This window comes from Maylandia zebra, linkage group LG16 (genome assembly GCF_041146795.1).
Source record: "Maylandia zebra isolate NMK-2024a linkage group LG16, Mzebra_GT3a, whole genome shotgun sequence".
Taxonomy (NCBI): domain Eukaryota; kingdom Metazoa; phylum Chordata; class Actinopteri; order Cichliformes; family Cichlidae; genus Maylandia; species Maylandia zebra.
The window spans coordinates 34,732,098-34,876,276 of record NC_135182.1 but is presented as its reverse complement, the minus strand read 5'-3'; the positions used below and the strand labels follow the sequence as shown (position 1 = coordinate 34,876,276).

At 42.7% G+C, this 144,179-nt stretch overlaps 1 protein-coding gene and 1 long non-coding RNA gene across 6 annotated transcripts; one reads left to right on the top strand and one right to left on the bottom strand.

Annotated features, from left to right (window-relative positions):
* Positions 1-26,878: 26,878 nt before the first annotated feature.
* LOC101470560 (neuropilin-2) lies at positions 26,879-121,191 on the top strand. Of its 3 annotated transcripts, XM_004566012.5 has the most exons (18): positions 26,879-27,709; positions 39,633-39,813; positions 51,904-52,085; positions 58,951-59,178; positions 61,153-61,308; positions 61,399-61,568; positions 64,914-65,069; positions 74,665-74,809; positions 79,748-79,923; positions 80,661-80,828; positions 81,868-82,012; positions 94,187-94,261; positions 96,556-96,720; positions 101,565-101,833; positions 101,936-102,032; positions 103,558-103,590; positions 116,783-116,845; positions 117,557-121,191. In XM_004566012.5, exons 1-18 carry the CDS (start codon positions 27,634-27,636, stop codon positions 117,880-117,882), a joined length of 2,811 nt encoding a protein of 936 aa, XP_004566069.1. In that variant the 5' UTR covers positions 26,879-27,633; the 3' UTR covers positions 117,883-121,191. The 3 variants fall into 3 exon arrangements, with proteins under 3 accessions (XP_004566069.1, XP_004566071.1, XP_004566070.1); XM_004566014.5 differs by lacking the exon at positions 103,558-103,590; XM_004566013.4 differs by lacking the exons at positions 116,783-116,845; positions 117,557-121,191 and adding an exon at positions 108,554-116,748.
* Positions 120,489-125,650, bottom strand: LOC143413096 (uncharacterized). 3 transcript variants are annotated; one of them, XR_013093674.1, is made up of 3 exons: positions 125,360-125,650; positions 122,871-122,991; positions 120,489-120,616 (listed from the first exon to the last, which is right to left on the bottom strand). It is a non-coding gene; the product is annotated as an uncharacterized LOC143413096 (long non-coding RNA). The 3 variants fall into 3 exon arrangements; XR_013093675.1 differs by lacking the exon at positions 125,360-125,650 and adding an exon at positions 124,630-124,757; XR_013093673.1 differs by lacking the exon at positions 125,360-125,650 and adding an exon at positions 124,312-124,402 and having other exon boundaries at positions 122,871-122,994.
* Between the last annotated feature and the right edge of the window lie 18,529 nt (positions 125,651-144,179).

Sequence of the window (144,179 nt, the reverse complement as noted above, 5' to 3'; positions counted from 1 at the left end):
ATGAATGAAAAGGTGAGGAATTGAACCCAAAGAAGGGAGAAGTTGACTCTCTGCAGCTAAAATTCAGTTTCACTCTGCTGGGTATGAAAGTGAAAATGATGCTGATATCGTGTTTTGGCAAGTTTTCTGCAGGCTTAACGATGGCGCGGCAACAAAGTGGTTACTATCATCAGTGTGGTGAAGTTTAATAGTTAAACTACTTTGACAAAGGTAAATGGTAAATGGCCTGTATTTATATAGCGCTTTACTAGTCCCTAAGGACCCCAAAGCGCTTTACATATCCAGTCATCCACCCATTCACACACTGGTGATGGCAGCTACATTGTAGCCACAGCCACCCTGGGGCGCACTGACAGAGGCGAGGCTGCCGGACACTGGCGCCACCGGGCCCTCTGACCACCAGCAGTAGGCAACGGGTGAGGTGTCTTGCCCAAGGACACAACGACCGAGACTGTCCAAGCCGGGGCTCGAACCAGCAACCTTCCGATTACAAGGCGAACTCCCAGCTCTTGAGCCACGATCGCCCCGGTGGTCATGGTTCTCCAATGCACTCACAGCCCAGGGTGTCAAATACTGCCATTCTTGCAGTGCTGCTGGCTTCACAGAGTGGTGTCCTTTGGTGTCCTTCTGGAGCCAGTGCAGCAATAATGGATGGCAAGAGACAACGGTCCTCTTTCAGAGAGCTACAGTGTCAGCGTCAGGAGGCTGGACGAGTGAGGATGGCGAACGTTACAGTGCTGTCTGCCAGGAGAATGTGGTTTGTGTTGGCTCTTTTGTTCCTTTGGTTTTCGCTCCCCAGTGTGTTTGAATGTTGCTCACTGTTTTAACTTTTACTTCGTGAGCTGGTTCGGCACTACGACTGGGTTAGAAATGACCGAGGACACAATTCCCCTGTTACTGAATGCAATTTCAATGTGCTTTATTTTGTAGTTATATTTACCTACAAATACTTAAAGGTACAGTGTAAGTAAGTTTAAGTTTAGTTTGTTTAAGAAAACCAAACAACTGTAACCTGCAACTGTAAACAAACTGTAAGCACACTGCACTCTTTGAGCCACAGGTTTTATGGGGCGTGGCTTAGTGTTGCCTAACTTGTGGGTGCTTTACAGGAAAGACTCGATTACATCATAGGTGAGTAAATATTTATGGTATTCTTTTTTTTCTTGTTGTTTTTTTTAATCACATTTGTCTTGGTAAAATAAAAAAAACCGTTGAGTCATAGAAAGCTGATAATGCACATCAACATGATAAATATTACAAAAAAAATAAAAAATAAAGATGCAAAAAGGTCAGATTAATCCACTCTATAATACAGTGCATGCACCCAAAAAGTATTTACGATGTGAGATGGAGAAAAACTGTTTATTTTTCTGTAAAATTACAAAGAAATTATGTAGTACTTCAAATTGCTTACAGTATAATTTGTCTCCTTTCTTGTAAAATCCTAGAATATATTACTTATATACTACTTAAATTTTCTTACAATGTAACTATTTCTTCGTTGATGTGAAAAACACAGTTATGCTGTATTTAAAATTACTTATGCATTATTTGCACAGTGTAATTATTTCTTTGTATCCTGTAAAAACCTGACTTGTTACCCTGCTATAGTGCACCTACCTTTAAGTAGTCATAATTACGTTGTAATTACACTTAATTACGAGAGAATTACATCTTTATCTGTGGGCTATTGTAAAGTGTTACAGGAAATTTATGGTTTGGATTAAAAATACTGTTTTTGCAACACTGTGTGTACCTGGTGTGTTTTAATGCTCAAATTGTTGTTTTTTTATAGGAGCTGGGAGTGTAAGACGTGTATCACGCGTTGCCTAAGACGGTGTATCATGGAAGTCATGCCTAAGGGTGCTTATTGTGTGTTTTTGCAACAACTGCGACTTTGATGAAACTGCAGTATTTCACGCCCTGGGAATGAGAACAGGCTGTTTTCATATCTCTGACTTTTCTCTGTGACCACTCCAGTACAGAGTAATCAGTCACACATTGGAAGTTTATTATTTGACCTACAGTTTTATTAGAAAGTTGTGTTCCTTGTTGAACTACAAAGGAGGAACAGTAACACAAACCTCTGAGAGCAACCTGCTTGATTTGACTGGGTCAGGCTGCTGATGCCTCATTTTATCAGCGACTAATATGTATATTTTTTCTTTGTGTGGGAGCTGTGAGAGTGAGGGGATGTGTTCCTGGAGGAGAAAGACTAGACTGAATACAGTCCATGAGCAAAGACCTCCGGTACTCATTTGTTTGTTTATATTCATTTAATGGGATATGAACTCCTGGTGAAGTCCAATCATCCCTTTCCTGCTTCCTCAGTCTCTGTGTGTATGCACATGAATATACGTGAACACAGTTTCTCTGAGGGAGAGAGCAATGAACGCTGAAACGTCATCTTTTTTCATCTTCTGTCTGCCTGACTGACTACTCCTGCTTTCCCTTCTCATTGCTTCCTTCTGACTTTGCAATCTTTATTCTCAGCGCATGTACACTTGCTGTGCATTATCGCATGAAAACGACTCAACCTGGAGCTTTTCCAAAGCTCTTTTAGTGGCTGTCACTATTTACTGAGTCCTGTTGAGCTGATGCTTATCCATGAAATCTCCAGTGCTCATCTTCTTCTCAGTCTGAATGTTCCTAATTCAATGACCTCTCTAGAAAAAGTAGAGTAAATGAAACTATACTAATATTCAACCCACGGGCTCCTAAAGTGGAACTATTTGCTTTTTCTTGTTTTCTGTATTGCTGTAGATACACTGACAGTAAAACTCAGGCTTCAGCCAGATCTAAATGCTCAGTTTATCTTTCTGGTGTTTTATTTTTCCTGCTTTTGTGTCCGTATGACGTCAGAGCATGCTTGCATGTTTGTCTTTGGCACACAGCGCCATTCAGCTCAGTTCAGGGATCAATCACAATAAGGCTTAGTGGGAACATTGTTGCAGACAGAGGAACACATTAGTGAACCGCAGCATAAAATATTAAGTATTATTCCGAGCTGTACAAAGATTTGGAACTAGCTCACCTTTTCATTGGCTGCTGTGAGACTGCATTAATCTTGTGAATGTATTTTTACATCTAACCAACAAAAAACCAAAAAAATCCAAGTAGAGATGTGAAGGAAGTGATTGTAGGTTGAGTGCAGTTGTTTTGTTCCTGTCATATTTGAGTTCCTGTAATTTTGAACCTTTGGTAAGATGAGTTTAGCGTGGGTTTGTTTTCTCGTGTGTATTTCTCATTCGCAGGGCTGGACTGGTAATCTGGCATTTTCCCGGTGGGCTGAAGCACTTTTTGGCTGATGGGTCTATTGAAAGGCCGCTGTGCGCCGGCCCTACAAGCACTGACAGCAGCCCATTGGTTCATTTTCAATACTGACACAGAATTTAGTGGCAAAAGTCTGGAGCCGAAAAGCCAAGACAGAAAAAGAAAGTAAAAATAAATGCAGAAAAAATGTGTCAAATAACAACACGTTAGCTGTCGGTGCTGCTGCTGATGCACCGTCAACAGCTGTACCAGCAACAACTCCTCACAGTCGCAGGCGGCTGTGACTCCGTATAGAAGAGCAGGAGGAGAGAGCGCAGTCTCAAGGAGACAGCGAGGAGGAGAAAGACGGAGGTGAAATTAAAAGGGGACGTAGGGACGTAATTAGAAAGGGACAGATTCAAGTAACTTCAAGCGACTTTGACCATGAGCCACGTCTAAAAGCTAAAGCTAAGCACTAATGCAACAACTGTACTAACCTGATTAAAAAGGAAAACTGTTCCAATATCGATAATAAAAACCAAACATGGCAGGACCGATTTGTCCCAGTCCAGCCACGGGCATTAGTATGTATTACTGGACTTGTTATTTGTTCCCCTTTACCTCATCCGCCCTCCCCTCTCTGTTAAGTTCATGTTTCATATTTCCTCAGTTCAGTCACTGTTCCTCATTTCCTGCTTTACTTTGGTAACTATGTATCTCTGCTGGCTTGTGTTTAATTTTGTCATTGACTGTCTTCACCTGCCTTACCCTGCTGTGTCCACTACCCTGATTATCCTTCCCTGTATATACAACATCAGCCCCTTTGGCCTTTGTTGTGTGTGTTTTTTGCCCGTTTGCCCCTCTGGTGTGTTTTCCTGCATCTCTCTGGATTTATTTTACTTGGTTATTTGATTCCTGGACTTCACTTCCAGCTAACAAAGGTGTGTTTTCTGCTTCATCCACACGTCTCCATGTGGGTCTTAAATTTAAAAAAATCTCTCCAACAAGCTTCTCCTCCAGCTTTTTGGTTGCTATGGTGATTGCACATTCAACAGCCATTTGCTTTATGACAGCAAGAAATCACCTGCATAAAGTGCGGTCATTTCTAACCCCACCTTTCAAAATCTATTTTTATTGTCGTTATTCTGATGAGGTGTGGCTGACCTTCACATATTTTACATTCATAACTAGACCTCAAGTATTTCTTAGTCTGAGTAATATTCACACCCATAAATTCACACAAAAAGCATACACACACCATCAGATTACTCACCTACAGCACACAGAGTATAAAATTGAAACTCTCCGCACTGCTGTAGTTGCCTGGCAATATACTGAGCTGTGTTCCAGAAATAAACACAAACACCACAGAATATATGTGGAGAAGTATTTGTTATAATCCCTCTGCATATGCTCAGAGGAAGCAGAATATTTTCAGGAAATGAAAAGTGAATAAGGGAAATGAAGAAAACCAAATATATAGGGAGAAATGCACAGATTTTTTTCTACCAAATATAGACTTTATCTCAGTTGCTTTCTCTGACTTTTCTCTGCTACTTTTTGATTTACAAGGCTGAATTTCAGCTTTTAATATCCTTACAGTTTATATGTAAAGCAAGTGCACACGCATGCTTTTCTGTATAAGGATCAAGTAAAGACATTGTTTTGATTTGAAACGCAGAGGCAGTGAAATAGTCATTCAGGACATGTCATTAGAAAAGTTTTATGTTTTGTTATGTGTTATTTATGCTTTCCTGGCATTTAAGATCAAGATCAAAGTGTTTATTGTCATGTGTCACAAGAGAAAAGGCATTTCTTTGTGCAATGAAATTCTTTCTTTGCTGTCCACCCACAGATGCCGTTTAATATATACAATAGAAATAGAACATATAAATACAAAAGTACAAATAAATAGCTGAAGACAGAAAAGGATCCAGCAACAAAAGCTAGAAATCCCTCAGAAACCAGCTACAAGCTCTGCCTGGAGGAAAAGTTTGGATTCTGCAGGTAGAGGCTGAATGATTTCTGGAGGTTTATTTGTGTAATATGAAACCGGGCACAAAAAACGGTGCTGCACTGAAAATCTTGCAGTTGCTTTGTTTGCCTGTTGTTTGCCAATTTTTCTGCAAACACTTGCAAACTTCTTGCCAAGCTGTAGTGAAACTGAAAAGTTGAACATAAACTGGGAACAGAGACGGATGAAACGCATCAAATCGGCTTCATCAAAAGCTTCGGCATATGTCACAGCTTTTACTTTACAGGTCAACATTGTCCTTTTGCTCTTTGACGAGCACTTCTTCAACATTGTTGAGTGTTTACAGGCAGGTTGGCATCTTGCCTGTAAACACTATCAAACCATGGCGATCACAACAATCTGCTAGTGACCAAAGCAGCTGCAAAAAGGTGCATGCCGTTCCTCGCAAGCAATTTCACCTGACAGCCAAAAACCTCCAGCAGCCACTGGTCTCTAGATCGGTGTGACCGAGACCTTAAATATAACCTTTGAAAACATTTTGCTGACTAAGGGCCAGATTTACTAACAGGTTGCATCAGTGTGGAAAAAAGTGCTGCCTGTATTTACAAACAACCCTTTTCCTCAGCTCGGTTTTCCATTAGGTGGTAGTACCTGGTACCAGGTACTTTATTAGTACCTACTCGGCCGGGGTTCCAAGTGATCTGATCCTAATTTTTGAAACGGGCCATATGCGTGCACAAAGAACAACACCGTGGTCTCCAAGTCTGACAAAATCCATGCTGAACAGCAGATATACCGTCAACTGGTTGTCCTCGTGTTGTTTCTGTCGCATACGAATGATGTCATGGGGCTTTCGGCTGCATTGAGAGCGCACTGACGACTGTGTAAGAGGCGGGAACAGAGATGGGCAGATAAGATAAGATAAGATAAAACTTTATTAATCCCTCGGGTGGGTTCCTCTGGGAAATTAACGAGTAAAGTAAGGGATTACTATTGCAAAAACGGTAATTAGATTACTGTTACTTTCCCGTAGGAACGCTGCGTTACTGCGTTACTAAAACCGTGATTTTTTGCGAGAATGTCTCATGACAGTGACATAAGCGAGTGCGACGTTCGTGACAACAGCTGTGTGCAGATCAACAATGGATCACATATCGAGTGCAGAGAGAGTATGAGCGTGCAGCGTTTAAAGCGTGGAAGTACTGACCTTACTTTGAGTTTGATTCCATAAAAAGTGACAAAAACATTAGTGTCCGCTGTGCGTGGGAAGAAAACTTCTTTTTACAGCAAAAAACCCCTAAACATCTATAATTGACTGAGTCAGGACTCTTCCAGACACTAAACCAAGGCACAATGTACATTCCAATTCCTTTAATTTTAAATATGTTTATATTGTCTATCCTGTAAAATAGTCAGATGTCTATTCATATTAATGTACAGAATTCACCTGCTTGCTGCTACTGCTGCACATTCACCCAATGTATATACTATATATATATATATATATATATATATATATATATATATATAATGTTTTTTCCTCTACCCCCCCCCCCCCCCCCCCCCAATTTTTTTGCACATGTCGAGGAGCGTGTCAGGCTACATTTCACTGTGTGTTATACTTGTATAACTATGCATGTGACAAATAAAGAACCTTGAACCTTGAACTTCCAACAAGCACCGAGTAGCTACGACGTGATGGGAAACTCACAGAGAAACTCGCGGATTCTTCCACTGACCGCGGCACACCTGCACCAGGGTAACCCTCCGCCTACCCCACTCCTGCTTTACAGGTGAAAATAGAGCAACAGGACCGCTGAGTCTTTGACTTTATTTATTTTCTGCTGTGTTTTACTTGCATCTATTTGAAAGACTGAGTGTAAACACAAAAAATATTTTATTTTATGTGCTGGAATGTGCAGAAAATAGGTTTAAATGTTAAACTAATTTCTTCCAGTCAGAGAATGGTGCATATAATTTAATTTTTGCTTGATGCATAAAGTTAAAAGATTAAAACTAATAAAACAAGTTTTAAAAAGAGACTTTTCCATTTGATTACATTTTGTATGATGGATTATGTAGAAAAAGTAGAATTGGGCTGAAAGATCTATCACTTTATCACCTCTTCAGGTTGTAAATCGTGTTTTTAAAAAGTAACTTGTCATGGTTGGCTGTGTGGCAGGCAGGCAAGCAGGAGTGGTGGATCCAAAATGCAGGACTCAGACACAGAAGTTCAACTTAAAGCGCAGCTTTATTGCTGGGAAAACCTCTTACTAAACTACACTCACCAAAGGACAACAAAAACGCTGGTGGACTAAAACACTGAAGCAGAAATACTGAACTGGAGCTAGAGCTGGAAACAAAACACTGGTAACACGGAGGCAAAACACACACAGCTTGTTGAGGGTACGACGCAACACTGACTCAGAGAAACACAGGGACTAAATACACTGGGAAGTAACGAGGAGAATGAGACACAGAAGGAGAGCACAGCTGGGGGAAATTAGAACTGATGAGACAAGCAAAGCAGGACACATTCACATAAGACACGGACCTACAAAGTAAAACAGGAAGGATCACACAGAGACGCGAACTTGACACAGTGGAGACAGCAACTAGGAAACACAGAGACATAAACCATAAGGCAGAGGACTCTAAGAACCGAGAGGCACAGAGGGGAACTCAAACATGCAGACACAGACTTACACAGAACAGAGGGGACATAGAGAAACATGAAGGGCAAGGGATCGAAACTAGAAACTCACACCAAGTACAATAATACAAAAATCACAAAGAACTAAAACGCTGGGTCAGGAGACCCAGGACCCTGACATAACTAAGTAATTAATTACTTTTGAAAATAAGTAATCAGTAAAGTAACAGGATTACTTTTTTGGGGGAGTAATCAGTAATTAGTTACTAATTACTTTTTTCAAGTAACTTGACCAACACTGGACGGGAACCCGTTGATTTTTTGTGACCGACCGTGCTGCATATGTATGTCTGGGAGTTCTTTTCTCAAAACACACACAAAAAATATGTTTTGCACTATATTAAAAAAAAAAACCCAGCAAAAATGAAAACTAACCACACCTGTGAGGATTGAGATCATTTAGTAAACGTAGTCCCAAGTTTAAGTGTAAAAAGTTTTAAAACGAAAGAAGAAAATTAGCATTTACAGACACAGATGTTTGCTTTCTGATTGGATCTTCCCAATCACAATAATTAAGCCAACACATGGTAGCTAGACTGACATGTATTATTTCCGTCTTTCTTGTGTGGGTCCTCCTCGCCACGGCTTCCTGCTGGCACTGCTCTTTTGTCATATTTGCTTTGCAGCAACTTCCAATCTGTTTTCCACCTCCATAGCCGCCTTACCCCATGTGCTACCTTCAGTTCCATCTCATCACTGGTCCTTGGAAGAATCCACCAGTCTTCTGTCTGCCTGCTGTTTAATGCAGCACTCACATGCCAGGTGTACACTGGATAAAGATCTGCACATAGATCGTTTTCAACTGAAATTTGGTTTTAAAATAAATATATATTAGTGTATATGTAACAGCGTTCATAAAATGTGACTGGGATCAATGCACTGGTTTACTTATGAGTTGTTTCATTAATTCATCTGTAATCTGTGTGTGTGTGTGTGTGTGTGTGATAGAGAAAGAAGCTCAAAATCTCACGCATCTAGAAATGTGTATGTGCGTGTGTGTGTGTTGTTTGTAAGTGGGTGTTAATTGATGCGTTCTCTCCTTTTGTCTGTTTAATGGAAAAGCACTTCTCATTAAACTGTCACTCAAAAATGTGTGCTGGTGTGTGCGTGGACCGAGAGAGAGAGGAAGACGGGAGCGGGTCATTATAATACAGTGTGAAAGGAGGAGAGAGAGGTTGCGGGAGAGGTGCAGAAGAACAGACCATTACAACAATTAGTGCGCCTTTTAAAAAGCTTTTCCTCACAGGCGTTTGATATTGAAATGAAACAATGTGTCTCTGCAGGAGGCTGTCGAGAAATTAGCCTAACAATACATTAAATGACACGCTCGCACGCTGCCTTTTCATCACCTGTGGAAGACTTATTTCCCTCCCCCTCCCATTTCGCTCATTTCATTTAAATTAAATTCACTTTTGTTCAGATCTATTGTGTTAAATACTTTTAAGTTTACCTCTATTAAGTGAGCTGTTAGTAAATTTTACTGAAGAAAATAATGTTTTAAAGGTTACTTAATTTGCTCTGGGGTTTTCTACAGAGGATTTTAACCTAATCTTAAATACTTACTTCCTGCTTTAATTCATGGGCTTACAGAATATTTCTTATGTACTTGTATAGCCTTGACTCAACCTGTCACTTCATCTTTGATCTAAAACAAGCAATTCTGATTTGCTGCCCTCACAAATAGAAAGCTTGAAGTGCCGGTGGGTGGGGTTTCTGAGCTCACAGTGGCTGAGATCATCATATAAAAGCGTCCACTCTCAATGACATCACAGAGACCTGAAAGTAAAAAAATACTGTCAGTCACCAGTACTACCCATCGGCCTTCTGCTTGATGCACTCGTGGTAAAAGTTTGAACATCCTCGGTGACTTCTTGAAGTATCACATTAACAAGATTTTCCAAGAACTTGACCTCTGACCTTGACTTTGAGGTCAAGGTCACTGAGATCTGAGATTTTGAGTAGAAAACATATCAACTTTAAAATCCTATGTCACCTCAATCTCGAATGATCACCTTCACAAAGGTGGATGTCCACACCGCCGGCACGCCCACTGGGATGATGACATCAGCCGACTGAGGGGTAAAACATGTTGGAAGGATTAGAAAGGTTTTGACTCACACGAGTACTTATAGCCTCGTGTGACCTCATCAGGGTCGTCTGCTCTTACTGACGTCACACACAGTACACATGTTTTATAGGCTTGATGGTCAACACTGACACTGATTGGTTAGCTTATGTAACATAGATCTTTTTGAGAGATGAAACGCTTTATTAACCCGTTTGTTGGAGCCACACTTACAATTTTTAGTCAAGAAATCCCACAGGAGAGATATAGTTACGTATTTATCTTTTTTTCTCTAAAACACTGAATGTGATAAACTAATTATTACCTTTTGTTTATGTAGTAGCAGCTTGTGTAGTCCAGTGTAGGTCAAAGTTGGTCATGATGATGATCTGGTGTCCATTGTGCTGCTCCTGTATTCTGATTGGGAGCCTTTAAATCTTTAAATGTTTGTTTGGTATTACATGGCAACAGTTTTTATTTTTTTAACGACACTTTATGTCATATTTTTGTTTAATCTTTTATTTCGTTTTCTCTTGGAAAAGTCATCCAGAGTTTATTGCTCAATAAATCAGATTTTGTGGGCTTGTTACTCCAAGTGTTGAGTCGAGTGTGCGTTGGCAAATCTACTCCTCACCACAGGTGGCTAAAATAACTACATTTGGATCCGCCAAAGTGAAACTCTTTATGTCATTCAGACATTAACGCTTTGAAAAAGGAGCAACAGTGCACGTTATTTACCATCTAACTCACAAACTAGGCAGCACATGTTGTTGTGTATCACGGACGAACATTCTTGTGGTCCTGTTAAGTTGCCTGCTTATGTCATCCACAGAGAAACAATACCTCCACAAATTTAGTAAATTCTGGAATTAGCTGTCACGCTTGGCAGGCACAGCGTCCATAAAAACATCCTAAGCCAATACTTTGTAATCTTGTGCGTGCCTATCTGTCAGCTTGGCTGCACTTACTCAAGACTGACACGTTAAACTGTCATCAGATAAATGAAAACAGTTGCATGGTTGAAAGGGGGCACCAATCTCTACGTTTCTTGGAAGAAGAAGAGTGGAGATTATGTGAAACTTGCTATGGAGTACATTGTTACAAACCCACAATCCCCTCCCCACCGGGTCGTCCTAATTTAAAAAACTTACAGTCTAATTTGATGTTATTTCAATCATATATTCGTGTATCAATCACAATGCCTCTTTTTAAACACTGCTAGTTGGATTTCAGTACGGATGCATTCATAGATGTGTCTGCTCCACAAACAAAAAAACGAACCAAAAACCAACAAAAAATGATTCAAACACAAAAAATCACAAAGAAAGAACAATACAGTATCCACATCTGAACCAAAGAGTAAAACAGTGAAATGTGGATTATTAAATATCAGGTCTCTCTCTTCCAAGTCTCTGTTAGTACATGACTTAATAATTGATCAACAAATCGATTTACTCTGCCTTACAGAAACCTGGTTGCAGCAGGATGATTATGTTAGTTTAAATGAATCAGCATCCCCGAGTCATTCTAACTACCAGAAACCTCGAAGCACTTTTTGACAGTGCTGTAAGTTTAAGAATATTTTTCATCCACTGTTATCATCTTAGCTACCTGAACGCTGCTCCAACAGAGGTCGATTATCTTGTTAATAATTTTATTGCAAATGACTCTGGATACTACAGCTCCTCTAAAAAAGAAAGCCTCAAATCAGAAGTACTTTCATGGCCTCTGACAGTGGACTCATCTCTGTGCTTGTCCCTTAGACCTCAGTGCAGCGTTCGATACTGTCGACCATAATATCCTATTAGAGCGATTAGAACATGCTGCAGGTATTACAGGTACTGTGCTGCAGTGGTTTGTATCATATCTATCTAATAGACTCCAGTTTGTGCATGTAAATGGAGAGTCCTCTTCACACACTGAGGTTAATTATGGAGTTCCACAGGGTTCAGTGCTAGGACCAATTCTGCTTACATTATACATGCTTCCCTTAGGTAGTATCATTAGAAGACATAGCATACATTTACACTGCTATGCAGATGACACCCAGCTCTATCTGTCCATGAAGCCAGATAACACACACCAATGAGTTAAACTGCAGGAATGTCTTAAAGACATAAAGACCTGGATGGCCGCTAACTTTCTGCTTCTTAATTCAGATCAAATTGAGGTTATTGTACTCGGCCCTGAAAATCTTAGAAATATAATATCTAACCAGATTCTTCCTCTGGATGGCATTACCTTGGCCTCCAGTAACACTGTGAGGAACCTTGGAGTCATTTTTGACCAGGACATGTCCTTCAACGCACATATTAAACAAATATGTAAGACTGCTTTCTTCCATTTGTGCAACATCTCTAAAGTTAGAAATATCCTGTCTCAGAGTGACGCTGAAAAACTAGTTCATGCTTTTATTACTTCCAGGCTGGACGACTGTAATTCATTATTATCAGGATGTCCAAAAAACTCCCTGAAAAGCCTTCAGCTGATCCAAAATGCTGCAGCAAGAGTCCTGACAGGGACTAGAAAGAGAGAGCAGATTTCTCCTGTTTTGGCTTCCTGTTAAATCCAGAATTCAAAATCCTGCTCCTCACATACAAGGTCTTAAATAATCAGGCCCCATCTCATCTTAATGACCTTGTAGTACCATATCACCCTATTAGAGCACTTGGCTCTCGCTCTGCAGGCCTACTTGTTGTTCCTAGAGTATTTAAAAGTAGAATGGGAGGCAGAGCCTTCAGTTTTCAGGCCCCTCTTCTGTGGAACCAGCTTCCAGTTTGGATTCAGGAGACAGACACTATCTCTACTTTCAAGATTAGGCTTCAAACTTTCCTTTTTGCTAAAGCATATAGTTAGGGCTGGACCAGGTGACCCTGAATCCTCCCTTAGTTATGCTGCAATAGGTGTAGGCTGCTGGGGACTCCCATGATGGATTGAGTTTTTCTGCTTCAGTCACCTCCCTGAGCCTGGTTCTGCTAGAGGTTTCCTCCTGTTAAAAGGGAGTTTTTCCTTCTCACTGTCGCCAAAGCACTTACTCATATGGAGTTGTCTGATTGTTGGGGTTTTCTCTGTATTATTGTAGGGTCTTTACCTTACAATGCAAAGTGCCTTGAAGCCACTGTTGTTGTGATTTCATGCTATGTAAATAAAACTGAATTGAATTGAAACTAGTTTGGCATTCTTCTAAAGACTCAGTAACACAGGCCCAGTATTTCTTCTTCGGTCACCTTTCTCACTCACTATGTGTTAATAGACCTCTCTGCATTTAATTATTTGTTATTAATAATCTCTGGCTGTCTTCCCTAACACATGTTTGTCCCGTCTTCATCCACTCACCCCAACCAGTCACAGCAGATGGCCCCGCCCCTCCCTAAGCCCTCAAAGTGCGAGCTCTTTAAAGTTAACAAGAAGCATAAAAATAATATAACACTAAAATATGACTTAAAAGGAAATAATTAATGAGACAATCAATTTCCTAATTAGTAACATAATCGCAGATTTCAGTATTCTAAAACACAAGTTCCACCTTTAAACTAACTAAACTGACTAAAGTCATACTAACAGACTTCTGTGATTATATTTAACAACCTCTGCTAAACATAGCAACTCAACTTAATGCATAAAAAACAAATATTGAAAGCCACATTTTCAAAACATCTCTAAAACACAAACATCTCCATACCTGATACACAGAAAAACACAAGCTGAGTGTGTTTGTGTGTCTGTCTTCTGATGAAAGAGCGGCAGAGATTTCTTTTACTCACTTCTAGTGACTAACTTAGCATGCTAGCGTTCGCCTAATAACATTGAGATAAAACTTGTTAGCAAACTTCAACCTGTGTGGGAGTTACACTGGTCGACTCATATATGAAATACAACAAGGTACAGTTGTTTGGTCATATTCAAATGACAGTTAACGGCTTCAATAATCTTTTATTGACAGAGAGCAAAACGACCGTTCCCTACCTCCGGCTACGTTGGAAACCACTGTAACCAGAGCGCACACGCAGGTAAGTATGCCATCACACAGTGCACGTCCAGCAGGAGGTGGCAGAAGATTCAAATCCAAATTAAAATATTTAATTAAAACCAGGTGTTTTGGTAAAATTAATCAGTGTTAAACACAACAACTGTGATCTACTCCCACATTTACTCCAGTGGCTGTTTTTATGATTTTCTGTCTTCTTTATCATTTTTCTTTTTAATTCGTTATTCATTTTCCATGATCCAACTTTCCAGCTGGGATATATTCAGTTTATTTCTTACTTTACGGCAGGAATGTCAAACTCATTTTTCATGGTGGGCCGCAGACAGCCACTTTGATCTTAAGTGGGCCAGACCACTGAAACCTGTCTGTGGGAAGAAGTTTAACTACACATTGAGTCCCCCAAATATGTTAATGTAAGAAAAAGAAGTGTAGTTTCAGCAGCATGTCTCAGTTTTTCTATATGATGAAGAAATGCTGCTACAGTAAATGAAAGAAATCTATCAGCACAACTCTTTAAGGTTAAATTGTAATAAATAATTCTGTAAAATTACAGAAAGAAAGTGTTTTAAATGTTTTTAACTGGTTTTAAAGATCAGCTTAAAAAACAAATATCTGTGGTAGACGGTGAAAAACAGGAACTTCTCTCTCAGTGAGTCGCTTATTTATTATTTATTTAGTTTAGCATAGTATGAACATCCATGGGAGAGGTCTTTATCACTTCATCAGTAGGAAAAGCTGTAAAACTTAAATACAGTTAAAAGCCCAAAATCTAAGCCCTCCTTCCAAAAGCCGTCCTGTAGGCCTGATTGGAGTATTTGCCCGGCTGATGTTGGCCCCCGGGCCTTATGTTTGGCCTGTTTTAGAGTACAGCACTGTCACTAAAAAGTGGGATTGCAGAAACACGAGCAGATGGATATTTTTACACAGAACTTCTTTATTTTGGACTTCTGATAAAAACATTCAAGGCACAGTTGATGGCCTACATCTCCCAGCATGCCTGGATGGGTTCCACAGGATCCTCCATTTTTCAGCTGTAATTTAACTTTTGAATCTGAGTTCCACAGCTTCAACTTGGCATGTGTGTATCTGGAGGACTGTAAGGGTGATGGGGACACAGAGATTGCTGATGCAGATAGACAGACCTTGTGTTTTAGCGCTTTCTCACTGAGACTGGATGCTTGTTTGTTTTGTTTGTGTTTTAGCCCATTAGTCCCAGTCTTGACGGACAGGAGCAGCAGCAGGGGGTCACACTTAGAGGTTAACTGTGATTATGAGGACTTGAGTTTCACAGTGATTTAACCCTTGTTGAGCAGCCAAACTCTTCAAAAAAGCTCTTAAAACTGTGATTTTGTGGGAACTCTTCACTGCATTTAACAGAACATTTGAATTTCATTATATTTCTTATTTTATTTTGCTGCTAAGCAAAAAGGTAAGTTAAAATACAAATGTGGCCGCCTGGCCACCTGGTTTGGGCCCTGGCTGTCTGACTCTGTGCTAACCGACTTGCTAACTGACCAGCTGAGTGACCAAGTGAACGGTAAACGTCCCTCGCAGAAGCAATTCTTCACTGACCATTTGTCTTTCCTCTGTTTTATTACGCCACCGTAAAACTCTGCAGTGAGAGACGAACCCTAAAAAGATAGGGCTGTAAAAGGAGAAGCTGTCTGTGTGTGTCTGTGTGTGTGAGAGAGATGCTTCATTAAATCCTTTGTATTTCATCCTGTGCCTTATGCTAACACCATCCAGAGCCATAAAGACGAGGAAGAGAGAAGCAAATGGAAAAGAAGAAAACATAAAAGACTGAGTTACAGTGGTCTTCTTCATCCCTCTATCTTCTCCTTTCCGTCTACACTCTTCCTCTATCAATAAATCTGCTAAATGTACTCTTATCTTGGAAAGGATGCATTGCTTGAAAGCGGTAGAGAGAATTTAGGAGGACAGGGAGAGAGCGTTTGCAGATAAGCATATCTGAAAAAGAGTGAGAACACGATGGTCAGGGAAAAACTGGTTTGGCAGTTTTTCTGTCGGATTAACTCCCCTGCCTTTAAAACAGGAGCAGCACGTGGCCACGTCCCACAGAAACAGGAGTCACAATACGACATCCGACATAAATTCAAGATGGTTTAGTGCACAAAGTTTTTGCAGTCTCACACAAAGAGTTCATGCACACACACAGTTTCCTTCTAGTAGTCTTTTAATGCTGACTGGGCTTTTCGTGATAGGTGAATTAGACAGTTGGGCAGCGTTTCTTTAGCATGAGGGAGAAAATCGAGGTGACGACACTGCACAGAGCACGAATGTACAGAGTGGAAACTGTTGAAACAACAAAAAAAGAGAGAAACAGAAAAATAATGAGAAAACTGGAGAGAAGAATTTTAATTAGTAACAGATTTCTGTGACATGAGAAATGTGCGTGTGGTAAATTACACTGCAGCTCATTTCTTACACAAATGCATCAGGACATCTTCTTTATGAATAAAAGCAACTTTGTGGCCAATTTATGCACATTTTTCAGATTCCACTTAATGTGTGACTGTTATTTCCAACGAGCTTAGACAGCTCATAAATCTTTGAAGTCGTGTGATTTTGAGACAATCGAGTTGTCGTTCACGTGCGACTTTTATTGTCTGGCCTGCTGCTGGTCAGCAGTTTAATGACCTCTGAGCTTCTGACCCAGAATTCAGCGTGACGGTTTAATGATCACACACGATCACTCCAGATCTCTGTTATCAATCTAAAGGTGACCTGACACAGCACATGTTACGCTCCCATGGTCGAGTGTGTGTGTGTGTGTGTGTGTGTGTGTGTGTGTGTGTTGCCTTTTGTGTCCACTCAGAAACAGCACACGTGCTCAGTCAAGCTTGTATGATAGCATTATAGGAGTGCGCGTGCGTATCTGTCTTCAATCTGTGTCATCAAGCCATTCAGTGTGTCATTGTGCGTGTTTGGTGTCTGTTAACACACTTTAGTAGGTCTGGGAAATGAAACAGCTGTTGACCCCCCCACCACCACCACCCATCTCCTGCACTGATCTCAGATGCTGTCCATCAGCCAAAGCTCCTCAATCAGTTAGTGTCCACTAATATCTGTATGTGTGTGTGTGTGTGTGTGTGTGTGTGTGTGTGTGTGTGTTTGTGTGTGTGTGTGTGTGTGTGTGTTTGTTGCACGGGGGTAACAGAGGATGCAGTCAACCATGTCAGTGAAGTGGCCCCAAATGACATTTGTGGGCCAGTATAGCAACCCTTCATTTCCCCTTCTCATCTATTCTTGCTCAGTACACACACACACACACACACACACACACACACACACACACACACACACATCCAGATCCACACAAACTGGTTTTTTTCTGCACAGCAGATTATTATTGTAATCTGACAATTCCAGGTGTTAAATCTACCAGCTGCAAGAAATAGGATTTTACAAGAAGCATCACATTCCATCCATCCGTCCGTTTTTTTTTTCTTTTGTTTTTATCAGGTCTCATCAGCTGTCCCACCACCACAAATTCATCCATCCACCCATGCGTCCAGCTAGTCAGCTAGCCAGCCATCTGTCTATCCTCTCCTCTAAAGCAGACAGAAAAAATGGGATTTTCTCCAGGAACCAACTTTGTATTCCTCCTTTTCCCCCAATCCTCCTTCCATTCACTGTCTATCTCTGCCAGATTGCGAAAATAGGATTTTCCCTGGAAGTAACTCCAATTATTATATCACCTCCTCCCCCTTCTAGTCCTCGCTGCTCTCCCTCCCTCTGTCCTATAAATAGATACCCAGCTACAAAACTGCATTTGTTCGCTGGTAACTCCCTCTCTAATTGACATCATCACAGTCTTGATATTTAAGTTATTTTATTTTTTACATTTTAATTTAGTGTTTCTGGAGGTGGAGTTATTTTAAATCTGTGATTGCGAGCATATGTCATCCTCCCACTTTTTTTCATGTTTGTTCCAAAGAAATAGCTGCTAACTTGCTGCCTGCCAGAGTGAATCATCGTGTTATTATACTGTAGTGCATTAAAGGCACCCTATTATGAAATAAAAAGTTTTGACCTTGTTAGCATGCTTGTGTTTGTCTGTTTTTTGATATGCTGGAGCAGAGCAAGCAGCCGTGACAGCACCATGGTGTGTATGCATTTCATTTGGACTCACGAGTGTCTGTTGCTGTTTTGCTGCCCTGCTGTCTGTCCTCTAAAGCAGAGACAGGTGAAGGTAAGACTGCATTGCTCAAGCTGACACCAGGTCATTCCATTGCTGTCGATGTTAAAAAGTGTTAATCTGAGTAAATGCTTTGTTCTCCATTGTACTGCAGGTATTGTGGGATTCTTAAAGCACCCTGTGACCTTTTCTCAGCACCCTCTCTGTATTTTCTCCTCCTGTTAAGGTGTAGCGCTACAGATGCGCTTTTTTTGGCAGGAATGAATTATTTTCATGCCAAATATATAGTTTTGATAAGGGGAGTTGAGGTTTTAGTTGTTTAAACAATGACTGGATAAGAACTGTAACCCAGGAGTACTTCACTGGATTAAAAAGCCTGACTTCTGCCTTTACATGAACGCTTGTTAAAGTGATTCCTTGAAAATTATGTAAATGAGAATCCTGTTTCTGGAATTGGCGTGCACCCCCCTGAAAAAACCACACTGAATAATCTTGTTTCCCCTCTATAACCTGATTACTTAAATTCATGCAAATGCGCCGTGACCACTGAATTTGGCACCGTGGAAATCTGGTGGCGCAAAATTCTAATCTGGCTCAGATTTTTCCTGCAATGCAACGTTTTGTGCACATTCCTCGAAGAAAACGGCGTAATTCGACCGACATCACTGCTGACTTGATGAAGGGTTTAATCGGCGCGACTGTTCAAACCTGAGCGTTATGTTTACCACAGTGTTTTGGGTTCTGTGCTGTGTTTTTGGCACTTTATGAACCATTAAGCTCACAGACGTATGACTAAAGAGAGTCCCTCGCATTTTTTAACACTGTTATTTTCAGTCTTAACACTGCTTTTGTCCAATATCCTTCTCCATCTCTCCTCGCCCTGCTCCGTCTGCTTTTAGCTTCTTATATTTCTGTATCAGATATGATAGTCGTGACATTTCTCTATCCCTCGGTTGTTCCAGCCTTCCCCATCATATTCCCCCAATCCTACAGGAGTGGCTGCATGAAGGTCAAAAAAGTATATATATATGTTTTTTAAATCACCTATAGGAGATGGAAATGTCACATGTACTGTATATGAGCTGGTTACAGCAGACTTAGTGCATGTTGTTCAAACATGCTCTTTCTAAGAACAAGTCCCCAGGTAAGAAAAAAGAGGCCCTATTGTGCTGTGAACCTTTTATCTGTTTGTGAGTGTGGACAACAGCTTGATGAGTTCAGGGTGTTAACAGTCAGGATTAGCACACAGAGGGTAGAGAGGACAGGAAGCACAGAGAGGTGCCACAAATACTGTAACGCACAAACAAACACACACTGATACAGTTTGTGTAATGAGCCTCTGAGGGGTTAGAGGCCACTTAATCAGCGTTAGGTTTCCTGACCCATCATTTATCATTATCAGGCTGCTCTCTCTCCACATTTGTGTGCGTGCATGTGTGCTTTTGTGAGTTCATGATTAAGCTATTAACCATAATCCTATCAGTGTGTGTCATCTAAGACAGACAAGAGTCACCCCACCAAGAAAACCACTGCTATTGTGCTTCACACAGCCAGAAGGCTCCACTCGTCAAACACAGACAGACTCACTAACAAATCCCCTAAGGCTGTTGTTACTGATGATGTCATTAGACAGAGAAGGATGCTGGGATCTCAGCATCCTGTCATGTGTGTGTTCGTTCTACATACTTGTGAGCAGTGACCCGTTCTTCTCTTTAATTCCAGGGTTACAGTTGAGCAGCTTGCCCATAAACAGGTCCGCCCTTTGTTTCCCTTTAACAATACCACCATACATATGAGTGCTCTGTCTGCAGATGGAAGGTGGTGGATCGTGCAAACGGTGCATGCGTGCATCTCTTCCCCATAAGTAAAAGTAGAGTTAGTTCTAATTACAGAAACTGTGTCGGCAGTGGCTTAAACAGAGAGGAATGGGGCGACCAATGAAGTGATCTAAAGTTAGAATAATAATAGAGTGAGGGGAACAATGGAGGGTGATGAAAAGGGGTGTAAAGAGCGTAAAGGGCTTTTTTCTTCCCCCCTCACTGTAAGCTGTCTCGTCAGACAGTGACTGATGCTGCTAAACACAGCGCCTCAGCTCTCACACGGAAACCACGTGACTGTAAAACTTCAGCTTCACAGGAAGGAGGCTGTGTTCAGACTGATGTCCCGAATTAGTGCCTTTATTTGGAAGTGCGGTATTTTTCTCTACCATCGGATAAAATTCGAATATTTAAGGCTGCAGCATGTTTATGAAAAAATTTTGGTTGTTTGCGACGGTTCTGTGATTACTTAGACATAATTCATCAAAGCAATCAAGAGGAAACAGACTTTAATGCCAAACGTATCATATCTGATATGAGTTTCTGTGAGTCATCAGTGTGATTTTTTTGCCCTGAAAAAAGAAAAAAAGTAACAAAAATGCCTTCTGTAGCAAAAATGACACAAACTAAACTCATATGTGCCAATTTATATTGGATTTATTTTTTCACATTTGTCAGAATGTTCAATAAAAACCTTTTTTTTTAACATTTTATTTTCTCTCAGTTCTTTGATGCTTCACCCTTTAAAGGGTTGAAATCTGCATGACAACCAAGAAAAAATAAAAATGTGTTTTCATTTTCAACAACTCAGCAGATAAAAGTCATTTAGAGACTCACCTGTAGAGTCGACGAGCGTAAAACAAGTTATTAAAATAAAAACTCTAAAGCTGTGAGCTAGGATTTCTTGCTTGCCGTACAATTTATTCTTCTTAAACAATATGAATATCACTTTGATACCCACTCCACATGCCGACGAGTACTTACAGAGTCAGTTTGACATCTTAGCAGCACCTGCTTTTTCCCCACTGTGGAACGCTAAGCTACTAACTGCTGCTGCTGCCGTGCTACCAGCTGAGTCAAACATCCAGAGAGGACACTTATCTCCAAACCACACAGAGAGAAAGAGAGAAAAGAAATGGAGGGAGGGCAGTGGGTAAATAAATATATATATATAGCAAGAGAGAGGAGTAAATGAGAAAGTCAGGCAGAGTGGAAGAAAATGGTATAGGATGAAAGAGGCCTGCAGACAGAAAAAGTTCTACAAGGAAAGCAAAGAAATTGTAAAAGAGTGGAAATAAAGAAGAACGAGAGGGCAAAAGTTGCACGATGGAGAGAAAGAAGATAAAAGGGAGAAAGATGGAAGACATGAGACGCTTGTAAAGAAAACCGGACAATACAATTTTTAGAAAGAGTGCAGGCATCATTCACAAACTCCCCGCAGCTCTGACGGCCGACTGTGATCAATGAATGTCTGTGTGTGGGGTTGTGCGTATATTAGTGTCTCTCTATCGTCTTTGTGTCCTTGCTAATAGCTGAGTGGACTCCCTGCAGTCTCCACAGGCTGTACTGTGATTATCGCTGCTTAGCTGCGCACCCACACAGAAACACACACGCATGCCGACACAGCTCTAAACGAGTATGTCAGTGTAGCGCGTGTTAACTGTTGACACACTAATTTACGGTGGCCTCCCATAAGATCTGCTCAGTAATATGGCTTATTGATGAGGCCGCGGGGAGTGTGTGTGTTTCCATTACTGAGAATTTTCAGCATGGGGCTAAATGGGTATTAGTGGCGTGTGTTACTGCAAATTTTGATATTAATCTGATACCAAATACATACTGAGCTAGTAACGCTGATAGCGTCATACTTTCAACAAAAGACAACTTTCAGCTTATAAGGGCAACTTATGTAGGGGAGAGCAGCGTGCCACGATTGTGTCAGGGTTTATTACACCTGGATTCAGTTGCTGTGTGCGACCCCCAATCACAGCAGATGGCCCCGCCCCTCCCTGAGCCTGGTTCTGCTGGAGGTTTCTTCCTGTTAAAAGGGAGTTTTTCCTTCCCACTGTCGCCACAGTGCTTGCTCATAGGGGGTCGTATCATTATTGGGGTTTTCTCTGTGTGTATTATTGTACAATATAAAGTGCCTTGAGGTGATGATTTGTATAAATAAAACTGATTTGACTCTGTGTGTTTATGAGACTCGCTGACAGATGTGGGTGAGGTATCATCATTTCGTGTGTGCCACATTGTTGTTACAGAGTCCCTTTTTCCTGTTATTCAGTTTTTCTGGCTTTGTGCTTGGACCATATTTATGACTGTTGATTTTAGGAGAGAAAATAAAAGAAGAGATGAGAGGTAACCTGATTCACGATGTGGGAGAGATCTTAGACAGGAAATTTCATTTTGGACTGCGGTGAAAACCTGGACGAAGTGCAGCCCTGCAGAGTCCCCGGAGCCTTCAGACGTCAACAGGTTGACACTACACACACTTACTCAGAGATAAAAAATATCTAGCACTCTGACAGCTTCCAAATATGCACTCAGAAATCTTTAAAGTCGTTGACATACAGACACTTGCCCAAACATTTACTCCCTGGCACGCTCACAGGCACAAATGAGGAGAGGTTGATGGACACAGTGCTGCTGATCCCTCTTTGGTGGCTTTTAGAAAAGCAGTTTCAGAGCGTTAATCAGAGGGGATCAAAAAATCTGGGGAGAGCGCTGCCCTGGGCCCTTGCAGGCAGGACTAGCTGAGTGTGTGAACAGTTTGTGTGATTTTCATTTGTTCCCAGCAGACCTGGCAGAGCTGAACTTGATTCCTGGGATCTAATTTCTTTGGAGGAGGGCTTTGAAAAAACATGGATATTGCTGATATTAGAAAGAGGAAAAAGCCAAGGAGCTGATCTACATCATTCACCTCCCAGGAAAATATGCCTTCCACTCCAGGTCCTGGGAAAACAGATTGGGGAGATGTGCTGTTTTGATGAAAAACCAGGAGTGAAAATTAGAAATAAATATTGAAAGAATAATATTTATAAAGTACAACGAACAAGAAAGAGAAGGACACGATTAATGTGCGAAAGGAAAAAAGTACAGAGCAGACGTGAATGGAAAAGAAAAGCCTAAAAATAAAGAGGTGGCAAAATAAGAGACGTGACGCTGCAGAGCGATGGTGCTGACGAAAACACAAATTGAGAAAGCAATGGAGTGAAAGACATGAATTCATGAAATCATTCGTCAGAATAAGTGAACTAGAAAGAGAGAATAGCAGAGGTGCAGCGTGTTGGCGAGGTGTGGACATTGCTTGTCGACAAGACCGCCGACAAGTTCTTCCCTCGACGCAGAGCAGGGATCGCCTTACCCTCGGCTGGCTTCACAGCTCTGCAGAAACACTGTTTATAAGGATGCGGTGATGTTTTAACCAGCAGGTCGGGTAAAAAGATCAGGACTGTGGAACGTGTAACAGTTACTAAATAGCAGTAAATGATTCATCATGGCCACACTGTTGAAATGTAGCATCAGTGACTTCTTATACTTAAGACATCTGTGTTGTTACCTGCAGGACTAACTGACTCAGGAAACGTAGAGAGAGAAATGCAAACATGCTAACGTCATAGCTCAGTGTTGCGTTACAGTGTTTCCTCTGTTGTGATAAAAGTTACACAATTTATTTATTATAAATCAGAAGGAGGGAAACGTGTGCTCACTGTTCTGCTGCACTTTAATCATTTCATGTCTTTAAAAGATGTTTTCAAAGACAAACGTTCAGTCCACGCGATCTCTTTGCTGAACACACTGAGCACACACTTGGTTTCTTTCCCCACATTTACAATCAAACGCTGAAATCCTGTAAAGACACAGACTGTCTGTCACACTGATTTTCCGTCTCCATGAAGGATCAGGCTGAACAGTAAACTTCAGGTCTGGAAATCAAAGCCGATGTGGGGAAAACTGTGAGCTGGTGAAAATGTGTTAACTTTCAGTGCTGCTCTCTTCAAGGCGCAGGCCTTTGTTGTGGCTTTACACACTGAAGTAAACTTCTCATCTGCGTTTGAGGTGTTGGTGGCGTTTGGAGCCGCTGTAATATTTGCAGTTTACTGACAAATATTATGTCTTGCTGCGTTATTTGTAACAGCACACGATCAAAGAATCTGGACTATATTTTTCTGATGACATTTCTAGTTTACCGATCACTCAAACAATGTTCTGAACATGATTGCTATTCCCTCCAAAAATCCAAGATATCCGATCCAAGATGATATTTCTTTCCATCGAGTCTTTGGTGCAAACGGTCTGACCTATTCTAGCATCTTTGAACTTTTTCTTATTTCATTTTTATCTTAATTTATTTAACTGTTTTAAAGTTAAATAAGTTAAGATAAAACATTTTTAAAATCTTTTCTTCAAAACATTTTACAGTCTATTTAATTCATTCATTAAACACACAAACTAATGGCTGAACATCTGGATTTAGGAGCTCAGGAGTTCATACAGTCCAGACACTTTAACACCTGCTCCACAGCTGGCAGCTGTAAGGAAACAAATATTTATGGCAAATGCATCAATGAGAGAAATGCCAAAGCATCAGTGCATGGTAATGACTCTTTGTAAACTAAATAATAAACAATGGTAAGTGTCTTAGATATATTTGTACCCCCCAAATGTCACTTTATCGTGACTCCAAGTTGTGTTGTGCAATCAAATGTTCCTTCATCACAGGCAGGTGGTTCTCTGAGGTGGAAACACTGGCACGGTTGGTGCTGTGAACAAACCAGCAACAAGTCTGTCAGTTTCCCCAAAACTGAGTCTCGATGATGTCATTGGTAACTTCTTGGAAACCCAGTCGACTGTTTGGCAGGCGGCAAAGGTGTCATGGATCAGCAGAGCCTAGTTTCACAACACTGTGTCAGTCATAAAGAAGAACGAGCGGAGGGGAAGTCCAGAAGGTTTGAGCTCGTGTGGCGCGGTGCTGTGGATAAGCTGAAGTTATTTTTCCCGCCAACTGAAGGATTCTCAGACTTCCAAAGATTTTCCTTTAGCATCCTCTGCTCCCGTCCTTTAAAAAAGAACTAAACTAAAATCCACTAAAAAAAAGACATTTTTCAGTCATATGCAAAAGCTGAAAAATGTTTAGGAATCAAGACTTAGAGTTAAAAACTGCTGCTGAACATCTTAGCTGCTGCCTGACTGCTCAGAGTAAATCATGTTTGCAAACCGTGACTCTGAGCGCTGGGACAGACGATACAGCGACATTACCACGTGACTGCAGTGCGCTTTCATCACCTGACAGATTCCAGGGGACCGGACCGGTTTCGGTTTCAGTGGAAAGACACAGCACGAAAAAGGCAAGACGGGTGAGAGTGGCAGGTTACAGAGGTCGTACACTAGAGGGACCCGAGCAATGAGAAGGGTGACAGTTACTCACTCTTTCCCTCACCCTCTCTCACACACACACTGAAATCTGTCATGGAAAAAGAACTCAATACCTTTAGGCCTCCGGAGATGTTAGAAAACATCTGAGTGACTGTATGCGTGTGGTGTGTCGCTGCTCTGAGCTGAGATCACTGATTTACCTTTATTTTGCTGATTGGAGGACAGGAAACATAAATATAGACTGAACATTTACCTGCTTCCCTACGCGACTTTGATTTGGGAAAACAAAATCCCCACATCCCCCTTTCAGGCTGCTTGTTCTCAGAAACTCTTGTGTCAGAAGAAATATAAATATTTGGCACATGATGTAAAACGCATCGGCAGCCGTGTGATTATCGTCTCTGTAATAAAGGAGTTTTGATGGGGTTTACTTCCCACATGAGTTTTTTCACTGAGTGGTCAGTGGTGAGCTCAGCTGCGTGGATCCGTGTGCGAATTTGTGTAGGGTGTGTCCTGGGAAGGCAATGCAAAGAGCTAAGATTGGATTGGTTTTTTAGACCACAGGCTTTGGTGTTGCTAAAACCAACACCTCCCACTGACATCTATTATACTGCAGGGAGTGAGCAAATGAGCGAGGGAGGGAGAGAGCGCGTGCACGTGGAAAGAGAGTGAAGTGGTTTTAAGTCTTAGTGCGTGTTCAGTAAGTAGACAGAAATCCAGTCACCTTTCCATTCAACTTCATTACCACTGCAAGTGTGTGTCAGCACATGTCCATGCTTGTGTGGTGAAAGCGTTTGTTTGCATGCGTCTGTATAGCTTTCCTGTCTGTCCTCCGCCCCTCGTTTAGATTCTGTTCAGCACTGACCCATGTGCCCTTGGTAAACAGCTTTTTGCCCTGGCTTGTAGACAAGGGCTTATGTGTTTGCATAAAGGTGTGTATGAATTTTTGCATCCCGGAATTCAGCCTTTAAACCACAACGGCCGCTCTGCATGACAAGTAAACCTCTCTCATAGTAATCCCGAGTCAAAGTTTACCGGAAGATTCCCCTTCGTTCTGATTGGTCTATACATGCAAACCATACATGGATCAATGTTTCCCCTGTAATGCTGTAAACCAGCACCAGGTACCTTAAATCTCCTGGTGCTATACTACAAAGCTCATAAAGCTGTGCTGTGGGCATCTTCTCTCCCAGTTTTCTGCCTCTCTTCTTTCAAACTCGATTCCCTTTAATACCAGGAGGACTGGAGGAAGACATGTGAGCAGAAAGGCGAAAGTATGAAGCCACAGAAAGAGAATGAAGTGGAACATTTTGGGGAGAAGGCAGAAAGAAATTTGGTAAAATGAAAGAAATGGTGAGAGTGGGAAAGATATGTTGGAGGTAAGAGATGGTCAGAGAGAGAGGAGATGAAATTGCTCTTTAATCAGTGAGGGGCTATATGGAGGCGGGCCGAGGTGCCTACTGTAATCCGATACACGCGCACGCGCACTGCGTGCACGCGCACCAAGGCAGGGGACTGAGTGAGCGGTCCTGCTCGCTGCCACAAACCCGGCGGAGAGTGGAGGGAAAGGAGCGCGTGCTACCGGGAGAGAGAGAGAGGGAACAGGGCAGAGCGTCTGAGCGCAGACACGCACAGTTGTGGGAGGACAGCGGAGAGGCACCACGTTTCTTTCTGCCTACCAGCTTTACGCACGCAGATCGAGCTGCTCGGAGATCCTGCGTTGTCTTTTGCGCATGAACGGACCATTACCGGGAAACTAGATCGGAACACATTTAATTTCCTTACCAAGAAAATGCGCCTGAAGATATTTGCATAAAACAATTGGAAATATTTTTAATCCAAGGAGGAAAGACGCGAGTTACTTTTCCCCGTTTCCGTCGCAGTTAGCGCTCTCTGATGATCTTTTTGGTTTCTAGTTAATTTAAAACGCACAATTTTCTTTATTTACTCTGCTGATCTGTTTCCCTGCGCTGCCGACTGTGCGCACAGCAATGGATTGTAAACCGTGTTTAGAGTTCAAATTGCGTTTCTAGACAAGTTGCTCTGGTTGAGGAGAAGTGGCGGCACGCACTCACACTGCATGAACTGTTTATTTTCTCCGGCGTGTTATTCTTAGAGAGTCGGGTGAACGCTGTCCGGCTTTTGGATTTTGGACACAACCGTGTTGCACGTTAGAAAAACAGATAACTGTGGAAACGGTCAGGGAAGTGCGACTTGGAGCCGTGTGTCAGATAAAGAAAATAAAACCACACAGGAGGAGAAGACGTGTTTTATTCTGAGGGAGAAAGATGGATTTATTCGTTTGGCTCTGTGGATGTATTTTGGCTCTTCTGTTACCTTCAGCGGTAAAAGCCGGGGAAGGAGGTAAGTTTGATGCTGTTGCTGTCCGCCTAAATCCAAGCGTCACACAAGGTGTAAAAAGAGAAAATAAGAGCAGTTACACATCACAAAACGAATAAAAGTTGTTTTCTTTCAGTGCAGTGAAAGTAAATTCAGGGAAAGCATCATTGCGCAATTGGTGACTACGGGCTCGAGCCAAATCTCCGCTCCGTTCCAAGTAATGCGCTGAAACGGCGCACTGCTGAGGGACGTTGATTACTTTCATCACATTTAGGAGACAGACCCGCGCTGCTGGATGGCCTGTGAGCCAGCTCTCTCGGTCCGGTGCAGGGACAAACGTTAGGAAGTACGAACGGGCAACAGAAATTATTTTGTCACGATGACTTTACAGATGAAGTACCTTCGTCACCAGCCGTGTTTTTTTAAAAAAAAATTTAATCCAGGGCTGATTTCGAAGGGATGCTGGTTTAATCAGCGTTGATTTTATCGTCTTAAAAACATCAGTAACGACGTTCAGTAATAAAAAGATGACAGATCGAAATCTTCTGTAAATTCCTGTCGGGAGTAATTTTGTTGTCAGCAGTTCTTCTTCCAGCACGTTTCCATCTCTTGCGCTCTTCTAAAATTCCTCGAAACTGTTTTTACTAAAAGGAAAAAAGCTGAACGCATTTCTTTACGGTGACTTCCTGTCATTCCGGGAGCGCGGAGAGGTGGCGGCCGGTGTGACGGGACTGCTGCCTCCGTGTACCGGAGGTCAGGTCCGGCCCGGCGCTCCACGGAGGCTCGCGTTCGCTCCCGAGCCCGTGTGAGCGACGGGATTTGCGGCTGTGTAACCCGACCACGAGTTCACCTTCGAGTGCATAAGCGGGAATATGATGTGAGAAGGGAACACGCATTTGCTTTTTACTCTCTGTTAAATGTGGAGAGGCAGAATCTATCGCTGTGTGCGTTTTCGTCTCCAGACAACCTTTACGCACGAGGAGGATAGTCACAAAAATCTTTTTCCATATGTGAACTTGATGCACAGACGACGTTTTAAGTCTCTTTGGTTACAACGAACCTACTTGTCACCACATAAAACACTGGTTACCCAAAGTTTCTGTTACATCGTCACAGGCAGGGGTGTATGGGGAGTTCGACTCAGCTGATGGACACTCAGGACTCCGAGTGGTCTGACTCAGTTTACGTAAATTTAAGAGCTTAGCTACTGCGGCCTTTACCAGGAGACTGATGACTTTTGTTTTCGCTGCACACACTGATTGTTAGCACTGGTTTCTCATTGCTGCCTGTGCAAAGACCTGAATACTTGGAGATATACTTCTAGTCTCTCCTCGAGTTTCACTTTCTGCTTTGTGGTGAATGCATATGTGTAAATCTAGAGAGAGAGAGAGAGAGAGAACCGAAAGGGGGTGGTTGCAGGGAGGTTGGTGGCATTCGAGGTTTTACTGCCTTATTCCGGAGGGCTTTTGCAGATCTCATGACTTGGATTGAGTGGCCCTGATTGCCAAATGTTGTTTTGGAGAACCACAGAAGTACAGAAGGCACAGGGAGGACATTCTTTACATACAATTCACTTCTGATGTGAGAAACTGTACGGTGGAGCATCCTGCTATCTGTGGGCATTTTTACATTAGGTTAAATCTGAACTAGTAATTTAAGGCCTGTGTGAGGTGATGTGAATGTTCAGATTATTAATACTATAAATAATTAAAAACTGCTGACTTTGTGCAAAGCATGCAACGGTTCTGAGGCTTTCCTGTCCAGAAGAAAGAACAGCGGGTCATTTGATCAGCAGTTGTTTGTCTTAAAATTAGTCACATTTATATTCAACACCAAAGCAGGAAGTATGTGCTGCAGTCCAGCACAGGAAACATTCAGATGGAAACTCTGTGGCATTCAAGGAAGATGAATGAGGTGTTTAACTTCAATGCCACTGACTGGAGTTTGTTCTTTTTCCAGCTAAATGACGCTGACAGTGGGGTTAAATATGAGAACATGTTGATATTCTGTTCTTTTTTGACCTCTTACTTTATGTTTGCTGACAGCAGGTGAAGCCTGATTTTCCTGGGGACTACCCTCGAGCTCCCCTCGAGGTTTCCCTGCAGGTACACTGAGCATCTCTGGAACAAACACACACATTTTGAGCAGTAGGATATGCAGAATGGAGCTTTCTCAGCAGTTAACTTTTATAGATGCCTCTACTTTGTTCTCTCTGGAGAGATGAGCAAGGAAAGCATAGTGAGACTAAGAAGTGTATATATAGAGAGACGCGGGAGGGATGGAAGTACAGAGGGAGGAAGTAACAGAGACAGCAGAGACAGAAACAGGCAGAGGGAAGCAGCAAAAAGCAGTGAACGAAACGGAAGAATGATTTTTAGCCTCGCTGTTTGATCCTGTTTCTTCATTCCGTTTGATCACAGCTGTGCCTGGAAGGGAGATAAACGGACATAATTGGCCACTCAAGACCAGCTGTCTGCCTCCATAGTGTCTCTGCTGAAATATGGTGGATGATGAAACAGGATCACCATGATACTAAGTGTAAGAAGTGTGCTAGCGGTGGTGGTGAATTGCCCACAGGTACGCATTAAGGTTTGGTTTATGTGATTGTTTTTGATGGCTCCAACCGGCCTGGTGTGATTTTAAAAGTCTGAGCAGTGGGAAGAATTTCCGGAGGTGAAGTTAACAGCTCCATTTACATGCAGGGGGATAAATAAGAACGTCTGGCAGACTTAAAGGCTTACCGTCTAGCAGGTGCTTCACCATCCACGTGAAGATGTTTTAGTTTGGTCGCTGAACATGAAACAGCTTCTCCTGTACGTGCACCGTGTGCTGTGAGTGTGAGTGGGTCTGTGTTTCCCGGTGGGGTCAGCTCGTAGTAATTAAATGTTACATCAATTTGGGTCATAATGCTTTGTAAGCGTCAGTTGGCCACCAATAAAACAAATCATCCATGTCATTCACATAATGGGGTTATAGCTCAGAACCTAATGAACTGACTCGCTGCCACAAACAGTCATTCCACGTAATTACAAATCCAGGTTTTAACCTGAAACACTGCAGATATTAGAGTACGCAAATATGAATTCAACAGTATTTTCTATAATTGCACAGGCCTTTATAGAGCTGTGTAAAAACTCAAACAGCCTGCTTATCATTAAGAGCAATTAACGATCCTTAAATCAGCTTCCTGGTGAATTTGTGTGCATTCTCCATAATCTGTTTGTTTTGAGTTATTCTTTTCTGTCATATTTGTCGACTGATCCACTGATTCTGAGGGAAGGAAAACAGAAGATTATGTGTAACGTGCGAGCTTTCCCCAACATGAATTGGAAACTTTTCTCCCCATAAAGTACACGCAATAAATGGAGCAATAAAAAAAATGAAAGAGATGCATTGAGCAAGAAATCAGGAGAGTTTGGACGTGTGCAAGAGAGAAAATGAAAGGGAGAAAGTATTACGGGGCATTAGTGCAATAAGAGGAAGGCAGCAGAGTGTGAAGCAGTAGTTGAGTGGAGCCACCTGCAGTAAACTAACCCAGATTTATTCTTCTCTGAAACGCACAAGAGAGTTTCTGGGCAACGTACTGCACATTTTATTAATAAATATGTACTCCTATTATGATACACTGAAGGTGAAGGATTTAATTTTCTTCATGTGATCTTGATAAGTATAAAATGACATTATAATAAAGGGATGTTTGACACTGAATATGAAATGTTGCTTTACAGATGTCAGGGAACAGATCGGACTAAGCGTTGCGTTGGCCTGTGATGGTCAGGTTTATTAAAACATTTTATCAGATAGCTGAGTTTGCTGAGCTGGTGCAGGTGACACCTTAGAGCTGATTTCATTTTAATCATCTTGCAGGCAGCAGGTGTTTTCCACCAGGCCTCAGGATTAAGCGTTACACGTATTCATCAGGGACTCAGATCACCACGGCGGCTTTTTTTCCAGTTTTTTAAAAGAAACAAACAAACAAACAAAAACAAATGCATTACATGCCACTGAGCCGTGCAGCTAGAAGAGAAACAAAAATCACATGCATCAAGCACGATGACATTAGTCTCTCAGTCATTAGAATAATGATAGCCTAAAAACAGAGTGGTTTTTCCATCGACATCAACAACCTAGCTGCAATGAGCGAATAAACATTAACCCAATTAACCTTTGGCACAGTCGCCCCTTCTCTTTCTCTCCTCTCATCTGTAAAAGGGAAAGGACAATTAGTGGGTCCAGCAGGATGTTCTAATTACAGTTATCATGCCATTAGTAAACTGTTAGTATTCTAGTGTCTTCATTGGCCACTGGTAATGACTGGAGTAATTAGAGAGGATGCTGGGAGCGAGTGGGTGTTCTTGTGTTTGCAGCCTTGTGAAGAACATTTGTCCTCAGAGGGAAAGGGAGATCATGGAAATCTTTCAAATGAGGATATTTGCCTGTTCCCACTTCTTTTAAAATCCTCGCACACAAAGAAAAACCTGTGTGTGTGTGTGTGTGTGTGTGTTTGTGAGAGAGTAAGCCAGGCCTTCTGTGTCTGCAGCAGTCCCTCCGGAGCGCTGTGGAACGAAGCCACAGGTTGTTTTCCTTTTTCTCTCCTCGTCACACCGAATCATCCTGTTGTTTTCTACTTTTCATGGCACTCCAGCTCTTCTTTAATAGTGCGCTCTGTGTCTTTCTCCACACCTCCCTCTGTCAGTGTTTTCCCTCACCCCGATTAAGAAACCTCCCTCACCTTCTTTTAGCCCCACTTTGCCACGGTGGAAAATCTCTTTACTGTTTCAGCCGCTCACTTTCTGTCTGGTCCCTGGAACTCTGTCAGTCTGTGTTTTCTCGTACTTTGGAGATCCATTCACACGACTCGCTAGAGACGCTCATTCATACGCTGCTTAAAAGGAGCTCTTTTCAGTGACTTAAAGGAATACGTCACATTTACGGCCCACCGATCAGCAAAAACATTCCTTACATAATTAATTTTTTTATATACAAGATACAGGATGATTGATAGCAGCCTTCACTACAATCATAATATCAAAGTTAGCAATTTTATTCAGCCACACAGCAGGGCTTAGATGTAGCTAAAGAGATTAAAGAAGATATTGACTAAAAAATGTCGAAATATATGAAAAGTCTGTGTTAAATGTGCAATACGTCAGATCACTGGCTTGGAAACACTAAATTTCTGATAAAAATGTAAAGAATGACCAGTTATGTGACGTGCATGCGATGTAATGCAGCGACAGCTCAAATCATTGCAGACTTCAGTCCAGCACACAAAAATGAAATGTGGTGCAGGCCAAAGACCAGTTTTGTATTTTCTAATCAGTCTTTAGTTTGACCTTTTGTTTTTTAATTCAGTGTAGTTTTTATTAATGCCGTCAGCGTTACTCTCGTTAACGCCAAATCTCCGTTAGCGAGTTAACGCGGATCCCCCCGTACGTGGGGCTGCACGGCGCTAACGCGTTGATGAGCTAACCACGCTAACGTGTTGATGCCGTGCAGCCCCACGCGTGGGGCGATCCGTGTTAACTCGCTAACGGAGATTTGGCGTGTTAATGCGGTTATGGCATTCGTTTTTATTGCTTTCAGTGTTAGTTTTGGTCTTTTTTAGTTGTTATTGTATTAAAAGTATATGTCAGAGGTGAGATTTAGGGAAACGAGTGCACGTATTACAATAAAAACACAACTTTTTGAAAGCAGTGACTCCAGAGTCTCACTAATCGCAGCCATCATCACCTCATCAGGCAAACGAATTATATTTTCTCCACATTTGAGTTTAATTCTTGTTCATTATTTTGTTTTAGTTACTAACAACAACCATTTTTCTTTTTGCACAGTCATCGTCAGGTCGGTAAACACATGGATGGATTTGCATTTGCAGCCATTAGAGAGCCAGGGTTTATTTTTCACCTTGTACCGCCTCACCTGCACTTAGAACGTCTCCCACAGCCATCCATCAGCATCAGCTGACACTCCCAGCTCCAAACTCAGATCTTTAGCTTCTTCAGTGATAGCTGGCACGCTCACACTGATGTTTGTTTGCTTAGAGAACTTAAGGACAGTCGGGTCAGACCAAAGCAGCACCAATAAAAACAACAACGACTCGAGGAATTCTACTGACTGCACCTTTAACGGTCTCCTTCCCTCACGCTGCTCTGCCTCTGAGAGTTTTTCCAATTAGCCGCTGCTGCTCTGGTATTGATCTGAAGTCTTTCTCTGTGTCTTATTTTGTCTATTGTTAGATTCTGTGTCTACTGTCTAAAGCCCCGTAGATCAGGGTGTGCCTTTGCTCCTGAGCAGAGAAACTTGATCTGATGTCGGTGCTTTTTCTGTATCACACGCTCAGCTTTTTTTATGAGTCACTTTCTCCTTTCTCCTCATTCTCCGATCGCGCTTTCCTTTCTTTCAGATCCTTTGTAGTCTTCCACTCATCCCTCCCTCTGCTTTACACAGATATAAACACACGCTCACTCTGTGGTTTTCCACTGAGTCTTAATGCAGGGCACCTGGAGAAAACAGCCCCACCTGTTTGTGTGTCTGTGTGAGTACAGTATGTGTGTGTAGGTTATAATTTTTTTGGTCCGGTGAGCTTTTTCTGAGCTGCTGACTTTCTCCTTTCAGCTGATGAGAGACAGATGTTCTTGCATTACTCTCCCTTTCTCACTTTCATCCAGCTCTGGCTTTTTCTCCTTTGTTCTCTTTTCTCTTTCTCCGTCCATTCCTGAGGTTTCCCAGGTTTGGGGGACTAAAAGCACCTGGGTATGATCCAAACAACACATTTCACTTTGTTATTTTCAGTGTCTGTCATATTCCCAGAGTCACACCAAAGGTTTTTAATTGTGTTTGTATCTCTAACGTTTAAGGATTCAGTGTCTGCAGCTTTTGTAGGCGTTTCACAATGTTTGTAAATAGTGAATGAAATGCAGAGAAAGATTGGAAAACTGCAGATGCAGATGGCCAGAACATACTGATAAATTTAAGGACCCGACTCTTTAAAGGTCACCGTAACGAGGTCGCAAGTCTCACGCTGCTGTTGGTGGATAACAGGTTGATAGTTTCTGAACAAGCTTTCTGGTTAGCTGACACATTTTCTTGCTTTCATAACAAACACTCACTAAACCACTAATGCTTTCATGACGGGGTCGGACCGGCATGAAGAAATGTGGACTCTGACAGATTGGCAAAGTTCTTGCAGACAAGCAAATCGATTGCTGCGAGCTGAAAAGTGTCTGTTTAGAGTCAAATCAGACTCCCTCAGAGGGAAAACGAATCAGTAAGAGCTTAAAAACAAGGTCAGAAAATTTGCATTTGGGGCCAACAAACAAGGATCTGGTTCAACTGTGCGAACCAGCTTCATGGAGAAGAGTGTGCACGAGTTTGGGTCTGTGGGAACTGTCATAGATTCCTCTGTGGGTACATCTGAGTGTATGTGTGTGCTGAGGTGGGAATGTGGGGAAAAGTTGCTGAATAGGTGTTATCAAGGATGCAATACTAAACGGCAGAGAGCCATAAATAATGCAATGACCTGTCTTATATCTGTGCTCGACTGCTTAGCACCATTTACTGCTGCTTATCGTGTGTGTGTGTGTGTGTGTGTGTGTGTGTGGTCTGTATTCAGAATGGGGATGTTCAGTGGTTGCATTTGTTGTGAATGTGTGGTGCAAATACAGCCTCTCCCTGAAGATCACACATGCTGATGCGGTTGAGAGAAAAGCTTTACTGTGTGAAAACGAGGGTCAAGAGGAGGAAAGTGTTTGGATAAGGCAAGGACACACTGCGCCAAAGAATACGCCGATGTTTTGATATGGCGCCTTGTGAAAGTACCCGCTCGGCGCTGTAGTATCGGCCAGAGCCTAGTTTGATGCTACGCTGTAGGATTAGACCAAATGATAAAAAACCAAGTCAGACAGGACTTAACGCTGATTCAGGTTTCCACGGTACTACAGTCACTGTAGCCTCTTTTCCACTAGCTAGCTTTTCCCTAGTTTTCCATTAGGTGGTAGCACTCCTTCACAGGAATCAAACGGCAACGACGCACATGGCCACACCCAAACCTGGAGTCCGACAGAAAGCTGCAGGCCGAGCAGCAGGCGCACCATCGCCTCGATGTCCTCCAATCTTGTGTTGTGTCGCATAGAAATGACATCACTGGACTTTCAATAAGTGCCCCTCAACTGTAATGGAAACCAACCATTACAGTTGAATCAAATCTAGTGGAAAATAAGCTTAAACCTATGAAGAGAACCTCTGCTGTTATAAACTCTACTCTCTGTGTTAGTGTAATAAAAGAAAAACGAGTAAAGCAAGCATTGCTGTCTCCCGTCTCCTGTCGCCGGCAGCTGCTGCACTCATCCTGTTTGCCCAGCCCCACTTCACCAGGATGGACCGTCACCTTTGCAGCTGCTCGCAGCAGGCTGCTCTGTGACGATTAAAGGATGATTCTGTCTTTAACCTATTTGGTAATTCTTGACGTGAAGTCAGGCATTTCCCCCACTCAGCATCTTCTCTGTTCTGACACACATTGCACTTTTTTCACAGCGTGCACGTCTGGGTGGGGAATACAAATTAGGATTATAGCAGGTTTGCTTTTGGAAGCTGTATTTATGCACCTCCCTGTTTTACAGACATAAACCCGGAGCCGTGTCCCTCCCTTTGCACGCTGGCCTGTCGCTGCAGGGGCCTGACGTTTCACCGGCTGTATATTTACATGTTTTGTGTGCAATATGAAATTCATCATGAATGGCACTTCATTCTAAAGGATCTGATGTCATCCGTGCCCTCATCGCCTCAATTTGTGTCACTCTCTGCTCTGTTTGGATGCAGTGTTTGTTGAATGACTTTGTGTATGTGTGCACGTCCGGAGATTAATAGACCCTTAAAGTAAAGCAGACACTATACTTCATGCACACACGGCACCTGCCTAAATATCACACCGGCCTTATTCATCAGACACTTGGAGGTGCTGTCTTTATCGGCCGTATGCCAGAGGTGAAACAGGGAGAGGAGAGGTAGCGAGACTCAGCCAGAATATATATATATGTATATTTAGCATTTAGCTTTAGCGGCTAACACCTGATACCAGAGCTAGCCTGTATCAGCTGACAGCTCAAAATCAGCTGATACCTTTATGCACATCCTATTGGAAAACCTCATATAGAGAATGTTATGCTACAACTGCTGCTACCTCTGCAAGCCACTTTGCAACCCACCTCTACTCCAGTTTCTCCTTTTCATGCCATTTTTGTCAGTGTCTTATGTCTTTTAGATGCCTGCTCTGTACCAAGAGTTTAGCCCCCCCGCCCACCTTAAGATCCCACATGTGGAAAACAGAAAACTATGGATTTCAAATAGGAATAACCTTATTTTAATCAAAGTGGTCCTAAAGGATACTATTACAATGACGGAGCGCAGCTCCTGAGGTAAATGCTGAAGTGTATAGTTGCACAGGTATTTGTTTAAAGCATCCAGCCAACTTTAACCACAAATGATTCATGTGTAGCTGAGTCAACGTCTGTGGAAAGAACAATTTGGTCAGCTATTAAAAACGAAAATTTAAAAAAACAACCTCTGGATGTGCCAGAGTCGATTTCCTTATCCTTCAGATAACATCCAAGCAGGAGTTCATTTATCAGTCAGATTTGAATCCGCAGTCATTGATTTTACACCCCTTGCATCACCTCTCCAAGAGTTTTCATTAGCTACGTTTAGCAAAGCAGCGTGTGCTAAAAGTGGTGTTTGGCTGATGTCGTTGTGAGATTCCAGAGTGGTTAAACACTAATCCAGGTGGTGCTGAGATGAAATCCATCTGGCTGGGTTACATCGCCCACGTAACCCTACTCCTGTACCACTGTATGTCAGGAGGACATAAACAGGACTCGTTGGTTCTCAGCGCCAGAGACCAAAGAGAGGCAGGCAGAAATGTTGAGATACGGAGCGGTTATCACTAATTGTTTGCAGACAGAGTGAGGTAGACACCAGATACAGATGCCAAAGTGTCACTCACGGTGTGCGCTGAGCGCTGAAGTCTTACCGGCTCTTTAATCCTCTCTTACTGACTGTCTGATACGCAGTCAGCCATGTGAGCGTGGCAACAAAGTGATATTTTCGACGTGCGTTTTTGTTTGACCTTTTCTTTTAATTAGTTTCGAAGATGGTGCCCGATAAAGTGTTTATGCGTGCGTGTATTAATGTTTGCATATGTTGACTCCACTCAGAGTAAGTTTACAGTAGCCACACTATTAATAGCTATGGCTTTAAAACATGCTGCATTCTGCCGAGCAGTTTGACTTGGCTATGTCATCCCTCTCAGCACAGTGGCGATAAATAAAACGTCACGGCCCAGCGGGTGAGATCGTAGCAAAGACAGCTCACCTAACCTCCTCCTGCTGCTCTTCCTCTGCTTTTTTTCTTTTGAGGCGAGTTTCTTGATTTAGTCACGGCTGAGAGAGCAATAAGCTGCTGACTATCAAGAGCTTGATTGTGAGTTTGTTTTTCCTTCTTTTGAAAACAGGAAATTATTTTTAGGGGCTGCTCACCGGCCAAATATTTCCCATCAAGCAGCCGGCGCTCACAGATGCTGTTTTCACTAGAATAACCTGGCCTATTGTAGCCATCTTTTCTTCCTCCAAAATATTTGCAGAAAATCCATCTGCTTTGTTGGAGATGCTCTGATTGATCACATTTTTGGTTGCTGAAATTCTTCCCTGGATATTTGAAATAATAGTCTCTTTTTTTAAAACAAAAAGCACTTACTATTAATTTTCTGCCAGTGCAGAAGAACAAGTTACTTGTGTTATATACTTTAACCCTAACCTGGATCACTTGGGTGGATGTTATTTTGGAGCAGACTAAAAAATGTGGCGGTTGACTGTTCTCTGTCTGTCGCTGGCTCAGACTGCGCCATTATATCGGACTCAACAAAGCTCGCATTCAGCACATACTCACCACGATGGTTTAACTTGTGTTTTGCAGATCTTAAACAATGAAGAAGCTCGGCATATTTAGCCTGTGCAGTCCATCAAACAGGAGAGCCAGCATTGTGCACAATAAGTGCCAAAGATTTCATACAGTGGAGTTGTGTGTGTTGTGCCGCTGGGTGTCACAGATATGTATGAGTTACCCATCTATGTCAGGGTACATCTGCGGCAGTGAACGAGGAGTATTGTTTATGATGTGACACAGACGTATGAGTGCTGACAAGTGGGTCCGCTCTGTGACAGTAACTGCTGCATCTGGAAGTGTGTGTCTGCGTGTGTGTTTGTGTGTCTGTGTGCGTGCATGGCAGTCCTTCCAGGCCAGAATGAAGTCTTTGTGCTTCACGATGCTGTGTTGACCTTTAACACCGCACACACAGAGACACACTCATATCCTGTCTCTGCACACACTGCTCTTATCTGCATTTTATCTGTTTTGCTTCATTTATTGTGAGAATTCATGCACGATGAACAAATATGCTCTGAAATAACTGGAAGTTCACTCGTACTCCTGGTCAGTATCGATAAGCAGACAGAACTGTAGCCCCGCCTGCTGCTGTGAAGGTTATTACAGATAAAAATTAATATGGAAGTTTATCTCTCGTCATTGTTTTATTATTTGTCTTTCAGTTGTATTTTATTTTTTCACCTTTAGTCTTCTGGGTCACGTAGCCTCTGCCCTCTTGCTCCTGAATTTCCCTGAAAACGTTAATCGGTGAAATGTGTCTGTGAAGGTTCTCAGTCATCCAGGTCATCGTAGTTAAAGGAGCTTGCAAAGAAAAGCGTCTGGACTTCTTTAAGTTACTTGAAGACGTTTCACCTCTCATCCGAGAAGTTAATCGGTGAACTTAATCTAACTGTGAACTCGTGTATTGACCTGTGTTAACGTTTCAAACACGCAGGATGATATTATCCACTTGAGTTTCCAGACTTGTGTAAAACATGATTTCTCCTTATCTTTCTCTGTTTCCATCCAGCATCTGAACCATGCGGCGGCAATTTAGATGCAAGCGATGCGGGCTACATCACCACCCCCGGCTACCCTCTGGAGTATCCACCTCACCAGAACTGCCGCTGGGTCATCACGGCCCCTGAGTCTTCGCAGCGCATCGTCCTGAACTTTAACCCGCACTTTGAAATAGAGAAACTGGACTGCAGGTAAGCGAAAAACGCACAAAGGACTTGATATATCTTGCCAAAAAAAGGAGTAAAAACTAGCAGATTAAGAGATTTAAAGCTGCTCGCTAAGTCGCAGCTAAGGAAAGACGAGAAGTTTTGCAGACGGCTTTTTGTGTGAGCCAGCCTTTCTCTGTGTGAGAGTTGCAGAGTGTTTTCGGTGAACTTCAGCCCACTCTCCTCCTGTTTCTCTGGCTTTAGCTATCCCATAATAATCACTCTGGGACCTCCCTGGGTCCCCTGTCTCTAATTATCAGGGTCTAATTACAACACATTTACTGTTCCAGCATGGTTTTCACACTTTGGAAGAATTAACACAGATTAGAGGATTTGGTGTCCATCATTGTTTTTTGGCTGTTTGGCTTCGGTTGCACACCGAGGCTCACAGAACGAGGACATTTTGACAGTCTGAAATAAAAATACAGCAAGCAGTGATAAAGGCAGGCTGAGTAACAGGCTTCCACCAGGGTTTGAGTCTACTGTTACCTCCACTTTGGCTGCAAACAGCTGAGTACAGAGGGAATGATTTGCCAAAGTCATATAGAAAGTTCTCACTTCAAGTTATGAATGTATTAACTGTCCAACGCTTTGACTTAAAAGAAACTGCTTACTGTCACATCATGAGTGAATGCATCCTGCAAACAGCAGAGGAGACCCTTTGGGGCGTTACCGCCACTGTGAGCGCGCACGCACGTGCACGCTTTTCAGCCTACGCCTCCGTTCCCGTGCATTCCCATCCAGTTATTAACATTTCAGCCGTATCAATTATAGATAGGTGAATTTCCCCACTCAGATGTACCAAAATCATTCAGACATTCCTTTGTTGGAATTGAAGCATCAATATTTCAACCGGCTGCCTGTTTGTTGAGAGGCTGAAAGGTTGAAAAGCCCGCTGTGCTTTGCTCAGTTTTGCTTCTTTCGCGCTGTGCTGTGGAAATGAAAAGCATACTTCTCTCTCTTGTCTCCCTGCCCCCAACATTTTTTTTCCACTTTTACTCTGCATTCACTTTGATACATTAGATGCTCTTTCTCTCTCAGTTTTGTCTCTCTGACATATCTATCCTCCCTTCTTTGCTACATCTGCACTTCCTTTCCCCTTCCTCTCTGAGTTTCTCGCATCCATTTAAACCCCGGCCGTTTCCCAGGAGGAGGAAATCTGCAAGAAACACCAGCAGCTGATTTATTTATTGTGGTGCATGCATTCTGATTGTGTACATGTGTGTTTGTACACTGCCTTTAAATAACTCCAGGTTGTTCCCAGTGATGACAAGCACCTTTTTTGCAAAGTCACCGTGCAGATTATGCCATTAAGAGGGAGACACTGTTGGTGGTAACATCTCAAGCTTACAAGTGCCCTACAACTCAGGGCTATTTAAGTCTGCAGGCACTGAGTACGTGCATGTGTGTGTGTGTGTGTGTGTGTGTGTGTGTTTGTGTAACGGTAGGCTGAAATTTAGCTGTTAGGTTCAGAGGGCAAAGAGGCCGAGGAGAAGAGGCTGCCGGTGTGCGTCTGTGTTTGTGGGGGGAGTGTACACACAAACACCAGCACAGCCCCCTGATGTCTCTGTCATTTAACACTGTTTGGTCATAAGGACGTTATAAATGTGTTTCTTTTCTTGGACGTGCAGATTTTCAGCTCTGAGCAAGTGAAAACTGCCATTAATCTTTAGTTTGTGGGGACGAAAACACACACATTCACATTATTGGGACAAAGGAGTCATCTGTGTTAACAGACAAAGAGTACATTATGAACAAGCATATGCTTCCTCCCATACTTTTTATCATTAAAACAACCCCCTCGCCGTACAGTAGCATCTGTCTCTCCACCAACACTGAGCTGCGACAACAGCACGGTTATGAATCTGCATGCCCGGCCAGGCAGGACTTCTTTTATTATGTCACTACGATGAAGCAATCTCATCTATTATGGGCCTGATTGCAATTTAAGATGGGAATCTGTAATCTATAATGCATCACATTTTGTCAAGCACTCGGGTGGCTCTGCAGAGAAAATCGATGGAGTGGAAGCCAGAACAAAGAGAGATGTTTTCATTAAGATTCATGTACAGCAGTAATTTAAGTGCAGGGAAACAGCTGAGGGGACTCGGGGAGATGAAAAGGAACGACAGGAACATCGGGAACTCCGTGAATCAACATGGCTTCCCTTTTTGCATCACGTGACCATCACCGTGGTAACATGTATGTCCATGTAAGTCTGCTGTATTTGTTATACCTGTGTGTATTTTTAAGTCAGTCTGAACTCGATAATCTGACTGAAACTGTAGCTATTTGTGTCTCTTTATGTAGCTTGTATAGATGATGAAAGATATTTCATATTCAATTATTTAAGAAAGTCATTTCCAGTTTGTTACATTTACTCATTTATAACAATTCGAGACTTTATTGTCAAGTCTAAGCATACAGGAGATACTGTTTCTCTCTTACCTTCGCATAAAAAAGCAATTAGGAATATTTGAAAAAGATAAAAGGATACTCGAGGGAACATATAAGACACTTTTAAACGTTTGTGGTATGTTTAACCAAAATCACAGCTTTTTACCGAACCGTAGTCTCCCAGGTGACAAACCCACGATTTGCTCCGTCACCAGCACTGATGACGGATGGCCTCAGAGGCATTTCAAACGACTGCGGTCTTCATCTGCGTTGCCATCGACCTCTCATAGAACAACAGCACTCGCTGCCCTGAGATGAAAATGTTCTGCTTTATTTCACCTTAGAGGCACGCATGCTTGGTGTCGCTGTTATTCAGCACACCCAACAGTGCAGTATGAAGCACTCAGGAAATCAAATAGGTTTATAATTGCTCAAAACTGAAATGCCAGCTGTCCCAGAGGGCGATGGGAAACAATGCTGCTTGGATATGTGTCTCTCCTGGAAGACATTCTGAGCGTTGTGCTTGGTCGGACACAAAAATAGTTTTGTAATGAATGGAAAATATCTAGGAGGGAGTTCAAACCCAGCCTCAGAATATAGCATGAAGATGAGCGTGACCATCAGAAATCACCACACTAGGTTTCTCCTTCAGCTGAATGTTAGAAAATTTAGAGGGAAGTTTTTTAAAGCCTAACAGATTTATGAAAAAGTGTTGAGCACCAGGCAAACGATGGTACAGAAGTCCAGCTCTCTCCCAGGTTTTTGGCTCTAGTTCTTCAACCTGATTGTAACCTAAATATATTCTGTGTGAGTGTTCACAGTATTTGTGAAATCCAGGTAAAGCGCTTCTCTGGATTGATGTGAAACTTCTGGGATTGTCAGGTAGAGTTTCAAAGAGATGCTTCCTGAAGTTTACCGTATGAGACAACAGCTGGTTCACTGCTTCAGAGCTTCCTGTAAGCTCACTGCACTGCTCTGTCGCTGAAAGCAAGATCTCTATTTTGGAATGAACACACACACAGACACACACACACATACTGAAAAGTGCAGCGTCAGGGTCCATTGGGGGCAAACTCAAATCATCCTGACAGCTCCCTCCTCTCCTCTTCCCGTCTGGCCCTTTTCCCGTTCCCTTCGCACTATTCATCTCACCCTTCCTTGCCCCTCCCACCCTCACACTGCCGTCCAGTAGACCCCATCTATCATCTTTTATCCACCTCCATTTACCTATCCTCTTCTCTCCTTTTGGGTTCATCTTCTCCAGTCTCCTCTCTCTGTTTCCAGCTAATTTCTCCTCTTTTTGTCCCTCCTAAACCAAATCATTATTGAGCATCGCATATCAGAAAACATACACTTCCTTTAAATGCTTTAAATGCATCTGCTCTCTCTTATTCATGATTCGTGCCTATACATCACTTCAATTCCTTTTCTAAGTCAGCCTCCTCTTATTCAGCGGGACCACACCCTGTTAAGATGCTATCTGCTAATATTGAAATGACATGCAGCATGAGGCTTCCATAAACCTGCATAAGGAGCAGAAGCAGATGCTGGGAGTGGATTCTGGCTCTAGAATAAACCCTTATAGCGTGTAAAAGGCAGACAGTCACATCACCGTTTTCACGGCTGCATGGCTTAAACAATAAGCACGAAGTAAAGCAGTGAGTTAAAAAGTGATTTATATGACAGAGAAGCACCAGCCGACATTAATGCTTTCACTAATGATTTAGACCTTGTCTTTGTACTCTGCCTCAATCAATCATTTCACTTCACGCTAGCTTTTCTCTTCTCTTCTCTTCTCTTCTCTTCTCTTCTCTTCTCTTCTCTTCTCTTCTCTTCTCTTCTCTTCTCTTCTCTTCACTTCAATCTGAGGTGTATCAAATACAAACATTGCTAAATCAGTAGTATTGTGATACTGTTATTTTGTCACACACACACCTGTCTGGTGAGCAAAAGTCCCAGCGACGCGACCAAGAGACGAAGTAAAGGGAGAGTGATGTGATGTGACACTAGCCTGAGGGCAGGATGGCAGAAAGAGAAAGGTGGGAAGAGAGATGAAAAGCCTATATGACAGAGGGAGGAAGAACATATGGAGTGACAGTGGCTGTTCAATTACCAGCTGTGGGCATTTAGCAGCTGCCTGCAAGTTTGAATTAACATCACAGTCACTACAAGCAGGAGAGTCAACGTCCAGACAAGTATCCCAACACACACGAGCTGACGGTTCTTCTCCGAGCCTGAATCTGTGCCACGACACATAGTTTGAGTTTATTTACCTGCTTTTGAGACGGGAAAACTACCTTCAGGCGGATGTCTTCCTCCCCTGCAGGTTGGATCACGGCCATGCTGCCAATTTATTTGTAGAGAGAGGGGTCTCGTTGTTGTTGCTGCATAGTAGTTTGTTCATCCCTCATCTGCCACTCAACCAAATAACAACAGCTTCTATATGCTGAAGCAATAAACAACATCTGCAGTTACTTACAGCTCCTGTATAGGGCCCTATTTGTGCTAAAATGACGTTCACGTGCTGACTCGATGCAGGGCAGCACATCTGGATGGTGAGCAACGCAGCCAGTTGACGAGACCTACATAAATGTTTTGTCACGAGCTCAGTCCACACAGAGTGTGTGCAGCGTGAAGCCTCACAGTCACAAACTAATGAGACTTCCTCCGTTTAGTTTTGTCTCTTCAAATGTTTCCATGTGATCTTTTCTCGATTCTCAAACCTCAGATTCTATAAAAGTAAGAAACCAGAAACAACAAGGATTTAAAGTGTCAAAGTGTTGCTTTCTCAGGTTATTCTTCTCCAAACTAGAGAAAATGCCTCGAGTACATAACCAGTGCAGAACTAATAAGCAGACACTTCAACCCCAGTGGAAGGTAGGATTAAGTTATCCTCCACTGCTTGAGTGACCTGATGTTACAGAAAGAGAAATTAGAAGATTTGTTGAGCTCCGAGGTAGTGATTTTAGGAAACGCACATGAACACATGCACACACAAGCACGCACACACACATACACACGCCTCAAGGTAGGGTAGGTAATAATGATAATATCAGTGCTCTGATTTACAGACACTCCCCGGTGCCCTGAAGGTGTCCCTGCTAATCGTGTGTGTGTGTGTGTGTGTGTGTGTGTGTGTGTGTGTGTGTGTGTGTGTGTGTGTGTGTGTGTGTGTGTGTGTGCGTGCAGTAGTGAAGGACTGAGCCTGATCAATGTGTGTTAAAGCCATAATGAGGAATCGATTGGTTGTCGTGGAGACTACTGGTGGACACATACACATCCGCACTTATATACATACACACAAACTCACACTGTCCAGCTGTCTGCAGTAACAGTACTATTACATGATATCAGTGAAGTCAGTCATCCTCCTTACTCTCTGGTAACGGCTTTGGTGACAAACTCACTGCTGCTTTACGTTTCCACAGGTATACACACAGGTATACACAGAGGTATACACACAGGTATACACAGAGGTATACACACAGGTATACACACAGGTATACACACAGGTATACACAGAGGTATACACACAGGTATACACAGAGGTATACACACAGGTATACACACAGGTATACACACAGGTATACACACAGGTATACACACAGGTATACACACAGGTATACACACAGGTATACACAGAGGTATACACACAGGTATACACACAGGTATGCACAGAGGTATACACAGAGGTATACACACAGGTATACACAGAGGTATACACACAGGTATACACACAGCAGGGAGCCACAACAATCAGCTGTGAATATTTCGAATAAGAAATAAGTGGGAGAGCTACATGATCTTTTCCTTCGTTCTGTGAACGCTTTACAAATACTTCGTTTCGACATTTAGCCTCAGACTGTATAAAAAAGATGGGCGGAGCAGCTGCAGCACCATCTTTTGGTTTTTGCATTCACATTTTGAAGCCTTGACTTCGGGTGTGTAGGTGTAGGTGGTGAAAACCACAAGCGCACACACACACAGCTACTGAGTGCAGACCTGTGTGAACAAACAGGGTTTGAGTTTGTTTTTGAATGTTGGCACAGATGTAACTGATCTCAGGTCAGCGGGCAGCTGGTTCCAACGAACCGGACCTTCCTCGGCACGCTGGGATCTGATCCTGGGCCCGTTCACTGTCCTTCAATCTCATCTTTTTATTCCGGAGTAAACATATTTATTGGAAATGGTGGAGCATTAACTTATTAGCATGCTTGGTTAAAAAGGAACATCCATACACTGTATGAGTGCGTTACACAGCTGCTAATTCCTGCTGAGTATCATGGAAATGAAAGCATGGCACAGGTTTTATTGAAAGTCCGTTAGTACAATGAAACACACAACAAACTGCATTATTTAAGATTTGTGTTGAAAATGCTTTAAAAAGATAATAAACCACAAACGTGGCTGGAAGGTGCAGGTCAGCGAGGGTAAAGCACAGCAGACAGCTACTGTGTCAGCATCCAGCAGCCAGCCAAAGCAGCCATGCTCTTAACTTTGATAAAAGTACAGCCCATGGAGAGCTACTATGAAGGGGTAAAGTGGCTATAGAGAGCAAAACACTCTAAGCATACCAGGCTGTGGACATGCGCTGTTGCAAGAAGCACTTGTGATTCCCAGGGGCTTGCTAAAACCACCAAACCTATAATTATTTCTTGTCTTGACAGTGAGTCGATAGTTTTATTCACTTCCTTTTGAACCACTTTAAAATATCACCGATATGTTTAGCTTAGCTTAAAGTCCGTTGCAATGTTCACATGACTAAAGCTGCAAAGTGTGTCTGCATGCATGCACGTGTGAATTTCTTGAATATGAAGTTAATGTCATTTCCCTTAAAAACTTTCTCAGAAGCCTATCAAGCTAACATATCATCCCCCCAAAAAACATTTAATAGATTGAATTTGCACCAACGCTTTAACAGGCGTTTGTCCTCTCTGTTCCCTCTCCGCGAAAATCCTGTCACACTTAAACGCCCACCTGGCCCGGCTTCAGCTCTCTTTGTTGTCACCGGCCGTGTGTGCTGCACAGACGCTCCGTCTGCCTGTAAGGGCGCCCCTGATGTTTGAAAGAAACGTGCAGGTGTAAGAAGACAACTCCCAACCCAAAAAGAGGGAATGTGTGGAAGGCAATTAAAAGAATCAGGGGTGGAAGTTCATCTGTATCCAAATCTTTCGCTTGCTTCCCGGCAGGCAGGCTTTGGAAAAGCCTTGGCTTCTCTCGTTTCTGAAACATCCCCAAAACACAAACAAGCGCAGGCACACAAATCTCTCAGAATGTCAAATGTTAGAGGTGGTTTAAGGCCTTCTTTCACAGCTCAATTTGTGCTCACAATCCTCACTTGTCCTGGTTTCCAGTGTTCCCTCCCATGTTATGCAAACAGCTCGTTAACAAATACATTTTAGGGAGAAGTGTGGGAGAAGCACATTTGGGGTTCGTGTTATTCCCCGTGGCAAGTCTCAGTACATCACTGATTGGCCTGCAGTGAAATGTATTGGGGTGATGGGGTAAGATTAAACAGTTTGTTAGAAGCTGTGAACCTCCTACACACAGACAGATTGGGAACCCTTCTATAGATCAGTGTGCATGGCCACAGGCTCTGTGTGTGTACATGTGTTTACATGTGCATGGAAGCAGGTCTCATGCGAGCGTGTAGTAGTCGTGTAAGTACAGAGCTGGAGGGAGGACGGCTGGCACGAAGCACACCTGTCTCTGTCTGTCTTAGGTGTGGAGCTGGCAGAGTGAATGCAGTGTCATGTTCCCTCCCAGACTACATCCACGCTGCACCGGCTAAATCTCAAATCTTCTCCTCTTCGTTTTGACCCTGCTTCTACACCTGAAAACTGAGCTTTTTCCAAAATGCTTTCCAAAAGTGGATAATGCCGGCTCGAGGACAGCTGGGCCTCGGAAAAATTATCATCTTGTTTTTTTTGTTTTGTTTTTTTGCCACCTGCCTATGTATCTCGCTCGTAATCTCATGTTTTTCCCCTATAAGTACAATTAATGAAGCGGAGTTAAACATTAAAACATGTAAAAGCTCTCCTAATCCTTCTTCACCATCTCTGCTTCTTCTCTCTTACCCACACACTGGCTCTTAGCCACTGGTTATGTGCCTGACAACATTAAAACAAGCCACGCAGAGGAAGAGAGGAAAGAATGACAGTAGAAAGAAAAGAATAGAAATCACTAGAAACAGCGCAGGCCAGAACAAAGAGAGAAAAGGAGATCTTGTGCTGGTGTGAGTAACTGTTAGACAAAGTTGTCAGTGCTAGAGAGGGGAGGAGGAAACTGTCACCACAATGAGGCGTTCTTTTGGGGAAATATGACAGGAACTCTGACACGTACACGTGCGCGCACATCCACACACACAGATGCACGCACACATGCTCGCAGTGCGCTGACAGCTCGCGTCATAACTGTGTTAGTTCCTCACAAAGCATGATGGGAGAGTGGGAGGTCTGTGACCCTCATTATGTTGGGAGGTGGCTCACCTGTCAGACTGCACGCTCACACACTGCTCTTCATCGCTATTGTTCGTGGGGTTTATTGTACAAGGCAAACGTTATGGCGAATGAACATGTTGGAAAATGCTCGCTGAGAGTATAACATGCTGAAAATGTTACTCTGTAAAAAAAATGTACCACCTATTACTATGGCAGGATGTGTCAAGTAATGAGAAGGAGCACAAACTAGAAGGCGCTGACTAGAGTTAAAGGCATAAACTGTACTTAAAAGATGGACACCGCCACCTTGACTTCACCTGTAGGCTAGCAAACCCCTGTTTGGAAGCTTTTAGCATTTATTTTAGTATTTGTTTTAAATTTGGAACCAGAAGTAATCATATTCGGATGAGGGAAGTGCTTATTTATCAGGTTCATTTATCACATTTATACATTGTATGAGTGCTAGCCCTAATTAACATTGTAGTTGTTAATTAGGGCTAAGTAACATAGTATTAAATCACTGGAATTGCAGTTTAAGAGATGAGTGGAAGAAAATGGATGGATGGGATTGCAGAGACTGTTTGGACATGCTGTGAGTACACTTAACCTCAGACACAGTCATGTTTTTGTATCAGTCTGTAGGCCTTTCTCCTCTAAAGTGGAGTATTTTAACATGGGAGTGCATGGAGCCGGCCCCGAGTGCCCATTTGGCGAACTGGAGTTTTTGTCACGTTGTCACACATTTTTCGACCACAGAGGTCGTGTCTCTCTTAAATCCTGGCACCTCATTATGAGGTTTAGAGTCTGGGCTGAATAGTTTTTGTAGAGTTATCACTATCCTTCTAAATGACAAAAAACATCTATCTGTGAATGTGTTTTGGCCTCTTTGTCCACAAACAGCAGCATTCATGGCCAGCATCGGAGTTTTTCTTAATAAAGCTTATGGATTTTTATTCCTGGAAAAAGTACTCTGTTACATTACGTGACATTACTCCATACCATGGCCTGTAATGCACTATAGCATATGAAGTTAACAATATAAACCTTAGGCTACAGTCCGACACACCAACACGAATCCCTATCCTTCTGAGGACATGAATTTTCTTCTAGTGTTTTCTTTTAGGGTCGTTGCATTTCTATTGCAGAAGCATTTACAGGCTGTAATGGAGACTTCAGCGCTGAGTGTGGCGGCTCAGCACTGCCGTCGTTACCTGTTTAATTACAGGCTCTGGCTGCTATGCTGGGGTCTGCATACACTCTGCTTTAACACCAGTCTTTGGATGCAGTTTGCACTTTACCATCACACTCTTGTCCTTTCATACAATAAAAATAAAAATAATTCTCACGTCATGACCCCTTAAAAGTTGTAGACCACGCTGTAGTTTTCACTCCTCCCTGCACGGGAACTGAAATCAGCTGATCATAGCGCTAGTGCAGATGTGTGCGCATCCTGCAGAGCGCTGAGGAACGTTTGTAACAAAGTAACAACATGAGTGTAACTTTAATGCGCATTACTAATGCATGCTGACAAATACTGAAAAGACCAACTGGCCTTATATATGTTTTTAACTTTAATATGTCTGTACTGCATGTTTAATATGCAGTGGTAAATGATCCATTAATCCACTGTCTCACTGGGAGGTTTTCTGTTTCCACTGTAAAGTATTTAAATGTATAAACCTTTTAGACTCCAGGGTAAATGGAAGCGTGTCCATTTGATTACTTTAGAAAAATGTTGAAAGCTCAGTGTTGAAGCAATTCATGTGACTCATGTGGTCAGAAGTAGGCGATGTGATGGACAAACATCTACAGGGGGAGGTCAGCCAGAGTTTTGTTTTGCTGTAAGAAAATTAGCTGCTGGAGGAAATTCTATTGAGGAAGCTATTTTAGAGCCAGGCAGGTGTGTCTCTGGTATTCAGACACAGAGGCAACGCTCCTGCTGCCGCTCCGGAGATGGGCCGTAACATTTGTGCTCAGAAAACATGAAAGAAAAAAGAATAAAAATAGATGTGCAGTCAGTACTAGCGTTTTACAGAGGAAAAAACATTTGCTCGCACCCGTCTGCTGATCTGTAGCAAATAAATGTGTAATATTGAAAATAACCGTGAAATTCGGAGACAGCGCTATTAAAAAGTACCAGATATGAAAAAACAAGGAAACTTTCATTTAGTTGTTGATCATCTTGATTATTTGTAGTTAATTGTGTATCGCAGTGCTTCCTGTCTTATTTAAACATAAGGATTTAACACAGCCGGAGGGAACAGCACAGACATGACCTAAATCCTTTTGAAAATGTGGATTTGTCTTTGAAAACAAGCCGAGCAACAAACACGATCCACTCACATTTCTGCGAGACGTAAACCAGAGTCATTCGGTCCACATTAGTCAATTTGTACCATCAGAGGGCCTCGTGTCCGTTCGCGGTTCAAACAGTTTGGCTTTTGTGTACGTTTGTGACTTTGACCCTTTAACCAGAAATCTTGTGATTTATGGGAAACAGATCGATCGCTGTTTAAGTGCTGCGTTGTTTTGTGCTTTGAAAGCCATCAAACTTGTAAATATATTGTGTGAAAGTGGGAATCTGTTTGTGGGGATTTCTAAACTGCATTGTGTGTGACATCATGCAGAATAAAAGAGTGCTCGCCATATTACTCACACGTTCCTTTTGTTTGTACTTATATTCTGCAAACCACGAAGCTCAGCTGTTGGAGTCTGTGATCAGTCGGTTACAGAATCTTAAAAAGGTTTCTTTTTCTATTTTGCTTCACGCAGGTGGTGCTTTTCATCTCGCACCATATGTGAACTGCCAGCTTCTTCTGCTGTATTTATTTGAATCGCGATGACACCCATGCCGCCGCTGATAGTAACTGTGCTTTCAGAAGTCCCTCTAGCCCCTTATAGATGCAAACAATCTGCTCTTTGCTTCCTTTTTACAGTCAAATCCAATGTGATGCCTGCCAAATAAAAAAGAAAGGAGAAGAAACTAATAAGATCAGAGTAAAAGCAGCTTGTGGGGAATTTAACAGTTTTCTCTTCCTGTAATTGAACCATCATTTCCTTTCCTCCTCTAAACACCTCATCAGTCTACTAATGTAATGCTTTCAGATGTTCTCGAATATACTCGTGTATTTTAGGCTGAACGTGATTGGTGAATGTGTGTTTCTGCCTGCGACCGAGCTCTGAATCGCCACTGGAAATTCTGCCCAGGTGTTTAGTGAGGTGTGTTTGTGTGTCGCAGGTATGACTATGTAGAGATCCATGACGGGAACTCAGAGTCAGCTGACCTACTGGGGAAGCACTGCAGCAACATCGCCCCCCCGCCGATCATATCCTCAGGGCCTGCGCTCCACATCAAGTTTGTGTCAGACTACGCCCACCAGGGGGCGGGGTTCTCGCTCCGCTATGAAATCTTCAAAACTGGTAAGTTTTCACTTACGCTGCTCTTTTTTTTAATATATATATATATAAAGAGAATAAAGATCCTTTGATACTGAACAGTTTGTATTCAGTGGTTGAATCATGGGCGGATGTGGTTAGCACATTTGTGCTTCTGTGTGGAGTTTGCATGCTCTACCTAAGCCAGGCTGCTCCAGTTTCGTCCAGCAGCCCAAAGACACGATGACACGGACTGGTACTGATGGAGTCCCTGCAAGTACACCCCATCCCACAATGCATCGGGGCAACGTGGGGTTCAGTATTTTAACCAGCAGAGTGGAGGAGACAGGGGGCCACTGACCTTCTGATTGGTGGGTGACCCGCTCTATCACCTGAGCCACAGTCACTCAACATACTTTTTTCTGACTTGTGTGGATGCCTGCCTTTGTCATCCTCCAGCCTCTCCCCCTGTGTTGGCTGCGATAGGCTCCAGCCCAGGTGACACGGATTGCAGACTCAAGCTTAATAACCTGTAATGACATTTATTAAATTAGAATTTAAACTGCCAGGACAACCCCAGTACGACACTGTTGTACGGCTGACAAAGCCCTCTTCATCGGCACCCATAAAGTCTATCCAGCACTCCCAAAAAGGACATTATCACTGTAAATGACCCGCACACGCGGGCAGCCTTAACAGTGAGTGAACAGGATTTTATAAGAACTGCACCCATGAATAGGCTATTAGTAACTGTATTACAAGCTAGCAGAGGATTGAACATGCTTCATTAGGCGACCAAGACTCGTTTATCTCCCTGGTGTCAATGGAGACAGAGCGAAAACCACAAGAGACGCAGCCGAGGACCCTCGAGAGCTCTTTAGTCTGTCCAGGCAAGACATCTCTTCCCTTCATGGCACTTTGTGTGTGTGTAGAAGTGTGTGTATCCGACACGGCTCCCCTTCACGCTGCTACGGGTCAGCCAAAGCGAGACCAATTGAGATCAAGGGCATGCGAGACAGAGAGGCGCGTAGCGTCGGCCCCATGGCCATCTTGTCCCGTTCCCCCTGAAAGCATTCCACACATGCCTGCTTAATTGAGTCCTGAGCCCTGCTCCCCTGAGACACACAAACACACACATGCACACACACAGAGGGCTGAGGTTACTAACACAACACGTGTGCTTGTTGGTGTTTCTCACTTGCTGGCACCAGCGTTTTGGGATTTCTTGTCTTTCCCTCCGTGCGTGCGTGCATGTGTGTGTGTGTGTGTGCGTGCATGTGTGTGTGTGTGTGTGTGTGTGTGTGTGTGTGTGTGTGTGTGTGTGTGTGTGTGTGTGTGTGTGACTGTTACACAAGACAGAGTCCACCTGATGAACATGAGTGTCAGCGTTCACACTCAAGCACCCGAGGGAGAAATAGAGAGCGACAAAAAAAAAGAGAAAGGCAGATTTGTGAATCAGTCACTTTGTTTTGAATTTATCATCAAGTCATTTCTCTTTTTCTTTGCGTGTAAACACTCGTTTGTGTCTCTTTTTAATCTTAACTCCATAATTCCAACACATTACTGTAGTTCATTCAGTAAAATGTATGTAATGTGCAGCTTAATGAGCAAGAAAAGCATTTTTTGTTCATCGCATTTCTCAGTTTCTGCCATTTGTGGTTTGGAAATGCTGATGATGTGTGCAGTTAGGCTGACATTAAAACATTACAAATACCTTGTTTGGGTATTTAGCCATAACTACAATCACACATTTATTGTGTTTAAATGGTCAAACGTTTTATTTGAGATATGAGAAATACTTTTAACTCATTCTACTTATCAAATTTTAATATGTAACCACTTAAATCCAACTCCTATGAATCCTCTACAGGACTTTTCTTAGTTTGTGTGTGTGTGTGTGTGTGTGTCCAGCCTTTTCTGGCAGTAATGATGGAGCCATTTGGAAAATTCAAGCTGTTGTCATACGGCTAACAAGATCTTGTTATCCTGGAAGGTGCAACTGAGCGTCTGGTTGTGTGGATGACTCGATTTTGTGTGTGAGTGTATGCTAGACAATCTGTATACCCTCATGGAGAACCATCTAAATTTATATCTGTTTTTGGCACCTGCACATTCAGTTCTGTTCAATGAAAAAGAAAGATGAAAAAGCTTCTCTTCTCCTCTTTTCCTGCATTTTCACGGCCTCCACTTACGGGTAAATATAGTCTCACTGCTTGGCACAAAAATATGTGGAACAAAACAAGACAGAAACTTCTTGAGAAGAGCTTTAAGTTTATGCATTGTCCTCTTTTTAAAAAAAAATATTCACCACAGCTCTTCTTCTTTTAAATTGTTCCAAAATTTGAATTTATGACTATTTTTTGCTTTGATGTAATTCATCCGTTCACTTCGTTGACCTTTCTCTCATTTTATTTGATTTCTTCTGTCCTGTTTTTCCTCCAGTAGCAGTAAACATCGTTGCACCGAGACACTGTTTACTGGGGTGAGAGCCCTGCTGTTTCTTGGAAGAGGAAGGCTTGATTTCTCAGGAGCATAAAGTTTAAAATTAAATTAAACTGAATCTTTCCAATTCAAAAAAAAATTCTTTGTGAATCTGAAGCTCACACTGAAGTCTTTGTTATAAGAAAGTTCAGTGATTCGCTCAGTTTCAGTGCCCTGTGTTGTTGGATTGTTAGCATTTCAATGCCTTAACTCGCTTGGCTGAACATTTAGAGGACGCCTTGGCTGCAAACCCTTCCTGTTACTGGGGTGTGTTATGGAGTGAGGAGTAGGTTTGCATGGAGAACACAGGCACATGTAATGCATTCACACATACATGTACACGAACATGGAAGGCTCACGCGTGCACGCCAGTAGCCGCCATTAAAGTCGAAGCACATAAACAGACATAAAATATAAACAACGGAAATGTCAAAACAAAATGATGTGCTACTGTTGTTATTGTTTACAGCCCTGTTGCTATGGAGATTGTAGTAAAATTCCAGCCAATGGAAACACAGCCGACCAATCAAATTTCACTGTCTAGGCAGTGTGCCCCCAGCTGTTATTGTGACCCAGAACTCACCACACACACACGAATTCAGTGATGCAGGCTGAAGGGTTACTCACAAATGCAGGGCAGCTTGCGTGTCTGCATGGAGATGTTAATACACACACACACACACACACACACACACACACACACACACACACAGACACACACACACACACACACACACACACACACACACACACACACACACACACATACACACACACACACACACACACTGCTTATCTTTGCATTAGTGGACATTTCACTAATTAATAGTGTAGACGCACCCTGGCCTGAACTTCAGCCGAGCCTAACCTTAAACCTTTAACACTAACCCAAAACCGAACGCTCACACTGAGTTAAAAACGCGACCTCGTGGGCAACAGTTTCTGACCTAAATGTGAAGTGATTGAAACTGAGCAAAACAATTTCTGTGAGTAATACCCACGCACACCTTCCCACACTTGCGCACACTCAGCCACCTCTCTCTATACATGCACTAGGCGTGTAATGTGGAAGCTGTCGTGACGATCCTTCCGATTACCGCTGTTGTTTCCTTTCTGCCTAATGGCTTCAGGCACTTCCTCTCTGCCTCTGTCCAGCTACCCATCGAGTCAGTTCATTAGACTGTTAAACCAATCACGTTGCTCCCTCCTGCCGTCGCTGAATTTTATTGAAGAAAGTGGATCCAGATCTGACCTAGCAACAAGCAAAAGGTGCCCCGAGCTTAAAGGAGTGCAACAAAGAGCAGAATTGTCTTTAAAATATTCAATAAATTTACAGTTAATTAGGAATCTTTCACTTATCTGCAGAGTTTCAGCTCCAAAACAGATGCAAATATCAAATTTCCAATGTTTCACTCCGTTACACATCACTGAAGAATCACAGTGTTTTGAACTTTTAGTAAACTGGAGTGGGAGGACTACAGGGATGGCAGTTAGTTTTCATGTCAGAGTGAGTTTATAAAGAGAAATCCTCAGTGATGGAGTGACAGAGGCTCAAATGTAATGTCAGAGTTTCAGCGCCACCAGCCTCCAACTTAAACAACGCTGCAGTGGAATCCAAACACATATGGAAAGCAAGGCTGCGGGTGCGCTGGAGCTGTTAAACTGTGTGTGGTCGCCTTTCAGTGTGTGTATGTTACAGTAAATCTGCTCTGCATGTGGACGTGTGTGTGTTTGTTAGAGATTGATGAAAGGAGAGCCCGAGAGCCTGGTGAAGGCTTGGAAAGGAGCTTGAATAAAAGTAGAGCTTCACATAAACAAACGTGCAGATTTTTATGGGAATTATATTTTATGTTCACATTTTAGATAAAAGTGTTTACATGCACTCACAAGCTTATAATTTTAAAACACACACTGAGAAAGTTGGTCCTATCTCTCAGTGCCTTGCGAGCCTTAAGCACCATCAACAAATCTACCCAGCAACACACACACACCCTCATGCAGACACACACACGGCACGCTAACCGCAGTTCCCCAACCCTTACAAGTTAAACACGTGTTTCTTTCACACCTACCCGCTTCAAACAGATGGGAAGGAAGGTGAACACAAAAGGAAATCGGAGAAGGTGGAGGTAGAGAGCGAGACGGGACAGACTGGAGGAAGATGGGAGAAAGGAGGGCACAAGTGTTTTTGCAGAGTCCACTAACGTGAAGTAATGAAAGGGGAAAAAATCACTGCGGGCAGAAAACTGGTCAGGCGTTTACTCTACACATGCGCGGGCACTCGCACTAATAGTCACACGGGCTCGCGCTATTCAGTGATGGACTCTGCAGGGGGGCCAGACGCAACGAGCGACAGTGTTTGTCTCTGGGTGAGCGTGTGTTTGCTCGCATCTGAGGTCACCGCACGAGGGAAAAGGTCACAATAACAAGAAAAATAGACCAGGGAGGAAGAGGAAGAACTGGGATATATGCATGCAGGCCATCTTTATCAAACTAAAGATAGATGACGTTGTGGAAAATTAATGATGCCAGAAATAAAGGAGACATTCGGTAAACAAAGCAGAATGTGAGAAAAGTCCACAGACGATGCTTTGGTTTATCGGAGCTGGCATAAATCAGTCACATGTCCCGGCAGATTTATGCATTTGCTGAGTGAAATTCCACAGACTGAAAAAAAGCAGGGAGGAGACAGAGACATGTGTTGTATTTTGTTCATTCGCAAATATAGAAAGCTACGATGAGCGATCGTTGTGGCCATGTGGACGATGCTGTAAGAACAACTAAGCATCTGTGGTGTCTGAAGTGTTCGTGTGCGTGTCATCAGGGCCGAGTGTCGACTATGATCAGCAGAAACATTTGGTTAAAATGTCTACTCGTCTTTAGTCATTCAAATTTCCTTTACACGCTGACTTACGCTCACTATTAGCTGCAGTGATCCATTACAGCGGGTCTGTTTATCCACAGTACTTTGATACATTTAGAAACATTTTTGCAGCTTCCATGTAATTTTGTAACACAAGTACAAAGTAAAATGTCACCTTTAATGTCATTTGATCAGATAAAATATACATTCAGTTTATACCAAACACATTTTCCTTAAAGATTAAGCATTTAATCACATAAACCTTTGATTTTATATATTTATATATTTTGGATTTTACTCAAAAATGTTGCTTCATGTTTATTTAGGGTGAATTTTTTTTGAGTGCACGCCATCTGTTTAGTTATGCATGTAAGTCAGAATGAAACAGACTTAAAGCTCCAAAAACCCGTTGGGTTGCTGTGAAAAGCATAAAACACAAGCTGTTAGCACTAAAGAATTCAGCTGAAACGTGTCTATTGTACAGGTTGTTGCAAACACACGTAGTTTAGGTTCATTTTTACAGTGCCACAGAGCTCACAGTGTTTTAGTGTCTGCTAACTTCTCTTCATTAACTCATGAGAGACATGAGTTACCCTAAGAGGCTTAGACAGTGTTTGGTCTTATGGCTGGGTGGCCTGGAATAATGGTCCAGTTGGTGCAAGCACACTGTGTGCGTGCATTAATAGAGAGGGTAACACCGCCCTGTCACAGCATGTTTATGTGTGCGTGACTGTGTGCATGTATTATGATGTCTAAAGCTCCTCTTAACTGCTGGACCACCCGTCCATGACACCGTCAGCAGACCGTCTGTCTCTCTCACTCCTCTTATTCTGTTTGTCTCGTAACATCTCCAGTGTTGCTAATTTTTCTTAAAGATTGCAGCGGGTTTGAAACTCTCTGTGCTTTTTCCCAGGAATTGTCAGCAATAGAAAGTCTGGCTTAAGTGCACTTAAAACGTGGGCCGATCCTTTTCTTTCTGCATACTGAAACTTGGCATTCGGTGCAGAATATTAGTGCTTTTTTTGTGGTCTTGCACAACGTGGAAAAGTTGGGGATTTACCACCTTAGAAAGGCAATATTTAATATGAGTTGACTTTTTGTGTTTGTTTTTTTGAGCTGGAAAAACAAACAAAGAAATTAGCCGTCTGTTATCTTACAGCTTTGTCCTCTGTGAAACCATCAGCCTGTGTCTGTCCATGAGATTGGCCTTTATGTGAACTCGAGCTACTTAAGCACACTCATTGACACTCTGTAGCCCCAATCATAGACATATATTATGTGAAGTGGATGTTTTAGTATCTAAATAAAACTGAGATAGCAGAGCTGGGAGTTATGAAACAGAGAAACTGATTTGAGTTTAAAGTGCTCGCCTCTAAAAACAGCACCTCTGGGTGCCTGCCCGGAGTAATGTCATTAGTTTGAAATGTAATGAGCGTTGACATTCTTCTCTAAACAAATCTTGTTCCAAGATTTTTCCAGTTAATGATTTAAATCAACATTTAACCGCTATTAACATGAAGTTTTGATTAATGTACACAACGTTTTGTTTCTCTGTCTTCATCCCAGGTTCAGACTGTTCCCGTAACTTTACCAGTCCCTCGGGCCTCGTCGAGTCCCCGGGATTTCCCGACAAATACCCCCACAACCTCGAGTGCGCCTTCATCATCATTGTCCCGCCCAGAATGGATGTCACCCTCACCTTCCTCACCTTTGACCTGGAGAACGATCCCCTGCCAGGTGGAGATGGAGACTGCAAGTACGACTGGCTGGAAGTTTGGGACGGGCTCCCGGGAGGTACGACATTTATGCTTCGGATCTGTCGGATCGTGTGATCACTGCATTATTGTCACGGCTGCTGCGATGATGCTGATGGAGATGTCAAACTATTTCTCAGCCTTGTCATGAGTCAGTGCAGAGAGCAAAGTGAGTAATATATGTGCTCTGCCCTGCCTACATCATTATTGACCGAGGTGGAGTAGCAGCTATTTTAGAAGCTATGCGTTGGTAGATGAAAGCTAAGCTTACAGGCAGGATGCTGGCACCCACTGTGGAGAAACAATGCAACTTTTCAAGGGAAAAAAATAGCAACTGTTGAGCAAAGGGAGAAAAGAAAGGGAGTGAGAGGAGGAACAGTGGAGGGTGGGATATTTCTGGTCTAACTGCTACAAGAACTGGAAGTTTAGAAGGACTCCAACTCTGAGGCGCGCAACCCTTGGACTGAGTTTCAAGCAATGGAAGAGGTAGAAAGAAACAGAAGGAGAAAGAGAAGTCATCGACTGCTGGGAACGCTGGAGCAAAGGAATGACCTCTGGTCTACCTTCGACAGGAGGAGTGGGAGAACAAAGCTGGGCTGGAAAGACGTCCAGAAAGAAGCATTTAAATATTTGGAAAACTTTGCCAATTTTATTTTAACTTTTAAAACTTTGCTTTAAAAACTGTCAGAGTATAGACACAGAGGATATTAAACAAGTATTATAAAACCATTAAAAACATCAAGCAAAGACTGACTGGAATAACACAGCGCTTTCCTTTCTGTAAACATGAATTTCGCCTTAGGCACAATGGAAAAACAGAGACACGATGCACATTACGGAGGAAGCAGCTTGAAGGGATACTAAAAAAATCCCTTTCTTCAGGGGTCAGAGAGAAGAGAAGACTTCTGCTTTGAGTGATGGAGGGAGGCAACGGGAAATACAGTGAGATGAAGAGGGTTGGAAAGGGAAGGAAATTTACTGGGTGAGAGTCAGAGGTGAAGGACTTTTAGTGTCAGGAATAAAAAAATCCTCGACAGGAAGAGTGAAAAGGCAAGCGGAAAGAGTCTGTTTTTTTTTACAGCAAAAGGTGAAAGGAGGGAGGAGACGCTGCGAGACAGCCAGCTGACCTAAAAATCGATTTATTCAAAATGTAAAGGGAACGAGAGCCAGCGCTCACTCGATTAGCGGCAGAGACACCAAACGGTTGTTTTCAGTTTTTCCTCTGTGTACACATATGCACGAGTCATTTCTGTTGAGTTCGTTTTTATCTCCTAAAATCTAAACCCATCCATCCAAAATGGGAAGCCAAAAATGGAACGGCAAATATGTATAATCTTTAAAAATATTCAGTGTTTGCCTCCTCTCGTCTTCTCGTCTTCTTTTCCTGCTTTCCTTTTCTCTCTATTTCAAATATCCACCCATTCCAAAAGGGAAGGGGAGAAAATCAATAGCACTGATCGATCGCCGGCTATTTTCTCTCCTCCTCCACAAACCTTCTCATGTGTATATGTGTGTGTGTAAAAGAAGAAGGAGTAGCAGGATGAGTCAACTATTTGTGTAACACTCACACACACACACACACACACACAGACCCTTGGGCTTTAAATCACACTCATCTGTTTATGTTGACATATACAAGTTGTGGTATTAGAGAAGAAGACAGTAGAGGAATCACTTAGATCTGCACACACACACACACACACACACACACACACACACACACACACACACACACACACACACACACACAGATGTACAGTATGTGTGTATTTGTATATATTAGTGCACTTTCTCAAACCGTGTCCAGATGGATGAAAGGAGGGAGGTGAGGACATGAGGGGGTGGAGTGATGAGCAGATGCAGGAAAATCAGTGCAAGTCATGAAGGATACAAATAAACAAGCGTGAGGTTAAAAGATGAAAAACATAAGATTATAATCTCGACCGCTGGACGAGTGCGAGGTTCAGTAACACACAAACAAATAAATGATGACTAACTGCTGTTTGATTGACAGTGGGCCCTCTGATCGGTCGATACTGTGGGACCAGGGTGCCTCCCGAGATCCAGTCATCCACTGGGATCCTCTCTCTGTCCTTCCACACGGACATGGCTGTGGCTAAAGATGGCTTCTCGGCTCGCTATAACATGACGCACAAGGAAGTCAGCGAGAGTAAGCCGGAGTTTGTAGCGTGTTTTCTCTCAAAATAACGCAAACGAAACACGGATATTTGTCAAGATCTGCTCCCCCCTCCTCTTACAGCCTTCCACTGCAGTAACGCGTTCGGCATGGAGTCAGGAAAGATCACCGACGACCAGATCGCGGCGTCGTCGACCTTCGCCGACGAACGCTGGCTGCCGCGACAGGCCCGACTCAATTACAACGATAACGCGTGGACGCCCTCGGACGACAGCAACAAGGAGTACATACAGGTATGAGTGTGTCCATCCAGAAACCTCTCACGGTTCAAAAAGCCGCTCCTCGAACACCTCGACCTCTGGAAAGATTATTTCACGGACGTTTCATTGTTTTATTTCCAGACCCTAATCCTTAAATGCAGAAGTTTACTCTGCCTAAACTAAAAACAGACTGCGCTCCCATCTTAACACCATATTTTTCCTCGTGTTGACATATCACACATAATAACTCTACCGCAGATATATTTGTCAGCGTATGTGGGAGAGCAAGTGAGAGAGAGAGAGCGAGTGGGAGGTGTGGCGCTATCAAGGTTTAGCAGCTCGATGCCCGGGTAAGGCATTGTTTCCTGTGTTCCAGCTCTGTGCCAACTTTGTGCCATCCCTGAGCTTGAGTTATGAGGCTGTCTGGGTGAGATGGGAAGGGAAGGCGAGGCCGACTCACCCCCTAAGACGGGGAAGACTCAGGCGGGTCAGAGGGCTGCTTTTCAGCCAGACACCTTTTGTAAACAACAGATTACCTTTTTGGTTGTCACGTAGGGATAGCCTCACAAAGCCAGCACGCAGCTTTAGCGTTGTGCTTTGCAAAGGGACAAATACCTTTAGGGGGGATTGGTTTTGCTACAGGTGTGTTTTGTAGAAGAGGCTTTAACCTTTAATGTAACTAAGTAGTAAACATGGGATCTTTACTGGGGTTTCTTCCAGTTCTTTAAAAGGAGAAAGCATTTATAACTCACCAGTATGTTTAAAACGACTCTGTTTTTAAAGCCATTTACTGGACTCATTTACACATGTTTCCACATACATATCCTCATAGAAGTCCTGAAAGCTTCCTTATCCCCCCATAAGGAAGCTTTCAGGACTTCTATCGATCAAAGAGCAGGCCGAACAGTGAGCCTCGACCCTGATATGGCTGTTTCAGCAGACGAGTGACTTTCGAGATTGATTATCACTTAAACCTGTTTGACCTACGACCCCTAAAGCATTGCCTATTGAACGTTCTTCACAGGTTGCATTTGTTAACTAGTTAGGATCAGCTCAAGCATGGATTGACTAACCGCTGCATACCTTCTGTGTTTATTTTAGTCCTTTAAGTGATACAACTTCCTGTTTCAGACGTATGACATTCACACTTTCCTTATTTATTTTATCTTTATCTTGGAACCTTTTTTGCAAGATGCTGCACGCCAGATTGCAAACTGCTGACCTTAACTTCTCCTACAGTTTTCTGACTTGCCTGGATGCCAGCTGCAAGGCTCAGTTTATTCCCAGGTTTCCTAAATTTACTACACAGTCAGAGTGCAATACGAGCGTGGCTTGCTATGAGAGCCTAGCATCCATTTGTTTGTTAGCAGTGTCAGTAACTCAGATATTTATGCATTAAATGTTTTTAGAGGAAAAAATTTATGTATCTTTAGTGGCGGGCTGCAGAGATTAAACATTATTAAGCACATATTGTCTATGACAGACAAACGTCTCCTTTATGTTAGCTGGACCAGTGTCACAAACACAGTAGTCACAGACGTGGATTAGAAGCAGCACTTCAGACCTCATAAAAACACAGGAAGAGATTGTGGCCAAGAGGAAGTGCACAACGCCTCTCACAGCTGAAACCTCACACCCTCAGGGCCACTCTCAAAAGTAGCTGACAGAAAACAATTTGTATAAAACACATTATTTCATTTCCATGTTTTTCCTGTTTTTCCTCGGACGCTCAGACAGACGATGTGATCTCTCCCGGTTTGCGTTGGGTTTGTGTCTCTGTGGTCGGGGCATCGTGTTCCACAGAGGCTCTCAGCTGTTCCTCTGCATTAACACCTAGCACAGAGCAATGCCTCTGCATGCATGCATGCATGCGTGTGTGTGTGTGTGTCTGCCTTGATGAGCAGCTGTCATAAATGCCAACGTGCCTCTCCTTCTTGTATCTTGCACCCTGTGGAGTCTTACAGCTTAGTGCTTGTGAGTGCAGGGCTGAGTTTTCAGATCAGGCGTGCTTTAATAAATTTAGGATAGCTCCTCTATTCTATTCTATTCTATTCTATTCTATTCTGGCCTGGCTCACTGAGGTGTGGTGCAGATTGATGATGCGAGTGCTGGTGGCTCTGTTATTCTAACAGCTCTGTGATTGATGAGGGACCTTCCTTCCTTCTTTGGGAAGTCTCACTTAGCCCTCAACCCCCCTGGATTTCATTCTTTTTTCTCCCTCTTCCTCCCATACTCACCCCGCCTTCTCCTCTCATCTGTTCCTCTCCTCGGTTTCGTGTTATCGATTAGTTGTCTTGGTGGATCTCTGTCTGGCCCTGCCGGTGCACGCCTGTGTGTGTGTTTGGTGGAAGTAATCTGGAACACCTGTCTCTCTGACAGATAACAAACGCAGCATTTTACCTCCCCTGGTGTTTTGTACGATACCTCAGTGGGACATACAGCACACACTCGCACAGTAAACACACACAACAAGTTCTGATTAATCTGCAGGTTTCTGCAGCTCCAGTCGAGGAGAGCAAATGTTGTAATCTACACTCGAACTTTTCTCATCTGCTCCTCTGTGTGTGTGTCTTTAAAAATATGAAATACTCGGGTTAAAGAATCACAGGTGTGCTCTGATCCTGGCAGGTAACTCCACTAAAGCTTCAGTGATTTATATTAATACATTTTACTTCAGGTATTTTCAGACCAGCAGTGTTTGTTATAAATATGCAGCCGTTCATTAGCAGTGTTCAGTGTCTTCCCAAACACCATCACTTATTGTTTCGTTAGACTCCTTCCATATTGAGAGAATTTATAACAACGTCTTGTTATTTTCCGTTGTTATTTAAATACCTTCATCGCTCTGCTGTGTTTACTTGTTTTGGGCACTATGGAGCAAATAAATTCGAGTCTACTTCAGGGACCTTGAAATCCCGGAGTTTGAAGCTTCGCATCCTACACAGTGCTCCCCATGTATAATGCAACGCAGCGAGCAGCATGCCAGCCACGTAGCGTAGCATCCACAATCAGGACGTGATTATAGCTATTGTATGGGAGGAAATTAAAATGAGCCCCGGGTCATTACTATCGATCTGCCAGGAGAGAGCCGCAGAGTGGAAAGAAACCGAGAGGAGTAGATGAGGAGGGGAGGAGAGAGTGCCGAACGGGGGAGATGGATGCAGATAACTCCAGGTGTATATTTGTGGGATTATTTTTGTGTGTCTTCAACTGCTGTTGCACTTAAAATGTCTTCAGACATTTCTTTGATCAACGATAGCTTTAGAATGAAATCTTACATCTTCAGTACATTTGAGTCTGAGGATTTCTGTGTTTTCTTTTACTTTGTCATCATTTTCTTATTAAGTAAAAGTTTAAAACCTTTCTCTCCCCAAACAGGTGGACCTCCATACTCTGAAGGTGCTTACCGGCATTGCCACACAGGGCGCCATTTCAAAGGAAACGCAGAAGAATTACTTTGTTACCTCCTTCAAGCTAGAGGTCAGCACGAACGGAGAAGACTGGATGATCTACAGACACGGCAAAAACCATAAGGTAGGTTCAAACACACGAGGCGGGAGCTGCTAACCGGCGTCGGGCTCCGCTGGCATCTTGATGGGAGAGGTGGACGGAAATATGAGATGGATTATATGCAGCAAGAGTTGACCTCAAGCCCAAAATTTAACTGGTGTCTGCAATTACAGCCTTTCCACTGCCATTCAGTTGGCCTCATTTAAGGCTTTATGACTGAGCCAGAACCAGCACGAGTCTCCAGGCTCTCGGTGATATCTGACATCATTGTATGCAACTGCATTTACACTGCACATTCTGCTTTCCCATCCCATCTGGTTTCTTTTAGTTTCTGGTCTGAGCTCTGCCTAACGTTGACCTGATTGGGGCCGGGTTCCAAGCTGTTTTTCTCTGAGGTGTTAAGGCATGATGTGTCATCAGTGTGCACGCTGCAGTCTGGCCAGCCAGGTAGAAATAAAGCAGACGGCATTAAGAGTCTTAATGGTTGAGACTGCAATTAAAGTAAAAGAACATTCCAGTGGTTTTGGCTGGTTTTTCCATCAGAGGCATTCTCCCCCTGCCCGTGGTCACACATGTTTGTCCTGCGGTCTAACGCCACGTCTGACTTTGTGCTGTAAACCTTTATTTCTTCATGAATGCTAATGCATGCACGCAGTCACATATGCATGCGCTTTGCTATGAGAGGGAAACAGGAGCTCCAGTCTAACCATGTGGAATTCCTTAGTGGAGATCCCACAAGACTTACAGCAAATGTTAACTCCCACAGAAGTGATGGTGGGATAAAACAGCACACAATAAAAGATGGGGATGATGGATGATTGAGGAAATGAGGGAATTTCTTCAGTTATATTTACAACATATTAAGCTTAGTTAACTTTTATTTTTAAGGAAAAAAGCTAATATCTTTGGTCATTTGTGTTATGTGGTAATAAACGGCATCTGTTTTACAGTAAATGGAAGGAATAATCTTTTACATTTCCTGTGGAAATTTGGACTACAATAATAGGAGCTCAAACATGATGTCAAAGTCGATGGTCTCATTAACTGTCCACAAAAATCTAGGCAAAAATAAAAGTTTATAGCTTTTAGAAAACTTCTTTATATATATATTTGATTTTTCCCAGGCATGTGTAAGTGTAACCGATCATATTTTAGATTAATATCTCCATCATAAGTTACAGGCACTGGCCTAAATGCTCACAGCACACAGCAGTTTATCTAGGAACTTGGATAAATCAAGAGATGACAGGTTTGTGATATTCCTGGGAAGGGTGAGGCTGAAGCTGTGGGAGCGAGAGGGTTAATAGTGTTCTGCAATCATTGGTGAACATATGCATGGGTTTTTTGAGGACCTGCAACATGGCTTACCAAAAATGCAGTTCACTCTTTCTCCTACCAAAGCTGGAAAATAGTGTCATTTTCAGCAGTGAATGTCTCCCTGGGACTGCAGAAGCAAGCATGCTAGTGCAAAGAGCTGGGAGACACAGGGACGCCGCACAACTGTGCACTTATAATGCTTCATTATTTCAAGTTTGGATTGGAGCGCATTTCTAATGCTTTTGCATGTTTTATGCATGCATCATTCTCAACTACAAAGGTATAACTCAACTGCAGATCTTCATTTTTAGTGGCGCTAAAGTAAATCCACCGAATAATGAGCCATGATACTGTCCATGCAGACACGCAGCAGCTACAGCCCAGTTTCACAGTGACATCGGGCAACGAGACAATAAAAACATCCAATATGCAAAACGGATTAATGTGTCGAGGCTAGTTGCTGGTGTCACCGCGCATAATCCTGCTTGTTTCAGCCACAACCCTGGAAAGCTGTTTGGAGCTGAATACCAAGGGAGACATTGAGTTGCATGTGTGTGTGTGTGTGTGTGTGTGTGTGTGTGTGTGTGTGTGTGTGTGTGTGTGTGTGTGTGTGTGTGTGTGTGTGTGTGTGTGACGAGGAGGGGATTGCCATAAATCAGCAGCACACACACACACACACACACACACACACACACACACACACACACACACACACACACACACACACACACACACAGGCAGGGTCTTTCTAGCTGTTTGGCTCCCTGGTGTGCCAGTCTGTGCCGTAATCTGAGGCTTCGGCTCAGTGTTGTCCAGCACCCCTTTTAATCCACATCTACACACCACTGTCTCAGTGCCATAATAAGGATATTATGCAGATACGTACAAATATTGTGAATGTGTTGTGGCAGCATTATGTTAGATCAGAACAAAACGGCCGAGTGGATGATGGTCATTTATCTGATGATGAAACGATGATGTCAACATCTTGTCCTTTCTCGGTTGACACGCCTCAGACGGCCACTCAGCACTGGCCTTGCCCTGCTGACTTTCTCTATCGTCTTTCAGGGGTTGTTGTCGTGAGTTTGTGTGTGTCTGTGTTTTAAGCTAGAAAGATATAAATCACTCCACAGCAGTGGCCAAGACCTTTTTGGCAGTGTGTTTTATTCTGCAGTTTGTAAAACGCTGCGTCTGCATTAACAGGATAATTCAAGGAAATTGTATTTCATAATTGAAAGCAGATCCTGGATCAGTTTATGCGATAGATCACAGTTTTCCTTTTGTCTCGCGGAAGCCTTAAATCAACACGGCTAAGTTATTAATTTTGAGAAGTCGTAGCTGTTTTAGCCATCCAGGAAATAAACAGAAGTGCCCCGACTGTACACCTATCCATCCATCTCCCCTTCTTGACATTTTCATTCACTTGCCTCTTCACTAGTTCTTTCAGAAGCTCTTCATCCATCAATTGCTCCCTCCACGTCTCCTCGTTCACTCACTTCACATCTTCCTTCGGCCTCTCCTTACACTCTCTCCGCTCTCACAGCTCTCCATCATTCGCTCTCCCTCCTCCTCCTGTCTCTGAGAAAGTCATCAGGAAATACGCCGGCACGTTTGCGCCGCTTAAACAAATGCCTTTTGTGCTTGGCAGCAGCGATGCTTCGGTTTGTGTGCGTTAATTTGGAAGAATTATTGAGTTAGTGTTTTATGGGCAAGAGGCATTAAAGCAGGACAAAAAAATAATGGAAGCCACATGGATAGTTTGTTCTTGCAAAACCACCATGCATGAAATAATTAAACATATATAGTGGAGCACAAACACACCAAACAGCACACGCAGACATGTGACTAGATGCATTTACATCCTCTATCTTTTTGCATATTAAATAATCAGACACTTCTTGTGCACACATACACACACAGGTATGCGCACACACTGTGGCTTTAAACATCTGGGAGCCTGCCTGCAAGGGCGGTGCTGCTGTCACACAGCATCGTGATGATTTGTGTGATCTGTAATGTATTTGATAATGTCATTAAAGGCCTGTCGTGAACCAGATGGGGCATATGGAATACATGTTAACTTGGAGAAACTTTTCAGGCGCAAGCATGGAGTAATATCCAGACTTAATTTGTTCCTATTTGTACTTACAGACACTACCAGAGGAAAAGGGGAATGACAGACAGATGGGAAAATGAATTTGTTATTCTTATTGTGAAGCAGCGATTTGCCAAGGTTTAATCGAGAGGTCGTTGAATTTGCATTAGCCACAAAGAGATTTGTACCTGTAACTTTCTGTGTGGCGCGTTGTGCGCACGACAAGTAAGGCAGCAGTTTTCTGCAGCACGAGGCCTCGGCGTGAGAAATTATGTCGTCTCAGTTGCAGTTTTTATCTTTAGGAGCTTGAGAACTTCTCTATATAGCTAGATTTGAGCTTGACGTGGGACAAGTGTCATTACGTAGCCCCACAGAATTGCTGCAGGCAGACCTGTCTGTGGCCATTACAGAACTGGACCTCGGCCAAGACCAAAACCTCCTATTCCCACTTTAATCTGTGGGAGGGAGGATGGATGGAGAGAGAGGGATGGAGGATGGAGACGTGGGTGGAATGAGCAGGAGAGAGAGGGATCGTGATGGGAGGAAAGTGTAGAAAAGTTGAAAAAAAAAATCAGGAAAAAAGCAAAAGGTTAGGCTGATAGAGAGAGGAGAGACCGAGCAGGAGGAGGAAGAGAGGTGGGAGCAATGCAGGTTCATAGGGGAACAAGTGAGTGAAGGAAAGAGGCAGGCGGGGGGAAAGAAGTGTTCATAGGGGAATCATGGAGCAAAAGAAACAGGGATAGATGGATGAAGCAGGAGAGGGGGAATAATGAGAATAGCAGACAGGGGTGTTGACCACAAATCCCTCTGGATAGTTCAGAGGTCTCAGCAACACAGCCTGGAAAGATGTCAGGAGAGAGAAGGAAAATAAAGCGACAGAGTAGAGGGAGGTGAGGGAAAAGCAGAAGGGAGGGCCGGGTCAGCGCAGAGCAGGAGAAAAGAGTTTGTGACAAATGAAGAAAGAAAAGCTCGGAGAAAAAGCGAGAAAAGGGACAACAGGGGATATTACGAAGGTGCCGTGTGTCGTTTGGTCTGTGAGATTTGTGCATTGTTCTGCCACACACACACAGACACACACAGACACACACACACACACACACGCGCTCAGATTCAGCTGTCAAAGACAGGTTACCTCCCCGAAGTCTCCGTGTGCGCCAGCATGTGCCTGTGTTTGGCCTTCTTTGATGGAACGAGAGGAGATGGGGGGTGTTTTATTATTTTATAACTCAACGCATGCACATGCACACGACGCACACTCGGCACAGACATTTGAATAATTCAGCGCGTCTGTGCCGGCCCTCTCTGGCTGACTGACTGTGGCCTTGCGTGTTCTTTACTTTCCCGTGAGGTGAGCGCACTCGTTTGTCAGTCGCCTTTCCTGTAGTTACTCGCTAGATCTGATTCGCTGCCTTTTGCCTGCAAACCAGAATCTGCTACCCAGAACTCTATTGTTATTCAGCGGAGCAGGTGTGTGTAAATGAAGGAAAAATGGTATTCACTTCATGTCGGCCACCTTTGAGCTTCACTGAGAAATAAAAGTACTATTTGAAGTTTCTCTTTATGTTATTGTGTGTGTGTGTGTGTGTGTGTGTGTGTGTGTGTGTGTGTGTGTGTGTGTGTGTGTGTGTGTGTGTGTGTGTGTGTGTGTGTGTGTGTGTGTTGGAGACAGACAAAGGGGGGAGGAGCATCTGTTCACCCTACTCTTTGCCAGTATCAGCTTCCCTTGTCTTCTTACCTTGGTGGAAACATCAGCCCATTTACAAATGCAGACAGACTCTCTCACACACACAAACACAGGCTTAATAACCTGAGCTGGGCTGCAGGTGTAGTCCATTAGCTGATTGTTATTGAAGCCTTTTAGACTGAGACTGTTAACAGTGTATTTAGTTTGGTTTAAGACCTCAGGGACGCTGCGTATCCCCTTACACCTCTCTGTGGAGTCTCGCTGCGGAGCCACGACCTGGGAGCCGTTACGGGAATGCGATATTTTTGTTTGCATGTGTGCGCAAACTCACGTGTGTGTGTCATCTTTGAGATGTTTCATTCTGAAGTGTCCCTGCTCTTAAATTCACTTTATTATGAGACTGATGTGCGGGCAGGCACCCGTCCACACAATCAAAAGTTCACATACTTTGACTTTTAACAAACGTGGCAGCATAAAATATGGCCTACGTGTAGAAAAACATATTAAATTTTTAACAAGCTGGTCAGGTTATAAATATTTATGGGGCTATTTCTTACCAGGAGAGGCGCCTGACAGCTAGAATGGCTGGCCTCTAAGGTCTCCCTGTGTCCGAGCAGGTTAAATCCAGGTGTTCTGGCTTTCTCCTGAATCATCTCCCGCATGATTCTGAACTGATTCTGCAGTGTGCATGGTTTGTGTCTTAACCCTGTGAAGGACGGGCAGCTGTATCCCATATTTTTCCCAATATCAGCCAGGATAGCCTCCAGCTGCCCCGTGACCCTGCAAGTGGTAAAGATATAAGTTCACAGTCCTGATGAAGACAGTGACAGCAGTAGCTCAGCTGCAGCACGCGCAGGTACAAGCTGCAGCACGCGCTGCAGCACGCGATGCATCCCTGATGACCCTGAACGAAGCTGGTAACTGAAACAGTAACAGAACCAAGTTCGTGTCAAAGTTCTTGCTCACAGCTCCGCGGAGCCAAACACTGTTTGTGCAAACGTTAAGCTGCAAAAAAAGCTGCAGGTTAGACTTTCACGCAAACATACACGTGTGCAGAAGTATTCACACACACGTAAAAGTGTGTGTGATTGTATATGTGCCCACTGAAAATGTTTCAGTGGGCACCCTGGGAAATCAGAAAGCACCCGCCAGCCCCCAACTCCTCAGAGTGAGACTTCATAATTACACTTTTACACAGTGACACACACACCCTGACACACACACACACACACACACACTTGTAATTACAGTCTGCTACCACAATCCCATTAAGTCTTTGGGGCCTGTAGGCATTTTTCCATCATTTAACAGGTCACAGTTTCTAGTATGAATGCTTTTGTAAGGGCGTGAGTTCACAGAGGCCGACTTTGTGCTGTACACCCACTGGGTCACGGGTTCAATTCCCAGCTGGCCTGGTGGCCTGCTTCTGTTCTGTTCCAAGTCACAAACTCCTTTCATCCATATTTTGTCACCCCTGACGAGTCCTGCTGTTCAATGGATTGTAGACAGGAAGAAAAAAGTGATTTTTATCTTTCACACACACACACACACACACACACACACACACACACACACACACACACACACACACACACACACACACACACACACACACACAGAGACGCTCACACGCACACACACACACCTAAAACAAGGCAAACATCTATAAATGCGTAGCCAAGCAAGTAATTGCAATGCCTTTGGCTCTGTTGAACAAGGCTCACCGCTCTGTGTAATAAACACGCTATGATGTTTTCAGCATTAATGTAACATAATAGAAAGAGTGTTAAGGAAAAAGAGGCTTATTTGCTCCTGTAATGAAACAACAGCATGGATTATCTTCCTTGAATTTACAGCCGTTTATCATCAGCGAGAGACGAGATAGAGACATTGGAGAAAAAGACAGAAACGAAGGGAGAAAAGGAAATGAGAGAGCAGAACCCCAGTTGTTCTGTCCTGCTGGGAGACCAGCGGAGATGGCTGTTGGCGAGAGAGACTGTCAGATAGACAGAGATATAAAGCCTTGATGTCAAAGACAAAAAGGGTCCTTCTAGCTTGCATTCAGTTTCCTTTTATCTGAACTTGTGTGCTCAGAGCTCAGAGGGCACCGTGTGAGAGCAGAGACACATTACATGCATGTGGGGGGACAGTGGTGTCTGCACGCAGTGTGTTAGCGCATGCCGTGTGTGTGTTTGTGCATCGGGGGGTTACGATGTGTTTTTCTTCATGCTGTTTTCCTGCATGTGTGTGTGTGTGGTTGAGTCGAGAGGACATGAGAAGAGGATGCTCTCCCACATACTTACGCCCGTGATTTATTGCACACTGCATGCCCTCAGAGTGTGTGTGAGTGTGTGAGTGAACCTTTGCACCCCTTCCCTCCTCGGTGAACAGTCACTTTATTAATTTTGTGGCTTTATGTAATCACGTAGAGGAGAAACATTAATCTGCTGCCTTTTCACCTCACATTAAGTTTCATTAAGTGTTGTCTTGAATCACAGCTGTGGACAGAGGCGTAAACTTAACTACAAAGCAAAAGATTATTGTTTTTCATCATGCCACGGTTTAAAGAAACTAGATGGTTGTATCATATGTGTCATCTTTCTACCACTTACAGTCAGGGGAAAAGAAAGTGCTCACACTTTCACTTTTTTTTTTTTTTCTCGCCTGTCCCATTTGGTTCTTTAGCCATCAGAATTGTTGTCTGAAGACCAACAAGGATACCCAATGGATTTACTTTGCCAAATGGATCATCGTGGCATTGCCGTATTGGTCCATTTGGTCGATCTTTGTTTTTATTATTTATTATTTATTTATTTTCAGATGTTACAGACGGGACAGACATGAGTGAGGGATAGGAAAGGGAGAAAGAAAGAGGAAGGAAAGGAAAAACAGAAGGGGAGAGGGACAGTGAGAAAGGGGGGGAGAAAAAAAAATAAAAATCTCCTGGATCACCTGTTGAGAGAAGAATAGAAAACAAGCAGAAAAAAAACAAAGCAACATACTAAACACAACACCATCGCATTAATCTAGCTAAGTGTAAACAGCAGTAAATACTAAATATTCAATGTTGCTGTGCAGCACGCAGGACAGATGTGCTTCGAAGTAGCAGCCAAGAAGGGTGTAATTTGGGTCTACGAGCAGTGAACACCCGTGTGCATACCTGTGTGGATCAGCGCGCTTGTATTCCAAAGGTTTCTCCATGTAATGATCTGCTAGGGAGTGTGTGGGGGGGCCACAGCCCCGTCCTCCGGGGTGTGAAGCAGGTATGGAGGAGATCAAAACTCCAGACATCCAGAGGCCCCTCTGTTGGTCTTCCATGGTCTCACACTTTCACTTCTAAGAGTTTACATATCAGGACACAAATGATCACGTGGTCCTCAGCAGGTCAAGTGCATACAGCATCGGATTAATATCAACAATATTAGATTGTGTCATTATTTATTTAACAGAAATTAACCAAAGAAGAGAAAAAACTCAACTCAAATATCTGTGAGCTGATAAAAGGACAATAATTTCAGTTTATTTGGCCAATGTGTAAAATTAAATTAACAGTTTAAAACATTTGAAGGTTAATCCTGCTGTACAGAATAGCTGGGATTTAAGATAAGATAAGATAAGATAACCTTTATTATTATCATGTGTATGCAGTACTGTGCACGAATATTAAGCCGCCCTCATTTTCTGTATATTTTGCAAACATACATGGAAATACAGCAACAACTGAGTTTGTGCAATTCTAAATAGTCTTCAGGAGTCGTTCTCCAGGCTTCTCGGAGGTCATTCAGAGCTCTTCTTTGGTTGTTTCTGCCTTTTGTACCTTTCTCTGATTCAACACTGCTTCAATGATGTTGATGTCCGAGCTCTGCAGAGACCAGTCCATGACTGATCATGTTCCACTGTGTTTGTTTTCACAGCACTGCCAGAGTATTGGGATCATTGTTGTGCTAAAAAAGGAAGCTGTTGGCATTCAGACACTCTTTACATGGTTTTGCATGTTGGATCAAAATCAGTTTTATCAAGATCTCCAACACCGGTGGCTAAAATGCAGCAGCAAATCACAAAAGAGCCTCCACCGCGCTCGAGAGATGGCTCTCGTAGCGTGCCGAAAGATACGACTTAAAACTAGTTCTTTGCTACATTGCCTCTTCTTGTTCATTCCCTGAAATAGACGACTTTTTCATGTGTCAATGATTCATAGGTCAGGATTAAGCAGCTTAAAAAACAAGCAAAAAAGCATTTCTCTGAAATTGGATCAGGCAAAAGGACGAGACTGAAAATGAGTGAAAAGCAGCCAATGTCCTTCAGGAAGCCGGAGAACTTTGGCTCAAGAGCATTTAAAAAAAAAGACAAAGTCTGGCTCATTGGAAGGAAATAAAAGAGAGATGACTTTTGCACATCGCTGTATGCAGCTCATAGAAGTGTGACTCAGCAATATCGGGCTGTCTCCCATTATCCTTACTGAGCTCCAGTTCTGCAGACGGACTCCAAACGTCGCACTTCTAAATGTTCCTTTCTGTCTGCAGGTTTTCCATGCCAACGCTGACGCCACGGAGGTGGTCCTCAATCGAATCCCACAGCCGGTCCTGGCCCGCTTCGTGCGGATTAAACCTCAGACGTGGAAGAACGGCATTGCGCTGCGGTTCGAGCTCTACGGCTGTCAGATCACGGGTAAGACAGATGGTGCTTTTTTTTCCTGCGGAGTTTCTCAGACTTTCTCGGGACAGGGGTCAACCTCCTCCTGGGATTCCAGCAAAAACACAGAAGTCAGTTTGTCAAGTGCAGGAATATGTGGAAGGTTTTTCTTTATTTGTATAATCTAATAATAAACAGGTTTGTAATTTGTCCATCCATTAACTCCTATTCATAATTCTGTTCATGCCGCCTTCTTGTCTTTTTCTCCTTTTCACATGTGTGCAACACACCCACCCTCGTGTGCACTCTTGCCCTTTCATATACATACACCCCTTCTCTGTCTCCCCCCCCCACACACACACACACACACACACACACTCAGCCCTAATAGAATAATACTAGAGTGTGATGTGTGGGTGATAACATCAGAGAGTAACAGGCTCTCAGCTTTCATCTGCAGCCCTGGCAAACAAACACGATTTCAACCAGTATAATCAGCTCAATACTATAAATAGATAAAACTTAATTAGACTGTCTGTGTTTGTGTGTGCGTCTGTGCGTATATGGTAAAAGACAGAGAGTTTCAATCCATTTGAGCATATCTGTGTGCATGTGTGTCCCGCTCCACTGTATCATTATTAGGTTAGGGCCTCTCTCTGCTGCCATCGTAGCGGCCATTGAGAGGGACAGATATGCTCTTATCCAGGAGGGCTATTTCAGCACCCACACAAATCACAATCACACCGAAACAATATGATACTGAGTGTGTGTGTGTGATAGATAGACAGGGATGTGGAATATATCAGGTATCTTGCCTGTGTTTTTATTTTTTTACTCTATTTTAACACCTGAAATTGCATTATATATCACTCTGCCTTTTTCACTGCTTTCAGGAGTGAGAGCATATATAACCCCCGTTTTTTGGGGCATCGCCCTGCCTTTTGCTCATCCCTGCCACCTTGTGATTCCTGTCATCCATCATGAGAAAAACATTGAGTTTATATGCAAAGTCTTGACACTTTCAAGGCTGGTTTTTGTAACGAGGGATGTCAGAGTTTGATATTTCCGAGGCTCGTGGCGAGAAGCAGAAACTGTTCTGCTGCAGTTTCAGGGAAAATGTCCATAACCTGCTGAAAAAGCCCAAACATACCTGCTAATGGCCATGCAGTATCTTTTCTGAGCACACAGACATGCAGGCAAACACACAGTCAAACACACTGCCAGGGGGAATGTGATAATGCCCTACACAAGCCTATAAAGGCAGACATAAAGCAGTCAGTCACTGACATGTCATTAACTTAAATCACACTTTTATGTCTTCTGCTCTACTTTTTCCTCCGTCTCTCTCTCGTCAGTATGTTTTTCTTCCTCTGTCCTTCTTTTACCTTTGCTGACAGCCACCATTCCTTCTTCCAGCATCCCTTCTTTAAATCTTCCCTTCCCTGCTCTTCCTCCCTCCATCGCTTCTCCCTTAATCTCATTTTATTTTAGCACCGCAGCACTTATCAATCATTTATTTTTAGCACCTTTTACTATTTTTCCCAGCAGGGCTTGTGTAGCGTGTGTATTTGTAGAAACTACACACGTGTGCGTCCAGCTGTGCGTATGCATCAGCTAAGTAGCGCCTCGGCGCCGTACTTGTGAGACCCCGTTATCAGAAACGGCACAGTGGGAGTTTGTGTTCACCTGTGTGTGGGCGAAACATCAGAGCATACGTGAGAGGAAGTGGGCTTCTGAGAGACCTTTACTGTCCGACTGCTGTGTGCATGTGCGTGCATTTGAGAGCTGAAACTATTTCTGCTATGCTATCTGTAGAGGTGATATGCTGCACTCCTACGTTAAAGGAGCTGCTAAAATACACTGATGCAGGAAATAAGAAACACAAAATAAATGACACGGGAACAGCGTTTCCTTCTAGCTAATCGGTTTTCATGTCTGCTGTAGAGCTCGAAGGAGCCATCCAGCCTGGCTGGAGCTGTTGTTGTTTATTGTTGATTCATTATTTACCATTCTGAGGCACAAACGTCACGGCATTAAACATTCATCTCCGTGAAGACCTGAAGAATGTCACCATCAATCACCGTCAACCTTCACTGTCAGCCGGCTCTCTCTCTTTCCCACTTGCATCTCCCTCGCTCCCTCTTTCTCACCCTTTCCTATTCACTTGCTGCCTTTTCAGTCCATCTCCCCGTTTGACCTTTTGTCTATCTCTTTATCGTCCCTTTGTCCTCTAACTCCTCCTCCTCACCTTTGTCTTCCTTTCCTCCATCGCTCTTGTCTTCGTCCCAGATCAGAACTGGTCACTTTGGTTTTTTTGGTTCCTTTTGTGTTTCGTCATTATTCATGGCAGTACCATATTTTGATGCTTGTCGGACTAAAAACCATTTGTCAGTGTAATAAACAGTATCCCTTTGATCTCCAACATGCTTTCATTAAGTGCTCCCATTTGAGAGTTCTCTGGCTCAATTCCCCATGAAGAATCCCCCTTTGGTAGGCAGGTTAAAATTATGCATCAACTTTGCAGCAGCAGGAAGGCAAAATAATGAAATGGGCTGATGGAAAGCAGCTCAAAGGCACCGCGCCGCGTAACACACAAGTTGTTGTTTGTGTCACAAACACAACATTTTGCTCCCAGATTAGATCAAACAGTGTCGCCAAAATATTCCAGACCTGAAAGCGACGTTCATTTATGAAGGATTGTTAAAAGACAGATGCTTTGGTGTAGCAGGAGCCTGCAGACGGAGAACAGTTTGGACAGTCCAGCATCGTTTGAAGAATCATGAAAATATCAGATTATGGCCCGTTATGTCCAAATTACTTACCAGATACAGTCCTGTGCAAATGTGTCTTTGTATTTTCTGTCTTTGTTACTTTGTTACTAGCAGCCTGTCCCAAAATTCAACTAAAGAAATGTCTTTAGTTGGCTCAATAAAAAATAACAAAGTTTGACAGACATGAAATTGGATTTTTGCAAAGTGCGATTAGCTGGAAACTTGGCATATCTCAGCCTGGTGTGCAGTGTGTCCTTAAAAATTTAAGAAAACTGGACCAAAGTGGCGGACTGAAGAAGAAGTGGTGTGTCCTGGACTGGACTGACTGTGGCTACAGGTCTGATGGAGCGTTTCCAGTTCAAGTCGCTGTCAGTATGTACGCAGGAGGTCAGGAGAGCGGTCCAACAGTGAGTGCCAGTGCAGTGAAGGCATATCCTAGCTGAAAAAACACACAGTGGAGCTTCAGTCATGGATGGGTCTCCCCAGGACTCGGACCTCAGCATTACTGAAGCAGTGTAGGATCATCCTGACAGAGGACACAAAGACAGAAACATCCAAAAAGAGCTTTAAATGTCCTTCAGGAAGCCTGGAGAACCGTTCCTGAAGATCCTCAGGGAAATTAGAAGAAAGCCTTTTTAACGAGGAAGGTGGTCGACATGTGCTGTACCTTTATCCCCAACAATACTGCTCCAGATGGCTCAGTAACCCGAGCTCTGGAGGGCCGGAAAATTTGTCTAAAACGATGCATGAGCACTCAGGTATCGGAAACCCAGTGGAGTCCTGGGTGGCATCCGTGTTTGGACGGGTGGATTCAATCTACCTGAGGAACTTAGATGCCATAGAGTGGGCCGAGGAGTGATACAACACGAGGTGTGGTGTCCTTTTGGAATGTCAAAAGAGGGATGTGGAGATACAGAAATTCTTTTATTGCTGCCATATAATCTGCATCATTATAACTGCATTAATAACATTCTTTACAGCATTATTCCATTTAATAATATTTCTTACAGATACTGCATTACAGTTGTTTATTGAAGATGTCCATTTGAGGATCCTTCCATTATGTTAACTTTTATTACAAGTACGGTTAGAAGTATTTTATGCACATTGCATATCTGTGCCTATTTTGAGTTGATGTTCGGTTCATTAAGGGTCTTAAGCTTCACTGCCGTGACTGTCCAGGTGATCCATGCTGGAATAGGCCTGAGCAGAGGCCCAAATGTTTCCAGCTTCTTGTTGCAAACCTGTTGCATTTTATTCTACTTGGTAACAGATGAGCAGAGTCAAGAATTAGCCTCAGAGACCCTGAGGGCTTAAGATTTTCACCTTGTATGGAAGGTGTTATCAAAATGAGAAGTTCTATGTCTGTTTATAGCTATTAAAGATGTACAAGATGTACGATTAACTGTGACTAATGTCAGGAACCTATTTTAATCTGTCATTGACGCCATGGGGGGGGCGTGTACCCCACTGCTTTATAAGTGTCCACAACATGTATTTTGGTCAGAAGACATATGTTGATGTTTTCTCCGGGCTGTTAATAAACTCAACATTTGATTGCACTTTTCTGGGGCCTCCGTGGTTTGTGACACTGCTCTGCATTGATCGATTTTGCGACATACCAAATATTGATTTTCAAGCGTTGTGCAAACTCCGTTGTTGCCCTATAGACTCTATTTCCATGTATGTTTGCATATCGTTCAATAAGTTGCTGCAGTTGTTTCTTACGAGCGACATATAAAGAACCGAGTGCTGTATATTACTCCAGAGGATTTCAGATTTTTAGCTTCCGGGCAGCCTCTAATATTACATAACTAGTTTCATATGCAGCATGAAATTCCCAGCGGTAAACATACAGTGAGCTGTAACAGCAGAGGACAGGAGAGCACATCACTGCATCAAACTTTAAATTCATAAAATCAACCATTTAGCACCAGTGTTGTTGCTGCTTTAATGGTTTTAGCTGCTGACTGATGTTTGAGGCACTGAGTCAGAGGACGGGAATGTTTTCCAAAACGTTCCCAAACTGCTTTTCTTTTATTAACAAAACGAAAAGAAATGAGGGGTATCAATGTTTGTTTTGTGCACTGATTGTAATAAGCTGGCAGAATAAATAGAAATCATCTTTCCTGCCTTAAACTTGATAAAAAATCCTCAGCGGTAGCATTAAGCACTCCTTCCTCTCTGTGTTCTGATCTATCAGATGCCCCCTGCTCAGAGCTGCAGGGCATGTTGTCTGGGTTGCTTCCTGACTCGCAAATCACTGCGTCCTCCATGAGGGACATCCACGGCTCCATGGGGGCCGCCAGGCTGGTGGCCAGTCGATCAGGCTGGTTTCCCAACCCAACGCAACCCATAGTTGGAGAAGAGTGGCTGCAGGTATGTCGCTATAGCCTAGCATCATTCATCTGCTCTGTCTTTTGATTTTTTTAAACTGTGTGTGAGCGGCGAGGGGTGAGCTGTCAATCACAAGGAAGCCACGACATTGACCAAAACCTGCTTTGTCATAAATTTTACTCTTAATGGCAGCACAGTATAGGAACGCACTTCAGTTTATAACGGAGAACACTTGAAACCAGACACTGAGACCATAAACGTCAGAACATCAGAAAAGGTCGTCTGAAGTGATAAATCAAGCGGGGGTGGGGTCAGTTTCCCAGAGACTTGTTTTTGCAACTAAAGGAGCCATAAAAAAGCATCCACATCTGTCTTTTATAATGTAATCTACGGTTTGGTCAATCAAATACTGCAGGCCGGGCTTTTCCACACCTGCACTGGCGATCACAACATCCACCGAACCCACAAAATTACTGTAAAATGACACACGTGACAACAGCAGGGTCTCTAAACACTGATGGAGTTTTCAGCCATCGTTTAGATTGCATTTGTGAACTGACCTTGGTCATGAACTGCTATTGAATAGAAAGAAGAACCCATTTCCAAAGGCTGAATCTTATTAAAAGTTCCCCAATGGAAAACCAACGTTTGATTGATTATATGCTCGGGAAAGTCACAGTTGCCACAATGGGCAGGGGATCTGGAAATTGATCGGTTCCATGGCGCAGAGGGCGAGCGAGCAATAATAACTTTGTTTAACTTTGTTTTGTGTGCTGCAGGTGGACCTCGGTGTGCCCAAGATGGTGCGTGGCATTATTACCCAAGGTGCACGAGGCCTGGAGGGCAGTGCGGAGAACAGAGCATTTGTCAGGAAGTACAAACTGGCTCACAGCTCGAATGGCAAAGACTGGACCTACATCACTGACAGCAAGACTGGGTTTGCTAAGGTAGAGGAGAACACACACTCTCTCCTTGTTTTTGACACAAACGGGGGCCCCCTCTGTCCTCTGGTCCGCCGTCACTTCTCACTCATTTGCAGTTATTTATAGCCGTCTCTCAGCCGAGCCTTTCCCCCCGTCTCCCTCTCTTTCTCCTCGTCTTTGTCTTTTTCATTCTTGTCATTTTTCGCGAAAACGCCGCTTTATTACAGCCTCGGCTCCGATAATAATTCAATTTAATCACCTCGCTCGTCATTCTTCGTGCTTCTGTGTCTTCCTCTCCCCGAGTCCTGCGCTCTCCCTCTCTTCGTCTCTCATCCTCTATTTGTCTCTCATGGGTGTTAATTAAAAATGTCTTTCCTGCATCACCACTCAGCACTGCTGGCGTCTAACGCACTGCGAGACGGGCACTTTAAACTTTGTTCTGCTTTCTGAGTCTATGTCTTAAAACGCTTTAATAGTACTACTGAGTGCCTGGATTTTCTCCTGATGCTAAAATCCTGTTTTCTCTCATCTGCCTGTCTTTTTAAATGAGCGTCCTGGGAAATTCATCTTACGGTTTTTAAAATTTCAGAAATGGGGAACACAGAGGATACAGTTCAATTAATGAAACCAATAGTACAACTTTCACGGCCCACGTTTTTTGAAAGGATCGCTGTAGTCTTGTCTGTATGAAGCTTGTAATAAATCTTGTGCTTTTGCCAGAGGCTTCTTCTGCCTCAAAGACGATTTGGAAATCAAAGGAAACATCTTCTGTCTGTTGTTTTTTTGACACATGTCGCTCTGGGCGGGGAAACAATGCTAGTTAGTGTCTTATTTATCAAGACTTCCATTTTTTTATTGGTTTCTCATCAGGCAGGATAGTGAAATACCAACACTTGACTGCCTCCACTGGATTTTCTGTTGTTTTAGGAATTTTTTAAAATGGTCAAACAGATTTGGGCACCAGGCAAAAATGTATTGCTGACTGCCTTTGAAACGATGTCAAAGAATTTAGCATCAAATGCAGTGAAACTGTTTCGTGCTCACCTTTCACATTCTTCCTCAGATCTTTGAGGGCAACGGCCACTACGATACTCCCGAGGTGCGGAGGTTTGACGAGATAGTGACTCAGCACATCCGAGTCTTTCCAGAGAGATGGTCGCCCGCCGGGATCGGCATGAGGATGGAGGTTCTCGGCTGTGACCTGCCCGGTAGGAGCGCACACACGTGGATGATAGGACAAACTACACACAGATGAAATAAAGTTGCATGCGTGGATAATGCAGGAATGAAAGTGGAATACATCTGCACATATACGATAAATTAAACGATCATATTTCAAAACCAAACACGTGCTCTTTAAATCAGAGATTTTTGTCTTTGTCCTCGTCGTCTTTTTATCTGCCCTGTGTGTGGCTTTGTGCTCTGATATGTACGCACGCTACAGCGACACAGTTTTCCTGGTGCTGGACTTGGATTTTTTCACTACAATGCCAGAATCTCAGCTTTAATTCAAGGATTCAAGCGTGTCATATGAAACCAGATGTTACATTTTAAATACTTGATGGCACATTCTTTGTCCAGAACCTGTGGACCTGCAAAAATGTGTCAGTTGCTTTCACTGTATTTGTGGGTTATCATCCATCTGTACTGCCTGTCCAGGCAACTTTGCTGTATTTGGTGGAATATGAGCAGGAAGTTTGTCCCTACACTTGAGAATTCATCCCAGTGGTTCTTTCTTCTTATGCATCATCAGTAAAGACTGGTGGCCCATCATTATGAAGGGTGCTTCCAGATGGGCTTTGTCTTGCTTTTGATACTGAACACTGGTTTGCACCTTGTGCTGAACCTTCTGCATTTCCCTCTTCAAGTCCTCTCTGCATGATGCACTTGGATAATAACACGCTGACCTCCAGGAGAGTACTCTTTACCCGGCAGTGTTTCTTTATCTATCCTGAGATCATTTGCTGAGCTTTACATGTAGCTGAAATGACTATTGAACCCTTTATGTTTCCCAAAGCAGCTCTTAGGCTCTGAAACTCTTAAACTTAATAATAGCTGCACTGTGATCTTTGGTTCTTCCCTCTGTTTGCTTGTGAAGAGCTCTGTGATTTTCAGAGCAACTAAGATAACAAACCTGTGTGTGTGTCCAAACAAACGTACATATATATGAATAACTGTAGTATTTGTGCTTCTGTCATGGATTCTCCAACATATCGGTTAAAGTTAATCATCTTGCTCTGCGGGAGGGTTTTCCACATGTCTGGACAGGGATTAACATGTCTAGGTCATGGGACTTTTACTAATAGTGGCCAGCTGTGGACTATATTGTGTTCCCAGCCCATTATGTTAGCAGCATGTTGCTAGTGTGTCGTGAAGGATTAGGTGAACTTTGGTGTTTTCCTTTTCCTGTTGTGTTTTTTAATATTTTAGCGGAAGCCGTTGTTTATCAGGAGTGCTTCTTAGTGTGCAGTGTGTGTAAAGTGATGAATGTGGACCATTACTCTGTGTGCCACTTTACTGAGCTGTGTAACTACAATTTATTATAATATGCTAGCGTTGCATGGACCTTGTTAGCTGTGGCAAGCATTTTTTTTTCAGCTCGACAATAATTTAAGCATTAAAGCAATCCATTGTACAAACCTGACACTTTTTTTCTTCTGCTTAACTTGAGCAGTAATAATGAGCTGTTTAAATTTCCACTAGATGAAGCAGAGACAATGGATCCAATGTTATTAAAGCTGGGATGTTTGAATGCATGATAATATGATCGTGTCCTTTAGATAGCCAGTTATTACACAGTAATACACAGTAACAGCAGTTGAGTTGTGTTTTCATAACCAGACCTCTATACCTGCTGCTGTTACGACCAGTCCTCTCCTTCCCCGTGCTCTCTGCTTCCAGCGTTTTCAGATTTTACTGCTTCAGTCAGGTTGTGACAGGTGAAGACGAGAACAGGAAATGACACGTACCTGTTCCCAGTGGACACGAAGGGGGTTGTTGCTGCGACCGATGGCTCCAACTCTGTGTCTCTGAGCACGTGTGTGTCCATTTGGGTTTCCAACAGAGAGAGAGGGGGGAACCCGAGGGGAACGTTATATCCCAGATGTGTCAGGCCTAACCAGGAGGCCGGTGATGATGGGGACAGAAGGGCAGCCTCTTCTGTTCTTAATACAGCTTCTAACAAGTGACCGTGGACGGAGAATAATGCAGATTATACAGGAAAATCACGGCGTTTCAGGAGGTGTTGAGTCCTGACATGACACCATCGATGTGCTGTAGCATGTGGTGATTTACGTCTTTGCACTCGATATTTTCAAACTCTTCATGAAGCCTCTTTAAACTTTTAGTCTCTCCTTCAATGAAACAAGAACAGAGATGTCACTGGACATCGTGGGCCACATAAGTGTAAAAAGTTTAACGACACAGTTAATCTCTGACATAATACAACAAAGTGCAAGTTCAACAGTCTCAGTTATTCTACATGATAAAGAAACGCTGCTGTAGGAAATGAAAGAAACCAGTCAGCACGACTCGTTCAGCTGAAGTGTGAAACTACAGAAAAAGTTCTGGGAGCTCGTTACCCAGACAGTCCTGTGATTATAAAGCACAAAGTTTTTTAAATGCACAGAAAATGTTTTTTCTCTGTGTAAAAAACAACAAAACAAGTGCATTTCTATAGTAGATGGTGAAAACTAGGATTTTTTCTGGCGTTTATTGGTTATCTGTTAGTTAATTACCTTTGTGTAGTATGAAAGGCCATGGGGGACTTTACTGACTCTTTATCAGCAGGGAAAGCTGTGACAATACAATTAAAAGTCTAAAATTTATGGCCTTGGTGGGCCGATTTTGGCTCCCGGGCCTTATGTTTGACTCACCTATACTACATTAAATATGCAGTCAAAGCCATTAAACTCCATCTGCTTATATTTAACAGTTTTTCCAGTTAAACCTTTTGGTTCAAGCGTAACACAAACCTAACAACGAGGACCCGGGGAGGACCCGGGGAGAGCTGCTTTTTCTGGCCATAAGAAAAAGTAAAATATGCATAAACAGAAGTAACGTCTGACACGAGCGCACTGGTTATCCTGTTCATAAACTACGCGTGTGATAATCGTGCACTCCATATCTGCACCACCATCTCCATGACTGTAGTGCAGATGCACATCACTGCGGTTGTGCTTGCCCTGGTTGTCTGCTGGTCTGGCTTTCGATGTGTGCGCGCCAGATGTTTGCCTTCTGGTTGTAATCCGTGCATTACACACGATAACAGTTCACTTCCACTTCACGTGTGCAGCACAGTAACCATCCAAACTACAACACACAACCACACACTAAGATAATTGTACGTCTTTAGTGGCTTAGAGAAAGTGAGCATTATTAAATTTCACTTTGTGTGCGTCTTAAACGGCCTCCATCCTAACTGATGTGAGGATAACGATCCAAAAACGATCCAGTCATTCCGACCTGTTTCCTCCTTGCTCCTGTGTGTTTTTGTTCTACCGGTTGTTGTAAAAGAAGATTAAATATTAAATATTCAACGGTGCATCAGTTTCAGTCCAGTGAACACAGCTGTTTACACCTAAGTCAGAGAGTCGCAGACATTCACGTTCGTCCTTCTCACCAAGCTGACGTGCACACAGTTACACGTTTTAAAAAAGGATCCTTAATCTTCTTTTGTTTAGCGAAACACAGAGATGCACACTGACATCCTCACACTCCAAAGCTTTGCATTGTTGTGACCTTTTCAGGAACATTTCCACATCAGCAAAACTCTAGATTCAGCAAATATAAACAGAGACAGCTGCACCTATAATTAGGATTCCCCCTTTTTTCTTCACACTTTAGCACAAATAGTCGAATCGCATCCCGCCTGTCTCGCCGCTCAGGAAATAGTGGGCTTGCATTAATGAATTCATTAATAAATAAGCAGCGTATCGCCGTCATACGCTCTCCAACACAGTCGCAAACATTTACACTTATTCCCGGGAACGCATCGATCCAAGCAGCCAGTTTAACATGCAGCTAACACTGTTCTCTTTTTCTGGGGACTGAACTTCGTCTATACTGAGCCTGTTCAAGCTCAGCTCACAGTTTTTTATTGAGTGAATCGAGTTTGCTTCCTGGTAGTTTTTGATATAAATAGAAACTTTTCAGCCTTCGTCCTCACTGAGATGCTTCACAACAGTGCATACAGTGTACTCACAATTACTATAAGACAAAGACAGTGTAACACACTGTCAGTCATAGCAGCAGCTTTAACGAATTTAAAAGGAAACTGCTTTTCCATTACTGCCCCTGCGTTGTTTTCCTTTTACAGTGAAGCACGCTGACCTGGCCACAGGGCTGTAAAACAATTTCCTCACATGAGAGAGACAATCTCAGCGCACAATTGCAATGAAGAAATCCAAAATTACACATCCGAGGCTCTTAGGGGGAACGCAATCATGTCGTTTACCATCTCATTATTGTGCCAAACTTTCGGTGCAAAAACGGAAACAAAAGCCAGAATATTATTGCGGGACTCGTTCTAATCATTCACGCTAGCTACGGAGGCAACGTGTAATTTAGGTCTCGTAACCCCGACTGTTGGATCTGAACTCTGAGCTCTGAGCTATCAGAACATCTGCTACACTCTCATCTCCTTCACTCCACACCTAGCTGTTGGCAGGCACGTATGTACACACACACACACACACACACACACACACACACACACACACACACCACCTGTTTGGCACAAAGATGTGAGTTTGGTTTTAGTTGTGTAAATACATGCTTAGTTTCTCATCACATTTGATAACTATATTGTTATGGGCGGGGTGCTTGAGGAAAATAATGGAGACAATGACAAACACAGACACAGAGTGAAAGCGGCCTTTGTCCGGAGCCTCCGAGTGCTTAATAACAGCGTTATTTTTATTCAGCTGCTGCTGCTGCTCTCGGGATCACGGAAGTCTTAAAATACCGCCAACCAGATTGCGACACAAATTATGCTTCCTTATTATTATGTTCCAACAAAACGGCAATGATTAGCACGATAGGAGCCTCACTCGTGGCTGATGAATGCTGCTTTTCACCGCAGACTGTAAATGAAGGATAAGCATGGCTTGCAGCTCTGCAAGAAGAGCCACAAACATGCACTCTTTCTCATGGTCAGCAGGGGGCGACTCATCAGAAGTCAATGGGCTCAGATCTCGATGAGTGTCTGCACAGTGTTCATTTTGCAAATTATGATCCCCATTCGATTAAAAAAGGAGGAAAGAGCAGCGTGTGGCTGATTTGCTGTGACCGTGAACTTCTCCTGCAGTTTCTTGGCCTGATCGCCACCGCCTGCCTATCATGTCACCAAGACGACGACGGCATAAATGGCTCTGCTCGCGGCTTCACAGAATAATGTTACATTGGCCTCATGTATCTTTTATGTACGGTTTATGTCTTTTTATTAAAAATATGGACTCTAAAAGAGTGCTGTGTGAAATTCTGCAGGATGTGGGGAAGTACGTCGAGCAGGGAGGGTTTGACGGACTGTCCAAAGAACAGAGCACGTTGTCCTGAGTGAGAAATCCCGGTGCAAATGTGGATTGAATGTTGGCAAAGCGTACAGCATTAAATTTCCATGTAGGAAGCTTTAACTGTGGCTGTGACTTTATGACGAGTGTTGCAATATGCACAGGCGACTAATGGCCAAGAACTTTTCCTTTGTCAGTCACTGACACGCGGAGAAGTTGGACCAGGAAAACACACGTCAGTCGTTACAGTGGCACCCTGGAGGGGAACGCTGCTGATCGTCCTTGTTAAAGACATTCTGGAGGTGTTTTCCAGCAAGTCATTCAGATTTAGCCAAGTCTGTGTGCGTGTGTGTGTGTGTGTGTGTGTGTGTGTGTGTGTGTGTGTGTGTGTGTGTGTGTGTGTGTGCTAGGTCCAGCTTTGCTGATTGCATTCACATGTGGGCCATGGCCTGAGTCCAGACACTTTCATGTGATCTGCAGGATGTGTCCTCAGTTACACCCACTGTTCTCTCTCCCTGCTCCTCTTGCCTTTTCTCATTTCACTGAAGAAATGAAAGTGGTTATGAATGCAATGCCGCTTCCAGTAACAATAACTAGTATGCAGATTGGGTAATTTTATGTTTTAATAGTATTCAGATACTGGGAAAGAGCTGCACACGTCACTGTGATTTTTGTTTTTCTAACCGGGTTGTCCAAAGTCTTTTTTTTTTTTATGGAAAAGCAGAAATGGAAAAAAGGTTTGCGAGAGGTTTTGTTCATGTTTGTGGCTTCTGCAGGTTTCACTGTGTCCTGCCAAGGCTCCTGCAACAAGACACAGACACACTCCATCTCTCCAGAGTCCCCACCTTCTCTTCTCTGTTTTTATACTTGTGATTTCTTCCTCTCTCATCTTTAAAAACTCAAACTTGTGTCCATCTAATCAGTGCACAACAGACTCAGGTAGTGCACAACGTCTACAGAAGAACCGGGATGTAAAAATAAACAGCAATCAGTTTTAAGATCCTGCAGGGATAGCTGTTCTAAATGTTTGCACCACACCATGTTCCAGAGTGTCTGATAACACAATGCACCAGGCTGAGCGACAAAAAATCAATTGTCCACCACGGCGGAGAAGCCGAATGCCCTGCAGCTGTGCTCTCAGTTCGGGGTTATGCTTTAGCAGAGACAAAAGGCCAAGTTTGCAGCTCACAGTGATGTTCTACTGTTAAGTGTTGAGCAATCTAAACTATTTTAACCACACAACAGGGATTTGTTTACTTCAGGACAGCTCAGTTTATCTGTTCCTTCCCTTCTCTCTGAGATCTCACACATGGAAACACTTAGGATGCGGTCCAGGTTGGTTGCGGATGCCTGTGTGTATATGCAGGTAGGGCTCAGTGTGCAATGAAAGCTCGTCTTTTTCCAATATAAATATTTAAGTTTGGCTCAGCATGCCTTTCAGTGTTTCTCAAATATGCCTTTCTCTTTTTCCCCTCTGTTTCCTCATCCTTCCATCCATCAAAAAGCCCAACTGGAGGGCTACACGAATACTGCCCTCGCTCTCAATCGCTATGTTTAAAAATGATTTCATTTCTTTTTAGCCATAAACCTCTGTGCTCACGTAAGACAACATGTTGCCCTTGTCCCAAACCGTACGTCCAGCCTATCATGTGCCTCACCTGAGGCTTAATCCGACCACGCCCGAGTCTTGGAAGGAGACAACAGCTTATTAGTGCTTGGTGAGCGAGAAAGCTGTCCTTCTCTTCTCCATAGATCCTAATGGCCTACTTAGCTTAATGATTTTTTCCGCACTTAAATTCATTTTCTCTGTAGCTCACCATGTTTCACTGATGTAGTTACACATTCACTGCCAGCAGCTTCTTTTTATCATCTCAGTTGTTGTCGTACTTGTCTTGACACTTAAGGCAACAATTACAGTCGTATACCTTGTGGTGCTTTGTTGCACAATGGGCTAATGAGCAATTTACTGTCTGTAGTTTCCTGACATGAAGAGTGCTTTTGCTTCTCAGCTGCACAGCTCATGGCTCTGCCTTTTAACCAGAAGTTTGATTGTTGGCAGCTCTTTAACCACAGTCATGTGCTCAGTTTTTGCAGAAATTCCCCTTCCCTGTCTACTAATGTGAAACCTTGTGGTCCACTGTAGCACTTATCATTAAAAAATAATTTAAAAATATTATATAATTGGTAGCTTTCTGTACAATTTAGTCTGGAAATCATACGCTGCTGTAAAGACCTCATTTTCCAAACCACTCATTTACAGATGGAGTCATAATGAGCTTAAGTCACATACAGTACAAACAAGCCACAGCTCTGGGTTTAAGAACAGTTGTCTGATTTGGCCTTCAGATGTTTTCCAACATCACCTGAGATGTGATGTCATATTTTAGCATTTAACAGCCCCCTGCTTTAGACTCATTGCACAGCACTAGGATCAGATTTTCTACTTTTATCTGCTTCCAAGTATAATGCTGTCATCACCAAGTGCTTTGAGAAACTGGTTCTGGAGCGCATCAGAACTAGAGATGGACCGATCCGATATTACGTATGGGTATCGGTCCGATACTGACCCAAATTACTGGATCGGATATCGGCGAGAAATAAAAAATGTAATCCGATCCATTAAATATCAAAAAAGCACCTCACAAAACTTGCTACACGGCGTAACTCGGCTCATAACCGTAGCACGTCGCAGCAGTATGCATCACATGATGGAGCGGCTGTGTGTATTTGTAGCCTCCCAGCATTTCATCTCCGAGGAAGTTATCCCAGAGAGAAGTAAAGCAAGTGTGTAAGTTCATCTCTGAATGTTTGTAAAGCATTCCCACGTAAAGCTTAACAACAGATATATGGAGCGACTGCCTCTCTCTCTCCCTCCTGCTGCTACTTCAATCATGAAACTGATCAATGATCAGCTGATCGGCTCTCTTCTTTGTTTTTGGCCCACTTTGCACCAGAAAGAGGAAACCAGCAGCTGAACAACAGCAGCACGTTTAACCTTGATAAGCTGTTGTTAGAATGTATTTAATATTACTTTCTACTCGAGGATCTTTTTCTACGCAGCTGACGGCTGTAACTGTGCAGGGGCGGATCTAGCAAAGTTTAGCCAGGGGGGCCGATAGGGCATGAACAGGGAAAAGGGGGCACAAAGACATACTTTTCTTTCTTATTCTCATTTAAAATGTCGAGCGTTTAATAAATAATTATCTGACTCTTACACCCAAAGTTTTAATCTGATGTAAAATATATAGAAGGCCATTACTGTATATATAACTGTTAAGTCTAATATACCCTACTAAGCTATAGTACTTTTTTCTTTGGGAAGGTACCATCTGTGAATTCTGCAGTTCTGTTGAAGAAAGATGTTGAATCTATTTAATTATTCTTGAAAAATAATTTATTTCTGTGCATTTTCCCCCCTGCATCAAATTAAATTTGATTACATCGATTAAGCATCATGAGGTGGAGGGTGGGGGGTGGTTCCCTATTTTTTTTTGCTGGGAGTTGGAACCCTATTAGTTAGGTTGCTTAATATTTCTGCTAACTACTCTTTAAAATACCAGAATAGGGAGGATGGTGCAGGTTTAAGTTTATTAGATTGACCAGTGTTGCTGAACTATGAAATATTTTGGGCGCAGTGTATTTTTTACATACAGGTATAACAGAATAGCTTTAGTGTTGTTATTTATTTAAACTTGAGTATAAACTTATACAAAATGCAGCAAGATATTAAAAAAACGTTTTATTGATTAAAAAACACACTATATCGGATTCATATCGGTATCAGCAGCTATCCAAATTCATGATATCGGTATCGGTATCGGACATAAAAAAGTGGTATCGTGCCATCTCTAATCAGAACCTGTTTCCCCCCGGCTCTGGACCCACACCAATTTGCATATCGGACTAACAGCATAGGGCGGTCGTGGCTCAAAGAGTTGGCAGTTTGTCGTGTAACCGGAAGGTTGCCGGTTCGAGCCCCGGCTCGGACAGTCTCGGTCGTTGCAAGACACTTCACTTGCCACCTACTTCTGTCAGTCGGCCCCAGGGCAGCTGTGGCTACAACTGTAGCTGCCTCCACCAGTGTATGAATGTGAGAGTGAATGAATAGTGGTATTGTAAAGTGCTTTGAGGGCCCCGAAAAGCACTATATAAATGCAATCCATTATTATTATTATTAACAGATCCACCGAAGACGCCATTGCTCTCCACACAGCTTCTTCCCCAAAGCGATCACCATACTCATAAGTGGCTGATGGGCCCCACAAGTATAGTAGCACGCCAATTTTCTGTCCTCACAAACATGCACACACACACACACACACAAACACACACACACACAGGTTAGCAAGTTCCGTCTGTAAGGAAGGCATGCCTTTCAGTCTTTCAGTCATTAAGTGGAGGAAATCCCCTCCATACTTACACACGTGCACCATGTCACCAATAATTGAGTAGCAACAGCTTTCTCTGTCTCTTAGACACACACACACACACACACACACACACACACACACACACAGTGTCAGTAGTCATTATTTAGGCTGACAGAGGTAGATTTATACCCAGAGCTCTTTCCATAATTGAACAGTTTTCGTCTCTGTGTTTCCGCTTTGCCTTGCTCAGTCAGCAGCTTTACAATGAGCCCTTGGGCCTGTGACACCTTCTGTTCTTCAGTTTAGAAAGTGTGCGTCTGTGTGTGGAAAAGATCGAGTCGGAGGGTCTCTGCAGGTTTCTGTAAGTCAGCTCTGGTGGACCCATCTGCAGAATATGTACGTCAGGATTGGTTTTTCTCATGCACGTCAGTTTCAATCTTCCCACGAGTGACTGAACTCTGCCACCTTGTATTTGTCCTGCCATTTATTTCCATTCAGCAAGTAAGAGTTCAAGTTCCTGCAACAACATTTTTAAAAATATTATTAAATTAAGTTGTTTAAATTATTTCTGATCTTTACAGCTGATCCAGAGAGGAACCTGGTGGATTGAAGAAGAGGATGAGGAGTAGGAGGAGTTAAGAAGAGGGGAGGAAAGGAGAGCCAAATTGAATTAGGCAGGTGGAGAGGAGATGGAGATCGAAATAGGAGGCTGACTGGAGCTGTGTGTGGTCACTAATTAGGAAATTGGTGGTGCGAGGTGGAAAGGGTTATGTTCCCTTTTCGGTGTCTCCCTCTCATCTCCTATTCCTCCCTCTCTCCCCTCAACATGGGGGGCTAATTACAGTGGTAAAGGGCACCAAATTAAAACAGCTTAATGTCAGCAGCTGGGAGCTGCTTATTAAATGTTAATATCTAATTTTGAGCGTGCGCGTGTGTCTGTGCTGAAAGAGCAATATGAGTGTTTGGGCTTACATAATAATCGTGCATACTTTGACTGTGAGTGGACTGTGTAAACAACTCAAAGTAACGCACACACACACACATTAGAGTGGATGAACCCCAACACTGCAGTGCACTCAAAGCTATTAGCAGAGGCTTGCAAAGGTTACCAGTTAACACTAAACAAGACACACACACAGAGAAAGATCACCGCGTGAGTCATGGAAATATCTACAACAATTACACTCGAAGCAAATCTGCAGCAGTCTGAGATTCAACTGAATGATTAGAATCTACATCAAATAACAGTGGACAGAGTTACAGCACAGAGAAAAGTGCTGAAAGGTGGAGGAGAGTGAGAAAGAGCAACAGGAAGAGACGAAGAAAGAGCTGCAAAGAGAAATCGAAATATACCTCAGGGAGAGACGACAGAGAGAGAGAGCGAGGGAAAGAGTTATGGAGACGAAAATTGCGGTTGTGGTAAAACAGAAACAAGACTGGGTACGATTTCACTTCTGTGCAGGAGAGTCGAGAGAGAGAGGGAGCATGTGTGTTTATGTGTGTTTAGAGCTTTTTGTGGTGGCAATAGTGGTTTTGCGAAGCAGAGCCGATTCTGGTCCGATTTATTGTGACAAACGAGAGACAGAAGATGGAAAGAAGGAAAGAAATATGAAGGGAGGAAAGAAAGAAAAGCCACGAAACGAACAGAAGAAAAAAGTAGCTTCTGAGAATAATTTGGTGAGAGGTTTGTGGTGTCTGGCTTGTGCCACGCAAGCCAATCTTCTGTTCCCTTACGTCAACACGCAGACACACACTTACTTTCACCAGTGTGTGTGTGTGTGTGCGTGTGAGGGAGAGAGATGGGAAAGCATTCATTGCCATTTAAGGAATCTTAACCAGCAGTAGAAAAACTGCTTATTAAGACCAGAAGGTTTCGGGGTTACACTGTCATACCCGAATGCTGACGTCTTTGCTCTGCAGGTCTGTGAGTGTGTGTGTGTTTGATCTATCATACACTCGATGCACGCTGCTGTGCTCCAAGGTCAGTGTGAGTGCAGCATCTATCATCATAGCATTGTGTGAGCGTGCATGCCAGCTTGCAGTGGATAAACAGGGCGGTGTGGCACAGTCCTGAGCTGAGTGCCAGCTCACTGCATCAGCTCGCTCTGTCTCTGCCTGGATCCCGACAAACGTCAACCCCCGAAAACGGCGAAGAGAATTTAAAGCATCGTCAGTTAGCGCCGTGTCTAAAGCCTGGCTTTGCTCAAACATCACAGCTGCACTGTTAAAATATTACTCTTTTCCACTGTGCAGCGAAGCAGTCGCAGAGCAAACTGTGAATATTTAACAAGACGAGCTCAGATTTAGTTATTCCAAGCCCAGTGTTGTCTCTGCTTATTATGGCCTGTATTTGTATAGCGCTTTACTACTCCCTAAGGACCCCAAAGCGTTTGACTGTCTTGGAGAGAAAACAATAAAACAAATTATCTATTGCCTATTCTATTCTATTCTATTCTATTCTATTCTATTCTAACCTTTTGTGTTTATTTTTTTGTGTTGATAGAAACCACCACTGTACCTGACACTGTGACCCCCACCACACCTAGAGTGGAACAGACAACCTCTGTGATGAGATCTGGTAAACACACACACACACACACACACACACACACACACACACACACACACACACACACACACACACACACACAGTTTGTGAAACCGTCACAACCTGATCTATTGGTTTGTGTTTCTAGACACAAATTTTCACCTTTTTCGCCTCCTCGACGTGAATTTCTCACCTCTTATTTTCTTAAAAGCGTGTTTTCATCTGTCCGGTGTCACGTCCACTCATTTGTGCCAGGCACACAAAACTGATGTTTTTCACATATAAAGTATGAAAAATCTGTTATGAAATGTGCAGGCAGGAAAAGGACCCAAAGTGCAGACTCCGGACACAAACGTGAACTTAAACAGCTTTAATGCTGAACTCAAATGGGTAACAAAACTGAGAACACAAAATACACTTACACAGCAAGATAAGGGTAGATGAGGGTAGATCGCGACACAGAGAAACACAGGGCTTAAATACACAGAGGGGGCAATCAGGGAACGGTAACAGGAGGGAAACACAGTTGGGGCAAATCAGGCGTAAAGAAACAGGGGAAGCAAAACCAGATACATTAACATAAGACATGGACCTTCAAAGTAAAACAGACTGAACTTAAAGACACAGACTCACAGGCAGGCACTGCAACAGAGGGAACAGTAAACCATAAGGCAGAACTCTAACCAAGAAACCAAAGACTAGAAATGATAAATAATATAATAAACTCAAAACTTAACGACCCAGGCATCCTAACAAAATCCACGTTGGAGGCATTGGTGGTGTGACCGAGTTCACATCATATCGGCACAGGTTCAGGGTCGCAGGGTGGGTGGAGTCTATCCCTGCTGTCATAGGGCAAGATGTAGAGCAGGGGTGGGCAATTCCAGGCCTCGAGGGCTGGTGTCCTGCAGGTTTTAAATCTCACCTTGGATCAACACACCTGAATCACATGATTAGTTCGTTACCAGGCCTCTGGAGAACTTCAGGACATGTTGAGGAGCTAATTTAGCCATTTAAATCAGCTGTGTTGGTTCAAGGACACATCTAAAACCTGCAGGGACACCGGCCCTCGAGGCCTGGAGTTGCCCACCCCTGATGTAGAGGGTCTATTTTAAAACACATTCATAATGTATCATTAAAGGCAAATTAAGAAGATGTACCCACACAAAACAGCTCGGTTTATAAAAAGACCATGCTGTGACTTAAAATGCAGCGGTCGCCACTTCTTTTCAGCTCTGTTTTCTTGGTTGCCGGGGTGAAGTGTCCCCACTTTGGACAGAATATGCGCCACACGTGCTAACTAAAGTTCCTGCTGAAATACGTCAGTTTCAAAGTTCTGCTGACTGTCAGGAAAAAAGTTTTAAATCAACATATGCAAACAAACCGGTTATTTTTCATGACTATTTCACATTTTGCTGTAACACACACACACGCTCAAGCTTTCTTCATTCAAGTGCATGCTATCTGCACTCTCACATATGCAGATTTCTTGCATGCACGCATGCATTTATTTCTGCTCATCTCTCATCCGCACACACACACACTTGTGCACACACTCGAGCTCTTAAGGTCAAACTCATGATGTCAGTGTGCACCGTGGGGCCTCTGGGCTTTGAAGTCTGTTAGATTCAATAGTCCCACAGGAAGCTCTGTTTGAGTGAAAATAAGCTCGCACAGCCAGAGGATCTTCATACAAACACAGGCTCACATATTGGGAATATGATTTCACAGCTATAGGTCACCGACTGCCTCACTGGAGTTTATGCAGAGCGTATTGTGATGTAGTTTAAGGAAGCGCCTTTGCTTTTTTGTTTCAGCACAACTGAAGGTAGCAGCTTATTGCAGTCTAATTACAGCATCATTTTTGCTTCTCATTTGTGCTCATCTTATTACTTTCATGTCACCCCTTGAGTTTTGTATCATTCACCTTTTGCTCCGCTGTTTTCTTTCTGTCCATTTTCTGTCTGTGTTTGCTTTCTGTTATCTCTGCTGCAATTACTCTTTCTTTCAGTCTGGCTTTTATTCTCCGTTACTCTAATATTTGTATTCAGTATGATTTTCAAGATGTCATATTGCATTGAGCGCTATTGCAAAACGTCTCAACACAATGCGAATGTCGCTCACGGCACTATCAAAATAAAGACCCTGCCATTACAGGACTGAGTCTCACAAAAGAAAACTGAGAAAAAAAGAATTTGTTTAAATCCAACACAATACTAAAAGCACTCAGAAGAAGCTGTCGGGTGGTAATCAGTAGTATTTTAGCCCAAACAGACACTTTTAAAACCTTTATTTGTAATCTGTTTTTCTTTCTCGATTCACAGCCACCACTCCGCCCCTGTCGGCCGTGTGTGGCTTTGAGCAGAGCCTGTGCGGGTGGTCGGCTGATCCCCAGTCAGGTGTGAGCTGGACCCTGCACACAGCCAGCAGCAGCTCCACTGTGCATGGCGCTCATGGAACAAGGCAGGACCTGGCACTGGGATCAGAAAGTGAGTACGCACGTACTTTGGAGACTGGAGGGGATAAAATGTGTGATTTTTGGAATGTGTTGCTTTAATTCTAACATGAGCCCGTCTCTTAAAGTTTCTCACCACGATGTCCTCTCACTGTATTTCTTGGCTGCTTGACAAAGATTTTGTCTTTTGCCACAAAAAAAAAATTCTGACATTTCCTCAGTGAGACAAAGCAAATTTCACATCATGTGAGAATAACCTCGCTAGCCCATTTAGCTACAAACAATCCCTAATGCCTTCCTCTAAACTAAGAGGCACAATCTGTAGAGGACATTTGGTTCTGCAGACACACAAATGTCTAAATCAAAGAACAAATGCTCATTTTTAGACAGAATTTTGAATAAATCTTGAATCTGGTCGGGTTAACCTGAGCATTATGTAAGCTGCTTTAAACCCCAGTCACACAGGTGTGGAGACCGGCGGGAGCCACCGGTTGATAAGGGAAAAACCGAGATTCCTCATCCAGTTGGAAGGTGATGGCAGGAAGTTGCTTTGGTTGGTACGAGACTGTCGTGGTCGATCATAGTTTGCATAGGAGACGCCAACTACTCGCTAGGCGCTAGCAAAATCCAAATTCAAACCTAGTAAAATAAGATATACCCCATGTACACACATGCCCTTCTCTCAGAAGTGCTCCTTCTGAGTTTCCCTTTAGAAACATGCAAGGTTAGCATGGAGCTTACACGTCTTCCATGAAAGCTACAGGCAACCACAGCAGTCTCCTGGCAACCAAACAAGTCGCAATCAGTTTTTTGGTGGAGCGCCGTCTTTACGACTAATTTCACCCAGAAACCCCTCACCAACCGATCGAGGAATACACGTTCAGGCCTGTGTGACTGAGGCCTACATGCTCCTCTGCAAGCCACTTTGCAACCCACCTGTGTGTTGTCACTGATGCCTTCTGTGTTCTGTACTCTTATTGTGATAATGTCATATATCCGTAATCACTTAACAATCTTCACGCGAAAAAATCTGATCTTAAGATTTTCAAAATAAAACTGCTTACAAGTGGAGAATAATAATTAATAGCTACAGCTCTGCTGGCTTTCTCAAGCACACACTGTAGAAATTCACCAAGCAGACCTTCCATCTTCTGAAATCTCCACAGGGTTAGAACCCATTAAAAGGATTTATGGGTGGGCCTCCTCCTCTAATTAAACACTCAAACTTTCTGAAAACTCCACAGGCCCAGCAGAAAAACATTACTTATTATCTGGGCATTTCTCATTTCACAATATCTCTGTTTTTTTAAAGACATAAAAGAAAGCATCGTCACGCTGAAATGTCTGACCTTCCTCAGCACAAAGACTTCTTGAGCTAATTAAGAGCAAAGCGGTCGTCCTGTGGTGGAATATGATGCATCCCAGTGCTGGGAGGAACCACTGACAGCAACCATGATGCAAGGATTTCACTCTTATCTGTAAAAAGTGTGCACAACGTCTTAATTGGAGTTTTAAAAAAACCGTTAGGTTTAACAGTTTCACTTTCCTTACCCTAGTTTGTTACTTTCTCATCCTGTTTGTCGGGTCTTTTCTATTTTTTCTCGTTTTCAGATCTAATCCACGACAGTTCTTCTTCGCTTAGCTCTTTTATTTTGTGCTTGAAGCGTCTTTGAATGCTGTAATTATCTGACTTCGGGCTTCGTGTTTCTTCTTTTTCTAATTTCTTTTCCTTTAATCTTTCTTTACAAATGTCTTTTTGTTCTCAATCCTTATTATCTCGTGTTTTCGTCTTCAACATACAGCTGAATTATTCTTTTATTAAAAGTCATTCATTTCCTTTTGAGGTTGATTCATACTGATATATCATATATTCTCGCTGGCTTCACCTCCGTTTCCCTCAGTGGTACTTGCAATTTTCCGTCCATTTTTAACAAGAGAGCAGGAGGACTGTTTTATCAGTCGCACACACACTTACTGTACCTACACACCCATAAGGTGCACACACACGGCCCAGAGCGGTCAGATAAGTCAGATGATGGCTTTGACAGAAGTGCTGCCTTAGCTCTTCAGCTCTCCCCGGGGCTCCACACACACACTTACACCCACAACTCAAGGTGGAACTGTCTGTATATTAAACACCCAAGGCATAAGCCCCCCCCAACACACACATACACACACACATACACACACACATATATATATGACCTTGCCATCCACCAACGCTTTCTTTGTATCTGCTGAAACCATCCAGTTCATGGTTGAACGAGCAGCAGCTTTATAAACAGACAGGGCCGTGACATAAGGCAAAACTCTACAGCTCACTAGGATCTCGTGAATGTGCGCACGTATATGTATGCACCCTTATGGGTGTGCGCCTGTGAGTGTATGTAATTGACTTAGCAGCGTCCCTGTCTCCATGTTTGACAGCAACATGACATTAAGTCTTGTTCTACAGCAACATTAGCGTGGCACCCTGTCTGGAAGCTGTCTCGATATGCAAATCAAATCCCCAGCCCTTGTCATTAAGAGCCCTTTTAGGTTTTTTTAAGAGAGGAAAATCCAACCAGAACAGAGCTCATAAGTTATTCTTTTGATCTCAGATATGACATGACTGAAATTCTTCACCCTGGAGATTTTCATCGAAAGAGTTGTTGTTGGAGATGGAACAGTTATTGATAAGGAAGGACTGAATGGAGACAAAAAGAGATAACTGACAAGCGCTGTCTCGCTTTCGTTCTCTTCATAGCGCTGCATCCAATTATCTTGGTGTTTAAATGTGATGGGAAATATATTGATCAGCTGTCTGTGTCCCGTGAAACCTAATCACACACATACAGGCCTATTGTACAAGTGTGAGGATGGCACATGAAGAAACACCACCACAAGAACTCATGCACACACGAGCACAAAGACTCAACACAGATATAAACAAAGATACCTAAAAGTGAACAAACACTCTTGTAAACAGACTGCAACACACACACACACATGCACACACACACACACACACACGCACACACACACACACACACACACGCACGCACGCACGCACGCACGCACACACACACACACACACTTCCCTCCCTCCCTCAGAGCCAATTCTACATCCCTGTCTATCCCTCCCATGGAGAGTTGTTAATTAATTCCCTCCCCTTGTACGTTCGCCAAGATCAAACGCAGAACGACAGAAAAACACTTCAACTTTTCTCTAACTGTACTTAATGAGCAACGGTAATTTAGCTCTTTTTTTGCATTGCCTCCAAGTGAGGAACTGAGTTACAAATCCATTATTCATTACGATGAACGGCAAAAGCTGTCAAATGTTTTTCTTCCTGTCTTAGCCAACGATGGATGGACGGATGGACGGATGGACGGATGGATGGACGGACGGACGGATGGATGGACGGATGGATGGATGGATGGATGGATGGATGGATAGATGGACAGATGGATAGATGGACAGATGGATAGATGGACAGATGGACGGATAGATGGATGGACAGATGGACGGCTAGATGGATGGATAGATGGACAGATAGATGGATGATGGATGGACAGATGGATAGATAGATGGATGGATAGATGGATGGACAGATGGACGGCTAGATGGACAGATAGATGGATGATGGATGGATAGATGGATGGATAGATGGATGGATAGATGGACAGATAGATGGATGATGGATGGATAGATGGACAGATGGACGGCTAGATGGATGGATAGATGGACAGATGGATGGATAGATGGATGGATAGATGGACAGATAGATGGATGATGGATGGATGGATGGATAGATGGACAGATGGACGGATAGATGGATGGATAGATGGACAGATAGATGGATGATGGATGGATGGATGGACAGATGGATAGATAGATGGATGGACAGATAGATGGATAAATGGATGGACAGATGGATAGATGGATAGATAGATGGATGGACAGATAGATGGATAGATGGGCAGATAGATAGATATATAGATAGATAGATATTATTTTAGGGGTTTTACCCTTTTTTCTTCTCCGTCTCTCCTCGAGAAGTGTCACACACAGTGTCGGGCTGTCGATAAAAAGGCTATTTGCAGCTCCACCGAAGCTTTTACTCTCCAGCCATAGTAGACAAACAGCCAAACACAGCAGCAAGCTAATGATTATGCTTGTGTTCAGAATGGGAGGAAAACACTGTAGTGCAGCCTTTTTTCTCTCACTCTTTGTTATTTTCTTATTCTCTCTTCCCTTCAGCCTCTTTGCTTTCTCCTCGTCTTTCTATCCCGTCTTTGGGTCGAGTGCAGAGAAAGAAGGTGAATTTGAAAAAAACCAAACCCTGAGTGAGTGATTGTGTGTAGAGGAAGCAGTCACACGCAGATACACACCGCACGTGCACAGGCATCGTGACGGCGTCGGTACGATGGCTGTGCTGACTAAGTGTAGCAAAAACATGGAGAGCAGCAGAATGAGGTGTCAGCATTCAGAATGATTAGGGCTGTTTAGTCTAGAGCTGTGTGCATGTGTGTGTGTGTTCATTTGTATCCATAGCCATTAGCAGCCATGATGAAATGGCAGTCTCATTTGCAGTTAAGCCCCATACCACAGAATGATGGCAGTAATGCCTTAAACTGTAAACAACCACATCCTGCTGCATTACTACACAGCACTGTCACAAATCATAAAATACATTAAACTGGGATCCAGTTAATGAATAAAATGCAAATATCACGCAGAAAGCCATACATGTGGTGTCATGTTGTGGTAAGAAGAGTAATGATGTGTCAGTTTAAAGGCTGCTAATTTATCTTTTATTACAACCCATTAGTGTGAAATGAATCACCGAGTTTACATCGGTATCATAACCAGCACAACTTTTTGGCCTCTTTCAGATTTTTCAGGGAACTACCTTCATCTTGATGCCGGAAGCCACACCCTGCGCAAGAAAGCCCGGCTGCTGAGCCCCGAAGTGGGGCCAGAGCAAGGCCCACTCTGCCTCCAGTTCTACTACCAGCTCCAGGGAGAGGCACAGGGCAGCCTGAGGGTCCTGCTGAGGGACAGCGACCAGGGAGAGACCCTGTTATGGGCATTAAAAGGTGACCAAGGCAGTCACTGGAAAGAGGGGCGCACCATCCTTCCTCGAAGCCCCAGAGAATATCAGGTAGATAACCGCTGAGTGTTAGCGTGTTTATGAATCCCTGAATTAAGAAGCTAACACATAAGCTGAGCTGTAATCACCTGTATGTCACTTTCTCTGGTGTAGGTGGTGTTTGAGGGGTTTTTTGAACACCCGACAAGAGGACATATCAGAATAGACAACATCCACATGAGCAGCAGCGCTGACCTGGAGCAGTGTGCACGTAAGTCCCATTCACCTGTTGGCACCTTCATTAATATGCTGGTCAGTGTTTCCGTCTGTCAGCTATCACTCTCTCCCTGCTTCACACCGGAACATTTATTCTGTGTTTTCGCCAGAGAGCGAGAGTGATGGGGGAGAAAAAAAAATCATAATATTTCTCATTTACACACACACACATCAAAAAAGTGAAGCGCAAAAAAAAAAAAGTAGGTCACAACTGCCCTTTGGGCATGGATCCTTCACTATCTTTTATTATATCTCCCACTATCTCCTAGTCTTTCCCTGTACCACCCCATCCTGCTGTTTCCTTATTTGCTCTCGTTTATCCATCTCCAGCATTATCTTCCATTCAGTCTCTGCAGTCGAGCACTGAAAATAACGTGCGTGCTTGTGCTTGATTACTGGAGAGACTCTCTACTCTGGAGCAGAGAGACAGTAGTTAACCAATGAGGCTGCTATCAGCGACTGCTGTCGGCTCACTTGTAACAATTTGCTTTGCAGAGAAAAAAGGGCAAATTTCCATGCACTCCACACGCTGGGTTAAGTTTGAAGTCCTTCATATTTCCTGATTTCACAAAAATGTATGTGAGTCTTGGTTCAGAAACAACTTTGTTTTTATTGTAAAAAGATTTAAAGGCAGAAATGAGTCGTATTATGGACTTTAGGACCAGTCAGAATATATTTGCCTTTAGTGCTGTAGTGCATTAGTACACCTTTAAGTCAAATGTTTCTGTGAGTCAAAGACGCTAGTTTTCTCACTACCGCTTCTTTATCTGTGCTGTAACTAGTTTTCCCTTCTTTTTTCTGTTCTGTCACTCTTTCTCACTTCCATAAAAGATGCCACGTCCTCCAGCAAATAATAAACAGCAGTAAAATTCAGTCCGTCTTCCCACGACCCCTTAACTTACCTCCACCCTTCCTCTTCATTCCTCAATTTCCCTTCTCGTCACTCTGCCCCTCACCCTTTTCACCCTGTTTTCCGTCTGTCTTTTTCTTCTGCCGTTAAAATCCCAAAGGAAAGAAAGAGGATGAAAACGCTGTAGAAAAAAACTTTTAAAAAAAGCGCAATCGGGGAGAGAGGGAGAATGACAAAGCAAAGAGAAGGTGAGAAATGACAGACATAACAAGAGCCACTTTCCCTCTTCCCTCCCTCTTGTCTGGCTCTCTTTATTTTCTTTCCATTTTGTAAAAATAACTGTCATCCTGGAGGATATATGGGCCTTTGGAGTCTTAAACTACCTCTGAACTCGACAAAGCTTTATTGAGTTACAAACGCCTTAACCAGGACTGCGGTGCAATTTTGCAACTCTATTAAAAAACATTTGTGTTGACATTCATTAAAACTATCAGCACCATATAAATGTAATCATCTATAATATAAGCTGAGGACATCTGTTGTTATTTTATTGCATTTCATATTGTGAAGGAAGCTTCCAACGCCATGGGCGACACATATCCTTTCACATTTACTCTTGCTCCTCGTCTAACTTAGCTTCACTAACATTTGTTTTTCCTTTCTTTTCCAGAGCCTTTGCATGCTTTACTTCCTGGCCTGAAAAGTAAGTTCTACTTCACGTGCATTTGTACTTCCTGTGCCAACATGTCTGTGCTTCCTGCTTTGTTGCTTAGCTCAGCTTGCAGCACTGCAAACCCTGTTAGTGCCTTATTACCATACAGGCTTCCACAACACACACTGTTAACTAGATAGGGGGTAAAGGTATTACTGTGCATCACTGCACATGTGCAGTACTTCTTGTAGTAGCACATGTACAAAACCAGAGTGGAGTGGGCTTTGTGAGGGGACAGGTTTGCAGGATGGATCCACTGCATTTTTCTGGCACGACTCCTTGCATGCTGGGCTGAAACACTTGATTTTGTAGTTTTTTTGAGTAAAAATAGATTTTTTTGCCTTCACACAAACAAACACGCACATGAATACATACTGCAACAGTTACACTTGACTAGCAACAATGTGCAGCTGTAACAGAGGGTGTTTCAAATATGAGCAGTGCACTAAACCATATTTGTTACAGTTTTTAATTCTTACTCAGGTTGTGTTTCATTTTATACCATAAACAATTTCTCAGATGATGTAGGGATGAAGGTTAAATCACAGGCTCAGGGTTAAATTGCTGCTTCTGGTCTGTTTCTTTGGTGTCAGTGAAATTGCAGAGCTTTTTATCAGTCCATCCATATTTGTCTTTATAATCAGTCTTTCCCATCATAGTTTCCTTTATCCTGATTCAATTTCAACAGCTTAGCATCCTCTTTCCCTGCACATCCAGCTGCTCCTGGTCCACACTCATTTACGCCTCATTTTGTCTTTCCTTCTCCTTTCCCTGCCGTCCCCTCTCCTCTGGTCCCTGATCCCCCTTACATGAAATGCAGAGCACATCACACCCAACTTTCCTTTTTTCTCTCTCATTCATCCAGAAATAGGCTAGTCTGAAAAACGATAAAAAGTCTTAGAGCGATTGTGCTACTGGATCTCTTGTTTTCAAAGTCTGGGTTGGGACCTAAACCACGAGCTGTTTGTGCTTTTGTTTAGACGCCCACAAAATACACATACTGGTCTCTTTGAAGACTTGCATATAGAAACTGGACTTCAGATTCTACCTCATGCTAACAAAACTTTTGACCACTTAGAGAATATAAAGGCTTTTTGGTGATTTGGTTCATGGAAGGCTGAGGCTTAAACCAGAGGACTCTGCTTTTATTTTGCTAGTTTCCTCAAATATTTCTGTTTGTGTGTGCGTGCGTGTGCGTGTGTGAAAACTATGAACACATAGTGTGAACTCTCAGAAGCACTTCTTATTGTCCGGCACATTAAGCTGAATGAAAACACAAAGCCATCCAAGCACCAGTGAAACCCAGGAGACAAGTTCAGAAAACTCACATCACCTGACTCATACCCCGAGTATTTGACCTAATCCTCGCTTTATCTTAAACTGTCATGTGACTCCCAGCACGACAACGCTGCTGGTTCTGACAAACACCATATTTCTTGATCCTGACCCCCAGAAAGAAGGATTAAATTTCTCCTTTTAAGAAGTGATCTCAGCCCCTTTAGGGTTTCTCTCTGGGTGAGCAGATAAAGTTACACCTCAGGTGTTGTTTATTCTTCTTAGTGTCTCGATGTGAGACAAACAAAGCGTAGTTGTTTTTGACAGTTTTAAAGTTGACCGTGAGAAATATTCATGCTGTCACAGAAAGCTTCTGTTAAAAGGAGGCAGTGACGAAGGCTTAATCTGAATTTCTAAATTGATTTTAAGGAAAACAGGAAACCCCGGCACAACCAAAATGATTGCACTATATGAACTTACAGTCTTGTTACCTTCGAAACTGTTGCAGCTCTGAGACCACCAGCAGTCAGATGCCATCTTCAAAGAAACTTTGGTGCATGGAGATGGTGAAAAAACGATAATAAGACTGAGTCGGCAATTACATTAAAGCTGTTTGTGATAATACAGATGATCACAGTGATTACCTGTGACGACATAAGCTGTTGTTGTTTACATATACAGCATCCAGACAGAAACTCAAAAACAGAAATTCCTCCATGCGCAGTGGCGTAGTTGCTGCAGGGCGGCATCGGCAACCTTTTAAAAAGATATACAAGTAGAATAAAACCAGATGGCAGCCAGTGGAGTCGAGTCCCTAATGCAAAGACACAAACTGCAGACAACTTGTGCTCATCAGTGGAGGCTGACCTGGATTGCAATGTGTTGGCAATATGTCTGCACTCATAAATAAGACAGCAAATATCAGCAAACATTTACCAGTCATTCGCAGAGTGACTGCAGTCGCTACAAGTCAGTGATTGTTTGATTGGTTGCCCCCTGCCAGGTGACCTGTGGGTACTGCTGCAAGCAGTCGCCAGATGCAAAAACACTCAGTGCACTCATAAGCAACCAGCCATTTTCCTAAGCGCCTCAGTCGGCTCCGTGAAGGCGACGCCGCGGTGTCAGGCGCTGTCAGGCGCTGTCAGGTTGTCCATCTGTGCCAGTCCGGTGATTTGATACCTCAAATTTGTGTCTTGAACTCAAAGGTTAACTGATTATATGTTGGTGGTCAAAGGTCAAGATCACCTTACAAACCAAGCTTTCGGCCATGACTTCAGAGGTCACACGCTAATTATTACAAAATGTCACACAAAGGTCTAATGGGATAAAATGACAAAGTGGCGATACTTTATATCCAAAAGGACAAAGGTCAGCTTCACTGCGACATCATAATGTTGTGCAAAAACACTTTTGTGGTCATTACATGGCAACCATAACTCAGGAACAGAAGGGGAGATGGTGACAAATCGCATTTGGTCAGACGCTGATTTGGCAGCACTCATATTTAATTCGTAGAGCGTTCACTACACATTATAGTCCAGACAGACGGCAAGTTTTTTACTATAAAATCTTCCCGGTGGATTAAAATGTACAGTAAAAACATACATACATATATTTAGAAAAAGTTTGATGTTAAGAAGACGCTCGCAGAAACATTTGAAAGTGTCTGTTGGAAGCTATCGGTTGATTATTGCACACACACTCGTGCGTCTACACAGAGAAAAGGGGCTTACTCTGGTTTTCTGTTTTGTTTGTGAAGTGAGAGGCCGGCTTTGATGCTAATTAAGTGATTCAGAAGCTGTAGTTACCAAGCATCCCTTGAAAGCTACACGTTTTAGCTTTAGCAGCCGTTCCCCCTCAAAAAGCAAAGTAACGGTCAACTTTTTCAGCCCTGGAAATTATTTGTCAGTTAATCCACCGGTGGGAAGACTCTCCGTGCAGCGCAGCTTTACAATCACAGCCAATTTTAAACCCTTAAAGAGTGCGTCTGAACTTCAAAAAAAGACTAAATTAAGCTTACTGGTTCCGTGAGGTTTTGTATCCTGCTTTGCAACTCTCCTCCATCTCTTATTTCAGCTCTTTTTTTCTCCTTCTCTCTCATCCCATCTAGTCCTCGCTCGCCTCAGTTCTATTTCCTCTTTTTTCCTTCCTGTCTTTCTTGCTCATGCACCGTCTTTCCTTTATTCTCCCCCTTTCCTTTCTCTCTCTCTCTCTTCTATAACCTCTCTCTCAGCGGGTTTCTTTCACTGCGAGTTGACAGAGTATTGAACTTTCAGACAAACCCTTTAATGCAGGATTAAAGATATCATGGCAGGATTAGCGCCCTGCCTTCTCTTCCCCACCCTTGCACCCTCTCTCCTTTCACTTTCTACCACCCCTCTCTATTTCACTCCATTCTTTCCTCCAATAATGCCTTCTTTCTTATCCTTTCTCTGCCCCTGTAATTTCCCCCTCTCCCTCTCCATCTCTTTCTCTCCGCACTCAACTTCGGTCTGATCTTGCCCCGATAAAAATGCCGCATCCCAGCAAATACACCCACTTAACACTCCCCGCCCTTTGTTCAAGTCGCCCAAGCACTGCATAATCAAGGCTTTGCATTCTCTGATCCAATCTGAACGCATGGCATGGGCCTTTGCGTGTCAATGTGCAGCTAATGCTTGTGATGTTTGCATAAATCAAAAAAAGAGAGAGAAGAGTTACAGTAAGTTAAATATTTTATAAGAAATGAAGCCTTTAATTGGTTGTTTAAATATTAACACACAGCAAAATGTTAAAGCTAAAGTGGTTTTTGCCTGATTTATTTTCTTACCTTTAAATAGCGGCGAGCACGAGAGTTTCGGCACACTGCCCTGTAGAGTAAATGACCCCTGCTTCTGTTGTTAGGTCTGTCAAGCTCTTTGTTCTCTCCAAGTTTACAATGATTTTAGGCAAACGCTATAATAAATTAGCTCTAATTAAAGCTGAATAAGCAAAAATGTTCTGCTTCTGTCCTCAGAAGACTTTGAACGCTCCTAGTTTTCGTAATGAATTCTTTTAAAGTGCTGCAAAACACATTTTAAATATGGATATAATAAGCTAAATTTCCCCTTACAAACAGTCTGGATTCTCACACCTTAATTATAGATGTGAAAGATGTGCAAATAAAGAAGATATCAAATGCTGCCATCTTTTTTAAGAAGGTATTTCGGCCACATTCAGAAGCCTTTTCAGGCTCCAGGTGGAAAATTCTGTCCAAGTAGAATTAGGAACGAAACCACAAATTAGAGTCCAACTAAACAGTCATTCTAGTTTTAATATTGTTAATTACGATAAGGAGGCTTTTCTAACATAAACGACTATTAGCATACGTGAGCTGATAGCCAAACTAATATATTTAGTTTATTACCAGAACAAAGTGTGTTTGCCTTAAATAAAACTCATTATTATTAATAGGAAAGTTAGCCAAGCATGTTAGTGTTGCAGTTTGAAGTTATAATGTTTGAAAAAGTGTCACTTTTACTGCAGCAGCATGCTTCAGTGTGTGGAGATGCTCAGAGTTTGACAGACCTGCCATGCTCACTCACACTCTGACAGGGGTGAAGTGAACATAGATCTCTAAATCTGAACTCTTTAATGCAGTCTGCATGCCTGCCTTGCTCATCTACTGAGCCAACCAGTAATGTGTCCTCCTGCCCTCCAGGGGGTGCCATATCTGGAATGGAGCCCACAGTAGACACAGTGGTGGTGCAGCCAGTCCCTGCCTTCTGGTACTATGTGTTGGCGGGAGGCGGTGCCCTCTTGGTGCTGGTCAGTATAACCGTGCTGGTGATACTGTGCTGCCACCGGTACCACTGGGCGACCAAGAAGACCAGCAGTAGTCATCATCATTCGGTGACGTACCGCAACAACCAACTGCCATATCAGCAAGGTCGCCAAAACTGGTACCAGAGCCAAAACCCAGGCTGTAATCTGATCCATAGCCCTAACCAAAACAACCTGAACCCAAGCACCGGGCCGAGTCTGGAACCCATGCTCACCATATCACTGGAGAAAGAGGACAGCTACGATTCCCAGTGTTGAAAAGGCCCATCTGATTTAATAGTATGTTTTTTAAATGAAGCGATCAAGGGGTGTGAAAAGAAGCCGTATTCAGCATAATCACTGCGCTTCACTGATGAGGATCTGCACAGAGGCACTCCAGTGCACGTTGCTGACGGCTGATCTAATTAACTGATCGGCGTACACTAAACTGGTAGAAAGAAGTCCTGACATTAAACTGTACCCCTGAAGAGCAGATGACAGAGCTTCGGTTGTATTTCTGATGGCTGAAGAGGGCCTGATAACGACACTGTGGGGCAATTTTTTTTATGTCGAGCGTAGACTGGCTTCTATACCTGAACCCTGAAAGCGAGCTGGATTATGACCACAGTAAATCACAGTAAAGGTAGTATGAATAACAGGCTGTGGATGACACACACTGCATTTACATGCAGCGTACAATGTCAGGGTTGTAACAGCATATCCCCCACCTTCAGTAAATGTCAGAGCAGGATCTGTCTGTCTGCCCCGCTCTGATCTGCAGCTTGGACATTGCCTGTCTCCAGATACCCGTCAGACAGAGGAAGGATTTACACACAGGTAGAAAAGACACGCTGTGTTTGTGTGCAGCATTAAGAGTGATGGCTGCTTCTCCGGGACTGAATGAAGCCCAATTTTATTTGCCCACGTGTGTTTGCGAGACTGAGATAGTGACAGAGACAGATTAATAACAAAAAAACAGGAAGAATTAGTGTTGCCGGTCCAGCTGTGACAGATAGACAGCTGCACATGCACCCTGCAGCTCTGAGACGGCTCACGTCGCATCACATCAGCTGAAACACGCGCACCAATATATGCACGGACACTTCTGAGATTTTCAAGTCTCACATGTTACTTTGAGTGTGTTTTTCATTACATTCTGGATATGCCTTTTTAAAAAACGTGCTTTAAACCTATAACCTCCGATATGAGGTAGTGCCTCTGTGTCCAGTAAGAGTCTGAATGGATGCAGTTTGACTCTACAGTTTGTTGCCTGGATCTCGTGGATAATCTGATGCCTGTGTCTGTCAATGTTCAAACTAAACACCCGTGTATGTCTTGCACACATTAGGTTGGGTGAATGAAACAAAAAGAAAAGAAGTACTATCGTGCATCATTTGAATGTGGAATATTGTTTTTCTTAAATCTCTGCAAATACAACAATCTACAAACAGTCTTTACTTTCTGCACATAATTGCCAAGGCCTTTTTTGTTTCTATCACATCCAACACTGGTATCCAGTCCGATAAATGAGACCAAACTTGCTTTGATAAAGAGCATTTTACAACTGAAGCCTTTTGGAAAATCATTTATCTGCTTAAAGACTGCCGACTGATTCTAGAGCAGCAACAATGTAACTTTTTCTTTATGTATTTTCTGTTAGGGGTGTAACGATTCTCCAGATCCACGGTACAGTTCATGTTTCTTTTGAATTAACGAGAAAAAGCAGCAAACAGGTTTTTGACACGATTACCTACCTTCACAGGACATCACTGGACGGGAGGATTAGGGCCACTGAGGAAAATATTTTTGAGTCGTCACTTTTTCATCTTCAGTGGCCCTAATCCTCTCCTGTAGGCAACAGCTGCTTTTAATCAGCTCCACATGACCAGCTATCATAAGCAATACAAAGTCATGTCTATTTAGCACATCATTACAGGACGCAACATCTGTCTGTCAGCTGCTAATATTCATCCCATATTTGCAAACGCATGCTGTTTATACTAACACAAAAATGCTCCAGTAAACAGACGCTCATTTAAACTGGATTTTACAGCAAAGCTTGGCTAATGTACCAGACGTGACCCTGCAGTTAGTCTGCCATGGCTGTCACGTATGGTCTGTCTGTATTTACAGTCTTGCACTGAGTTGATGCACTTAACTTTTACATCATCTCCATATCGTATCAATAACAAGATGAGAGCACAGCGGCGGTGAGGTCTAACGAACGAGGCCGTGGATGTATCGCAAATTTAGTGTCTGCTTCTGAACTGTTACACCCCTAATCGGCATCTGTCACTCACTGCAATGATGGTCTGTGTAGTGGATAGAAAAAGTCGACACACCTGTTAAAATGTCAGGTTTTATTGAGACCGAGATAAATCATTTCCAACATTTTCCATCTTTAATGTGACCGACAGTTTATCCTGTACAGTTCACATGGAAAACAAACTAAAATCCTTAAAAGGAGGGAAATCTCACATTTAAAGTAAGCTGGTTGCATTACACAGCATTTTGGAGGTAGTACTCTGTCAGCATGGCACATCGTAAATTAACATTAGTGACCCTCTCCAAACTGGTTGTGAGGGTGTCGCCTGTGCACAGCCCTCCTCAGGTCACCCCACAGGTTTTCTTTTGGGTTCAGCTTTTCTGGTGATGATATTTTTGATGACTTGGTGAAATTCATATCGATCTAGAACTTTCTAGCAGACACCTGAAGGTTTTGCACCAACGTTGGTTGGTATTTGAGACTTGTTCCCTGCACCTTGACTACTATTTATTTAAGTTCCCCAGTGCCAGCTGAAGAAAAACAGCTCCAAACCATGATGCTGCCATCACCGTGCTTCACAGTGGGTCTGGTGGTGTTTTGGTGATGGGCACTTTCTGGACTGTGGCCACAGAATTCAGACCGTAGAACATTTTCCCACATGCTTATGAAAGAAGTGAAGGATGCAGAAATTGTTGTCACGTGTGGTTAACCCCTGGAGGATCTTAGAAAAATGCATACGCTATCGGACCTAGAGCCACAAATCGACCACGCCCAAAAAGTGCTATAAAAAATTTATATATTAATATTTTATTCCACTTTAAATTAGCCAATCTTTTAAAACTACTTCTCCCTGAACTATCCATGTAAAGTTTTAATTATATTTCGGGGGTTTTAACCCTTTTAATCGCAGTTTAATTACATGTGCGCACCGTTTTTTTTAGCCCCCCGAAACAAAACGAAATATTTAAAAAAAAAAACATTTGAAGTAATATTTGATTGTTATTATAATTAGGCCTTTAGATGGACTAAAGATTGGCACCAACCTTCATTTCGATCGCCTTTTTTTTTTTTTTTCGGACCAGAAAATGGTCTCCAGGCGGCAAATGCTCCTCCTCTAGGCCGGAATCGGTGCATGCTCCCGGGTTGACTCGCGACGATGACCGGGGCATGTTGCGTCGGACCCCTTTTTCCAACACACACATCCAGTACCACGTCACAACAAATACGTCATTTCCTGTTGATTAAAAAAAAAAATCCAACCTCAAACGGTCCTGGGGCCGAAAATTGTCCCGCCCGATCAGCGGGCGAAGCCGCTGCAGCACGCCGGAAATGACGCTTCATTCCCCGCAGGTCTCTTTAAGCAGCCCGCTGTTTTCCAGCCCCGGGTCAAATGTGGAGCAAGGGCGCCACCCGGTGGACAAATAAAAAAATTACAACTCTAAGGCCAGTACTGCAAGCGGAAGCGGAAGCATTACCGATCACGATCGATTTGACCGTAATTTTTTTGCCGTGAAAAATAGCGTTTATAATGGGTTTCAATGGGGCACAAATCGACCACTAGGTCCGATAGCGTAAGTTTATCGATAGCTTAGCCACTGAAGCTAATTTCCGGAAGTCATACTGAAATTTTAACAGTAAATGTGACCGAACTTTTTTTTGCAGACTTTCGCTATATTCCATTCAACACTGTGCAAATGGCAGGTAATCAAAATTTGAAAATAGCCACAAATCGACCCAAGACCCTCCAGGGTTAACGTCGCGGTCAGCCTCTTGGCAACCTCCCTGACCACTTTGGAGGGGCACCCGGTCTCTTTTAGTCAGTAACAAAGTGTTAACTAAGCAAGTGTCAGAAAAGTCGTGTTAGACCAGCTGAACTTTATTTGATTGTAGTCAGAATCTCTTTAACCGATGGCAGGTGTGTGCTGACTACTGTTTGGCATGATTTTGAATGTCATTGGTTAATTTTCTATGCAAACCAGTTATAAAAGGACGTGCAACCACATTATTTCATTATTTCATTATTTATTTATTCCCTCCGAAACGTTAACAGTTTGTTTTTAAATTGAACTATACAAGTTACAAGTCATATTAAAGAAAGCTCTCACCCCCCAACCGGTCACGGCAGATGGCCCCGCCCCTCCCCGAGCCTGGTTCTGCCGGAGGTAACTTCCTGTTAAAAGGGAGTTTTTCCTTCCCATTGTCGCCAGGTGCTTGGTTATAAGGGGTGTCTGATTGTTGGGGTTTTCTCTGTAGGTCTTTATTTTTGACTATAAAGACCTTGATGTGACTATTGTTTGAATACTAACAACATTGAAATGAATTGAATGTTTCGTCTTGGTCTTACTTGGCATTTTAACAGGACTGCTTTCATAAGTTTGATTGTGTATTTAATCAGCAAGTGTAACATGATGCATTTCTGATTAGCGGGTTCATATTTTTGCAGTGTAGAGAACATGAGCACTTTTCTTCTTAATTTACTTACATCTACTGTGAATCTTTTCATAAATTGATTAATGTTCTTTCTGTCCTTCTGTGTTGCTGGTGCACACTAGTCACACTATAGTTGTTTTTATACTTGCTGACTAAAAATTATATTGATTCTGCACACTGGGATGAAAAAAACTATTCGGTGTCATTTAGTGTTTTGAAAGCTTTGAAAGCTCTTTTAAAGCTTCTAGTTTGAATAAGATAGGAGCTCATAATAAAGCAAATCTAAAGTGTTAACGTGTTTTATGAAGAATGCTCACATGATGTCAGAAAAAATCTATCTAGATTGTGAAGCTGACGGTGTATCAGAGTGGACTTCACAGCATCTCTACCCCCTACATCATTTTGTTCATGCCCAAATCCCTGAGCCTTTTTATCAAAACCCACTTGTTCCTGTTCTTCTCCTTCCCTTCATTGCAAATCCTCCCAGTGAAAAACACAGGAGAGAAAATGAGAGGCAGAAATGGAGGGGAGCAAAATCTCTCAGAGGAGAAGGGCCCATTAAGCGAGCCCCCTTTTTCTCCAAAGAATGTGCCCAGAGATGGAGGGAGATGAAAGAAGTAAAAGGAAAAAAATGCTCTCTATACTTTCTAAAGATAGATCTTTCTTTTACTCTAAGAGGGAGGCTAACAGGGAGGCAGGTTGTGGTTTGGATTGAAGGAAAGAGAGAATAGATGGAGGAGGGCAGGTTGTTTCAAACACAAAAGCAGATGAAAGAAGTCTTTTGGCAGAATAGACAGCGTGATGAAGCCTCACTGCACTGCACACACACACAGACGAGCAAACGCCATCTAACCACCGCAGACCTCTATTAGCCAAGAACCCAGATTTGCAGCAAGCTCTCAAAACACCGTTATCAAAATCATTGTTTCAGGCATTTTTTCCACACTGCAGATATTCCCCATATTGGCTTATTTCATCATGCTGCATCTTATAAAATGCTGTTTTGTGCCTTAGTCAACAAGTATTTTAGTTATTTTGTGCTTGCATATCCATTTCCAGTGTGCCGAGCCCCTCTCCCTTCCATATCAATCGACTCGCGTATGATTTACACATTATATGACTCATTCTAGCAGCCTTGTGCCATAACCCAATCAATGTGGGGCTGGATTCAAATAGAGGAGTGATATACGGGTGTATTTATGTTGTGCTACCCGTGCACTTTTCCCCTGCACTCTCTCTCACTCTCTATCGAACTTTTGCAAGTTTCTGGCGTCTTTTCATGCGGCCCTTATAAATCAGCCTCCCTCCCTCCCTCCCTCTCCCTTCTCCATCACAGACTACTTTGAAGCCTTTTAATAATTCTAATTAGATAATGGAGCTGATTGCATTCATAAAGCCCTGCGGTAAGCATTTCTAGCCCTGAGGCCATCTCTATTTTTTCTCTCTTTCCTCCTCCTGTGGAAATATTATCGTACAAGCACTCTAACAGGTCCTCGGGCCCCTCTGGAACAGCGAATGGTGCCAAAGAGCCATCCCTGTCTCTTCCTGAATAAAAAAGATCCTTTTTTATTTTTCTCTTTACTAATTGGAGAAGGGAGATAAAATGGGGCTACGGGGAGTTTTAATCTCCTTTCAGATCCATGCGATGATTCTTCTCAGGATCCTCGCCCGAGGGCTTTCAGCCAGGATCATTAGAAAGCGTTCAGCAGTCATCCAAAGAGCGTCCAAACCTCTGGTTTTTATCCTGATTTTTTCTTCTTATCTTTCTTTAAGTGATTTAATGTTTTGTCAATGCTTGCAGTGAAAAAGGAGAATTTAGAGCGTGGAGGGTCTGTAGTCAGGCAGCAGATTTACAGACGTGTCGTCTTTTGCATTTCAGTAGGAACCTTTAAAACATAATTACAGCACGGCTACCAGGTTCATTAACTTCTGAATAACTGCACTGTTTTTACATCTAATTACACGAGAGTATTAATTCATTAAAGTCTGCTGCTGACGCTCTCTTTAATCACTTTTTAGTTTTGCAACCTTTCATGCTTTCAGCTTGATTGTAAATTTAGATACAACCACGCGTTGAGATTTTATCTTACTTTAGTGTATAGCTTTGTTTTTTATTTCTTAATGAATTAAATGTTTCTTCTGTAAATCTGTTGGAAGCAGAGAGGCTTGATGATTTTGAAACACGGCCTCAGATGAAGCTGAGTTTAGTTCACTCGCTCCGCCTGAGTAAAATCAGCCTTGAGGCTGTAAACTTCTTCATCCCCGGCCTAAGCCACATTGCTGTTATATTGCTTTTGTGCACTTTCTCTGCCTCTGTCAAGATTTGATGGTTGTCTTTCAATGTCATGCACTTTGAGGACATTAAATATTGATGTCAGTCAAATAACTACATTTAGAAACGCTCCACTGTTTGCTTAATTGAATGCACTCAATTAGCATAGGATTTGTTTGTCGTTTTAATATTTGAAATGAAATTAAAATTTGGTTAATTTCTTTTTGTTTGTTCTCTAATTGGGTTTGAAAATCAATTTTTAGAAAACAGTCTTTCATTTAAACTCAGTTCTACGACATTCATGAGCGAATAGTGCAGCAGGTGTCATTTAAAGGAATTCATCTGTAAGCTTTGAAGAAAATATGCAAAGTTTGTAAATGCAGTTTATTGAAGGTGTAATCGCAAGATGCCAAAACTGTCTCACAGACGAACAACTTTATCTAATTGAGGAAATGAAGCTTTTTTCATATGTTCTAAATGAGTTTTTCACCTTTTATCTTCTGAATATCTATTACAGTTTCACTTCATAATGTGTTTTTGATTCCTCTGCTCTGGCAGTAAATGATTATCAGCTGCTCAGATATTGCTCCATTTATTTCTGGGGACTGTAACGTCAATTTCCTTGAATAAAACTGAAGAAGAATCGAGCCCTCAAAACCTCCAAAGCCTTGCACTCTGGCCTGCCTCGAACATTTAAAGTGGTATTTTAGCTTGTTGAATTTCACGGTCTTGGAATAAAAAGAAAATAAACTGTGGTGAATGTGAAGGTAATAAAGGTAATATTTTTCTATGAAACTGTTTTGTGTGCTTTCATTTTTTAAAATTCAGCCTCCACTCGCGTCTTTCTTTTCATTTCTAAGCAAATAAAAAAAGAGCACTGATGCTTATCACATAATGGAAGTTGCTGGCTTTACGCAGGTAGTCTGGGAGAAGAGTTCAGTAAGACTGGATGTTGTTTTTCGCCGATAGACTGAGCGCGGAACAAAACAGTTTGGAGGAGCTTTCTTCCCTGATCTCTTCAGATAGTTTAAACTCTTTGAGCTGTTTGATACCCATCTACAAATGCAGCGTAGACACGGAGCGACGTTATCGCGGCGGGACTCTCGAGTAGCTCCAGACGGTTTAGATTAATACTGTTATTCTTTCTGTCTCTTTAACAGATCCCAGGCCAATAGATTTTGAAAAAGATCCTGTTTTCAACCACAAGCCCCCCATCAACGAAGGTGAGGTTATCCTCCTCTCTCCTCGCAGCCTCGGGCTATACTGGCTGTTTTACAAGTCTCACCCAAAGACAAGTGAAATTGCTCTTTAAGGACAGGCGTGCCTATGGCTCCTCCAGAAAAGAGCCCGTGGCAACGGTGACAGACAATCTCTGCTGTGTGCAAAGAAAGGAGACGAGTGTGAGCGAGCTGGCAAAAGCGCATGTCTGCGTGTGCATACGGTGTGCGTTCTTCCTCGTCCTCCTCCTCTTTCATGTTCCACGGCAGACAAAGTGAGACAGACAGCTTCCTTCTGGGCACCGAGAAAAACATCTGTCTGTAACAATCACAGATTACATGTGTGTGTGTGCCCACTGCTCCTTGTTTCTTTCAGCCCCTTGACAGAAACAAGACGAGAGTACTCAGCTTTTAGCTCGCTAAACAAGTCTGTTTACTGTCTGTTTACAGCTTTCCTGCTTGTCTGCAGTGTGTGCTTCCATAAAACACTCCAAATGCAGCACTTAATTGTGGATTGGCTCGTTCGTGTGTACACATTCATTATTCGGATTAGCCCGATTGCCTTACTAAGTAGGAGTGCACACTTCAGCCCTCACCACATGCACCAGATCGTACCTTTAGAGTAATTAATTGCATTACGTTTTCCAAAGTTGCTAATCAATAACAACTGTGGTCTTGAATACATCAGCTTGCTAAGATTTCCTATTTTCTCTCCAGACTATGTGTTCCCAGGGTGGCCATCCTCCTTCTCCACCCCCTCCTCCAACATGGACCCCCCCTCCGTCACCTTGGTGTCAGAGAAGGACAAGGACAACGCTTGGCTGTACACGCTCGACCCGATCCTCCTCACCATCATCGTGATGAGCTCGTTAGGCGTCCTGCTGGGAGCGGTGTGCGCGGGATTCCTCCTCTACTGCACGTGCTCCTACAGCGGGCTCTCCTCGCGCTCCTCCACGACACTGGAGAACTACAACTTTGAGCTGTACGACGGGATCAAGCATAAAGTTAAGATGAACCAGCAGAGGTGCTGCTCAGAGGCATGAGAACTCAGAGGGGAACTCTGGAGAGTGATGGTGGGGGAAGACGCGAGCCCCCGCAAGTCATCTTGTTCTCAGACAATTTGAAAACGAAGCACTATCTGTAATCTCGACCCCCGTGTCCCCTACCTAATGCCCCGCTAACCCCTTGCTCTGATGTCTAACGGGGTGAACCCGGAGTTTCCCCGATTGTCTATGTGCCAGTGGGAACTTGTGATCTTTATCTCCCCTACATGCTACGAGGCCTAAACTAGGGGAACATGTGACCCCCGTCTCCCCCCGCCTATAGTCCATTTTCTCCTCTGCCTGCAGGAGACAGCCTGCTCGATTATAAAAGCCTGTGATTGAATGAAGGAATGAAAAAAAAAGAGTATTAATGATTGATCTACCATTGAATATTACCCACGAGCCACTGGGATGACATCGAGAAGAATGGACTACAGCACCTGTGACAGTCTGGACATTTGGACTACAAATGGCAGCACAGTCTGGGCTAAAATGTTGGGATTCTTGATGAAGAAAGGAATTTGATGATCCGCCCTCGTGACTGACGCAGACGTGAAACTTCAGCGCGAACAGCAGAAGCATGTTCCACAGGGCACCAGTGGGTGGGTTCAGTGGGTCATTTTTGACTGAAATCAACACATATCAAGTGAATGCCTAACCCCCCCCCCCCCTCCAAAAAAAGTTAAAAAAGATATTGAACCACACAACTCAAATGATCTAGATTTCTAATGGCAAAGAAGGAAAGGAGTATGAAAAAGGACATTTTCTTTTTTTTGGTTTGTTTCTGAAAGTGTTGGATATGAGTTCTGTGAGTTTTTAACGTCCATTAGCCTGCCATGTGGCGCTCGCTCGCTCCTTTGTCTGCCCCGGTCTGCGCTTCGTGAAACCAGTGGCATAGAAGAGTAATGGTGACTGTTTTTGTTCTGTTTTAGACTTGTGTCTCTTTGGGAAAAAAAGGTAAAGAAAAGCCAGCTTCAGTTCGTAGCCGCCCTGTAGAGCTCTTATGCCATTTTTTTAGCCTTTTATTTTAGCATTGTGTTGGACTCCACGGTCTTACGTGTTCTTTCAGTCCTTTACTAGCTATTTTGGCCTATTTTCCATTACAGATTATGAGTCTTTACAAAGAGTAGAGGAAAGATAAAGTAAGGCAGAAAATCAGAGGTTTATCAAAATCTAACATGCTGTTATGGAGTCGTGCTTTAGATTCAGTATTCTAGAGTTTGTTTTTGGTATATATCTCTATTTTTTTGCTTTCCAAACTGTACGATGCCCAAATGATGGACAGACACTGTGTGAAGAAAATGTCAGTGATTGTTTTATTGCAACCTATGGATTGCCAAAGAGCCTTGTATGTGCACGGTAGGGCTGCGGGGATTAAGAGCGATGAGTCGTCACGCCGCTTATCCACCACTTTACCCTTCTAAACAAAGGCCGCTCAAAGATGAAAGGCGAAAGAAAGACTACAGGAGGAGAACGGAAATCGCACTGTCGACTTTTTCGGACACACAATCGAGCCTTAAGCTAACTACAGTATACGCTGTATCGGAGGACAGCCATCGAGGAGGGCCAGTGCTGCTGGAGAGACTGATAAACAGGAGGAGGCACACACACACACACACACACACACACACAGGTAGAGAGGAAGACAGAGGCAAAGACAAATAAATGGTTGTGTTTACATGCAAGTGCCAAATGTGTTATTCAAAAAAAATACCAAGCAATCGATCATTTAGCCTAAACTGAGCCTTTCTTACCTTTCTTAAAGGTATCTTCGACAGCTGATAGCATCCCAGGTGTGTTTCTGCTGTTGTGTTTCTATTTTGTTTGTATTTCATGCACGCAATTGAGTCACAAAATAAAGAAATGTTATTGGTGGCAAAACATTTAGTGAGACTGCAAAAGAAAAAGCAGGTAAACGTGCAAATTTGACAAAAAACACAGGTTTTACTTTGTGATGCAACACGTGAAAAGCAGGATAAAGATGCAGCTTCTATCACAGGTTTAATCATTTATGAAAGTGCTGCAAATGAATATCTAACCGAATCAACGCCCAGTAATTTGTTTGACATTTCTAAAAAGAAACCATGTTTGGTTGGAGTCCTGCCGACTCGAGGTCGGCTTTAATATTCCCCGAAGTGCTCTAACAAAAAAACACTGATGTTAAAAATATCTGCAAACCTTGTGTTCAGACAGAGAAAAGTTTGGGGAAATATAGATTTTTCTAATGCAAACTTCACTTGTGTTATTTAAGAAATTACTGAGCATAATTAATATTTTTTAATAGAAGAAAATCCATCCACAAAGTTTCAACTGGGAACATTAAATCAACTTTAATTAAATTAATATCCAATCCAGTTATTCTGTGCATGTGAGCGTATCCAAAGACTGCGAAAGTAAAGAGCAAACAAAATAAAAGATAGAAGATGAGCGTGAGGAGGACAGGTGGACGATGAGAGACACACACGACTTCAGACTGGAGGACTAAACGTTGAACTCCGCCTCTTTCTTTTACAGATGAAACCTTAATCCTAGGAAGTAGGTTTTGATTTTATTTTGAACCTGTGAAATATCACGTTGTTATCTTCTACGGTGTAAACTCAAAGAGCAGAGGAAACGGGGGGGATGTAGGAGGAGAACGTGTCGCGCTCGGTGCATCTTTGCCTGCAGCCCCCGTTCTTTCTCTCTGTCTTCCTCTCTCCTCTTTCAAGGGCACGCATCGATATAGCCAGGAGGCCTATTAAGGAAACAAAGAAGATGAAGGGAATAGTAAAAGGTGTTGAAAGAGAGATGAAGGAAGGGAACAATGGAGGGAGACGGAGAGTTTTCTGTCCATCTAACTGTGTTTTCATTGGACTGTTTTCCAAGTGCCTTGGAGCTCTCTCATTATGTCTCTCTTGCTTGCTCTCTCTCACTCTTTCTCTCTCCCAACTGATATCTTACTCTCTCTGTCTCACACACACACACACACACACACACACTGTAAACATGACTAGAGAATATATTGCAACAGTTCTATATAAACAATGAGACACACACACTCATGAAGTTGTCTCTCCTCCTGCGTGACTTTACTCACTCATTCCTTCTGGAAGTCCACATAGTATTACCTCTTCTGTCTCGATGGACACACACACACACTAATGACAGACACACATATGTACACTACATCAACACAAACCTACGGCACTGGCCAGATTATTCAAACTGTTGTTTGTAGACTTTGTACAGAAAAATTTCTTTTTTTAATGTTATTATTATTATTATGATTATTATTATTATTATTATTTAATAAAGGCTAAACAACATGTAGTCTGGTGTTTTGTGTTTATTTATATTCATATGTATACATTCATATATACATACATACATAAAAGAAATTTCCATCACATGTGCAAAAGTCTTGAGCCAGCGTCTCTATATTCTCTGTATTTTGCTTTTTCCAAGGATGCAGACTCATTTAAACTGGTCTTGATGGTCCAGGCTCTCTGGAGGGCTGTTAAAGTTTTTCTGTGGGCACTGGCTTTCCCCCCACTCATGTTTAGTCTAGTCCTCCTGCCTGAGCATTTTCAAAAGAATGTCTACTTGCTTGTTAAGACAATTAACTCTGGACTATGAATCATTCAGGGATTTAAAAAACACACCTACGAGATGGGATGAACTGGTGTTTTGTCTACACATAAAACCCAGAAATCTTAGCAAAGAACAAATTTGAAATCATATTTTCAGGCACCTAAAAACCTAAAAGTCACGTCCTTAAGAAGCAGGAAAAAACCAGCAAGGACCTGAGATCTGCATTTGGACCTTCAGCTGATCCATCTGCTGTTCACTGAAGCCTCATCAGAAATCATCTGAGCGGAAAGGCAGCTGTCAAGAAGCCAAGTTACACAAAAACTGAACTCAACTAGTTTGTCATGATTTGCTGGGCAGCTAGTTTTATATTACAAGATCATTCAGAGATTATTAGCATTGCAGCTGACGGCCTGGCTCTCCATCCTTCTCTCCAAATGTAGTTACTCCTGGTGTAAAAACAATAATAATAATGTCTCTATTTTGACATTATTAAAGCTTAATTTTGCATATTATGCTAACATTTGTTCATTGTTATTAGGCCCAGCTGCAGCTGATAGGACGTTCACTAGCTCACATGCATTTTATTATTGGGTATTACATCACTGAGGGGTCTCCATGAACAGATCAGAGCTATGCTGGCTGTATGAACACCTCCACTTGTTGGACATGTGCTGCAGCAGGATGAGTGGAACAAAAGCAGGGCTGAGCTTCACCAAATGTAACTGAGCTGCTGAGAAGTGAAGAGGACGCAGAGGTCAGAAGGTGTTATGAACCACAGACGTCTGTGAGCACGTGAACGAGCCAGCAGACAGAGAAACCAGCGCTGCCTCTCCTGGTTCCTACGCTCCCTCTCTCCTTCACCTCCACCCTCACACTTTGTGTCCTAAGGCTGTTTTGGAGTTTGTACCCGTGAGAGGGCAAAGAAGGAACGATCAAAGATTCTCTTCATTTAATCGAGTCGTGAAAGCTTGCTCCTAATTAACACGCACCCATGAAAACACACCAAAGCACACACGCCTGATGGAGACTAGCTGGAAGATCACAGCAGGAAATTTGTCACCCACTCAAATAATTTATCTTAACAGTGAGAGTACTGATGGGCCCAAAGTGACAACAGTTTTGGATAACTGCCTTACAGTTGGGCACGGCATGCATTGTGTGCAATTACAAGAGTGTGTGTGTGTGTGTGTGTGCATCATAAAGCACCAGATTTAAGACGGAGGCAGCACACCAGCAGTTTATATGAAACCACAGTGAGAGAAGGTCCAATATAGGAAAACCATTTCTCCTGCACTGCCCAACATCCCTGACCATCTGCTCCCCTTTATACTGTTTTTAATTGGCTGTAACTCTGTGCAGTACGACTGAAGTTTGCTCTTAGCCTCGTGTAATTAGCTCAGAGAGCCGTTACCACTGACCTGTCGGCATCAGCATTTCTTTCTCTTCTTTCTTCTCATCGCTCCTGCCCTCATTTATTCATCACTCCATCGTTTCACTGTTTTTCTTCTTCTCGGGAGACCGACCTGGTTCTCACGCTTTCTGCTGACATAAAAACACACAACAGCACACGCATGAACACAAGTCAAAGTTTCTGCACGAGCACTGAGCCAACGCTCTTGAACAGAGGCTCATGCAAACTCAAGTGTACCAGTGTGAACGTCTGCAAGCCTGTAGATTCACACACACACACTTTGTACTCACACTTCAGGCGTGTCTCTTGTGGTTGGCATTTGCTGAGAGTGTAACCTACTAACACAGATTTTAACTCTGCTCAGAAGCACGAATCACTGATCACACACACAGGACATATTCCATGTTTCATCGTTTTGTTTCTCTTGATCAAAACCAAAAGTTTCTGGATGGAACTGGAGCTGTTCTGGTGATTGATAGCAAGGCAATAAATCAGACAAAGAAATGGGGAACAAAGAATGTTTTAAATAGTAATAATATGTTCATATGATATTGTTTGATAGTGCTGAAATTGTTTTCTAAAAAATAAAGAAAAAGCCAGTTTGTCTTGGACTAATTGGACCTTTACAATAGATGCTTTTTTAAAGTTTGGTGTTATTACCGAGTAAAGCTCAGTCTGGATGTCCTTCTCTGGCTTTGATAAGTTTGCATTTAGATATCATGGAGGCAGATGCCCCACAACTGGTACCTAACTTCTACTTTTTTCTCCTCTGTGCTGAATAGCGTGCATCAGCAACTGGCAGCCCTGTGCATACAGTAAGTCTGTGTTTTTACTAGAAGACAGTAAAACCGAGCTGCTAGGTGAACCGACTCTGCATTGCATAAAACTGTTCCAGCTGTTGGCTCGGGTTGCTTACGTGCATAAATCCATACTCAAGGATCAAATGGACGAGCAGAAATCCAGCGGCTTTGGGAACATTTTTCTTTAACCCAACACGGCAGCAACAACCCCAATAAACAAAATCATATCAGTAAAAGGAAGGTGCATTAAATAGTTCAATTTTTGGCCGTATTACGACCTCACACATCACCCCGTGAGCTTGCATTCTTATGTGTGTGCAGAGCAGCGATGTGCACTGTGCAGAAGGACATTTATCCTTTTCAGCTTTGTTGGAAGTGTAGATAAAAACATGTATTATAACTGTTCCCTTAATAGCCTACAATAACTTCTCATTTATAGACATAATCATTTCCATTGCACTTTATATGATTATCATATCGACTGAATAAAGCTGCAATGATATTTTAGAGGAGTGGACAGAACAGAAAAGGATATTTAAAACAATGCAGTAGAAATCTGATTTGCATGCTTTAGTCTCTCTTGCTAAATCAGATTTTGGCATTTTGTAGTGGACAGAAAGGAAGTTAAGTGCAAAATATTTTCTTTACCATATAAAATCAATTCCTCCCCACCTGGGTGGGCGCCTGGTGAGACGGTCTTGGCAGCTTCCAGCACCCTGCTCTGCTAATGTCCCAAACTCACTGGCTGCACGCTGCTAAATCAAATTATGTTTCATCAGACAAAAGCTTTTCTTTTTTTTCCTCGCTACACATGTCCAAATAAGATTGCTGTAAATCTAATCACAGCATAAGGTTTATTGCTTTCTGATTTCTGGCTTTTTATTTGTTTGGCCTCCTGCCAGGTGCTGGCAAGTGTGCCTGAAAAAGTAGCCAAATTAAAAAGTTGCAGTAAACTGAGGGACTCACCTGAGTGAATTGGTTGTGTGAAATAAAATGGTTTTTGTCTTTATGTCTCTTTGATAACAAAAACTAAGCCAAATTGCAGAAGCAGCGAGTCAAAAACAAAGTACACCTGGACTGCAACCAGGTGATGCTATTCACATGCACTAATTAATCATCATCAGTAAGTGTGGGCACCTGGATGAAAGCAGATGTTTTGGCAGTTTGGAAAGACATCTGAGAGAAGCAACTGTTGCTGTTCATCAAGCTTATCAGGGTTATAAGGTCATTTATAAACCGTTAAAGTCCATCGTTGTGCAGTAAGAAAGATTATTGCCAAGTGGAAACCATTCAAAACAGCTGCTAATCCGGTCTTTAAGTGATGACGTGTGAACTCTGCTTTCTGGTCCAAACTACAAGGCTGTTGTGTTTTTAACATGTTTTAATGTTTTGTGTTTAATCTGAACAAGCCCCTAAAAACAGTCAGTGATCACTGTCGGCCTCTCTCAGTTTTTATTACCACTGTTCATTTTAAAGCTCAGTTTTTAAACCCTTACAATGAAACTACAGCCCATGCAGCAGTATATTAATGACTAACTTTGTATTGTGGATGGATTATCTCAGTGTTCTCCTGACTGAAGTTTGGTACGTTTACAGCAGCGGTCCCCAACCTTTTTTGCGCCATATGTCCGACAATATTTTCACAGACCGGCCTTTAAGGTGTCGCGGATGAATACAAAAAAATAAATCCACTCACAAAATGACTCACGGACCTGCCCGGGTGTTGGTGACTGCTGGTTTACGGCATCCTGCCATGCAACTGCATTTGTCCCTAACCATTGGGAACCCTCACGTTAACTTTTATCAAGTGGAAAAAAGTTAGCATTCGTCCTCCAGCTTCACTGTGTTTATGCTATGCTAACATAGCTGTGTAGCTAGCCACCACGTAGCACATAATTATATACCAGCTAGCCCAACTTCAGTAACCCTACAAACGTCACTGCTGTTTAGTTTTCTGTCTTCATCTATGTTGGAAGTGATAGCAGAGCTGTACGTTTGAATTTTTCAGAAATCTCTCAGTCAAAACATGCTATATCATGTTTAGGTGGAAGCTAGCGAGCTAACTTCCTGCTAACTTCTAACTCTGTTAAACTTCATAAATTCTGTTTTCATGGATGTTAAACTTAATAGTTAAACCTAGTAAAGCAGCAACGCTGATCATTTTATTAAAGATGAAAGAATTTAGACAGTTTTTAACTCTCAGTGATGCCACAGTGTTTGTTTGACTTTGGGACCTGAAGCGGAGTTTGGTCCCGGAAACAGCTAATGACGTCAGACTTAAAGATCCCAGGATTGGACGTCCCATCCAATTCAGCCGGAAGTCACACCGTGCACTGCTCAGAGAAACTGAGAAAAAACCCCAGAGCTCCATCTCAGACTCTACAGACCTCAGTTAGCATGTTAAAGGTCAAAGACAGCACAAGTAAAAAAAAGACTGAACTTGTTTAGAAGGGCTTCCAGTTGACCAATAAACTGTTTCATCAAAACAAGATGATAACTAAACAAAAACTAACGCACGAGGACAGAAAACTATGATGAAATGTGCACACACTTTCATTAACAAATGAAAATGAGATGAAAATACTCTGGAGCGATAAGTCCAATCAGAAGTAGCCTCCTTGTGCAGAAAAGTCAGATGCGCACATTCGATGAATTAGATCCCCGTTTCTCACGACAGCATGACAGAGCGTCAGTGCTTGGGAGAAAGAAAGAGCAGACACATTGACACATTTCATAAATGCTCTCAAGAAAACTTTGCAGACTGTGTGGAGCGCCACACTGGTAAAAACACGACAGTCTGAGTTTATATTTAGTCTACTATGATCTCATGATATTTAGTCAACTAAAACTAAAATACTTAGAAGCCCAAATCATGACTAACACCATGATTCGCTGTTAAAATGAAGCCTCTGCTCTTTGTGTAATTTCTTGTCTCCGTGACTGCAGATCGCATCATTCATTGCATCATTCTTCTTCTTCCTTTACCACCTGTGCTTTTTCCCCAACATGTCTTCTCTCTTACTGTAAATCATCTCAAACATGCCTCCCTCGTTCCTGCATCGCTTCTCTTATGAAACATTTTATCACAAGTGTCTTCTTCACCTGCTGCTTCCATATTTCATTTTTTACCCCTCTTGATTAATTCGTGAACGTGCCATCAGTCACCATTACAGCAAGCACATTCTGCTGCGATGATATCAGTCTTTCCGTTCAGTAGCCTTCGGCTTATCTTAAACTGCTGCTCAGCCACAAACACTTGTGCTTTTAGAGGCAGTTGTTGACATTAAGACTCTTCAGCAATCCGAGGCTGTGGTTTCTCCCCTCGGAGGACTGTGTGTGTGTCTGTGTGTGTGTTTACTTAATAATGAAGCTCAAGCCTCAGTATGATTGCAGCAGGAGTCACTCGCACACATTCTCTTCAGATATGGAACATACTCCAATGCCTGCGAAATAACATGCTGTACAATGCACACAGGCCTGCCTGCTGACTCCTTATCCCAGAAATAGCAGCAGTAACCCTCAAGAGGGCCGCGCAGTGGTCTGCCACAGAGCCAACTCTTTCATCTGGGTAGGTGGCACAAGTGTGAGCGCACACGTGTGTGTGTCTGTGTTTCTGTGTGTGCGTTTCAGGGGGTGTTGTTGGCACCAGCAGCCTGTGTTTTGTACTTCCTCTCCTAACCCACACAACCAACTTTACCTCACTGCAAAGGCTCGTACCCACACATACCTGTCAATATGTGTTGGATCAAACTCGATCTGCCTACTGAGCAGCCTCGCACTGCGTGTTCGCTTCAATGTTGCACAAAATTAGACTCCGGTTTAGCTCTGGCTCTCAGTATCGTGGGGAAGGGTGCCCCCACTGGACGCTCACCTGTTTGTCTCTGATTATGTTTGTTAAAATAAACACTTGGAGGAAGTCTGCACAGCTCTATGTATGGAAAACTGCATAGAAACAGTATATAATTTCACTGATGTGAGGCAAAAAGCTCTCGAGGTTATGCTTAAGTAATGTGCAGAGACGGATGTTTAAGTATGTCATCCATTAAATCTGTTATTGAGCTTTCATGCTCAGATTTAAAATGATGTACAGAAAAAACACAAACCATTCTCTGCCTTTAGACATAACTTATCCTACAAAGCTTTAATTCTAGAGTATCGACATATAAACCGGAGACAGAGTTTGCAGGAAATGTAGCGACCTGTTTTCAAGGCACCAAATGTAATTGGACAGTGATCAAAAGCTGCTTCATGGACAGGTGTGGGCTATTTATTCATCAATAAAGCAGCTAAACTGTCTCGAAACCATTCCAAGTTTGGCATCTGCATTTGGAAGCTGTTGCTGTCACAACGTGTGGTCAAATAAGATCCCAGCACACAAAAAACACCAAAAAACAGGAAAGGCAGGCCATCCTTAGGCTGCAGAAACAAAACAATAATTTGGTGAGATAACAGGGAACATTAAGGGTGGCCAAAAATATTCAAACAATTACTGCACCGGGGAGTTCTGCAGCACAAACACAAACGTGTCTGAAACACGATGATATGTGATCACAGCATCATAAAGAAGACCACTTCACAACATCCGGTCACATGAAGAGCACTCTCCATGAGGCAGACATATAATTCATTACAACAAGGTCCAGCCAATCATCAGTGTCAATAACAGACTGAATGTATGAGGAGCTTAGATACAAAAACCTCAGTCCAGCATTTTTTTTATCAGGTTCCTAATATTCAGGTTCAGTAAGTTCACTTTAACTGCAATAAAAACGTTTTACACTGAATGACGTGTTTGGATTTTAAAATGTAACTTATTGTTTATTCAAAATTAAACACTCGACAAACTGATCTGCAGTTAACACCACAAAGATGCAAAATTACACCAAATTTTATCGCTAAATAATAATTCAATTCAATTTTATTTATACAGCGCCAAATCACAACAACAGTTTCCTCAAGGTGCTTTATATTGTAAGGTAGACCCTACAATAATACATACAGAGACCAACCCAACAATCACATGAAAAACTCCCTTTTAACAGGAAGAAACCTCCAGCAGAACCAGGGAGGGGCGGGGCCATCTGCTGCGACCGGTTGGGGTGAGAGAAGGAAGATGCGATAAAGACATGCTGTGGAAGAGAGACAGAGGTTAATAATAATTAATGGTTAAGTGCAGAGAGGTCTATTAACACACAGTGACTGAAGAAGAAAGACTCAGTGCATCATGGGAGTCCCCCAGCAGCCTACACCTATTGCAGCATAACTAAGGGAGGATTCAGGGTCACCTGGTCCAGCCCTAACTATATGCTTTAGCAAAAAGGAAAGTTTGAAGCCTAATCTTGAAAGTAGAGATAGTGTCTGTCTCCTGAATCCAAACTGGAAGCTGGTTCCACAGAAGAGGGGCCTGAAAACTGAAGGCTCTGCCTCCCATTCTACTTTTAAATACTCTAGGAACAACAAGTAGGCCTGCAGAGCGAGAGCGAAGTGCTCTAATAGGGTGATATGGTACTACAAGGTCATTAAGATAAGATGGGGCCTGATTATTTAAGACCTTGTATGTGAGGAGCAGGATTTTAAATTCAATAACACCATTAAGAAAATACACAGAGATTATGTGTGAGCTTTCACTCATTCTTTCATTTTCTGTCAGATTTAGAGCTCTTCATTCAGTTTCCAGTACAGATGGAGAATAACCCAAAGAGACACAGTGAGAGGGGAAACCTGGGCATTTGTCAAATATTTTGCAACTGTTCACAGAAATTTCACTTCCTAAAGAGAAAGCTAAAGGGGAAAACAAACAGCTGAACACAGCTGCAGTGGAGGCTTGCCAAAGGAGGAAACCCATTCTTTACTCACATCCATCAGTTTCAGGCTTTAGATGTTTGTTGCTTGCAAAGGACTTTCTAACAAAGGGTTTTTAAAAAAGGCATTTAATGTATCCAGTTACTACACACTCATCCCTGTGGTACGCAGTTTGAATGGTATGATTATTAGTAAATGATAGTAGGGATTAAGGAAGCTTGAATGTTGTCCAAGAGGAAATAAAACCAATATACGTCGGGTCAGGGACAATTTGTTCAGCTGGAATGATTACAGACATATTACAGGAAGATCTACAAATGTGTTCCTGATGGACTCTGCAAGTTATTGTGATCAATTTGCATACAGGCCTGAAACTACTGTTACCACCTGCCAGCAACAATGTGATTTAATAGCTGCCTTTGTTCTCTTTGCAGCATTTCGTGTCATTCTTTAGAGGGAAAAGAGGCTTCCGGTGCTCTGTGATGTTTTTTAATGAAAAATGTCACATAATGATGCCAAAGGAAAGAAAAATAATGATGTATGATGTAGGCCAGTTCTGTCTTCACCAGGCTTCCTTTGTGTGCGTGTTTCCTTTTACCTCTCAAGGGGATGAAAGTCCACTATCAATAATTTCATAATAATGCCCCCATGGCTTCACATGTATACAGAGCCTCGAAGCATCAATCATGACTCACAGTGTGTGTGTACAGTATGTGGGGTTTTGTCTATGTGTGTGATGCAGGGTTATTTGTACTTGTGTGGTTTTCTTTGTGTGTTTGAGAAAGTTTTTGTGTTTCACTGTGTTGTGCATTTATCAGCAGCTCAGGGCAGCGTGTGCTTATTGGACTGCTGAATGATGGGTGTATTATTCACTGCTTGATGGAGAGTGACAGATGAATGCCTTTAAGAGCGCATGTATGTGTATCGACATGTTTGGATGTGTGGTTTTATTTTATTTTGTGGTACCTTTGTGCGCCTGTGTGCATTTGTACAAGGTACAAAAACAGAGGATGTTACCTGTGGTTGAGTGAAAGGAGCTCCAATGCAAAAGAGACTAAAAATGTGCCTTAATATATGTGACTGTTAATCCATAAAAATGCAACAACATCATCTGTGTTGATATAAGTAAGATATCCAGTGAGCCACATAAGGAAAATGTTGATAGGCAGTCTATTTTATCTGTATTCCTGCTAACGGCTGGTCTTAGAAACTGAAGCAAGATGAACTTTTTCTGTTTAAGGTTAGAAGAAGATCATAACCTTGGTTAAATATTTAAAAAAAAAAAAAGTCAAAGACTTTATTAAAGTTTTAATCAAAGCTTGATCTTTTCTCAGTCTTTACTCAAAGCACCTTTATTTTCACACCCGTCCACAGATCAGAACCTGGATGCAAACACCGGTGTTTGGGGTCACGGTGCTACCCGTGCCTTTTCATCGCAGGGAGTCAAATACTGCCATTTTCTCCAAAGCCAGAGGCAGCCACCGGAGTTTAATGATGTCTTTTAAATGTTAAACAGACGACTGATCGTGAGGTCTTTTTTTAAATCCAGGAGGCTGTAGTTACTTTATCTTTTTCACTCACGTTTTCTTTTGCTTGGAGAAAAATCTGGGGATTTTTACAGGATGGCGTGTTGGAGGATCAGGTTATAAAAGAAGGCAACTGTCTGCTTTTTATTTCCAGAAAATAAAAGTTAGTAAGTAAGTTTTTTTCAATCATGACGATAATTGTTTTGTAAACCTTAACCATGTGTTAATTAGCATAACCATGACAACAAACCTCCCTCACCTTATCAAAGTACTTATTTAACTGAAAACATTTTCTTTGCCTAGAGCTGACCCGGCGATGAGCACTGATTGTTGATGATTGGTCCTCTCGGGTGCCTTGTCACACAGGCTGAGGAGCATTTTCTCTGATGTGAACACAACAACCAACTAAAGTCTGCACTATGAGACAGATGGAGCGCCTGATGGCACATTCACATGACTGCCAACCAGACGAGTCTGAGTAATGAGATTATTTTTACACCAAAACTGCACGGTTAGCCTTAGACAACAAAACTACTTGTTTAGATTTAATCACTAAAATTTCGGGAAATACATGGTTTTGGTTAAAATTCACCCTTTTACCACAGAGCACTGTGACACTCAGTCCCACAGCGTCTATGTCAGATGTTAAGAGACTCATGCTGAACTTTATTAGACTACTTTCTTGAAAATGGCACTCATGGGGCTCTAGATCCCGACCAAACATCGGTATCCGATGGAGCAAGGAGCGAGACCGTGCCGGTGCATGAGATCGGAAAACTTCAGATGTCCACTTTTGGTTTAAAATTAATTTCATGCCTGATTAATAATGCATAGAGGTTTAAGATTTCCATAATTTTAACATTTGTGTTAAGGTGAACCACCTCAGGTGATGATGCTGCACTGTGTGAGATCAGGCTTGAGAGGATGAGAACCTCTGCGATTCAGGGAGTTGGGGGACAAGTCCATTCTTCACAATGTCTTATTTTGAAATGTTCGTGCTTACTGTATTTTTCGGACCATAAGGTGCACCAGATTATAAGGCGCATTAAGCGAAACAAAACAGTTAGATAGGTCAAACTTTACTCAACTCGTTCTTCTTGCTTCCTCCACTTCCGTACCATTGATTCATTACTGTTGAATTCTCTCACAGCTGCTCTATTCCCATGTTGTTGCAGTATATTAATGACTAGCTTCGTATTGTGGATGGATTATCTCAGTTGTTCTTCTGACTGAAGTTTGGTCTGTTTACAGCATCCTGCCATGCGATTGCATTTGTCCCTGACCATCAGGAACCCTCAAGTTAACTTTTATTAAGTGGAAAAAAGTTAGCGTTCATCCTCCAGCTTCACTATGTTTATGTTATGCTAACAAGCTGTGTTGCTGGCGATCACTCTTTGGTATATAATGATGATCATATCATCATCATATACCAGCTAGTCCAACTTCAGTAACCCTACAAACGTCACTTCTGTCTAGTTTTCTGTCTTCATTTATGGTGGAAGTGATAGCAGAGCTGTACGTTTGAATTTTTAACAAATCTCTCAGTCAGAACATGCTATATCATGTTTAGGTGGAAACTAGCGAGCTAATTTCCTGCTAACTTCCTGCTAACTTCTAACTCCGTTAAATGTAATAAATTCTGTTTTCATGGATGCCTGGATGTTAAACTTAATTGTTACACCTGGTAAAGCAGCAACACTGATCATTTTATTAAAGATGAAAGACTTTAGACAGTTTTTAACTCTCAGTGATGCCGCAGTGTTTGTTTGACTTTGGGACCTGAATCAGACGGAGTTTAGGACCCAGATTACTCCGCCAGGCCCCTTGACTACAGTTGCCGTAGTCAAGGGGCCTGACAACTCTCTGACAATCCATCAAGCGGTGCAGCTTTGTAGCTTACCAAGGTCGGACTAAAGCATTTTTGACAGGGTCGTGTACCACATAAAATCGGTTCGAGGTCAGTAAGCACAACCAGAATTCATACATAAGACGCACTGTCGATTTTTGAGAAAATTAAAGGATTTTAAGTGCGCCTTATAGTGCGGAAAATACGGTATGTTTACATGGGATTCATTGTTACTGCTTTAGTTTGTATAAGAGAAATAAATCTTCAGTCATAATGCAAGTGGAAGATATTTCTTCCTCCTCCTTTTTTCACATTGTTTGTTGGAAATTACCCTACCTGTTTGTTGTTTATTTGAAACAACCGAGAGCTCCCGATGTGGCTGGAAATGAGAAGTACTGAAGGCCATAAAGGCACAAGCATGTTGCACAGATGGTAATGGTACATCTCCTTTCTAGCACTCAGCCACAGCCCTCATTCACTCAATCATACAGCACTGTTTTCTATCCCTTAAAGCACTTTTCTAATCAGCACACACTCACACTCTGGCGGATGCACTTGGGGCAGTTTGGGATTCAGTACCTTCCCCGAGGACTCTTCAACATGTGGACACTGGAGTATCCAGAACCTTGGTGCACAATTCACTCTACCTCCTGAGTCAAAGTCACCCTGCACGAGTACATAAAAAATTGTGAAATGCCATTAGAAAGAAATCAAACACAGCAGAGTAGAGGCAGTAATCTGGGTAGCTCCTAATACATTTACAGTATTGATCCTTGCACAGGTTGTTCTCCACATAAGACCAGTTTGAGCCATTTATCAACTTGCTAAAGTGAAGAAAGAGAGCAAGAATGGAGGAGGTTCTTCTGCTTCCTGCTGAGTTAAGAGAAGGTTACCAGACCCAGAACAACCCCTGCACAGCATGGTGCATGAGTGCATGTGTGACAAATAATGCAATTTGTGTGCTTTCACTTGTGTGCCTTTGTGTGTCCTTCCCTGGTCTCCTCTCAGCGTGTTGTGAGTGACAGCTGGTGATTTTGAGCAACAACCGCTCAGACCCGAGAAACCCCGGCGTGAAGCTGTAAATAAGTGCTCGTTCCTGATTTAAGCAGCGGCTTCCTAATACCTTGTGTCATGCTCTGCAGGCATATGTTTTTAGTGAGGAAGCTTTGATAAGCCCACTGTGTGCTACCTGCCCAGCACCAAACAACAGACAAAGTTTAGCAACAACCCGAGCTGCTGAACATGCAGCATGTCACTCAGGTGGTCTGATCTGTGGATTTAAAAGAAATGTTGGCTTTTATGTTGCATCTTAGACCAGCAAACCTGCACACATTCATGCAAACTGCTGAATGTTACCAGAGCTGCTAACACCTAAATGTAACTAGACGGACCAGGATAAACCTTCCAAACACTCGTGTTTTTGAAACGTTCCATCTTCCACTTTATATTCTGTTCACTGGTGTTGTGCTCCACTTCTACATTTCCAGTCTCGCCAACATCTAACACAGAGCAGTCTCAGATTTTCCTCTTTGTTTCATTTTTTGTGTTAGGCATCTAATGCAAACTGACAAACTACATGAAAGCTTTGATTTTTCACCAAAGTCAGCAAACTCTTTCCAACTCGACAAAAAGACTAAAATCAGAGGATGTGCAAAAGATAAGTCAGTGTGCAGGAGACAGAAGCTTAATGCAAAAACGGCATCTTTACACTCCAGCATGCATAACGACATGGGCTGCGTTCTTTCAGGAAATGGACATCGTTCCTCATCTAAATGCTTTTGGATGACCGTGAACCCCTGTGGGGATCTGTGTGTGCGTGTCATTACTGGTGAAAGGGAAACACAGGTGGCTCTGCTAAGTAGTCTGGACACTGCAGCTAACACTGTGTGTGTGTGTGTGTGTGTGTGTGTGTGTGTGTGTGTGTGTGTGTGTGTGTGTGTGTGTGTGTGTGTGTGTGTAATGAAGAGGCAAAGAATCGGACACACACACAGAGCACACAGGTCACGTACGTCTGTTTCTTTAACTTGGTGTTTGCTGATGGTTCAAAGACGATGAACGTTTTTTGTTTCCCTCACATCTTATCGCTAAAGCCACTTCCTCCTTGATCCAATAAAACCTCCAAAATTCTCTTATCCTCCCGGATCAAAGGGAAGACACCGATCCCACTAATTTCTTTCTAATTTGATTTGTTCTGTCTCAGATCAAACCTTTATTGTCCTTTGTTGTTGTTCTCTTTTCATGTTTTATTCTCTCTATATGTTGAATACTTTCACCCACCTGAAGAACAAAAGGCTTTTAAAAAGAGGAATCACAGGTTTGGTTTGTTTTGGTGATCCTGACTCTTTATGTTGTTTTTGTTCATAATTTCTGATAAGAATTTCATTATATCTCAAAATTAGACCTTAATGTTGTGTTGTAGTATAAAGGAGTGTTGGGAAGGTTAGTTTTAAAATGTATTCCACTACAGATTACAGAATACGTGCCCCAAACTGTAGTAGTTTGTAACGTATTCTGAACACTTTGGATTACTTGATATATTGTCATGCTTTTTACAGCTACGTGAATGTAGTATTACTGTGTGATTTATTATTATTACTGAAGGCTACTCGCCACTGAGCTAACATTATTAGCTGGCGTTAGCTGAGGTTAGTTCTGTTAGACTTGATGTATAGCATTAACAACCTGCTAGCTGCAAATAATCATGTGCAGTTCTGAAGGCAATACCAACTAGATTATTAAATCTTAATATAAAATGAGTAACAGTAGGGTGCACATTAGGTCAGGCTGCACTTTTTGCAGTGATTTCGTGTAGAAAACTATTTCTGTAACAGTAATATGTTTTCTTTCTCTCTGCTTTCAACTGTACATGATTATTCGTAATGCAGCCTTCAGTAATCGTGATGAATCACACTGCAATACTCCATCAAAGATACTGAAGTGACACCTAACCCAGGTAGCTACTACAACTAAAACAAGGTACCCGCAGTAGGCTAACGTTAGTTTTTTTTTTAAAAAAGAACTTATTTCCAGATGTTTCTTTAGGGGGGAGTCTTTTGATGCTGAGAGCAGCTTGGTTGGTTGCAAACAGGTGTTTGCATTGCACGATCAGATTTCGCCCCTTTCTTCTTCTTCCAGGTAAGAAATGCATTGCTGCCCGTGCACTGCTGGCTCGGTTGTGCTGGCTCTGGGTCCATTGTGTAACTGACACCACCAACATTAACAGGATGCTTACATTAGAGCACAGGTGTCGAACTCCAGGCCTCGAGGGCTGGTGTCCTGCAGGTTTTAGATGTGTCCTTGATCCAACACAGCTGATTTAAATGTCTAAATTACCTCCTCAACATGTCTTGAAGTTCTCCAGAGGCCTGGTAATGAACTGATCACTTGATTCAGGTGTGTTGACCCAGGGTGAGATTTAAAACCTGCAGGACACCGGCCCTCGAGGCCTGGAGTTCGACACCCCTGCATTAGAGCCTCTTAATGCGTGTTTTGTTTGGGTTTCCAGCAATGCGTGGAATTACCAAAAACAGAGAGAGCATAGCCTAACATATGAAACAGGAAAAGACTGCCATGTAATCCATTTATTTCAACAAAGTAACTGTATTCTAATTATCACCTATTTAAGCAGTAACTGTAACGGAATACAGTTACTTATATTTTGTATCTTAAATATGCAACACCGGTACATGTATTCCGTTATTCCCCAAGTATAGTTTAGGAAAATATACTACAGTATAAGAATACTCTATAAGAAGAGTACTCTTCCTTTACTCTCTCGCAAGGTGCTGCATGAACACATATAGGTAAGTCTTTAAATTATCTGACAAAGACTTCTGCAGTTTTCTCACTGTGGATTTCCAACAATCAATATGCCACACAAAAGATGCCTTTATGAGTGCAAATACAACAAGCACAAACCACTGGTTACACTTTGATTGGCAGAAGGCTTCTAAATATGTGTGCATTAGTCTGAAAAAGATGTTTGTGCAGATGAAACCAACATGAAGTTGCAGCAGAATGATCGGAGGAGAGAAACAGCTCGTGATCCGAAGAACACCACGCCATCTATCAAGCACGGTGGAGGTAATGTTGATGAGGCAGGTACTCGTGCCTGATTTGTCCTCTACAAAGATGGATGCTTGGGCATCTTCTCCTGTCTTGTTCTGATTAATTGCCCTAGCATCTGCAGTGTGCTTGATCTCCACCAGCATAGCAATATGGCCACCTTTCAACATGAGTTTCATTCTGGAGGAGAAGACGAAGGTCTCCCTCTGATGTCTCAGGAAGCTACAGTAGAGCAGTGCATTTACTATCTGACCCTGAGTGATCATTTCAGAGTGAAAGCTGAGAAGAAGCATCCTCCTGACCTTGTCCTTTCCTCATGTGGCACCTTTATCTTGGAGCCTGCAGATTCTTTGACTTTGAACTGCTCTTTGGTCTTTCAGTCACAGCCAGCGACCCCGTTCCCGTCACAAGCGACGAGTACAACAGGACTTCCAAGGACTAATGGAAAAATAGAGCTGTACTCAATAAGATGCATTGAGAGACATTAGAGCTGGGCGATATGAGATTTTTTCATATCACGATATGTTTTTTTTCATTTCAGGCGATAACGATATCTATCACGATATAAGCCAAATAACTATATTTGTAAGATTTAAATGTGCCATTGCTCACAAGTAAAATGTGAAATAATCAGCAGCTTGTTTTTATTTAAATATTTATTTCCCATAATAAGTTCAACAGGGTAGATGTACTTAAGGAACATGAGACTTTTTCAGATAAATAAAGGCAAATATTGCAAACTACACAAAAGGCAGCCGCTAAAGCGTTTAAGTTTCAAAATAGAACAAACGAAACAGACTAAATTGTCAATTCCACTTAGAAACAAAATATTAATTCTAAAAATAAATCTTAGTTTGTTTTACAGAAGAACAGACAAAACTGACTAACTTTTGTCAATATCAAATAAACTGAGAACTAAAAGGAAATTCTCAATCTCTCCTTGTTGTATAGCTGAGCTTTTCAAACAGTTTTAACAGTTACTTTAGTCTGACAAAAGCCGAATGACGAATTAGCGCTTCCAGTCAGAGACTGAGGCTACGTCCACACGTACACGGGTATCTTTGAAAACGGAGATTTTCCGTTTTCGTTTTAAAAAATAATCCCGTCCACACATAAAGGCAGAAATGAAGGAAAACGCTGCTATGAACATGCCAAAGCAGCAGGTGGCGCTAGATTCCTAACCGTGCCGAAATGTTGGCCAATCAGAAGTCTAGAAGCCTCGGTGGGAAAAAGTAAACAAAGCTGGGGCATAGAAGCAGAACCGAGTCGTATGTGTGGAGGGACAGTAACTGTGTGTATATGTAAGCATTTAAACACTGCAGAGAGTAGAATTAACAGTATTGTAGAAATTCATTTCACCGAAACAATAACGTGGCGCACAGTGTGACGCATGCACCAGTTTACTGTATTTCCAGACTTGCTTTCGGCACAATTTACAGTGCACGCTACTCTGTTTTTTGTCAGACTTGAAATAGCCGAAATACCTTCACACTACGGAACTTCTATGGCTCTTCCGTTCGACAATCTCTCCGGCGTTGGAAGCATCATCTGTTTTCTCTTCGGTCACGCTCGGTTGATTTTTCTAGTCGGCACACTCATTTCCTCCATTACGCGCTGGCTCCATTACCCGCTGGCTGCTTCCCAAACAAACACACGTGCGGCTTGGCACTTGTGCTGTACGTAACAAGTCACACGACGTGACGCTGCGGCTGTGATTGGTTCGGCTCTGCGCTACTTAATTTGGATTGGCTGACCTTTTTTTTTTTTTTTTTTCTTGAGGACAAGAGCGGCGAGGTCTATCGCGATAGCTTAATTTCTCTATCGAGTCAAAGTTATATCGCGATACATATCGTTATCGTTCTATCGCCCAGCTCTAAGAGACATGCATGAAAGGTGGGAAACCTCAATTTAAACCACTTCTTATGAGCAGAGTCATGAAACTATATTTATTGAGACACTTCATGTTGCAAAGTGAAACCCCGTCTTTAACCGTCAGCTTGATAAAATTAAAAGTGTTTATCATAGAGGAGTCCTGCTCTGTAAGAAGGAGCACATGAAATGTTCACTTTAGGTGTTTCATGCTCTTCAATTTTTCTGCCCTAAGCGTTTCTGTATATATGTAAGTAATAACTGATTTTGCATTGTAGAATAGACTATACCTCTTTCATTAGCCAGGGCACCTAAATCATTCACGACCACAGTTACCAGTGCGCTGTATTTGTGCCAGTCACCCTTGCTTTTTTACTCTCTCTTGCTCTGTATATATTATTTCAGTCTTGCTCGTCTCTTCCTCATTTCTGCTCCTCTTTCTCTTTTGCTCTCACGTACATCTGTCTGCTCTCCCTCCTCCCTGTATTTCTCTCCCTACAGGCTACGCAAGCCTTTCTCTTATGAGAACCCTAGATCTCAGTCGCAGCTTTACAGTGGCTCAATATTGTATCATCTATCACTCTGCATAGGGCTGCAGGCAGCATCAGCCTCAGAGAACGGGGAACAAGATTTACTACAGAGGACGACGCCCTGCGTAGGTGGTGGGAGGATAGACGGAGGGAGATGGAGATGCTTTTGGACGGAAATAGAGACTGAAATGTGACACAGAGATACAGAGGGGGAGAAACGATGGGGAATATTTAACGGAAAGAGTAAAAAAAAAGGAGGGAGAGGTGTGTTTGGCAGAAAAAAGTGCAGGGAAGAGATGGAAGCGAAGAGAAATGAATGTAAGAGGGAAGGAAATAAGCAGAAAGACAGATGAAGTGAAATAGAGGGCTAATGAGCTTCGGTGATTGAGAGCATAGTGTGTGTGTGCATGATAGACGTAGTGCTTAAAGGCCAATGCCTAGCTGCGTGTCCATTAGGTGTTTAGTAATGACTGAGGTTGTGTGCGCGTGTGCACGTGTGTGTTCGGTAATCATCTGTGTCAGCGTGATTGATGACTGACCGCAGTCGCTGTTTAAACATTTAAAATCTTCGAGGACGGAGAAGCACAGAGGAGAGCGATGCTTGGAAAGATTCTTTTTGAAAAAAGAAGGGTAGAAGCGGAGCGTCTTAATCATCAAATTTAACGTTACATAAACAGGACAAAATTGCACATCAACGCCATTGCTGTCAAACCTTTCTTTCATCCCACATGTATCCATCCTTAAAGTGCTATGTTAGTTATATTCTGGGTTATATTATGAGTCACCACGATGAAAAGTAGGAAAGGCTCTGATGAAAGGCACTTTAAACTAGCTGGTGCATGTTCTAACTCCCGGTGTTTTAAATCGCCGTCCCCTTTTTGCTGAAAGAAAGATGTGATATTATAATGTGGGCGTAGGGCTGCTCGATTATGGCAAAAATGATAATCACGATTATTTTCACTGAAATTGAGATCTCGATTATTTGACGATATTTGTTTAACCCTTTAAGACCTACTATAGAACCAAGTCCGCCAGAGCTTATATTATTGTTTTACATGTTGTAGTGCCATTTATGGGAGCATTTCAAGTTGCTATACAACTGTTACAGCCCATATTTTAATAATATGTATGCATTAAGTCCATAGTAACTACATTAATTGCAAAAAAGTGCAATAAACTACAAAAAAAATTGAAAATCATTTTTGTTTGTTTTTTTACATATATTTCTACTTGGACAAATTTAAGAGGTTTATCCCTCAAAACTTTAAATACAAAAAAGTTGCAAAAACTAGTTTACACCAACAGGAAATTTATTTTGAGTGTCTTCATAGTTTTATTTTGGAGATACACCAATTTTTATATACACTGCAGGAAAAATGAAAAAATAATCCTATGATGCAAATTTGCAAAGAAAACAGCAGGTGCATCAAAATAAACTATTTCCAGCAGTGCAATTTGAGTTCTAAGCATCACAGAAACTATTCAGAAAAGTCAAACATGACCAGTATAGGCTTTTAAGGCCTACAAGTAAAAAAAACTACATTTCCGCGAAAATGACGTCACTTCCGGTTTTGGCGAGGAAATGGCGGACATGTGATAGTTCGCGCTGACGCCTGTTTCACTGTGGGAAGTGTCACGAACAGCTGATCGGATCGGCAAAGCGTGTTTCTGGAATATTATGCTTTTGTTCCTGCAAGTGCTTTTTATGCAATTTTTGCAAAGCTTTTTGTGGAAGGAAACCGTGACCGAGGACAAGCTGATGGCATCAGATGTAAGTACCACTCCTCCGGTTTCATATGCAAAACAAATTATTGCGCTAGCTTACGTGGTTCAGGTTCTACAGGGATTTAAAAATAGTTACACAAAACGGAGCGTGCTGCTCTGACCGGATTTAAAGGGTTAACAATGACTTTAAAAAATAATATAAAATAGTGTGCAACACCACTGAAGTTTTTTTACCTCTCTTTTCAACCAACGGCAGTCACTCTCCTCTCCAAATAACTCCTGCTTAGCTTTCCGAGCTTCCCTCGGGTCCTCTTAATCAGCGGTCTCCAACCTTTTTTGCGCCACGGACGGTTTATGCCCAACAATATTTTCACGGACCGGCCTTTAAGGTGTCGCGGATAAACGAGGGAGGGGCTAATAATCGGCTCAGTCATTTTTAATGATCGTTGAAAGCCCAGATCGTAATCGTGATTAAAATTCGATTAATTGAGCAGCCCTATGTGGGCGTATGAAAAGCCGTCACCACACGGTTTGGAATCTGAATAAAACTGTTTTTACAGCGCGAAACTTCAGTTCATGAAACCGGACACATGGTGCTCACAGGGTTGTCATGTTGAAGGGTAGCTTTCTTTTTCTTTTCGTGTCTCCTTCCACGATTGCTTTCTGTTCTTTTCCCTCCTTTGTGATCATCTTGCTCCGCCCTAACCTGTCATTGATTGCTTTCACCTGGACTTTGGCTCCTCCCGTGTCCTTCAATCAAACCTCTGTATGTATATGCACATGTATACAGACATGGGTCGGCTGGCATATTGAATCTAGACGACGTCCAAGTTTGATGTATAACTGGTGACCCAGTGTTTATGTTTTTGATTATATTCTGTGAGTTAGTGGTTTTCTCATGGTTTAGTCTTTTGTATTTTCTAGCTTTCTAAGTTCTTCAGTGTTTTGCGATTTGTAGTTCTTATATTTTGTTCCTGTGCCTCCCATGCTTAGTGTGTCACGTCTCTAGTGTAGGTTTAGTTCTGTCTCCATGTTTAATCATCTGTCTTCCCTGATAGCCATGTCTTCTTAAGTCTGCATCTCCGTGTCTGTCTTATAGTTAATGTTTTACTTTGACTTGATGGTATCCTGTGTTCAGTGTTTTCAGTTTTGCTTCCTCCTGCCTTGTTATGTCAGATTAGTCCCAGCTGTTTCCCTCCTGTTTCCCATTCCCTCGTTACTCCTGTGTGTATTTAATCTCTGTCCATTTTCGCGTTGTACGCCCTCTTTGCTGAGCTCCTGATAATGTCTTAGTTCTACATTTCCTACCTTGGTTTTTCTAGCTTCCTACGTTTCCTGGTTTAAGTTCTGTGTTCCTAGTTTCTGAGGTTTTTGTATGAGTTCTTTGATACAGGAATAAAGCTGACTCCCTTGATTCATTGCTTTGTTTTTGAGACCTGCATTTGGGTCCAACTTCCTGCCTCCCACAGCAACACACATGGCACCCCGGCAAGGATTCGATCTATTGTTGGCAGTCTTATTGCTACACTATCCAGCTGCTGGTAATAGAAGCATAAAGAGAAAAAACACTGAAAAAAGCCAAACAGTAATATTTTTAAGTTATCTAAGTGACTTATATATCATGTTTAACCCGAGTAACGAAAGACTGCGGGGGTCTGAAAATGATGTGCAGGGAGTTCGCTGTTATCGCCCCGGCTAGCTTTCGAGCTGGTGGGTAACAGACGTCTCCGAAAACATTGGAGCACTTCTGCAAATATGCGGTGTCTTGATAAACCGAGCAGATATTTGAAGTTTACACAGCTACATTCTTGTCTGAATATATCTTACAAGTGTATTTTGTGACCCAAAAAGAGTAAAGGCGATCGTGGCTCAAGAGTTGGGAGTTCGTCTTGTAATTGGAAGGTTGCCGGTTCGAGCCCCGGCTTGGACAGTCTCGGTCGTTGTGTCCTTGGGCAAGACACTTCACCCGTTGCCTACTGGTGGTGGTCAGAGGGCCCGGTGGCGCCTGTGTCCGGCAGCCTCGCCTCTGTCAGTGCGCCCCAGGGTGGCTGTGGCTACAATGTAGCTGCCATCACCAGTGTGTGAATGTGTGGATGACTGGATATGTAAAGCGCTTTGGGGTCCTTAGGGACTAGTAAGGCGCTATATAAATACAGGCCATTTAATAGGAGTAATATTAAAACTTAATAGCGGCCGCCATTGTTGGAAAGTGAAATTGGCTCGCTATGAATTCTGGGATATGATGGATCACGTAGGACACACTCGACCCCAATGTTCCCTCTAAGCTGTGCGTGTGCGCAATTGCGCACTGCTGGCACGGTCTCTGCACACAGAAAATCTGTGTTGTGCACAAAAAATAATCTAACCTGAATTGAAATTAAAATTTAAACTTTAACAATTCTGTTTTGTAGTGTTAGTCAGTGAGTGACTGGCTGCTCCAGTATGGGATTAGAACGATGCCACCTTATCCCATAGTCCAGCCAATAATGCGATTCACATTCGTATATACGCAGCTAATCAATGTCATTGACAGGCTATAACAGCGTCCTTATGTGCCGACACCGGTATTTTAGCGAGCAAAGCGGCTGATGTGGAGTGAAGCCACGTTAATGACAACCTGTACAACCATTGGAGATGTGAGCAGGACAGACGGAACAATTGACGGAAAAAGTGTGGACTTTATACCAGTTTTTAAATTGTGTTGATCGGCCACGTAAAACCAGAGTTATGATAAAATATCTGCAATGTTTGGTTTTCTTCCTGAATACTGTCGTTGTTTATATTTACTGCGGGAAGAAACGGTAAAAACGGCGTTTTATAAGGAAAACGCTCGAAAGCCTGTGAACAAAAACAACACCAAAAAAACCCCACCCTTTCCTATTGGTGGAAAAATGTACCATGTCGACCAATCAAAAAATGATATGGCAACATGGCCTTTAGTTGTTTAGGAAGGGGGAAGTTTTAGGAGTGACGGCGGTGTTTTGAGATGTGAGAGATTTGAGATGTTTAGCGCAAATCTTGTGTAGTTAGTGTGTAGTTAGCGTGTAGTGTAGTCAATAGTTTTGTTGTGTGTCAGAACAATGAGGCGACTGCTGAGTGTTACAGGTGTTACAGCAGTGACACATCTGCTGCTGTCAGGCCTGCAGGTATCAG

Bases quoted from the DNA above. Each gene is read 5' to 3' on its own strand.
- LOC101470560 (XM_004566012.5), top strand. From the start codon at position 27,634: ATGGATTTATTCGTTTGGCTCTGTGGATGTATTTTGGCTCTTCTGTTA. The intron at 74,810-79,747 runs GTAAGACAGATG...CTGATCTATCAG, and splicing joins CTACGGCTGTCAGATCACGG to ATGCCCCCTGCTCAGAGCTG. The intron at 79,924-80,660 runs GTATGTCGCTAT...TGTGTGCTGCAG, and splicing joins TTGGAGAAGAGTGGCTGCAG to GTGGACCTCGGTGTGCCCAA.